At 41.9% G+C, this 126,932-nt stretch overlaps 1 protein-coding gene and 1 long non-coding RNA gene across 4 annotated transcripts; one reads left to right on the top strand and one right to left on the bottom strand.

The window, feature by feature from the left end:
* Positions 1-35,800: 35,800 nt before the first annotated feature.
* On the bottom strand, positions 35,801-71,134 carry LOC134521424 (uncharacterized). The gene is made up of 3 exons (XR_010072756.1): positions 71,102-71,134; positions 63,867-64,020; positions 35,801-35,971 (listed from the first exon to the last, which is right to left on the bottom strand). It is a non-coding gene; the product is annotated as an uncharacterized LOC134521424 (long non-coding RNA).
* Positions 71,135-71,219: 85 nt separating this feature from the next.
* MRPS9 (mitochondrial ribosomal protein S9) lies at positions 71,220-108,340 on the top strand. 3 transcript variants are annotated; one of them, XM_063338917.1, is made up of 11 exons: positions 71,220-71,354; positions 80,700-80,879; positions 89,278-89,340; positions 89,442-89,472; positions 91,591-91,670; positions 98,035-98,117; positions 100,812-100,887; positions 103,581-103,749; positions 105,607-105,715; positions 106,583-106,752; positions 108,136-108,340. In XM_063338917.1, exons 1-11 carry the CDS (start codon positions 71,280-71,282, stop codon positions 108,225-108,227), a joined length of 1,128 nt encoding a protein of 375 aa, XP_063194987.1. In that variant the 5' UTR covers positions 71,220-71,279; the 3' UTR covers positions 108,228-108,340. The 3 variants fall into 3 exon arrangements, with proteins under 3 accessions (XP_063194987.1, XP_063195003.1, XP_063194996.1); XM_063338933.1 differs by lacking the exon at positions 71,220-71,354 and adding an exon at positions 71,888-71,906; XM_063338926.1 differs by lacking the exon at positions 71,220-71,354 and adding an exon at positions 71,907-71,969.
* The last annotated feature ends 18,592 nt before the right edge of the window (positions 108,341-126,932 follow it).

The raw sequence follows: 126,932 nt of genomic DNA, 5'->3' as shown, positions 1-126,932 counted from the left end.
CGGAGAAAAACGGGGGACTCCAAAAAAGAAAAAAAGGGGGGTGGGGGTGGATGTTGATGAAACAACCATCCGTCAGAGCCCAGGCAGGCTGTGCAGGTCGCCTGAGCAGCTTTTTGGAAAGGGCAATGTAACGCGGGGGAGGGACGGGAACCTGCGCGCCCGTTTCGCCGAGCTCCCCGGTTCGGAACCGGCCGGCGATACCCCCCTCCCCCGGCAGGACCATCCTCCGGGAGGAGCACCGGGTCCGCCGGGCCCTCACTCGCCCACTTGCTCCCCGCCTTGCCCTGGGGGCCCCCGGGGGCAGAGCCCCGGCCGGAGCTGCGGGGGTGCGGGCGGCCCCGGGCGCTCCCCGCGGGGAAAGGGCATCCCGCCGCCGGGCACCGCCCCCCGCCCTCCTTGCCCTCGGCGGGGCCGGCTCTCCGCGTTTCGGACAATAAAAGGGTTATTTTTTTTTTATTATTCTTTTTTCACCCCCCCCCACCTCTATACACGTGGTTGTCAAGTCTGTAGCGCCATCTAACGGGAGGCGCTCAGGGCGGGGGATTTATATGCTCCTTTTTTATTTGCTCCTTTTTTTTTTTTTTTTCTCCCCCCTCCCCCCCCCCTTTTTATTTGGTCCTTTTTTTTTTTTTTTTTTTTAAACCCCCCCGTCTCCCGGCAAAGCAGGCGCCGATTGCATGGCGCGCTGGTTCCTTTAACGGCCGGTCCCAGGCTGCTGCCCTGACACCCCGCGGAGGGAGGCAGGGGACCCCCTGGCCCCCGTGACCCCCGAGCTGTGGGGAGAGGGGCTGGGGTGGGCATCGCTCTTAGGAGCGAGGAGGTGCCGGTGGCAAGAGGAAGGGCGCTGATCCTCTGCAAGACAACTGCCCCAACGGTGCTTTGTGTAACTTGTCCGAGGGGTTATAACTCCCCCAGGAGCTTCCCCCAGCCTCTGCGTTTTTATTTTTATTTTTTATGTCGTTGTAGCTGTGAAGAGCTGGTAGAGCTACTTTTTTTTTTTTTTCTTTTTTTCTTTGGTGGACAGAGGAAGGAATAAATCCCAGCAAAGCCAGAGAGAGCTGAGGGTGGATGGGAGGAGGCCCTCCCAGCCCAGCATGTTTGATTTCTTTCCCTTTTCTGGGAGGTCAGGGCAGGCCCCAGCCAGCAGCTGCATCTTACAAGTGAATTTCTGCTGCTTCTTTGGCATCCCAGGAAGCTCTCTCCCTCTTCCCAAAACTTTTGAGCGTATGCTAATTTTTAAGGTTAAATTATGATACTTGCCCTTTCGCCAGGCCACTGCAGCCATGCATGCGTTCACAGCCAGAGTGACACTTATTTTGGGAGGCAGCTGACCTGGGCACCCTACTGAATTTAAGGCACCAAGTGAGTTGCCCAGATTAGGAGCCTACTCACCCCCAGGCCCGTGGCATGGGCAGTAAAATGAAACAGAGACTCTCCAGGACATGTTTGGGCTCACATAAGATCACAGCCAGTCTCTACAGGTGCCTGCCCCTCTCTGGCTCTGGCCACCCCTAAGTGTCTCAAGTTAGAATTGGAGAATACAGGCATTTTTGCTAAGCCAGGGTGAGGTTTTTCTTTAGGTTTGAAGTTTACCTTCATTCTGCATCTGCATTTCTGTTACAGATACAGAACATGAGCTACGTCTTCAGTTACACATACCAATTTTGCTGTGTTTACCTAGGTCTTCTGTACCTGCATGCTGGCAGGGAGTCCCAAAGAAGCACAGAAATCCTTCTGTCTGTGCCTCAAGTCATAAAATGGTAGTGTAGCCTTTGGCTTGCAACAACTGCATTTGCATCAGCCGCTCAAACTGTATTTATTTTTCAGCCCACTTTGTCCAGTGCCCTTGGATATCACTTCTGCGTGTGGCAAATGCTATGTGACTTTGATGGCCAGGTTACATTTGCCAAAGTGATTTTGGTGGATTAGGTACCTGAGTGCCACTGACTCTGAAGTTTACTGCTACTAAAGCATTTAAGGCCCAGCCCAAACAGGAGGTTTAGGCTATAAACTCCTGCGTGAGGTCCTGCCTTCCTCCAGACGCCAATAGGGAGATAAAAGCCTGAATAAGAGTTACAGGTCTAAAACCTTTGTTGTATGTGGACCTTAGTCTTAAAGCCCATACTAAAATATTTAGGTTCTAAAATCCCTTTTTATTTTGATGTAACATCTGAAACATCTTCGATGGGACCCATAGTGTTTAGAAATGGGATTCATCCACCTAGGTTGCCTATGCCTTCTGAACAGAAGAACGACTAAATGTGTTGAAAAACCTACACCTTGAAAGTCCTGAAGTCCCCTGACAGCCGGAAGCAGAGTTTTCAGGTGCTCTCTCCTGCTTTATCATATGGGGCAAAAACTTCCTACGTGCCAGAAGGAATCTGAAGTGCAAGGTTACCAGGACTTTATCCTTTCTGATTGTGCCGCACCACAGGCCACTACATAAACCAGACAATTAAGCATTGGTAATGACCGCCTGATCAATTCTCTGCTGCTTGGTCAAATTTTATCGGGTTTTGCATTTTCAGAGGTGAAAATGTGATTCATAATCCCTGTCCCGTGTAATCTTCTGACACCTTATGAGCACTAATAATTAAAAATAACACACATTTATTCCAGAATCAAAATAAGGCTTGTAAATACAAACTAAACTTTGCATGACAAAAATGAAATAAACTACTGTCACTAAACTGGTTTTATAGACAAGAAATTTTAACGTGTATATCCTCAGACCCGAATAGATTTTTGTTTCTGAGTCTGGGAATGCTCATCTTGTTCAATGATTGGGAGGAAGGACAATTTCTGTCGACACTGAAATAAGAATGCATTTTTGGGTGTATGGACAATAGACAACCTCTGACAGTCAGGCTAAGATGTCTCGGAGTAGGCATGAAAACTCAGACACCCTCCAGTTCGTTAGCCACCTGTGAAGAGTTAGACTAGAGAGTTTTATGACTAGATCCAGTGAAGGATTTACATGTCTCAAAAGTTGGTTGTCTCAGTACTTAATTTCCAAGTGCCTTGCCCTGAGACTGGCATCCCTGGTGTTGTGTTTGGCACCAGGGCTCACTGTGCTGTGAATGGAGAAGGTGAGGACAGACAAATCTTTTGTGCCTTGTCCAAAGCCATACTGTCCGGAAAAGGACAGCAGAGAAGCCCAGGCTTGTGGTAACATTGGGAAATGTGAATTATTATTTTTAACTGAGAGAAACTTTTAAACTAAGAAAGGAAAATTTTTTCCTCCACTTTTACGTGAAGAGTGATGGAAGGACAGCTGCCCAATGTGTTTCAGATGGTGGATTCCCCATGCTTGTTCTTCAGTCACCCCACAAGGAGTGCGAGTCCAGAAGGATGGCAGATGGCACTTTTTGCTGTCACAACCTCCATCTTAGGAAAGGTCCTCCTGACATCAGTGAGGGAGATCTACTTTTAGGTCTACAGTAGCAGATATTCATTTGTTTCTAATCATGTGGGACATAAAGATTGTAATTCGACTTAAAATATGACACCTATTTTCTTTTACTATATAATCCAGAGTACTTGGGGTTTTCTTTATCATTCAAGGACGTTAGGCTTTGGCTTTGACATTATTACAGCATTCTGAGTCTTCTCTTGCTTGAAAGATGAGAACAGCTTGTTGAGCTAACTCAAGGCAATGTGTTTCCCGGGTCAGTCCCAGGAGGGCCATAGATGGGATCAGCTGTGGCAAGTCAAACGTACCTTTCACTGTGCAACTCACGGAGGTTGGCTCATCCTAAAGTTTTGATCCTGAACCCGATAAAGTTGTGGTGGGAGAGTTTTCTATCCCTCCAAAGTCCTTTTGCTGAGCTGTTGGTGAATTATGTGATTTTTATTTTTATTTTTTCTTTTATTTTTTCTTTTCCCCCGGGGGAGTTCTCATTCAACTGGAGAAACCTCTGTCAGCTCCAAAGGCTTCTCTCATCCTTCTTCCCTTTCCAGTGTAGAAAGACAAGGGACTAAACCCTTTTGAGTTTTTTCCAGTAAAGCAAGGAGCACATGAATTCCTTTGTACAAAATTGAAGCAGCTTCATCCACATGACGGTATTTAATTAAAAATGGAGTAGTTTTCAGAAGCGCTAGGGAATAAGTAGACTCAGTGGGTTCCCGGTCCCTCTGTAATTCATGACCCCTTCATGTAGATGCCAATGTTTTGACTTGGCTGACTATCTTTAATATTTGGGTTTAAAACTTTTGGCCCATGTATTCTGTTTCCTCAGGGCCCTCTAATCTTTAACTTTTACCATAGAAAAATCTTAATGTTTTCAAGGTTCCACCTTGCTAGCAATATGGTTTGAATCAGATACACTGCACAGAGACTATTTTGATTTTAAAAAAGAACAACCTTCTGGTTTTATTTCTGCAGGTATGAATAAAAATCTGAGAGGTCCTGTGTTTAGAGCTTGCCTTCTCTTGATAGCAGTCAGCATGAGCACTGTGATATGGATCAGTGATACAACATGTTTTCCTTCATTAGAAACACAACCTAGACATTAAAAACAGCCTGCTGAAGAATCATATTCATTTAGTAATCATGTAATTTCACAATCAAGGGGTTACCATCCTTCCCCTCCCTCCTGTCCCCCCTTTAGGACTGCCCATTTATGGAGAACATCTGATACCAATAAGTTTATGATACCTGTTTCTAAAAGCAGTGCCTGCATTTCAAACGTGGCTTTAGCAGTTGAGTTATCAGACCCAGCACTGACTGCAGATGGGATTTATCTTCGCTAACTTTAGCCATATACTGGTTAATGGGTAGGCCAAGTCTGGGCTCCCTCTGGATTCAGTGGAGAAAGATTGAGGGCGATTCATGCCAGCTCGCTTAGGCACCTATTAAAGGGAGGGATGAGTCACCTTTTGAAGTTGCCTGCATGGCTCAGTCGATTATAGCAAGAGGCCAGACAGCTAGCTTATAGCGTACCTGGCCAGATGGCTGAAGTTAGGGTAGATGGATCCTGTCCTACCTCTCTCTAGGCAGTGCCGACAAGGACAAGCTGCATTCAGCACTGACTCAGGGCTAGTCAGGATGAGCTGTTATTACTGAGGGGGAACGCATTTTGCCCACATCAAACAAAATCTCTTGGATGGGCTCACTTTTAAAAAAGGGGCCTGACTTATACTGTAGCCAGTGGCAAAATGCTCAGAAAACATGAACCCAGCCCTCAGCTCAACTGCAGATCAATTTACAATCATGCTGACTGAAATGCAGTTTCACTTTGGCACCCCGTTATTTGCCGTCCAGGCTGTGGTGCTTCACCAAAGAATGAGGTCTTCTAGTTTTAATTCATGAGAGGGTGAGTTGGACCCTCCCTTTCTTTTCAAATATTTTCCGTATAACCATATGAGCCTAAGAGCCAAGCATTAAAGGAAATGCCAAGCAGCATGAGACCAGTCATAAAAAACGAAACAAAGACCTCCAAACCCCAAACCAAAACCCGTCAGAAATGAGTATAGGAATGCCTTCTCACATGGTTGTGCTGGGGTGAAATATACCCATTTACCAAGGGCTGGCATGTACAGCTTGTGAAGAGTTAGATTTATAAAATAATAAACTCAAGGTTTTCTCTCTCTGCCCAGTTAGTGAGACCCCATGAACTGGGAGGTATGAAGGCAAGGGAGCTGCTGTGCTGGGCTGTGGTGGAAGAGACATATGTACTGCAAAGCCTTTCTTTGTGTGTTCTGCTCCAAGGGTTCAGGTGTCAGCTGGAGCCAGGTGGTGGGGGGATCGATCACACCTAGCCTGGGAGGTCAGCGGCCTGAGACAGCCTGCAGCACTGGGCTGAAAACAAGCAAGTTGCCAGAGCCACAGTGCAAGACGGAGACCGGACAGGTGAGTCTCAGGAGTCGAGCGTGACACAGGGAATGGCTGCTTAACAGTGGCAGAAGCAGAAGCATAACCAAGCACCAGTTTCTTCAGAAAAACACATCTCAGGGGACCCTGTCACCTTTATTGAAAATTTCACTCTGAGGACCTTTCTGGGAAGCAGCAGAAGCAGATGGACCCTGTGGACAGAGGAGAAAGTATCCACCCGCTCAGCTGTAAGAACTCCGTATGTATTATCCCAGTGAAGCCAATGGGTAATTTCCTATGGCCTCGTGCAAGAAGAAGCCCAAGCCCTTAGCTCTGCAAGTAGGTTTAGCTTCAAACTGTCAAACAGCAACACTGCATGTATATTAGATGGTATTAAACAAAATGTCCTAGGCCACTTTTTTTTCATTTTCGATGTTTGGCTGGCAGGCAGGTAGTGAATGGGGCTTGTTCTCTATGTAGGGCATAGCCAGCCTGAATATTTCAGATAGTGAAATTCAGCTGAGTAGTCAGACAAGTCTGAGAAAAATGTTTTAAATTTTACATGAAAATCCATGTTCTTCCTCCTTCGCCATTCAGGTTACTGAATATTGCTCAAACTTGAAAAGTTTTTTGCAAGATTTGGGTCTTTCTGTTTCAGTTCATGTTTGGCAAACCAGCAAAAGTTTAGAATTGAGAAGCAGCTAAAAGATTTATCAAACACCGAAGGAGACTTGCAGTCTTCTCTCATCACACAAATCCCTCCTCCTGATCAGATAGATACCCAGATACTCAGCCACAGCTAGGTCCACCAGACCAGAAGAGACCTCTTGGACTAGCAAGACCTCCTCTTATTGCAAATGCATAGATTTTCTTTCAATTATGTGTCAGGTTCAGTCCTAAATGCCATTAGATTCTTGGTTCTCATTCTCCCCCACAGAAAGACTGATGGCTCTAACAGCTAGGAAATGTTTTCTGATTTTGCTGATTTCTTGTCGCTAGCTTGTATCTTCTCAGTCCTCATTTTTTTTTTTTTTTTATTTTCCCAGCTTAACAAGCCAAATTATTCAAGCCTCTTCTTGTTTCCTCTTGGTCAAGTTAGTCGTGTTTCTGCACAGTGCTTCCAGCTGGAATCGAGCTTTCCTGCCCATGGGTTCTCAGAGCTGCACACAAGGTCTCATCAGGTTTTGTCCTAAAGTATTAACACTTCCTGATCTCTGCCTCACTGGATTTTAGTTATGTTTTGAAGGCTGGGCCATACTGTCATGAGAGTCACCTTTGATAACGTGGCCATGTATTTCTGCTCACTTACAAGCTCAGAGCAACTACGGGTAATTGTACTGTTAGTCCTGACTTTACATTTAATTTTTTTGTTTTTAATCTTTACCTGTTTTCAGAGTCTTGATACACTTTTCCTTGCATTAATGACACCTCCCAATGTCATCAAAAATTTAAAAGTCTGTACTTATGTCACGATCATTTATGAAAATATTAAACAAGATTGGTCCCAACACTTAGTTTGAAGAACTCTCCTAATTGCTTCTCTCTAGCCTTGTAATATTTTTTTTTCAGTCTTGTCTGTATGCTATGAGCCAGATCCTTATTACACATACAGGTTTTCTGCAGAGCTCCAGCTAACAAATAATGTCTTCTGTGCTACTGTACCAAATGATGCAGTAAAATGCAAATAGACAGTATTTACCTTGTTCTCTGTGTGTGGTATATCATCTTGTCCAAGAAAGCTTAGGAGGACTTTGGTGTGATCTTTCCTGTCATACTTTAGTTCATTCCCTGTTTAGCACCCTGTCTTTCTTTCAAAAGAGATAAGGTGATGTACTAGAACCTCTCTTGAAGGGGTTATACAACCAGGCTTTCTTTTTTTCCTGTTACCCAGATTCCCAAAACTTTTATTCTCTCAGACCTGTAGAAGCTCCAGGCCTCTTTCACATTTTAATGCTCGGACTCTGCAATCCATCTGACTTTGCTAATCAATTCCATGAGTTTACCAAACTTTGCCCTTTTGAAATCCAAAACCTTATTAACAGACTCATTTATCTGTTCCATTTAATTAGGAAGTGTCAGTCCCTGACCACTTGAGCCAAGGTCATTTTTTGCTGCAATCATCAGTTACAAAAACCAAGTCTCAATCAGCATCACTTTTTACCGGTTCTGTGAGAATTTTATTAAGAAATTTGCTGACTATTACATCCAGAAGTATCTGGATTCTATCATCATTAGAGGCATTTGTTCTTTGATCCGTATTTGGGAAGGTAAAAATTTCCCTGCATGATACAAATCCAGCGGAACTTGTCTCTCTAATGGCTGACTTTACCCTTAACCAGAACCAAATCAGGGGGCTTGCACTTTCCAAGTGCTCTCTTTTACCAGCTTTCCCCAAAGTGATTTTAACTAGAACAAATTCTGCTTTTCGCATGCTTTCCCTTCTGCATATCCTTTGCAGTGTTTCATATCATTAATGCACAGTTCTCTGCCACCACCTTCACCTTTATCTCTGCCTTTCTGAATAATGCATATGCTTCGAGACCAGTGTTTCAGCCGCGATTGCTATTCTGTTGTGTTACCAGTGCATACCTCTCCTGCCGAATGCCCTGCCAGCTTAGCTCATGCTCTTCCCTTTTTCGGTACATATATTGTTGATAAATATTTCTGTACCCCATACCACAGCTTTGTTAAGACCTTCTCCTGACACTCACCATATTGCCAACTTGGAAGTGGTTCTCATCACAGTTTGCACTTTCTTTCTTCTTTTTCCCAGCCATTCTGATCACTGAAATTTCTTTGTCCTTTGGCATACTCTCGCGTACCTAGGCTTTCTCCTCTGGTCTTCTCCAGGCACGTGGAGTTTATTCAACTGTTTGACTCTGTACCCTTCATTTCTCAGTTCAAAGCTCTGCTTATCAGTTCTGCCAGACTTGCTTCCAGGAGGCTTTTTCCACAGTTGCTCAGACAGAGTCAGTCCTTCAAAATGGGTCTTCTTTTAGTAAATACATCCCAATGGTCAAACATTGCCAGGGCTTTGTCTATCTGTTGATCTTCCTCAAAGCACCTTTTTTTTTTTTTTTGGCCTAGTTTTTAGTTCCTATAGCATCAGGAAATGCTGGAGTCTAGCGCTCTTTTAAAATGCGCAATATTAAAAAAGGAGAATTAACAAATAATAATGACACTTGCCCCAAATCTCCAATAATATAGTTCTAAAAGCAAACTCCCTCATGCAAGCAGCCAGCCCAGAGAGACAACTGAGGTGCAACTGGAACCAGCAGTGAATATTTTGCTCCCACCCTCAGGATTTCTTGTCTATGCAGAGTTTTGCCATCCTTGCTGTGTCAGTCAGAAGCATGAAAACAATTGCCTGAGGTAGACAGAACAATATCAGGGAGAAAAAAAAAAAGGTCGTTTTGCTGGTTTATTATTTTGTTCATCAAAACGGTTCCACTGAGGTGGCTCTGTTGGTATTATATTAGTGTAGCTTTGCTGGCAAGTCCTTTCACGTGTAGTGAACAAGGTCTGATGGAAAAGCGGAGAGCAGGAACTACACCGTGTCCGTTCTGCTTTGGTGGGTGATTCAGTTGGGGTGGCTTTAGGACCACACCAGTTTTGGGTAGAAACGAATGTGATGTGAGAAGGGGCAGGAACATGTAGAATTAAAAAAAGGCTACAGTGGAGGCCCTCACGAATGTCCTTCACTCAGAGAACTTCCTCAGGAGTCAGCATTTCTGAGCCATTGCAAACAGAGAATTAGGAGTGTGTAGTTTCTACACCTGGTTCAGTTCCCAATTCGCCCTGTGGACTTCAGGCAAGTGATTTCAACTCTTTGTCTCATTTTCAGTGTCTGTAAAATCGGAAATATGCTAACACTTATCTGTTGTCCCGGGCCCGTAGAGCGTTCCTTAACAAATCCGCAACACACTGACGTAGGTGTAAAGCACAGTTGTTGAATAACTATGATCAGCATAGGAATGGACCTGGAAAGACTTGAAGAAAGTTGGCCATTAACCACATTTCTGTCAACCATATTTCTATACGTACTCAGAGACCACCCTGCTTAATGGCGTCTCAGGAGCATGTTTCAACCACGGCGTTGGCTCCCAGGACTGCAGCTGGTGGGCTGTACGGTCAGCCAGGTGATATGCTGGTCTTCTCCTGCCTGCCTGAAGGGAGGCTCTGAGCAGCTGCAGTCTGCTTCCACCCCATTTCCCCCGCTGCTTTCTGCTGCCCGACAACGGCACGGTTAGCTGAAGAGTGAACACCAAAAGTTCAAATTGGAGGCTGAGTCTCCCTTTCTTTAACTTAGGGTTAAACATGCCCCTGCAGCTTAATGGAGCCCACTTCTAGGGGTGACTCCGAAAGTTTCCAGCTGTAGGATTGCCCTCTTCAGCATTTTCTCCTAGACAAAACATAAGCTCTTCATTATTTCTACCTTCAAAGGCTGAGGGGGAGAATCCAAGAAGAGAAAAATCCATCTAGCCATATTAAATACAAAGATACCACCTCTGGCTCAGCTTGTTCTCTAGCTGCTAATCACTAGAAGCTAGGAGGGTGTATTGGAGAACAACGGCTGCATTTTTTGGCTTTGTATTTTTCCCTAAACATCTGCTGTTAGTCACCATCAGACGCAGGAGTCTAGAGGGACGCTGGTATGATCCAGTATGACCATTCTTACATTTCGATATTATGTTCTGATAATTTGGCCTTACGCTGCCTCATGAAGCCAAGACATGGCAATGTCTGGGCAAAAGGGCATGGATCAAACGTTGCTGTCAAAGCCCATTCACTAATATTTTGGAATGAGCACATAATAAAAATGATGAAGAATCCACCCTTCAGCTTGGCTGTTTGCAGCAAATATTATAAGGGTATTAAACTAAACAATGGCTTGTACTCATCTGGCTCTCCAGATGTTTTCTATGACTCTTATTTTCTATCAATCAGTTAACCACGGTTTTTGCTTTCCTTAGCAACGTATTTCCAAATCACAATCAAAGAAACTAACGGCAAATAATGAGGGCTAGATTGTATTTGATTGCTGCTAGTTGCTCATGGGAAAGGAAACTGCAAGAAGCACTGCCAATCCTTCACACTGGCAGACTGGCCAGGAACGCTTCCAGTTTCCCTGACTGCCTCCCCCCCAGCACGCTCCACGCCAAAGGGGCTCTGGAGCAGTCGCGTCTGACAGGGAGTAGCTACGGCTAGGGATGGAGGGAGACACGTGACTGATAGCTATATGGGACAGAAGATAGGGAGTAATTTATTTCTCTTTCCACTCAGTCCTTTATTACAGCCTCCCCAACTCGCTCATAGACACAGCAGGCTGCAGTTGTTTAGACTTTAGCAGTGGGTGTTTCTATCCTGGCTCCATAAGGAAGCACAGCTTGTATAATTGCAGTGTGTGTGTGTGCTCGTGCGCATGGTTGTCCAATAACTTCGAACCTATTGGCCAATTGTAGCTGAACCTGGCAGAAAGGTAGCGGTTTCAGAGATAATCAAGTTCATAAGTTTTTGTGAAAATAGAAAGCTGAAGAGTTTTCCTACCGATGGAAAGGCTGCAGCCCACGCTCGATTCTCATTTGACACGGAGAGAATCCACCTGGGAGAGAGACTGGATGTATGTGAAGGAAAGCTTCAGTCAGAGCTTATACCTTATTAGATAGAAGGGAATCCACTCCACAGCTAAGGCTTCTCTCCCCTATGGATTCTCCAGTGTCTGATAAGGGCAGAATTCACACCGCAGCAATAGTATAATTCATTTAAAATGTCAGTCAGCCATGAAACACTAACTCCATTGGAAACTAGGCTTCCGGAATAATTCTGGTATTCATGGAAATACTTGTTCCCTCATACACTGCAAAGCTCCAGGAGGAATTATGGGTGTTTCTCCATTGCCTCCAGTCTCCAAGCTAGCTCTCTCGGAGCTATCTCTGCCCAGCAGTACACTAGGTCTTTCTAGCGCCCACCGTCTCTAGAGGTTTCAGAGAGGAAAGTTATATTTCACTCCTTTTCTCAGTGCCAGGCTCATCAGGCATAACTTGCCTGAAGAACGTGATTCACAAAAGAGCTCCCTGCTCCCCTTTTAGGCACTTAAAAAAAAAAAAAAAAAAAAAAGGCCAGTTTTCTCAACGACTTCCTGGCCAGAAAGAATTGCTGGCTGCTGAGCACTTGTGGAAAAATGCTCTATTGAGAAGTGTAAATGAGAATGGAATCTTTCTGAAAATCTGGATCCAACTGGGGACTATCGGCACTTGAAAATTTGGCCCTCATTGCTTTTGAAATACTTAGCTTTTAAATGAGCAATATCAGAAGTGACTTTTCAAAAGCCTCCTGCCTTCACTCCCCCTTATTCCCAGGTAGCTCTGAAAATACTTGTGGTATTGATGTCAAGCATTATGCTCAAACCAGGAAAAAAATAAAAGGACACATTTCAGTTGGCTGAACGCTCAGGTTTCCTCTAGATACTGTTTTAATAACAGACTCATTAGGAAATTCCCCAATTATTTGTATTGTCTTCCCATGTTAAAAGACAGAGTGTTATTTCTTAATTTCAATATTATTATTGAATAAGGATAGCTATTCCCTGCAGAATGAACAGATTATTCCGGTCCACTCGGGGATCAGCATTATTTCTGGCTGCTACATTTCCCTGGGAATGAATGCTAATGTCATGACAGGTATTTGACAGTGGTATTAAAAAAAAAAAAAAGAGGAGAGACATATCAAGTCATTCGATTAGTGATAAAGAGGGGAGGGAGATCAGCACATGGAGACACATGCGAGTTCTCCTGTCAGGAAGAATCCTGTGTAAAATGGAACAATTCTGATGCCTGATCTTGGTGGAATTTAAGCCAGTGCTGGATTTGCCACAGATCTGAATGGGAATAGGGCCCCAGTGACAAAGAAAGAAAAATTTATTTCCCATGTAGCCACGCAAAGTTGCTTGCCTTCAATAGGTGTTACAAATACATCCTGGGAGTTAGACTCTGGCTCTGTTAAAAGTCAGGGTTGCAGGAGATTGAGCTGAGATTGTAGGTAGGACAGATCAGATATTACACGAGCAAGAAGGAAATACAAACCTCACAGAATTAACATATATTGTCACATTCTATTAAGGTTTTCTGTAGGGCTAGATCAGATTAAATGCATTGAATCCCAGTCATTTTACAGCATATGAAAATATTGTCATGGATAGAATTTTTCATTAGTGAATAAAATGCAGAATAATGAACAGTAGACAAAAAAGAGAGAAGATGTAAAGCCAATCAAAGGAAGGGCAGATGTTTAAAAAGTCTTTTGCTATTCAGGATTGTGATCCAACAAAAGCAATTATGTTTCTGCTTTCTCAATTTCAAAACAGCAGAAAAGAGCTTTGAGGTTTTTCCAGTGCTTATGGCCTATCTCCACACCGTTAACTGAACAGAAGGTAACATAATACCAAACATAGCCAAAGGCAACTGATTCCATGCAAAGCTTATAATTTGGGACATCCAGTGAGTTAGAGGGGATCGTAATCAAGAAAGAGAAATATATATATATATTCAAAAATTGCCAAAGAAATCTATAAGAAGCCTAATTAAATTATCTTCTAAATCTGGAAGAGGATTCATAAAACCAAAACTAAATCAGTGCCTACAGGTGGAAATTACACTTGTTAACTGCCCTCTGAACCCCTGAAAAAAGATAATGTGTGGAATTTTGTCAAGGAATGGCGGGCATGTGGCTGCGGAAAAACAATGGTCTGTCTTGGCAAACTGCTGGATATTATTTTTCCTCAAAAATTTATTGTGCTATTTTTGAATGGATAAATATCAGAGATGTAATTACAAATACAGTCTACTACACTCCTCCTCCAGTATCCCCTAGCCATGCACCTAAACAAAAGTCAGTGAGGCTGAATAGGGGAATATTCAGTGAATGCAGCATACATATAGTCCAAAATGCAATAGAATAGAGAGGAATGTGATAGAATAGAGAGGGAAAAGACTCAATGCCAGTCATTCTACACTGTGAGAGAAACACTTTCTTAATAATACAATACTCTTCCTGTATTACCTGACGCACAAGGCCTGATGTAAAGAGATGCTGCTTGCTACTCAGGGTGCATGTATTGCGCCATAATAAAAATGGAGAAAGTTGCATTCTGCCTTTGTAGTAGTCATACAACTTATTAACACTTTGCCATTGAAAGGGGTCTGCGGTCAGACACAAGGACATGCAGCTAAAGAACAGAAAGCTGTTGAAGCCAGTGGAATTTTTGCTAGGGACTTCAGTGAGGCTGAGATTTTGCCTGCACAGTTTGCCTTCTCTTTCTATGGCTCTTGTTCCACTGTCGTATTCAGACAACGCAGGATGTTTCCTGCTTCCTCAGCTCCCCCACCAAGGGAGCAGGAAACATGAAGTCTCATTTTTGCAGGTAAGCAGGTGGAACTTCTTCAAGGCACTGTGCGATGAACCCGGGCATGATCCCAAACTGTCTTTCGTGCGCCTAAAATGCAACTTAGGCAGAATGTAAGTGCACACTGAGGGTCACATAGAAAACACCGCCAATCTTGATGAGGCTTCTCCCAGGCAGGTTGTGTGGGACTGGGTGGGACTTCTTAGGTACCCAGTACAGTCCTAGCGTGTGTGTCCGGCCACTCCTACCCACAGCCAGCTCAAGTAAAAAGGAGTGCAGCTTTCCTGCAGCCGGAGGAGCTGGAGCCTATTTTCCCCTGCAGCAGAAAATGTTAAGGTACAGTGAAGGCTAGGACAGAGCCAGGGGCAGGACAGCAGGGTTCAGGAGAACAAGGCTCTTGGACCTTCCAGGGAAATAAAGAAGCAGAGGCACTGATTACTGCCCCAACACACAGACTTCTGCAAAGTGCTATTGCTTTTTCTTTTTTTGGTTGGTTGTTTTTGATTTTGTTGGGGTTTTTTTGCAACTGGAGGCAGAAAAAGCAACAGCCTGCTTGTCTTACATCTTGAACACAGCTGAACCATTCCTATTTCCTTTCACAAGCTGGGCCTTCCCCACCTTATACTCTGTTGGGTCAGGACCAATGAGGTTTCCCTAGAAGGTGCACAGGATCAACATGTAGGACTACTCTGGCTTTTGACAGCAATTGAGAGTCTCCCTGCTTGTTTTCTGGGGCACACAATGCTAACTAGAAGCTTTTGAACGTGAAGCTGTGTAGTTGCATTAGCTCAGGATCAGCTTACAGTAAAGCAGTTCCCCAGCTGGCTTGGAAAAAGAACAAAATAGGCTCACCTCCATCTGCAAAAGACCATATCAGCATGGTCTCATATGCTCTTGGTTTCAGTGTTCTCAGCCACTTCCTTTCAAATGTGACAACTGCTTTTGTGCAATTGCCTGGCAGCTGGAACACTTTGGGAAATAAAAGTTTCCAGTTCTCTTTAGCCTAAGGTATGGGTTTGAAGGTCTCTTAAGGAGACTCTCATTGAGAGAGAAGAGGTAGCAGGGGAGAGGACCACATCATACTTCACATGATGTAGCTGAGAGTCGCAGAGCTAAATAGAGCAAAGGAGAGGCACTGCTTTTGCACTGCATGTAGACAGGCACAGACTGAAAACCAGGGTTCAGAGCTTCCCGTTCTCCGTGGGAGTACTCATTGCCCGCGCCACTCATGGCACTCCTTTCTGCTCCCTCTGGCTCTATGAGCTGCGCCTTTTGGGCTGCATAGTGACACAACTAATACAGAGAAAACAGAAGCAAGCACCCTCTCATCACTATTCCCACTCACCTAAATCCTTCTGATGAGACCTCCTTCTCTACACTGTTGTAGAGTCTGCTGAGATAGGTCTGGAGTCCCATTTCTGGGGCACACAATCAACATGTTTCTAGCTAAAAGCAGTATCAGCAAGAACCCCATAGCAAAGGAGTATAGAGACAAGCCACCAGATGTGTGACTAAGGTAGCTAAACACAGGACAGCCCAGTTCAGAAACTGACATTTGAAGACACACTTAACTGCAGCTCTGATGGGGAGCAAAACTCCCCTCACTGGGATTTCCTATTAGCTGCGGTTGGAACACTTGCTGTGCCCATTCTCACAGACACATCTGCTTCATCTGTGATCCAGGCTAAATGGATATACGTCATTCTGGTTCAGGAGATAAGGCTTGTGAGCTTAGGTCCAGTGCTGTAGCTGTATGGGTATGCACAGCTGTGGGACCAGAGCTGGGTCACCGTACAGGACAGGAGCAGGCATATGTCTCACTGTACCCATCTACCCATGGTTACTTTCTAAGTGTCAGCTTTCTTCAGTTGATGTCAGAGGAATTTAAGCTTTATCTGCCTTGCATGTTTCCTAGACCTTAGCCCAAAATTGTGACCTAACTCAGGAATTTACTCACTGCTGATCTCTAAAGCCAGAATAAGCACACTCTCTAGCCTGGATCTTCAAACTGCTGGGTCAGTGGAGAGGCAGTCTGTGTGGACACGTTTGAGCTCTATCGAGGGCCAGCTGTTAGCACAAGTGGTGCTAACAAGAGCACACAAGTGAGAGCAGTGGCTTAGACTGACCTTTGCCCGGGTTATAATGGGCTATTATAATAGCCATTTAACCGGTGTCCTGCATCCTTGAAAGCCAGGCTGTCTGATGACACGAAGTGAGAGGTCAGAGTATGCGTCAGGGAACCTGCTGCTCCTCCCAGGATCAGCAGTCATTCCCCCAGTTACCCAGTGACAGCAGCGTCCAAGCATGGCTTTCCGACACGTTTCACTGCTTCCCCTCCCCTCTCGTAGCTGGAGTAGCCCTTGGGACCTGCTCTTCTTTCTCTCTTTTGGGGCAACAAAGCTGGATTCTGGGGTGCTGTGAGGCACCTTTTGGTCTGTCCCATGCACAGTGTGGTATGCTGTCACACTCTGAATGTGCCAGTCGCGCAGAAGCTCAGGCTGAGAGGAAGAAGCAAATATCTGAATGGTGGTGTTAAAATACAAACAAACAGCATGTCAAGGCTCCCCCTCAGCACATACTTGCCACCTCATTGCTGAGATAGGCTGACTGTGTGGACTCTCTGTCCCTGCTTCATTCTGGGGAGCATGAACCCTACTTCCCCGCCAGCCTGCCGGATCGCCTGCTGAGAAGCAGGGGACGTGCTCCTATGGTCAGGTGGGAGTGTAACAAGCGGCACCAGTTGAGAAGTGGTTTAAAAAGCCATACCTTACTACCTCTCAGCTAATAGCGGGTGCTTTCCAGTGGAGATACATGCCTGAGTACATGCCATTTTGATCACACTGCCAGTGGGGTCACAAAGCTCATCAGGACAAATCCATAGGCAAACATCCAGTGTACACAGAGCTTTAGGTGTCTTACTCAGCACTGTGAATTTTGATTCAACAGCTAAGCACCCCCTTCCAGGTATCACATAGCTGGCGTGACAGCACTGAGGGCTGCTGTTAGACGAACTCTTCTGACTTCTGCTGATCAGGGTTAAAATGTGGATGCGCTCAGCCGTGTCCAGAAGTTTGTCCCCTTTCTCCCTTTCCCCAGAAGTTACTGCCCAATCAGTTTTGCAATTTAACTCTTTGTCTGATTGCTCCTTCACAACAGCTTCCACAAAGTGATTCAGGTTAAAAGAGAACAGCCTTTGGAGCTGGCCTCATCTGCATAGCTTTTTGGAGTATCCCAGCCAACTCGTAAAAGGAGCACAGGGCACAGCTCTAAGGGACATGAAGAGCTGCAAGGGAGCCTGCTGTAGCTTTCTTTTTCTGGGATTCATGCTGTACTTTAACAGGTTAGCTATTGCCCCCATGAGGGATTTGGAAAGGAAGAGGGAAAAGGCAGAAATGACTCCATTGCACCCCTACTCTGCCCCCAGTAGGCTCCTCTAAACGGGTTCTGTGGGAACAGATGGCATAGGAATTGGCTCTGTCAGCTTTGTATGAGCTAGGAACTCCCTCGTGCCAAGGGAATCCTCGAATGGGGAGATTCGGCAGTTCTCCAGCTCTTCCAAAGTGGGTCAAAATGATTTAAGAATCTGGCCCGTTGTGGCCTCATTTTCTCTGTAAATCGGCTCAAATACAGGGGATGATGGAGTGGTGAGAAAGCAGAGAATAAAATTTCAAAGAGGATCAAAATGTGCCATTTTATCTTTTGTATGTATAAACATGCATAATATGACATTTTGTTTAGACAGTTATTTAAAAAGAAACTTACAATCTTTTTAATTAAAATGAATGCAAAGAAATAGGCTATAAATACGAACACAGGAAGGTAGGAGTTGACAGCACGCAGCCTTCCAGACAATCTTTTTTCAGTTGTTATGGAGTATAATAAAATTTTGTTTTCCTTTGCAATTTTTCCATAATGTTTATGTTTGTTTTAGGTAACGGATTAACTGTAGGTGACATTCTTTTTCATGTATCAAGTCATGTGTCGGAAACCCTCATTTTACAGTTAGCATGGGAACAGTGAATGAGATTATAGGAGGAAAGAGAAAGAGAGAGCGAGATGGCCATGTGGGAAGAACATACCTGAATCGTGGATGTGAGACTGTCTACACTTATACCACCATTTTTATTATTAAAACACTGCTGGCTCCAAGTCTCATTACCTCACTTTACCTCTGCCATTCCCCCGCTGCCTGCTCCGCTTTGCCTTTGCTGTCTGTCCACCAAACTTGTGAAATGCTGAACAAGTTTTGATATTTACCTGTTTACGATTAAATTGCAAAATGATCTGCTTAGTTCGGTTCTAAATTAAGGTCTGCGTTAAATGTCATAGCATTTATCTTTCATAAAACGAGACAGCAAGGACACTAATTTCCCAGGTACTCAATCACTGCCCCGTGCCACTGGAGAGCGGCTCGGGGAGGAGCGTGCCCGCCGTTCACAGCTCGCTGACAGCGCTGAGGCGGAATCATAAAAGTCAATTAATCATTAAAAGCTGTTACCAGCCCGTATTGAACCGCTCTGGCGCAAAATGTTAATCAGCCCCACATCGATACCGTAAATTCCTGCAAATTGGAGCGGTCGATAAGCGCCGAGGCCCAGCGGATCGATGGGAGGGCGCCAGGCCTCTCCCACCGGGCCCCGCCAACATGGCCGCCGGGCGGCCGCCACACCCCTCCCGGCAGGCCCCGCGCCCCGCTGTTGCCACGGCGACCACATGTCGTTCCCCCCGCCACCCCCCGGCCCGGCCTGCTGGGGCCGAGGCCGGCGGCCGATGCATCACCGCCTTTGATGGGTCTGTCAATAACACTTAACAGGGGAGGGGGGTCCCTCGCAGGTGGGTTGGGGCGATTTAATGGCTCCAGGCGCCATGTGCCGCCGCATACGTGCGGGGCTAAGCAGGGCCAGGGGCAGCTGCTGCCTGGGGCGGCCCGGCGCCATGTGTCATTAACCTGGGCCCTGCTTCAGGAGGAGTAACCCGGAGCTTGTCGGGTAGGGAAACTGTTCCCTGCCAAGCGGTAATAGGTTACTCATGAACGTCTGTGGAGTTGTTCATTAATCCCCTCCGGGCCCCGGGAGGGTGTTTTCCTGCGGCCTCTGGCGTGCTGCTGCTGGGCACCCATAAAATGGCGCCGGCGCGCCTGGGGCACACGGAGGTGTGGGGAGAGGGGAAGGCCGCTTCTGCTTTGGCAGCTGCCTAGTGCTTTTTCCCACATAACTGTTGCTGCCGTGAGAGTGTGAGCAGCACAAGGGAAGCGACCCAGCAAAAGCGACACTTTCGGCCTTCCATTTTCAAAGCATTGATATGCGTTTGGGCGTTGGTTGCGGCGAGGCCTCAGGTTACGTCCTTGCCACCCTCATCGGGGTGCGCTCCCGGCCTTCCCATCCAGACGTACTGGGCAGACTGGGGCGAGCGGAAGAGCCTCTGGCGGAGAAGTGAGCGCAACGGGAAGGGCTGCGTCCCCAGCGGGAAGAAGGACTCAGTCCCCCGAGGCCATGCCTGCGGTGCCTCTGCTGCCTTCTGCTGCCACCTCTCCGGAGAGGGCAGAGATCCCTGCCTCCCATCCGCAGGGCTGCCGAAGGCTCAGCTGAGCCCAATCCATTTATCTCCCGTTACTGTTATTAAATTTGACCTGCAGTGGGGGAAAAGTAGCATTTTTAGGATTGCAGGATATTAAGAAGCCTCTTTAGAGATGAAAGAAATGCTGGATACCGTTACTCTAGGGAAGGATTGTGTTCCACCAGTTTCATTGTCATTTAACATGGAACATAAAGGTTAATGCTGAATAAAATAATACCCATGTTGATTATTTTAATAGTCTCAAAGTATAACTTTTTCCCTGGACTGCAGTTATCTAATCCATGTGCTGTACATGCACCGGCAGTATTTTGTACTTTTCCACGGCGCTGATATGATGGTTCCATTAAGTTCAGTGCTGAGAAGCTATTGTGTGTATCTCTCATACAATCGTTCCATACTCTACAGAAAATGGAAAATATACTGATCCACAGACATGCTAATTCCCAAGATTTGTACATTTTTAAAGATTAATAAAAAAGTCCATCTTATTATTATCTGAGTTATAGGAAACATCAAAATAAATTAGGAATCCTACTGCAAAGAAATCCCCTATTCAACATATTGAGACAGGATGATGTTATGAGTGTTCAGACAAAGGTAATACAGTGCCTCTATTTAATTGCCCTGACACCTTGCTCAGTTCCTCCAGCTATACTCTGAGAGCTAAAAAAACCCCTCTCATTGTTATTAATTGTATTCCTTTTTAAATGTAATGTCATACCGCTGCAGGCTGAGCTAATGAAACATACCCATATTACCAAAATAGGCATATTTCTTTTTGTACAACACATTCTATCAAAACTGTCTGCTAAAGACATTGCGTTAAAGACCTTTCATAGAGCAATATAAAGAATATCTCAGCTACTCCAACATTTCTATTACATGATTATTAAAATGCCCAGGAGGACTAAACAATATAGTGTGGATCCAGTTATCATATAAGACTTTAGAAATATTGTTAATTCCTGCCACTGATTTATGTTAATACTAATGCTAGATTACATGCTAGGGCTACTAAACAGCCACTGCATACCAATTCACACAAAGACAGTCTCCCTCCTCTCTATGGGAGCAGCACTCTTCTGTTATAATGAGAATCTGAATTATTTATCTCTCTTTATCCTACAGTAGTTCACTTGACCACAATCACTTTTTTTTCCCCCTGTTTCTACTGCACATCAATGCATGTAAACATGACACAATAACAACTACTACCTTTACCTATTTCAGCCGCTTTAAATCGCATGAGATCGGTCAGAGGAGGGAAGCAAAAGTCTTGCGTCAGTGCTGAGCAGGAGAGGGGGATTAGGTTGGCTACATGCTGAAATGGCGCCCCCGCCCCAAGTTGTCTTCAGCATATTTAAATACGGGTCGGGTGTAAACCACGAACTGAGCAACACAGAGCACTTCCTTGCTGATGGTTTCTGCTGATGGCAGCTTGTCTCAGGTGCCTGCTGCTTTTCGCAGCTCTATCCGGGTGCAAACAACTCTGCAGCGCATGCACAGCTCCTCCGCTATCTCTGAATGGGACTCCAGGCAAAACCAGCAGTGCGGGTAGCATCGACTACTGGTCTGTTTTGGATGTTCATGTAAGAAAGCAGTGTTCAGTTCCATCTTCTTCCTAATCAAGAACAGGGATGTGGCCAAAGCTCTTCTACGTGAGAGGTGGGTACTGCATCCGTGGCATTACAGAGCAGTCTTTGTCACATGGACTTATTTTTAGCCCGTCTGTAACACCTGTTCTGCAGTCATTAGTGCTGGGTCTATATATTATTTCTCAGAATGCATTTTGCTCCCTTCATATGTGGCACGTGTATGCTTTAGTTGAATTCCCCATGTGATGTTTGTATGTTGCAGCCCCACTGCCTGACGTCTCACTCTGCACTTTGACTGGCCTTGGTTCATCAGGCGGGTAAGAATATACCCCTGCTGAATTAGTTCTGAGGATCCTTCTGGAGAGTTCCTTGGGGAAGGCTGGTTCTCGTACCTTCAAAATAAAGAAGCTCACGCTACATCTAGGACACTATTTCAGCAGTAGGATACCAGCGTACCTCACTGCTGCTTCCATGCCTTTTGCAAGCACCAGTGAAAAGTAGGATGTTCTTGGTCATGGCAGTGGTCCTACAAGTGTCAATTTGGAGACACGCAGGTTCCCACTGCATGTTACTCTGTGACCTGGGCTCCAAGAAGAGTTAGAATTCACAACTGCACATGTTGCTTGCCATAAAGAGTTGGAGATTGCCATTTTACCTGGTGGCAGGACTGGTATGAGCCTGACCCAGGCTGCTAAGGACCCATGACAGCAACAGACGAGCATTCTGTAGATAAAGGATGATCAGCTATGGAAAGAAGAAGAAAGAGAGGATCTGTGGAAAACTGAGCCACATCTCAGCTGGTGAGGAAGATGACTATCGTGATTCTCAGGAAATGCTGAGGAAGGGGTTGTAAAGGTTATTTGGAAACTGGCAAAGCAAATTACATTTGCTAGACAATTTGAAGTGTGAATGATGAAAAACAGAAACAGTGCTCACAAGGTGGCACGTGCCATTTGGAAGACTCTCGTGCTGTGCTACCTGTAGGTATTGGATGCACAAAGCTTGGACTCTGTCAGTCAGGGCCATTAGAGGACCTATATCACCGTTTTCTGTATTGACCTCTCAGTTACACATCAGTTGAAAGGCATATTTTTCTGCCATGCTTTTAGATGTTGCTGTCACTGCATTGTTTCACTGCCATTGCTACCACCTAATAGGACATACCCCGGCAGGGTTTTCCACAGCCCTTGCTTATCCAAGGCTCTGCAGGTATCTCAGTTTGTCCAGGCAGCTAAAGCTATCAAGGTCAACAGAACCATCATGCTATCCATCTTATCTTAGTGACCCACTGCCAATTTCAGCCACCAACTACAGGTCTTAAGTTTTCACCAGAAAAAAAACTGTGGAGTGGAAATAGAAGGGTGGGTTTCTTTTCAATTCCTCTCCCCCAATTTTTTTAACAGCAAGACGGTGGACTTTTTCTGTCAGGCTTGAGACCATATTCTGTACAATGCCAGCAAGACCAAGGGGGAATACATGGAAGAAACTTGGAGGAGGAGACTGAGGCAGACTCACACACTATGAAATCACATTAATTTACCCATCACAGCCAAATAAGTCATATTGTGATGAATGTTCTGCCCACCTGTTCTGTTCAGGGGCCCTGACCACAGCTGGAGGGGCAGTGGTGCTGTATGCTTGTTGCTTTGAAAGTCATAAACCCTCATTGTATGCAAGTCTTGGTCCCAATGTCTACTTTCTTCAGCTTGTCCTTGATGTCTCCCCCTTTACCTGCACCTGCAACGAGCAGCCATCACTACACTATTGCTCTAGAAAGGCAATGGGAGAGGAATTGCTGAAGAGAGAAAAGTGTGGGGCTTTGTTGTGAGAAGTGACCAGTGAAAAAAGAGAAAGAAAAGGGAAAGGAAGGGAAGGCAAGAACCCATTTAAAGGTATTGATTAGGCAGAATGGTTGGTGGGTAAGTGTGACTGTGTGGAGGTTTGAAACCACAGAGGTAGGTATATGTATGCCATTAAAAGCCAGGGTCATTGTAAGGACTTGAATCTCAACAGGAACTCTCGTGGTGAGCTCTAAAATGCTTCCGTCACTGGAAGGAAGAGATGTGCACAGGGCCTTTGCTGGTGGGCAACAGGAGAGAGGACCTCAGAGTCCAGCTGTGGAATCTGAAGCTGGAGGCACCGTTGGGCTCTGCTGCTCACCTACACTACCTCTATTTTCACTTCTTCCTGCATCTGGTTCGCTTTGCACACACTTGCTTGGCAAGCTAGGGATGTCTGCTGGCTGATGACACGCAGACTCCTGAGGCTGGAAGGGAGGGGAGCAGGAGATCTCTGACAGGGGTGGGGAAACAAGCAAGGAGGGAGGAGCAGAAGTGGCCCAGAAACAGTGCAGGCACTCCAGGGCCTGTATGCATGGTGGGACCTTGGAAATGATGCTGACCAGGTACTCTGACCACCTCTGTTCTGGGTAGGCGATCACATTTAATGGTGGGACACTGATGCATCACACCTGGCCAATGAAAACTCTCCTTTGCTCAACCAAGGAAGCCTAGCCCTGCACTGTTCAGTGATGTTATTGATATGGTGCCATATTGATATGTTAGAGGTGGACATTCTGAATTCCAAGTAGTTGTAATAATTAGTCAAGTTCAGTAAAATACCCCAAAGATGGTATTTTAATTAATGAAAACAGAACATCATAACTTTAAACCCTTCAGTATTACTGTATTAATTTCTATTATCTGACATACTGGTTTTAGTTACACTGGCTACGTTGGCAAACCATTTTTCTTTAGGGGAGTAGAAGTCTAGAGACAGACTTTAAACCTTCATTATGCCGGTCTAAACCTAGAGTAATTCTACTGAGTTTCAAGAAGTTACACCAGTTTTACAGTGTAAGAAATGAGATCAGAATCGAGTCATAAAGTAAGATGCCATTTAGCATCTATCACAGTTGATGAGGGCTTACCTTGTAATATTTAAAACCACTGGTATTTTAGTCAGATAGGGAAATGCACTCTCAGAGTCCAATTTAACAAAGTCTAATTTCAAAAACTGAAGCCCAGTTCTCCTAATCTGAGTGACTTTAGATACATATGGGAATATCAAAACATGATTGCCCTGAAACTCAATCTTCTTCTTTTTAATTAAAGAAAGAATCCTATCTTAGTCACCTGAGAATCTGAAAGATACTCTAAGTATTTGACACTCTAAAGAACTTTTAACAGATAATTTATGAGGACAAGAGACAAAAGCTACCATTGATAGTAAAAACAAATTTAAAACAAAACTAAAGATGCTCTAATAATTCAGAAAAAAAGAGCTAATCAATCCTGATCTGCAAATCCTTCCTTCAAGTCAAAAATATTCCTATTGCAGGAATTAATTTGAGTTATAAAAAGTCATGACTACATCTTCAACTGACGTAAATCAGCAAAGCTCCACTGATTTCAATGGAGCTCCACTAAGATAGGTTAGATGAGAATCTGACCCTCAATTGCTTTGTAATTTTTTTACCTAATCAACAAATGAAATATCATTTCTAAGTTAACAAAGAATCATAGAATAGAATCATAGAATGGTTTGGGTTGGACGGGACATTTAAAGGTCATCTAGTCCAACCACCCTGCAATGAGCAGGGATGTCTTCAATCAGATCAGGTTGCTCAGAGCCCCGTCCAGCCTGACCTGGAATGTTTCCAGGGATGGGGCATCTACCACCTCTCTGGGCAAGGTGTGCCAATGTTTCACCACCCTTATAATAAAAAATTTCTTCCTTCCTTATATCTAGCCTCTTCTAGTTTAAAACCATTACCCCTTGTCCTATTGCAACAGGCCCTGGTAAAAAGTCTATTGCCATCTTTCTCATAAGCCTCCTTTAAGTATTGAAAGGCTGCAATAAGGTCTCCCTGGAGCCTTCACTTCAGCCTGTCCTTATAGGAGAGGTGTTCCATCCCTCTGATCATTTTTGTGGCCCTCCTCTGGACCCGCTCCAACGGGTCTATGTCTGTTTTGCACCAGGGACCCCAGAGCTGGACACAGTACTCCAGGTGGGTTCTCACCAGAGCAGAGTAGCGGGGCAGAATCGCCTCTCTGGATCTGCTGGCCACACTTCTTTTAATGCAGCCCAGGATGCAGCTGGCTTTCTAGGCTGTGAGTGCACATTGACAGCTCATGTCCAGCTTTTCATCCACCTAACATCTATCTTAAGCCCTGACCATTCCTTATTTATAACCTGATGTTTCTTTTGTAACAGATGTCCCAATTTCTCCTTTTTAACAATTTTAGGAGTAAGACAAATCTTTAAGAAATCAAGTTGTGCAACCTTGATAAAGTATGTGTCTTATACTATGCACAGCACCACCTCCTCCTGACTTTGAAGGAAGAACAGGACAATGCAAAAGGATTAATCTCCTTCTGGCATAATTTCTCTGGTGTCATTCAGGCTAACACACATAGAAGCGCACATGCAGGCACATGCCCTAGGTTGCTTGACAGGCTTTTGTTGGAAAAGTTTTACTGGGCACATCCTCTTTTTCCATTTTTAAGGTGTGCGCATCCCCAAGAGCATTGTATTGAAAAAGTAGAAGTGGAATATAACTGAGCTAAATAGAGCACACGGATATTAAAACTCCTCCAATCCCTGCAGGCAAAAGCTGAAAAAGCAGTGCAAACTCCGGGCCGTTGTTGTGAGCGTTCTGCAGAGACTCACGCTTCCACGGGGCGGTGACTGGTGCACACCATGGTTCCTCAAGTGGCCCTTCAGTGCCGGGGCTGGTGTCCTGGGCAGTGCTGGCACATCTGCATCCACAGCCAAAGTGAACAAACTGGGGGAAGCACAACCTGCTTTTCCCACCAGAGCAATTCCCAGAGCTGCTGTACTTCATGGCCACATAAACACCTGGCTAAGCAAAGCAACGCGGTGACGTGGAGCTGGAAATGAGTAGCCGAGGGGCTGGAGGGTCAAGAGCTACCTAAGGCCATCTAAATAACACCAAATTTGTCACCAAATACAAAGCTACACAATCTGCTACGCAATCTGCCACACCATACCACACTAAACTTTGAAGAGCAGTTCTACAGCCTGAATTACAGACCAGAAGCAAACAGGAAGCGCAGACAAATGGTGGAGCTCTGGTATCCTATGCCAAACCAATTAAGCAGTCAGGCCCATCGGTAAAATTGTCTGGAAAGAAAACAGCTTTGTGCTCTTCCTGAGTACAGCACAAAGAGAACTGGGAATACTGTGGGGCTGGAAGGAGACCCAAGCCAACCAGCAAACTGCAGTGTGCTGGCTACGCAGATTCCTGTCCCCTTGGTCCCCTCGGTTTTACAGCTCTGGAGGTCCCCGAATCACTTCCTAATAACTTTCTACTGAATGCTATGAAAATGAAACCCGTGTAGTTTTTCTCTTGTTGATAGTGAAGCTTTTAAAACTTGTGCATGCAGAGACACAATTCTGTTTTGTGCTGTAATCTTTTCTGCTTGCAAGTGTGGTTTATAGTCATAGCAATGGTAGGAGAAGGATAGAATATCCCTTATCTATTAACCGTCAGGCTGCCATTATGAACATTAAATGGCTTCCTGACGACTTCAAAATAAAAAGCGCCAGCAAATATTTAATGCTATACAATAATTAGAAAAGTCTGGAATTGTCTCTCATTCGTTAACCTTAATCATATCAACCTGTTCGCATACATTAGTGTAGCAAATGCCAAAAGCCTGCTGGGAACCCATCCCTTTGCCAGCTGGTATGTACTGTGTTCGACCAGGACTCCTTTTTGTATGGGAAGCAATGAAAGAGCATCCACAGCAGTTTGACAAAAAACATGGAAACCAGTAAGCACATCTGGAAGTTTCTGAGAACAAGCACACACACTGTGTGTTCATTTATTTTCCCACAAACGGGGAGATAGACAAGAGGATGTAGCTTATCTAGGACAATATCATTGGGGCATCACATTATATTACTGCAGAGAAAGCACAGGTACTTACAGTTTTCAGCGGAGAGCAGCTAACTGTTCATCTGAACGCACGGAGTGAGGCACATAGATTGACAAGGCATTTTGTTACCAAATGTTCATTGCCCTTTGAAGAAGTTACGCGCTTTGCTGCACAGTGGTATCATTTTTTTTTTTCCAGAGAAAGAGGAAAGATATTCAATACAGTGGAGGAGTAGATCAGCAAGCAAAGGGTCCAGAGTTATGCCCACAGATGGCTTCTGCAGCCCCCAAAGTCGGAGGGGGAAAGGGGGCATGTCATCGCTGCCTGGCTCCATGCATGTGCTCCGAGCCACACGGGTGCAGTCAGTGCCTTTCCTTCCCCCAGCTGAATCATTTTGTGACTGAAAATGGAGTAAATCCTACGTTAGAAACATTCTCATAAAACAACATTGGCGAAAGGCAAGTGGCATGCCACCTAATATTATTTGTGCATTTTAGTCTAAGGTTAAATTTAGACACACATGCCTACATTTTCTTATTCTCACCCTTCTGGTCTTGCCTCTTTCAGCCTTGCCTGCTGGTTTTGTTCTTGACCAATATATCATCAGATATTTCAGATATTTCCCTTCTATTCCTGCTTTTTCCCCGGGTAGGTGAAGTGAGGTCTCTCTTAGCGCTGAATTCTGCACTAAATAAGACTCTATCTTTTTAATAATGAATCCTTCACATTGTCTCAGGGGCCACACACACAATTAAGAACAATATGAAATTTAATTAACACAGGATAGTAATAAGGGTATGAATGTCACAGTGAACTCTGAGTGAATACAGACCCCCACAGTAAGTGGTTTGGGAACTGGAGTGAAAGCCAGCTGCTAATGCTCAGGTCCCAGACACCCAAGTGACATTTCAACACTTGACCTCAAGTATCAAGGTACTGGAAGGGAAGAAAAGATGACTGCCAAGCAATTAGGACCCAAAGGCTACAGATCTTTGTGGGGTAATGCTAAAATGGGGAGTTATACCCATAGGTGGTGATGGAGGGAGTGGAGCCTGGGCAGTGAGCATTCTGAACGCCTGCAGCCTGCCCGCGGTGTCACACATGCTTTAAGCAAGGGTGCTCTCATGTGGGGCACCACAGGTCAGATCCAAGGGACGTTGCTCAAAGGGTGCTCCCATGGTGGTCACCATGATGCTCACAAGCACGTCCTTTAAACCACAGAATTCACTTTTGGTCACATAAGCTGTTGTCCATCTTGACAGTCTGTCCTATATGTATCTATGTTCATAGTGTACCCTGCAGTCCCAAAGCACTCCCAGACATTGTTTGGGAACCCCAAAGAGTACACTTATGTAGCATCACAAGTACAATTTGTATTATCAAAACAAAAGGGCTACTACAAAATAAAAAAGTAGTGGAGCACAGAAAGGAAAGAAACGACTGACTGCAGCCTGTGTTTCCATTAGGGGAAAACACTCACTCGCTAAGATTTAGATAAATCTTCGTTACGAAATCCAAGTACAAAGGTAGACATCTGAAGTGTGTTTAAAGTATTTCCATCCTCTTGCTTCTCCTGCCTTTCCCCCTCTCGCCAAGGAGCCAACACAGCTCTGGCAGTTCACACTGGCTGAGAAATGGGCTTCTATTCCTTAGACTGCAGTCATGTGCGTGCGTCTTCTCATTTAAGCTCTTCCATTCTGTTTCTCTCAGAGGCTGAGAAATCTGCTTTTGGGGAGAGGATTAAAAAAAAAAAAAAAGAAGTGGGGAAGCTCATTAGCAATTTGTTTAGAATTTGAATGTCAGCGTAGTCACTTATGTCTAAGTGACTGAAAAATGTATGCGAGTCCTCTGACTTTCAGCAAGAGATCCAGTGTTCTAACATCAGAATAAACAATATAATTACTGTGTGTATGAAGACATATTGGTCTCCATATAATGAGATATTCAAATCTGCTCTACTTGAATCAGATCTCAGAGATATATTAAACACACATGGCAAAAGAATTCAGTGTAAGGGTAACCATGTGTTCTGCCAAGTCTTTCTATGCATGAATGGGCTGCCAGGGCACCATAGGCTACAGACAAAGTACAGGAGGGCTGTGTTCAGAGGTAGGGAAATGAGGTTGCGAAGGTATTTCCTCTTCATTCCCTCTAACATGCGAGTGTCTCCCATTTCTCTTCCTCTTTCACAGGCTGGTGCACCTCAAAAGCCATTCCACCAGAATTTACTGTAACATTACTGTATCATGGTTCCTTGGTATGGTTTATTACTGCGTATTTATAGCACCCAAGAGTGAGCTGGCTGCCTGAGAGGGGGTAGCGATCGCGAAGGCTATTCTCAGTTTCAGTTGCGGAGTTGTTTTCACAAGTTCGCAACATTCTGGAAAACATGCCTCCTTTTCCAGCGTCGCTGCAGCTATTTTCAAGTGGAGGTGCTTGAACTTGCTGGCTAGCAGCAGCGCGTGTGTGTGTGAGTGTCTGATGGGTGCCGAGGATTGATTGACACGTCAGAAAGCCCAGGCTTGGGCCCCTCGCTGTGCCTGAGATCATGTATTGCCGCGTACGATCAGGAGCAACCATTGTCAAAGCACAAGACGTCAATTTTTTGGCAGTGTTGTTTCAACATCCAGATACTATGAAAAACATGGTAAGATGAAAACAGTAGCTGTTTTGCTTACGCGTAGAATTGTCTAAGCGTGGATACCATAGCAGATTGAGTTACGCCCAGCTGCCAAAACAGACACGGAGAATGTTTCTGTGGGTCATGGAAAAGTCTGAGCGCCAAAGCATGCCGTTCCTTGGGTGGCTGAGCTGCTGCAGAGACCTCGCTGTGACAGATCAGAAAAACACAGGCGAATCAAGGCCACGATTTCAGTCTTTACCACTCACAAGTGAGAGTGTGGTTATATGGACAGGTTTCTCCGCTGAGTGTGCCGACTGATTTTAAAGGAAATTTTGCCTTGCTTTTTGTTCCCAGGGCATGTGTGACATGTATGATGTATTAAACATGCTTTTCTCGGGATACAGCTGCTCATACGCCTGTCAGGTACATGGGCATTTTTAGAGGATGCTTCTCTTTTTCGCATGTTGATGGAGACAGAATTTCAGAGTGGCAGGAGCAAGCTGAGAAGGCAGGAGGAGTCCAGTCCTTGCTCCTCTCTTGGCAGCCACAGTGGCTGTGTTCTGTGGAGCACTTACCAAGACGAGGATGGCAATTCACACGGAAGGTTCTGGGGAGAAAACACCACTTCATGTGGCTGCCAGTGATACAAACCTGGGAAGAGATTTATCAGGAGAAGCCTGGCCATTTTTAGGAAGTGAGAATTCACTATTTCGAAGCAGAAAAGAGAGTGAGACCTATCTATCTCTCCAGGGAACCACAGCTGCCAGAAGGAAAGGTGTCAGATAGATGTGGTTACCAAACACAATTTTTTAGAGGCTTCTGCAGTAACTAGGGAAGGGGAGAAGGGGCAGAAAAGATTTAATGGGAATTGCATACGCGCAACATCTCTTAGAAAAAAGCTCAGGATTTGTATTTTATTTCACTTAGAGATGAACTGTAGAGTTTATTTTTGCAGAGTAGGTGAGGTAAAGCTGCAGGTTTAGAAAAACCAAATCATGGATGGTTCCTATACTCTTTTGTTTCATACAACCCTTTAAAGTCTGTATGAGGTTTCAAATACTACGCCAGGATTTAGATGCCAAGCTCAGTTTTTAATTCGTGTTTAAAGTAATAGCTCAAATATGTAGAGCTAGACTACTGCAAGAACCTTTTTCACAGCAATATTCTAATACTGAGATCAGCTATAACCCTATACTGCAACTTCAGAAAACCTGCACCGTGTTTTAGTCTGAAAAAAAGACATGTTCTGTCTTTTTAAAAGCAAATGTACTAACATTTAGTTAGCACAATGGTGGATTTCTTCTTTCCATGGCATGAGGTTGCCTTTTAGTTTCACCAAATCTATCTTTGAAGGGTGTGGAAAATCAAAAAGGCATGAATAAGCAGATAGTTTAGCTGGCTAGATATATTGACTTCATCAGACAATGTTTGTCTGGCTAAAAACTCCCTTTCATCGTTATGAGAGTCAGTTCATATCCTCACCCTGTGGAAGTGGTTAGCTTTTAATTCATTCAAGAGATGCTATCAAAAAAGAGGGAGGTATTTTTTACAATCCCAAACCCAAAATAATACTGCTAAACAATACATAATTCATATCTCTTCAGAATTCTGAATGTGGTCAGAAATAAATAGCAGCACAGGCATTTAAGAGCTATTCTCATTGAAAAATGTAATTAATTGGTGTTATCCACAAAATATTTCTTTGGGGGGGGGGGAGCAGCGTTGCTTTAATTACAAGTAATTGTTCTCAAAATCACGCAGCTCATAAGTTTTGCAGGCTAGACAGTGATTATGCATCAATACGCTAATCTATCACCTTCATTATTTTAGTCATCTGGGTGTGATCATCAAACTTTGGAGTGCAACCCAGACAAGAAACCAGACATATCTCATGCTTCTATTCTTTCCAAATCGGTTTGTTTTAAAAGAAAAAATTTGCACTGGTGATGCAAATTTCAGTGCTTTTGTTTCAAATGAAGACAGTAAATCAAATTAAATTCCCCTTTGTATGTTACTAGATGATGACAATGGAAAGGATGTTCTTGTGACTGCACCATGGCCTGGGGGGCCCAGCACCCCCTGATATTTCTGCATCCCGCCACAGACTGTCTTTGAGGACGGGAGTTTTCACTTTTTGCAGTTTGTTCAGACTGCCTAGTGAGCATACCGGCAATCAGCTGCTGAAGACCAAGCAGGCTGACCAGCTCATTGCTTTCTTCATCTTAGACACCACAGTGGGTGGGATGCTCACACAAGCCACCGTTAGGTGCTCTGTCTCCCTAAAAGAATGGCCAAACCTCCTCCCAATTCGGGAATGCGGGGAGCCTTAAACCATTAGTGTTTGTGCAGCTTAATACTTGATCTGTTGAAACGAAAATAGCTACCTGACGGCGATTTATTGTCATTACTATTATTGTTGTTATTATTAGTAGTAGATGAATGCAGAGCTGAGTTTGTTATTAATTGAGGCACTGCTCATCCCAGTCTTTAGTCATCCCTACCTGAGATACCACATAAGCACCCATGTAAATCAAAGTTAAGCAGAGGATTAAGTGCTGTCCTGCATAAAGATGGCTTAAGTACATGTTTCCCGAATCAGGGCATAAGCTGTTATTTTACTACTGCCTCTGCAGTACTGCTTTTTCTACCTCATTAGAATGAGAGGTTGCATAAATTCCTCATATTGACACACAAGACTATGCCTGTCTCCCTGAGAATTTGGAGATTTCTTTCCTTTTCCCCCAAATTAATAAGTGCTGTCACCTGCATCGCTAAACACCAATTTGCTGCTTACCGCTAACAAGACCTCCACGTAATGTAGCTAACAGTACTATTTCAAAAATAGAGCTCTCCTGTTCCCAGCATGTCTGACAAGAATACATTAGAGGCACCTGTCCCTGGCACCGATATTTTGTTTTCTCTTCTTTTACATGGGAAGAAAGAAATCTAAAGCACTGAAATTTTCCTTGAAAGCAAAGCAAATGCAAACACAGGAATCTCTTTTCCCATCCTTCATCCCCTCTTTCAATCCTCTCCAGCCGTAGGGAAATTTTCAAAAGTAAGTAAACATTAGAAACATATCCATTTGGGGAAAAACCTGAAATTATCTCTTTCTTAGTAATTTTCATTTAAAAGCCATCAGGTAGGAAGAAATTTTTTAATTACATTTGAAACTGTGAGACTGGCTCTGTGCTCACCAAGTCAAAGACATAAATACTGCAATATGCTGCAAACATACCCCAAATATCAGTGATCTTAAAACAAGTCCATCATACCTGTTATCTGTCTGGGTCAAGACCAGTAACAATGGTACAATAGAAATTCAGGACTGGTAAAATCCAGATGTTCCCCACCTCAAAGGATGTGAAGAGGCGCAATATGCTTCTGTACCCTTTGTTTGAATGGCGAGAGTAGTTCTGTAGACTGTGGGGTGGGCTCCTTCAGTCCTTAGCTTCAGGCATTTGTCCTATGTACCTTGACACCTTGATATACCTTGACACTTTCTATACCTTGTATACCTTGAGGTAGATTCCCTGGATCCCTTCAACGTCAATAGAAGGAAATAGGGGTTTTGAAGAGTCAATCCACTGGGTCAAATGTAGATGTCAGCCCTAGGAGCTAATGAATAGGTACCTCCCAGAAATGCCTATTTCTCTGTATTGACTTCAAAAGGAGCCTTAAGTGATGTAAACATCTCGGATCGAAACACCTGTGTTCAGTTAGATGAGTCCCAGGATGCTGGGTGCTCCGATGCATCCTCAGACTTCACATGTCCGCTCAGCTGCTTCGTCTACTACCTTCTACTACCTTCGCCCATTGGCATTAGATTTATTTGGATGTCTCCTACTAGAAAACAACTCATTTGTGCTGTTATCCCTGTGACAATGTGATAGTGTAAGCTGACAAAGTACTTTCGTGCCATGAATGTCTCTCCTGTTTAGGGCGGTTTGTGAATTCTTTTCAGTTTTCCCTAGCACTTGCGCAGCAGATATTGGAATAATCTTAGACATTGATTTAATGCTAGATCAGACTGAGTGCAGTTCCCATTAAAAATGTCTAAAAAAAGTCCATTGACCAACAAAGAAACTGGGTTGAGGCGCTTAAGTGTGCTATCATGAAGCCAGCCAAAGCAGTACTGTAAATCAGTAATACTAATTTCATTGAAATCCATTGACAGCAGTTGAGAACGCAGATGTAAAATTGTTTCCTTTCTTATTCACCTGAGAAATTAAACATGCTATAGGAAAGAAGGGAATACCCAAACAGCACATTTGTGGGTTTTTTTCCCTGTAATTTTTTGGTGTTGCTGTCATGTGAAGAAACAGATAATATGGCCTCATTCTCCTTACGATTTATATGGGATTTCAAGTAGGATCTCTTGTCTTGTTCAATGTTTGATCTCAGCCCAACCCTATGTTCAAATAATGGTGGACCATTTATAAAAAGAAGCATCAAAATATACTGAATACTCATACCTTCCAAAAAGATTATTTAACACTTGCTGCAATTGCTTACCCAGATTGGATTCTATTTCTTTATACGTGTCTCCGCTCAGCTCTTTAGTAGGATTTCCATACACCTGGCTTTCAAGCACCTGGCAGTCCTAAGACGCTGCACAAATCTCGCAGAAGTAGCGCAGATAAATCTTTATAAGGTAAATGTGTAACAGAGTGACCTCAGTCTGAAGTTTCCTTCTTGCCTGTTTTCTTGAGTGAGAATCTAAATGCCGCTTGAAAAAGCTGCCCCTTTTTAATAAGGAGTTCACTTTATAAATAATAAGGTTGTATCCATTTTCTTTTACCAAGTTAGTCATCTTTTGACTATTTCATCTGCTTCTAGATCATGTAGTAATAAGGAATAAAGGCACTTTATGGACCTGATTTTCCAAACACTTACCTCACTGTACACCAGAAGTAACTCCCCTGTAGTCATTAGGTCTGATTTCTCTCATGCTTCGTTCTTGCCTGGCTTCCAAATAAGGGGGGCGTGGGGAGGGGGGATCTCGGCTGGGCAGCTCTTCTGTCCCTCTCCTTCTCAGGCTGCTTTAAACTGTGACTTACAACAGCGTTGCCGTCCTCTGGGATCACACTGCTGGAAAAGGGCACCAAGCGTAAGGAGCCCCAAGCCTTGGAGAGTCCTTTTTTTAACTTATTTACGTGTTTTATGGTTACATTAAGTCTTATTGTGAAGAAGAAAACTCTGCACATTGAAATTGGTTCTATTTCGGTCCATAATCTTTTGTGTTCACAGTTGTTAAAGAAAGCAGGTTGAGTCTTCACAAAAATGTTATTTTGCTGGGAAAAAAAAGCCGCAGTGAAATGACACTTTGATTATAATTAAAAACTTTTCAGTTGATTTAACAGTTCACTTTAGGCATTTTTTGAGCTGTGGAAATAGCAGTGCTTTTAAGATAATGAACATTGTATGATTGCTAATGAAATCCACATATGCACACATATATATATACACACGCATATATGTGTGTATATATATATCCGCGGTAGTTATGCTATGCATTTATCCATCTACATACATGTATGCTCCTCTTAGGTTTACTTAAAAAGAAATCAAATGGGAAGGAAAGCACATTTTTCAAATGTGGCTCTAATTGTCTTTTGTGCATGTTCTATAGATCATTACTGACTGTTTACAAACCTTGCTCGGAATGGCTTTACGGCAATAGAGAGGGTAACATATCTTCATTGTTTATAAAATGACAGCTCCTAATGGACCATATTAGCTTTAACACAAACTATTAAATCCTTTTCATTAAATTATTCTGCGCTCTATTTTGGAATCTTGTTAGCTCTGGGAAGTAGGTGCAAACTCCTAAGGAAACATGAGCACACATTGAGACTATTATAGATAATGTTTATTAAATAAGCCTCTAAGGATGTTTTTCTTGGGTTGCTCTCAAGCATTTTGAAGGAGTCATGTTCCATGTTTGAGGTCCCATGTTTCTTCCTCTTAAACTATGAGCAGCTGTAGCACATGACCTACTTCTGTAGAACCCTGTAATGATTTCCTTCCTTCAGTGGCTTCAGGAGTCCCTCTTCTGCCCTGTGAAAAAAGGGACAAATATTTTAATCCAAGCAAAATGCTAAAGCAGGTTTTGTTGGTTTCAGGGAAGAAACTCAATACAGCTACATCACCGAGCGTAGGCCTCAAATTGGAACCATCTGGCCTGCAGAAGCACCATGAGATCTTTGGGGAAGGCATGGATATTTTTGCCTTGGGCTGTAACTCATACACCTGCAGAACGGGTAGACATGTTGGCAGACAAGCTGGACTCGTACAGCAATACAAGCCTTCTCTCACAGTGCTGTGGCAGTGCCGGAGTTTGGAAATTACCCTGACATGTTTAATAAATGCAATCACTGTACTGCATGCTCTCCGGATAGCAAATATTGAGCTGCACCCGCCATAATTCAGGCAGGTCTGCAGTCCAAGGCCCATGTCTTTTCACCCTTCTCGCGTACACAGCCCCTTTGAAGGCAAAATAAGGACAAGGGAAGGAAGACGGTAAGCACAAAAACATGCATTACATCTTAAGGCTGCCTCTTGCAGGAGGTAGCCTCATGTGATATTCATGTGAACAGGATTAGATTGAGAAGAGATTCTTGTTGGTAAATATTACAGCTCTCTGGGAACACAGAAAGGTAAAAGAATGCAGGTGTCAGTGTGATCTAAAATAATCCGTCCCCCTCGGTGGGAGGTTTGTAAAATCTCCAGGCTGGATGCAGAAAGAAAGAGAAGCCACACACAGACTCTGAAGGTCACGACTCGAGAAACTGTCAGAAAGAGGCGGTGTCCGAGCCCAGCCAGAAAACGAAAATGCACATTACAGAAGCAGGAGGACATACATCCTTTGACTGGAATGCTATTAAACAATTAGGTTCATGGGTTTTCCCGGAGCTCCGCGCAGCACCCGGCTTTCCGCCTGCAGCCTGGCGGATGGCAGAGCAAAAGACCAGAACGTGACATTTGCACCTTTGTGATCTGTAGTTGCAAATGCTATTTTGCACCTGCAAATTTGTGCCCTGACCCTGCGGGCACTCTTCAGACAAAACTCCCAGCGGTCCCTCGGGGCTAAAAGGTTAAGCCCGCATAGTTGGACATCAATACCGTGTTATTCTCCTTTCAGCGATATACGGTACCCGGCATCCTAGGCAGAATTTCTGATGCCGGCTTAGAAAGCGTCACTGCTCACTTCATGCAGCAGATACACTGGAGGGGAACAGGTTTTCCCCAGCCTTCCCCCGCCACCTAAAAATCGCACTGACTGTATCAGTCTTTCCATTGGGAAAGTTTACATCCTGAATCTCAATCTGTACTTTCCCATACTCCCAAAGAAATCCAAAGAGAACATTTTGGCCCAACTCTGCTTTCAATGTTCTCTTTATTGCCAGCATCTGGAGTCATGTACATGGGCTATCCCCACCCTGAGCCAGGGAATAAAATAGACAGAATGTGCGCAAGAGCGCAGTCTAGGCCCATGAGATGCAGTATCCTGAGCACTGCTGGCTCCTGTTGTCTTCTCTTTAGGAGGTGCTGAAGTGTTTTCAGAGCCAGATCCTCAAGGCAACTTTCTTATTGTTTCACTGAGAGCTAGACTGAGAGAGATAAAGGAAGACTACGCACTGTGCGTAAAAAATCAGATGCAAAGTCTTTAGCTCTCCTCTCCTGCACCCCTCTGTAAATGAGAAGTAACTCTACAGAAGCTGACAGAAAGCGCCAGGGTAAAACGAATGATGGAGAGAGCAAGAGCAAAATATGTTTTTGTGAGATCTAGAGAGATATTATGGTGATTTTGTGGACAGCCAATTAAATATAGCGGGAATAAAGGTGGAGCTATCTCAAAGAATAGCACTCTGAAGTGTCCCCCTTAGTTCCTAGCTCAGTCCTGTCTGATTTTGGAAGGGAAATCTGACCTTAGGTACTGACACATGAGAACAATGGGATACACTACGTGTTACTGGAGACAAGCTTCCTTCTGCAATCCTATTTGATTTGCTTTTGCTTTTCACCATACCTTGGTTCACCTCGCCTTGCAGCAACTCCTCACTTGCTGTCCACGCAGCCAAGGCAGCTTTGCCTAACACACAGCTCCAACAGTTTCCAGCACTGTTTTAGCAACAAGATGAGAGTTAATGAGGCTCAACACACTTCCTACCAAACTTTATGGGGAAAAACCTCTTGAGTGAAAGCAGGAAATCCATCTTGTAAGAATTACAATGTGGCCTCAGTTCCTCAACTAGGAACTGAAGTGAATATTGATATTTTTCAAAATATGAAATACTAAATGTGGGGGATCCCCAGCCGAATTTCTTTTTGGTTCAATGGGACAATTTTTCATTTCAGTGTCGTTTAGATTTCTGAAATAATTTATTATATACTTCAAGAATATTGAAAATTTCCTGAAGCCAATTCTGCTACCTCTATTTGTGCAGGCTCTGCATAGGCAATCCCACTGCCGCTAGGGAAAAAAGGGCTATTTGCTATGAGGGAGGGTGGGCAGAATCAGACCCTTCCTAAAAACCTTCTGAAAGATGGGGAAACGCAAAAGGGCCCAGGTTTCAACAAGTGCTTTTTGACAAATAACTAAACCGCCTTGTGATCCCAACCAGCAAACCATGGAGACTTACCACAGCCTTGCCGAATGCCTTTAACAAACAGAAATTCCTCCATCGCGGGGAAAGCCAATGCAGCTGTGAACCTGGGAGGCCAGGTAAAAGGATATGCAAGCACATAAAGAGAAAAGTACTTTCCCTTAGCAAGTTTTTTCAGTCATCTGGCTCTTCCCGCTCTCCCCGCCCCTGTCCCGGGGGTGATGGTCCTCGCAGCACTTTTCCAGACACACACCAAACCTGACACATGGGCTGCAGCCGCAAGCCAAACGTCTGCTTCCAGATGTGCCTGCCGGCCCCAGCGGAGCTGCTCCCCCATCCCACAGCCCATGACCCCAGGTTGGCAGCTGAACTTTCCTGGGGTACCCAGCAAATAAGTGGCTGCCCAGATCCTGATCCTTCCTTAGCTCTGCCCCTGCTCTGCTTTCTAACGAACACCGGAGAGATGTTCCCTGCCTCCATGGCATTTCACAGCACCGACTGTCCCCTCCCTGTCCAGACACAGGCGTTTTCTTCCTGTGGAAACCATGGTACAGGACAGGAGGATCCATTTTAGACACAGGTCCCATCCCTGCACACAGCCAGGATGTGGCCAGAACACGCATCTGAATCCAGAAGCCGGCAAGCACTCCAGGGCCCCATGATTTAGATGTCATTCAAGTGCTGCTAGAGGAGTCAGGCATATGCAGTTTACAGAAACGGAGCTTTTTTATGAGATACTTTTCCCTTTCCATCAGTAAAGGCAATAGAGAGCTCTTTCTCCTCTGGAGCTTCAGGCCGTGGAGTTCATTTTGAAATGCGCACAGTCTTTCAAGATTGACGGAGTTCCAGCTATTGATTTTCTTGACTTGTTCATAAGTTAATATTTACCGTAAACATCTCGATGAGAAAATTAGAAGAAAAAAAAAAAAAGACATTTTCAAAACAGCAGAAGCCGGGGAGATAATGAACTAGACACAACTTTAAACAAGATATTTTAAAAAGCATTAAACCTTCCTTCCCTGTTTTTAATTAGTGATAAAAAGAAAATATGAAAAAAGAAAACCCAAAAACCAGAAGGGTGATAAGCAGCTTTTATTGTTGAGTTCATTACTGTGATTATTTTGGGAGAGAAGACGTTTTTCTCTTAATTCATGAGCCAGAAACGAGCTCTTTGGAGGCTGTAGTAAAAAGATCTCCTTAAAAATGACTGCGAAAAGATGACTTTGCTAGAAAATTCCAGCTGGTTCAGCCGTACCCAGATGCCTGAGAAGCTTGATTATGCCTCGACTAACTTTCAGCTGCCCTCATCAAAGCATGGCCAAGACCGGGATCTCCCAGGAGCTAGCATCCCACCAGCAGCGGCACAGCAAGCGGAGGATGCGATGGGCTGGGGGTGCCATGAGCAAAGGCGGGGGTCAGCTGTGACGAGGGGCTGTGTTGTGGCAGCCTGACCAGTTGTTAATACAAGGGGACCAGATCGCTCCCCTCCAGCCTGCGGAAACCAGGGTGCAGATTGCAGCCCCAACGCAGGCTTCGCTAGTCTGGCGGCCGGGGGTCCCACGCTCGTTTGTCACCACGCTGCCCTGGAAACGGCAGCGAACGTAACTCTCCCCTTTCCCCTCTCCTCAGCCCTGTGCCGGGGAGAGCTGCCGACAAGCTCAGCGGCAGCGAGGGCAACGCATGAAAGAAAACACACAGCCGACAGAAAAACGAAACGCACATGGCGGGGAATAATATTTCATTTGTGTGGTAGCGGCCCTGCGCGAGCAGTGTAAATAAAGCAGGTTACTGAGACGTGAATATACCACTGTTTATAAATACTAGCCCTTCTGCCCGGAGACGTGCGTGAGGAGAGCTGGACACTCGTGAGGTCACCCCGCCGCGTTTTATGATTTACATAAATCATGTCAACACCGCTAGCAGGAGCGGCGGGCGAACGGGGCCGCATGAAGCGAGCCATTCAGCCTCCTGTCACAGGTCTTAAAACAGGTAGAAGCTGTTAACGGGCCCACCAAATCTCTTAAAATGCAGAGGGGACGAGGGATAATCCAGGCAGGGAAGCAAGGCATCCACCCACCCTGCGCGCCTCAGCCGACAGAGGCCTTCCTGGGCTCTGAGGAGCAGAAAGCCAGTCAGAAAGTGGTCGCTGGCAAAGCCCGGGAGCTAAGCTTGTTATTAATGTTCACCGTCACAGAGGGTAGTGTGTCCCACTCAGCAACCACTTTTATGACGAAAAAGCCTGAGCCGCCTGGTGAAGGTGAAGAAAACGCCCCACGGATGCTGCGTGCGGGACCCTTCCTCCCCTTATTTACCAAGTGCATGGAAAATTTGATATTTTTGCCAGAGGAATCAATATTCTGGGACTGAATGGAAGCCCCTCAGTGGGTTTGCCTGCATCCGAGTGCCTGTGGTTTGGGGGCCAGGGATGAAGGCAGAGCAGGGACAGATGCAGGAAAGCGGTGCGCAGCTTCCCATGAATTTCCTTTCGACTCCCTGGGAGCTCCATGTCTAACCGGGATCACACGATACGACGCCAAAGCTGTGGCTAAGGATAAAAGTGGCAGAGACAAAGAGTTTTCCTTTTCCTTGCCACTCCGCAGACGTGTATCGCTATGGGGTGGCTCTAATTTTGGAGGACAGTAGTCCCTTTTGGTCCAATTTGCGCAGCTCCTGAGACAGATGATGCCATCAGGGCGGGTGCCTGAAACATTGACGATCTGGCTCGCAGTCTTTAACTCTGCCCAAATTTCAGCTCTAATAACATGTAATTATGTAAAATAATTGTAAAAATTACAATTACACATGAATCATGTGTAATTATGCAAAAGAAATGTAAAAAATATCAAAGCACTACAAAATCCTTATGATACATTGCTGGTATATGGACATGTACTATTCACTACTCTTAAATGCAAGTTGATTTAGAAATATTACTTTGACCACAAATCAACCGTGTTCTGTGCGATTCCTGTTGATCTACAGCTGTGACATGTTCTCAGACAAGAACAGATGTAAATATTAGAGAAAATTGGGAAGTGTACTGGGAAATGTTTTTCACTGGAAAATGTGGATTTGTCAAAATCAAAGCCTTAGGGAGGAGAGGGGATGTTTTTATGAATACACCGTATTCAAATACAATTGGAAAATGTTTTTAAAAATGATCAAAATATCCTCTTTCTATACTTTCAAAAGAAAAGATGTAATTTTTAGACTGAAAGCAAGCTTCTGTTTTGAAATCTAAGTAGATTTACACCAAAATAGTAAAAAAACTCCAAAACTTAAGTCAAAACACTTCACAGCTTACCAAAGACCAACATTTCAGAACTAACTTCTTTTTGATCTGGTCTGAATTTTTGTATCTTATTCTTTATATTCAAATTTTTTTCAAGATTTGCACTTTTGGGGCCAACCTGAGACAGGAAAAATTCTTGCAGTTACGCAAAATACGATTAGAGCTGAAAACCATTTTCTTTCACCTTTGCCAATCTGTAAAAATGCGTTTTTAGCAGACCACAGACAGATCATGCAAGCTCTAGTATCTTCTCCAGAGAAGCTTCACCAGGCCGGAAGGGGGAAGGTCTCAGTCCTTCAGCCCCAGACCTCTCCAACCCTGGGGGCCAGCAGATAATCCCTGCTCTGCTTCCCCAGTCTTATTTTGGACCCAGGGAAAGCTTTTTTCCCAAAGGAGAAATCCAGAGGCGCCCTGCAGCTGGTGCCTTCCCTCTACATAGAGGTGGCACTGCGGTGGGGTCCCTCCCTTGCACGGGGGTTCACCTGTGCATCCTACTCGGGTCAAGGTCACAGCTTGGAGAAGCAGGTGCCTGCTACTTGAAACAAAGCCCTGACTAAAAAACAAAAGATTTGGTTTTTGATACTGTGCCTTCCTGACGGTGACTTCTTTTCAGGGGCAATTAAATGCTAAGCATCGGTCTGTTAAATTTAGTGGCAATTTCAGTTGTAGGCGGCATCAAGTCAAGGACAATTTCAATTTCAGGGCAGCTTTTATTTCATGTTTTGAAACTGAGAGTGCTTTCTATTCAAGAGCAGCTTTTGTTTAAAATAATATAGCCTAGTCTGTTTCTCCATGGCCCTGAGCCTGCCTCCCAGAAAGGACCTCAGTCACAACCAGAATCCTACTGAAAATCAGGTGTTTTCTGCAGGGAGACTGAAGTGCCCTAAGCACAGGCTGGGACTTTCTGTGTACGCCTGTCTCAACGCGGGGAGGGTTATTAGGATCCAGGGGTTTCCTCCCTCCAAGCCCCCCAGTGCAGACCCATTGGCGAGACCCTTTGGGAGAAGAGTTGTCTGCAGGATTCAGCTTCGGATACAGACCCGGATCAGAGCTCCGTAGGTCTGCAAAGGTATTTTGTTCAGGCACGTCATTCGGTTCCCTGTGGGAGTGAGTGTGTGTACCCACTCGTACATGCCTGCATAGCCACACTGCATCTCTCTACAGGCAAGATCTTCCCTGAGCTGCTTTCCTTAAGACTCAGGTTTTATATTACCAGGTAAATTCACTTTCAGCTTTATTTGCATGGAGCAAGAGTGACATTCTGTGGCCAGTTAGATTTATGGCAGCGTTCTCTCGCTCTCTTTTTTCCCCTCCCATAAATACCTCAGGGTATAAACCATCCTCTGATAGTCTTTTGTTTTGTTTGTGGCTTCTATCATGAAAGAGATATGTGAAAGAGAAGAGATTATTTCTATGTGAGAAATAAAAATAGAGGAATTCTCAGATACATTTCTGTGGCCTCAAATCCTTAGGGACTGCTTTACCATGAATTCCTGACAAATTCAGATGTCTGTGTACTGATTATTATTTTATGAGAGCAATGCCTGATCGTAATGTAAGTAACCAGAAGCATGAAGAGACTACAACGTGTTCCTCAGGCTCCGCTCTTAGCTGGCTCAGCCTGTTGTACTTGGAAGGGATGAGGAAGCCATGTTCCAAAACGCCATAAAAAATAAAGCGGAGCGCTGTTTAAAACAAAGCAGTGGGCTTTTTAGGCACTTATGTGCTCCATGTAATACACCAATGACACTAAATGGAACTCATTTAGCTGTAAACATATTATGTTCGACAGTTTCCAGTGGTAAAACACCAGACAGCCCATGCTGAGGAGAAAAGAAACAATATGCAAGGAGCAAAGCTCATCACAGGAGGAGCCACAAAAGGGCCAACAGGAGAAAAAAGATACCAAATAAACCCCCGGCATTTTTCAGTGGTTTGGAGTTATAAGTCAGCTCAGACACACATGGTACCAAAAGCAACCTGCCCGGTTTAAACAACTGAGAGCAGGCGCTGGAGTTTATGTTGTTCCTCTGTTTATTAAAAACGGATGGGAGCACTTGACAGAAAAATCAAACTTCTGGTCATGGCTCATTAATCTCTGTTGTATCTGTCAGATATGTGTGTCTAGAGTTTCAACAAGGCTCTAGAATCGAGATTACTGCTGAGCTCTGTTGTTTTCTCTAATTTTGACTGAGGGGAAATGCTGCCAATCACCCCAGGCAAGAGGGGAGCCCAGGGCCATTGCTGCAGCCCTTTGCAGCGGCCTCTCCCTGCCCCGTGGTTTGGATCTGATTTCGGAGGCAGTGACGTGTCTTTCCCCTCCTCACCGCAACCTGAGTTTTGGCTGGCTGCCTCCCCTCCCTCTTCCCTGAAAACCAGACTCATCGCTCGCCACCAAAGTGTGTCCCTGTCAGTGTTAAGGTGATGATGAGGACGCTCTGGGGTGGCGGTGAATGCTCCTTCATCCCTGGATTCTGCTCTCGCACACAAAAGTGTTAATCGCATTAATCCGCTGAAGACAGTGGAGCTCCTCCAGTGTAAAACCAGGGTAAGTGATGGGCTCAGCAGGCCTAGAGTAGGCTCAGCAGGACTGAGACGAATATGGTATGAAACAATTAGCTGCAGATGGTATAGGAATCTTGTTTTCTGGAAATACAGATTTTGCCTGGAGATCTTTCTATATATATTGGATTTGTCAAACTGATAATGACTTGAACATTTGGAGAGAGAGGATAACCCACCGCAGGGCCAGATGCAGCTGTGATGGGGAGGATGGAGGATGTGTATTAGCCCCGAAACGTGGCTGTGTCCCCATCATGTCGCCACGCCAATCCATGGTGGTGGGAGGATGGCCGAGGCCCTGAGCAGAGCAGGGAAGGGGAGCTCACCCGCTGCCTCCCCTTATGCCATTACTTTCCTTGTTTGCTTTGGATATTGCTCATTTCATTTGCTCATTCCCCCCCTTTCTTCCTTTTTTAATTATCAGTGACGCTGCTCCCAGAGCTAGCAAAACTGCCAGGCACTTTGAGGACGAGGCACAAGATTTAGCTGCTGCTTCACTTGAGTGCAAAACAGCGGCAGTTGCGAAGGGAGGTTTCCAGCTCCGTCAGCCAGAGGACAGGCTGGGGACTCCTCTCAATCCTGATACCGCTAGCAAGGGTTCTTCTTCAGGCACGAACAGTGGTTTCACGCAGCACAAATATAGACACAGACAGAAAAATAACAAAGAAGATCTGATGTTTTACAACTGCAGGTACACCACAGGCAGGCGGTCTGACCCTCACTGCTCACAAACTGTAAATGGCAATAGCGGGACCGTGTAAAAGGCGGCGTTTGCCAGCTCCCGTCTCAATGAAAACACATGGAGTTTCCCTCGAGGGGATGTCTCTCCTGCCTGCCAAAGTCTGTCCTCAAGATCAGCCTTTCCTGCTGCGCCAACTGCAGGCTTGCAGGCATGGCTGCCGCATGGCACTTCAGATCATATGGAAAGCCATATTCCCGGGGATGCCCAGGCATGCCGGAGAGCCTGCCTGCACGGCAGTCAGCTGGACCGCAGGCGGATGGTAGGCAAATGGCAAGAAACAGAGGTTAACCTTCTCCCTGCTGCAGCTCGCTGTTTCCGGGAAGTGCAGGCATAGCCCCGCGTCTCAACCGCAGCAGAACCTGTCCGTGCAGAACACTTCCCAAGACCATTTTGAAGACCAGATTTATAAAGTTTGACTTATTAAGAAACAGAATGCCCTATTAGATCTTAATGGCCAGGGTGAATCCAGCCGCCTGCTAATCTACCTGCAATGTGGTGGACTCGTCTAATCTCAAGAGTAATTGTCATTGTCATAATGTTAGCTCCTATTGCTTAGCATATTTTTCCGGTGGGGTTTTAGGAATCTGGATTATTGGGCCTCTTCATCTGTTTGTTCTTGCAGGCTTGTGAGCAGCTATACTGGCTGGTATAACTTGCTGTTGCTCAGAGAAGCCTGCGCAGCTATATATATACATTTGCAGCGTTTCTGAAGCTTCTCTGTATTTAACACTTAATTTTTTTTCAATAAAGCGTAAGTGACGTAGGAGCCATTTTCAACAGTCACATCAGCGCTTAAGCCCAGATCCTTTAAGCTATTCAAGTACTTAGATATATATACCTCAGTGGAAGCGTTTCAGACACCTCAGCGGGTTAGACGAGTAGCTTCCACTGAAATCTGCCCCCAGTTCCAGCTTCCCCCCAGTTCCTTAAGTTGTTCCTTTGGGATTTAGATACTGAGGTGACAGGTATCTAAGATACAAAATAGCTGGATGACATGTATAAGGTAAAGATGGGTGTTTGAACACTGTGGGATGCAGGATCATCCTTAGCTGAATGACAGCTCAGGAAAAGGCCATGGGGCCCTCCTTGGCATCTCCTGGCCACCAGTAGCCCTGGAATAAAATTGTCAGGTGGTAAGTGCTGACAGGGGCCCTTGAGGGTATGAAATTTCTTATGCTGATATAGAAGGAATGGCACAGGGAAAATCTCCATGCTAGTCTGCTTTCTGGGAGCTGAGCCAGAGCAGTGAGCCTCTCAAAAAAGAGCATGACAGGTCAGCTTGGATGTAACTAGGAGCAGAGAAGGGACCTACACACCAACCTGACAGAAATACTGGTTTGTTTCATTGAAATAGAGAGTGGGGGCATTTTTAAGGGCAACCTGTAAAGGAGCTGGCCTCTATGGTCCAAAAAACTGACGCAACTGCTGCCAGGCAGGCCATAGCTGAGCATCCTTCTTGGGCTCCATCACTTGCTAACTCTGTGCATTGGTCAAATGAAGCCACAAACTGCGAACCCAGGATTTGTTATCTTCTTCCATTCTTTTGGGTGCTAGCTTTTTTTCCCAGGAAACATAGAGAAACCTGAGGTTACAGAACTGCTCTGACTCTACTCTTGTCTCCAGGACACAGAGATATAGGAGACTTTGGTGTCCCTTACTGCATGGTGTGGCAGCAGCACTCCTTTTCTTCTTGAAAAGACTTTGTGTCTCCCTGAAGAGAATCACAGAATGGTTTTGGGTTGGAAGGGACCTTTAAAGGTCATCTACTCTCCCCGCCCCGCAATGAAAAGCCAGGAAGTTCCCTTGGGTGGTGTCATTTGGTGCTGCTGTGTACCCATGTACCACGAACACCCTTTTTAAGCAGCCACTATGTCCTTTGCCTTCACAGTTTCCTTTCTGCTCTCTGTTGTTGGTAATTTTTTTGCATGCATCTGTTACTTGAACAAAATAAAACGTTGTTTTCAAGTGTGTAAACACATAGAAATAAATTACTGGTAGTTTGCTGGGCAGGTCAGTGGAAAGCAATTACAAATGTTTTTATGCTTAGCAAAATATGGCTGAAGATGTTATCCGCTTTGAACTGCAAAACCAGAAAGTACTACAAACCCTTTTGTTATATGAGACAATGCGTCACTGAATAAAGAATCTTTTTATGAAGGGAAAGATAAAAACCCCCAAATATATTATATTCAGTTACACTGAAACTGCAGCCTCTCCCTCTGCCTCTCTGCTTCTACCATCAGCCACACAAAGCTTCTTCTTACCACAGAATATATCAACTGCAGGTCTCCAGTTAACTCATGTGTGAAATGTGCTTGATACCAAATGAATGGATGATCATAAAAACAGCGTTCCTTTTTCCTGGAAACAAAAACCAGTGGTGATACATATTGCTTCTGTTTTCAGCCAAAGACTATAGTACCAGATGGCTAACACAACCGTAACAGCTAGCTGCATCTGGATTAAAAAGTTTGGATGGTGTGAGCTAATCTTTAAAAAATGCCAGATAACTTTTATCTCTTTAAATCATGTTAGTGTTCAGTGTATTTCCTGCTCACGCTATCCTAGGACTGCTCAAATATGTCTTAGACATGTTCATTAAGCATCATTAAGCTCAACAAGAAGCTAGTAACTATCTTTGTCAAGTCAGAGGTCAGCTTTTGGGATATAATCCAAGATCCACTGAAGGCAAAGGAAGATGTCTCACTGATTTCTGTGGCCTTTGAACTAGGAGCCTAGTGGTTATTTCCCCTTGTCCGCATCTATTACAGCTGCAGATGAAACTTATACTGGTTAAGGAAAAGAACAGAGAAGACAACTTGTCTCTGGATAAAATGACTTGGCTTTTCGTGCTTAAATGTACATTTTCCCATGAAAGCAAAGATGTTGGGGTAACAATATTTGGCTAGCTATGTAACCTGAATACTGAACAGACGGAGAAGAAATATATGTTTTAGCTCTATATGATTATGAGATACCCAAAACAATAATTTATAGGGAGGCCCGGGTCTTAGCTACAGATGCTTGCATTGCAACAGTCAGATATCGTTTCAAATGACTTTTAATTCAATGTCTTTCAGAATCAGCTAGAAATGAAATTCATGCACTGCTGGATGGGAGAGTTGTTGGCAAGGGCTTTGAGGAAGAAAGAATTTTGATTTTGTGAACAGCAAGACCAGAATCTGTGGCTGATGGACTAGGTACAGAGGTCAATGTTATTTCTCTCCAGAGACTGTGCCAGGCTACCAAACCAGATTCTGAGTGCTAGCCCTTGCTCTTGGGTTGGCTTTGCTTTTCTTTGCCCTCCCATTTTCTTTCCTGTTATGGTAGCAGCGTAGCTTAAAAATTCCACAATTTCCGACCCTAATTTTGCCGCGGTGTCTCAGACATTCAATGGGAGGAGTCTCACAATTACTCAGTGTTTCGCGATGTTAAAATGTTACAAGCATTTAAGTATTTTTGATGCGGGAACATCTGAAAAACTGCATGACTCGCTCAACCAGGACAGAAAAGAGAACAGCCTTGCAATGCCTTATGCTGTTTCTTGAACCTTGGCTATCTTAATGGGGTCAGCGGTGACATTTGTCTTGAAAGCCATCCAGTAAGGAGGGAAGTTCTCACACGGTCTTCCTCACAGATGGTGAGACCTGCCAGCAGTTTTACAGCTCGGCGGTGAATGGCTCTGCAGCTGTACGGGCATACCTGATGGAAGGCTGCCTGAGTGATACAACCAACACGTGCGTCAAAAAGCCCCCGGCGCCGCTGGTGGGTTCCTTTGTTTAATCTTCCTCCAGCAAACAAAAAGTGACTTGGCTTCAAAACAATGGGAGGGAGGGAGAAAAATAAGGGGCAAGGGTGCTACTGAAAGATTTAGTTAAAGTCTATTCTTCTCTGGTATTTCTCAGAGTAGGGGTCAATGGTTTAAGTACAACAGGCTTGATTCACTGCCTGGATGAAGCAGATGGGGCAGACCGCCAGGCAGCGTCTTCCAAATAAAAGACTCAGAGGGCAGCTTTAACTTTTCTTGCAAACCAAAGGGCCATTATAATAGTGAGAAAGTGGGACCTGACCCTACTCAGTCTTCACTTCCATCTGCTCCCAGAAATTCTTCGTACAGCAGTTTGGGTCAGAAGGGCCAGCTGAACCAGCCCTCTTCTCCTCTGACAGTGGCCTGGAGATCCAGTACAGGAACTGGCAGACAGTCTTCCCGCACAGGGGAGTATAGCGATCGCCTAAGACCAGCCAGCCCCAGTGTGTTGTCTTACGCTCTCACCTGGAGCCCACATTATACTGCACGATGAGGTGCTGCACCAGCAATTCACAAAGGATGCCCTTGCCTAAAAGAGGAGACAGTCTGAGCATGGAACTGGAGACATCAGTGGGAACACGGATATTGACAGGGAAACACAAAGAAAGAGCGAACTGATGTTGTTCGGGATCATGGTCAGGAGCCAGTTGCCTGATTGCTGTTTATGTGTGCTGCAGGCATCACCGTGATGCTTTCAAAGCAGGGAATGAGGTAAAGAGGAATGAGTTCTTCCCAAGAGAAACCTTGAGTGAAAGGGGGAAAGTGCTTATTTGGTTGGAAGTGTGGTAAGTGGGCAGTAACTGTGGTTTCATCAGACAATTAGATGCAAGAGTCAAAATAATGGCAGTACTGATAGGTCAAGTAGGAATAGACAGTGAAGATCCAGGAAAATGGAAACAAACACTTTATATCAGTTGCAATACAAGAATCAAGATGGGAACCAAAGAAGAGAAGCAAAAAGATACAGTCAAGCTGCAGTCTAAAATAATTTTTTTTTCAGTAGAAGCCAAAATATATTTCAGTGGCATTCAGCTTTCCATGATTTGACTGTGATGTTTGCACAACTTTTATCCAAGACTCCTTTCCCTTCTCAGACCTGGAACAGACCCTAAGAAATCCCTCCGCAACTTGACAGACGAGTACCCTGAATTAACACACAAAGGCAGCTACTTCTTGTTGAAGCTTTTAGCATCAGTGGTCTCTGAGCATCGCCGTTAGTCTACAGAGTAGTTTATGTTATGTACCTTTTCTAGATTTTTAGAGACCCTGATTTTGAGCTACTAGCACCCATGTTGTTTCCCAAGCTTTTCCACAGCTTGAGTTATGAGTATGCATAGCCGTAACAACACGCAGATCTGATGAAAGTTTTCTATCCCATGCATGGAAAAGCATGAATACATTTCTATCCCATGCATGGAAAAGCATGAATACATTTTGCCACGTTTCTTCAGGCACATATATTATTAGAGAGATAGACTGACAGACAGATATGTCCAGAATATTCCACTATTAGCAGTTATCTGTATTCCCATAATAACATTCAATTTTTTATTTGCTGATTCATAACTTTTTCAGTTCTTTCACATCAACATCTGCTTGTTTCTCAAGTCTCTGAACAAGCACAGCATAACTGCCTTTCATATGTCCAACATCTACCAATGCCTTTGCTTTCAGCCATGAAGTTTCCTAGACACCAAAACAAAGCATTCTTCTCATACATCACAAACTAGGCAGTTAGTTTCCACATAGTTCAGTGCTCTGCTAATCCAGAGGAAAACTACACTTGCCCAAGTCCAAAGGGATTCTAATTTGGGACTCCTTTTTTTCCATGGGAATTATGTATGGACCAGACTACAGATATTCAGCCACAACATAGAAAAAAATGCAACAAATATATACAGGGCCAGGAAAAGAGAACAATGCTGGAGGGGTCTAATTCTGTGATCCAGGGACAACAGGGATCCCATGAGTGGGTAAAGTCGTCGTTTCTGTCTTCTGCCCTACCCCTGCCCCTTACCATCAGCATGTAATTCTTCATTTATCCCTGGATAGCTGTAATGAAACCTTGACTATTTTGACTTCAATTGACTTTGAAGAACTGGGGCAGAATGCATGTGTGACAGATAATAAGCCGTAACTATAAAAGCAATAAAAATCACAGAAGGTGCTAGTTGTGCAATATAGTCCCATTAACATATCACACCAGAAATCTTAATTCTGGAATTTCCTGAGGTAATTTTAACCATAAAGTCTTCACATTACATTAAAAGTCCTCTTTGTATAACACCCAGGGTGGGGTCAGCAAGTGCAGCAGGAACTGAAACGTGGGCTTCTGGGCTTAGTGACTTTAATCTCTGCTGCCTGACATTAAAGATGCCAGTCAGGAGAGACACAGAGTGCGAGCGTGGGTTACGGTAGCATATTCTTTCCTTCCCTGCTACTCACATCCTTATTTTCACAGCAGAGAAAGGAAGATCAACAGGCCCGAAGGAAATTGGATGTAAGTGTTCCTGGACTCAAAATAAAATAATAAGATTTATTTTGAGTATTAAGACACATATGCATACACGGGGGTTGGGAGTGAGGAAAAGAAAAATACTCAGCATGGGTGTTAAGGAGAGAAAAACAGTGTCTGCTTTGACGGTTAGTATTTGGTGCCCTCTTCTGCACCCATCCATATTTTTAAAGTTCTTTAGAATCAGGAGAAGAGCATCTGTCTGTCAGCCATTTCTACATAGTGGTGCTTTGCTGCTAGGGGCAAGGGTCATCCTAGCAGATGTCAGCCATCGTGGTGATGGGAAAAGCAGAGTCTTTTTTTAGGTGAGAGGAATTAGTTTGTTAATAGAGAATAAAAGGCTGTGAATAGAAATTAAAAAATATTTAACTGAGATTTCATTTATGACATCTAAATTATTATATTAATAAAAGTAGATTGTATTTTGATTGTGACTGAATAAGAAACACACCATGTATGTAAGGTATATAATCAGTTTAATCACATGCTGATCCCAGGACAATCTCATCCCAACATTTTATGAAATTACAAATAACATATAGTGCACACAATTCTTCATAGTAATTTAAATGTCACTTTGCTAAATGAACTTGAAGACAGATTTGCACTTCTTGAATGCAGAATCGTTCCAATATTAATTTCTATTTTTTCCATTACTGAAAGATAATTTTATGCTAGAATTTCAAATACTTAAATCCAAAAGGTTCACTAATTCTGCTCTCAGCTTTTGAGTTTCAGCAGTACCAAATTCAATTGGAAAGCTTGCTAACTACCTTTATCCTTCTACTTTGAACTTTAGTTTACCAGCAGATGCACAAAGCATTGCAAACATCTTACAGCAGTTCTTTACCAGTCTGTCACAGCACGGGCAGCTCTTGTTTCCTGCAGGATTATTCATTTATTTTGAGGAGGGATGATATAGAGGTTATCATTCTGCCAGCTCACAGCTCCATCACTGAGAACCAAAGAGAGAAATATCTAAATCATAGATCATAGAATCATAGAATCATTTAGGTTGGAAAAGACCCTTGGGATCATCGAGTCCAACCATCAACTCCACTCTACAAAGTTCTCCCTTACACCATATCCCTTAACACCACATCTAAACGCGACTTGAACACATTCAGTGATGGTGACTCCACCACCTCCCTGGGCAGCCTATTCCAGTGTCTAACCACTCTTTCCGTGAAGAATTTTTTCCTAATGTCCAGCCTAAACCTACCCTGCTGCAGCTTGAACCCATCCCCTCTTGTTCTATCGCTAATTACCTGTAAGAAGAGACCAGCACCAACCTCTCTACAGTGTCCTTTCAAGTAGTTGTAGAGAGTGATGTGGTCTCCCCTCAGCCTCCTTTTCCTCAAACTAAACAGTCCCAGCTCCTTCAATCGCTTCTCATGAGATTTATTCTCCAGGCCCTTCACCAGCTTCGTTGCCCTCCTCTGCACTTGCTCCAGCACCTCGATCTCTCTCTCCTATTGAGGTGCACAGAACTGGACACAACACTCAAGGTGTGGCCTCACCAGTGCTGAGTACAGGGGGACAATCACCTCCCTCCTTCTGCTGGTCACACTATTTCTAATACAAGCCAGGATGGCATTGGCTTTCTTGGCCACCTGGACACACTGCTGGCTCATGTTCAGCTGCTTGTCAATTAGAACCCCCAGGTCCTTTTCTGCCAGGCAGCTCTCCAGCCACGCTTCCCCAAGCCTGTAGCGATGCATGGGGTTGTTGTGGTCCAAGTGCAGGACCCGGCACTTGGCCTTGTTGAAGCTCATGCCATTAGCATTGGCCCATCGGTCCAATCTATCCACGTCTCTCTGTAGAGCCTCCCTATCCTCATGTAGATCAACACTCCCGCTTAGCTTCATGTCATCTGCAAACTTGCAGGTGATACACTCTATGTCCTTATCAAGGTCATCAATAAAGATGTTAAACAGAAATGGTCCCAACACCGAGCCCTGAGGGACACCACTTGTGACCGGCCACCAGCTGGATTTAACTCCATTGACCACCACTCTTTGGGACCACCCATCCAGCCAGTGCTTGATCCAGCAGATCGTATGCTCATCCAGGCCGTGAGCCGCCAGTTTTTCCATGAGAATTCTATGGGGAACAGTGTCAAATGCTTTTCGAAAGTCTAGGTAGACAATGTCCACAGCCTTTCCCTCATCCAATAATCGGGTCATCTTGTCATAGAAGGAGATCAGGTTCGTCAGGCAGGACCTGCCTTTCATAAACCCATGCTGACTAGGCCTGATCCCCTGCTTGTCCATTATATGACTTGTAATGGCATTCAAGATGATCTGCTCCATGACCTTCCCTGCTACCGAGGTCAGACTGACAGATCTATAGTTTCCTGGATCCTCCTTTCTGCCTTTCTTGTAGATGGGTGCTACATTTGCTACCCTCCAGTCCATTGGGACCTCCCCAGTTAGCCATGAAATGATGTTGTTATGAACATGACAAGCCTCAGGTTCCTGTACAGAAGTCCACCTGAGCCCCTGATCCAGGGCAGGGTTGCTCAGAAACATCATCTGAGCAAGCAGCAGAAGACTGAGGTCTGGTTTTCGCCTGCCAGGTATGTCTCTGTTCCTGTTTATTGCTGGTTGACTTCATGAGAAGAAATCCATTTGACATTTTAAGATTTACTTTCTTGGATACATAGGTTTGAGCAGCTGCTGCTAACCTCCCCTACAGTTTTGAAGCCAGTTTGTTTTCAGTCAAGCTAAACCTTAGAGCCAAAACTGTCAAACTTGGGTGAGTACATTCCACATAGAGACATGAAAGCAATTGGCCAGATTTTTGAGGATGAAAAACATTCAGAGTTTGCATCAACTCAACACCTCCAAAACTCAGGCCATTAATTTAAGTGAGCAAATACTTATTTAGATTCCCAAACATCGATTCCTATTTGGAAACGCTGGCTAGTATTTTTGATTTCCTTCAACAATGAGCTGCCATGCTTACTAACCTGTCCTGCAAACTGTTACCTTCTTTCCTGTTTTTTAACTTTGGGGGAGGGAAGATACACCTTTAATGTAATTACTAAGTTTTATAGATATGTCAGAGGATAGGTATAATGGGGTATATCATAGAACGAGGCTCAGGAAAATATGCAGACTGCCACTCTGAGCAGATACCCAACCTCAAAAGCATGCACAGACACAGTGCACCCAGGTAAGCTCATCCCGAATCTGACATGTTATTGTCACTAAGCAGATCTGAGAAATACAAGGACTCTTGCTACACTAGAAGATCTGCATCTTATTGTGCAGGAGAGCAAATCCCAAATGCAGGAGCGCCTCTGCAAAGCGAACTTTAGCTTAAATGTTGCCCAAATTCAGCTCATACATAGAATCTTCAGCGTGGTGAAGCCTGTAGCGCTAACTGGCTGGCCCACTAATGGATGCAGTCTAACAATTGATCTCCCTGTAGCAGGGACATATGTTTGCTCCATGGGAAAACTTCAAGGATATACAGTCCTTCAGTGCCTTCTGCTCATCTAAAGAGGTCAGCCTTTTCTTATAAGCAATTAACTGGGGATGTTTTGTTTTGTTTTGTTTTGCAGCTTGCTCCAGTAAAGAAATCCATAGGATGCCCATCCACAACTCTTAGCATTACATACAAGCATAGCATGGACAAAACAAACTCAAGTGTTATTTCACAGTGTGGTTGCTTTCATGCAAACAGAGCTAATACAAACAGAGTAATTCAAGCATGGATAATTCATGTTAACTCTTCACTGAAGACACATCCATCAGTGGTGCACAGGAAGTGATTTTATCCTTGCTTTGTTTTCACTTAGATAGCTAATTAAAAGAAGTTAATCTAAACAAGTTTGAACTGGATTCAAAGTGTCAGCCCTGGGGATTTTTTTCTAGTTTACACAGATCAAATAAAACTAACTGATGTAAACTTTTGGAACTTTTCTACTAAGGACAAGATCAAGTGCAAATATGAGCACAGACTGCAATAAATAGATTCCAGAGCTTACAGCACCTCTTTTTGTGATGTCTTATACTTTTATATCATATGACCATCTGCAGCTACGTGGAGCTGCCATCCAACAAAGGGACCAGTCAGGTTACTGAAATATGGAGCTGCCCTTTGCTTGTATTTGGATAACTCTGATGGATAAAACATTGTTCAACATTACTCAGGAATGACATCAAACATTTTGCCTCTGTACACAAAAAATTGCAGTCTAGACTGAGAGGAGGCTTTCAGCATCCTTGTTTTGTTCTCAATTTTGTAAAAAATTAACTTTGAATTCATTATTAAATGAAGGCATTTAAAAATACTAAATCAAAGCTGCACTTTAAACTCAAACAAGGATGAAGTACCAGTGGAAAGAGGAAGGACATTTTCCTCCTTTTACCTCCATACCTACAGTTTTTGAAGGTGATTAACTGCTGTATGCTCTAATATTAAAAGGATTTTTAAAAGGCATTTTATTGGGAGGATTCCTGATTTAAAGAGGTGCTTCAGGAAGTAATCAGCTGTTTTACTATCCTGTGGAGATAGCTATCTCTCTGCCACTGTAAGCTGAAGTAATATTCATATCAGTATAAGCAATGTTATGGCACACAATCTCAGAATAAACTGTGTGGAAAGTGGCTTCTTACATTGCATCATCTACATAGTAAAAATATATGCCATTAATAGAATGTACTTACAAAGACAACAAACAAATATCACGGGCAGGCTGCCTAGGAGAAACAGGCTTTATCACTATGCCATCATCCTATTCCTCTAAACTAATATAATAAAAATAACTTTGATGAGTCAGTTAAGAACATAATTTCAGAATAAAAACACTTGAGTCTTCTTTTTCAATGTCAGTCTACGAACATCGGATCAGCTGCCTCAGCCTTTGAACTGCTTGCCTCGTGTCACACTGCATCAACCAAAATAAGCACAGGGACTTGTGCTAGAAGTCTCTTATTTAAAAAGGAGTCGTCTGGCAGGGGGTGAATTTCAGAGGAATTTCCCCAAGTTTGGAAAGCATTCCCTGTACTGATTGTTTTTTCCAGGCCTTTTTTTTTGTTTGAGTTGGTCATGAGGGATTTTAGAAGGTAGCTGTTCTACCAAGCCTGACAACAAATCTCGGGAAAAGCCCCTTTTTAACTCTAAACATCACATAATACATCCAGAACCTAAAAACTCTAGCAGTGTCCTCAGTCCAAAGGTCATGAGGAAACCACTCTGACCTGCTACCCAAGGTGACTCAGCACTGATGAAAATACCATCAGTTCCTAAGGACAGACAGCTTAATTCATCTAATTCTAAATCTATAGTATTCTACTTAAATATACTGATGAAAAGATTGAGCCCAAGAGCTACAGTAGCTGTATCCTGAGAAAATTACTTAGATCTCATCTGAATAGGATGAGGTCTGGAAGTGTGTGCTGCCACCCAGCTCCCCACGGATCAGAGCAAATGTCACCTCACCTGGCATCAACCACCTCTGCACCTCAAGGGAGACAGTCATCCTCTTCTAAGCCCAGGCCACCCAGCCTGCAGAATGAGGAGAACAACCCCCAGCAGAGGTAATAACTGTGTACAGCAACCCCAGTGTCATCAAGAAAGGTAATCTTAAAGTCAGTAGAGGTTTTCTCCTAAATATGCCCGAAGCCAGGGCATAGAAAAGATCACAGTCCTTGGCCTATGTCTACCTCAGCAGAGGTCAGGAGAGAAGCAGGCAGAAGGCAAGGAAGGTCTGGACTGGGATGGAGAAGAAAGGAAAGAAGAGTGCCTGAGAGAACTAGAGAAGGAAGCAGTGCTCTTTGCCATGTAGACCACAGGACTGCACTTCGTGGGTTTGGTTCTGCCAGTACTCAACCTCTAGTAGGGCAGCAGGCAACTTAAACCTTGGCTGCATCTTGGGCTGAAGCAATGCCAAGTTATGCCACGGTGCCTTGCTACACTGCATGCAGTCCTGACAGAAGGGTTCACCTGAGACCTGCTACGCTGTTCTGGAAGCTGCTACTGGCTTCAGTGATGCAAGTGATTCTTGGGACTCTGTTATTGAGCCAGTCTCTAGGGCTATATACTAACAAATTAAACAGTGTCAGGGAAAGTTCCTGGGCAGGGGAAGTCCATCAATCAGCTATACTGTACAATTACACTGTTAGAATAGTTGCAGGCACAGCTTTGGTCTGTGCCAAATAGGACTTTGCCAAGCATAGTTCAAAAATTAGTACAGCCCTGGCACCACTTCCAGCAGGTGGTTTGGATGTGGCTGCCCTTTGCTGAAGGGTAAGAGCTTTATTAATAAAGTTGTGAGCCACTTTGTGACAGTTGGCCTCAGTGCCAGAACAGGGCTCCAGGATGCTTCGCCTACCACCAAACGTAGCCTACGCACCTGCCAACTGAACACATACTCAGCCTCTGCAGAAATTCAGGACCAGATGTGAGACATTGTTCCCCAAAGGTCTGGAGACACTGAGAGGGTGGATGATGAGCCAGAGCACTTCACTTGCCCTCAGAACTCCAGGGCACTCTCTGACATGCCTCTGGAGAGCAATACCTCATTCATGTATGCTGCTGTTAGCCTGAGGTACATTTGCTGATGAAAGTGAGGTAAGTATTGCTTTTGCTGGTACCAGAAATGGAAATGGAAGCACCATGGAGCATGGTATTGCTGCTGTTATGGGCAATATGAAAATGAAAAGGATTATACATCTTCCTACTTAGGTGTTCATTTCCATAGTTGTAATTTTCAGATGAGAGGATATGTCCTGCTACAGTCTTAACTCCCAGTAAACAAAGATATCATTGTTAATAAATACATACTGTGGCCCATAGAAAGTACAAATCATGTGCCTACTACTATGCAATGAACCTCCTGGATTCCTTTTATTTAATTAATCAATGCACAGGGAGATTTTTATTTTAACATCAAGTGACTCCTTTACTATTAGAGCTCACTCCCTGGAGAGAAATATCCCCAATTATAATAATTATCATATAGTTCAGCTTCTGCAAATTTTATATTATGCATTTAACTTTTGGCATCATAAAATGTGAAGTGCAAAGTACACATGATGTGCCTTCCTGAACAACCTAACAGTAACATTACCTACTTCCTAGCTTTGCACGCTTTTTGTACTTGTGACATGGAATTTCACAAATATTAGCCATTCTTCTCTGTTACCAAAGTAAGAGCAAGCATTTGTTTGCTTCAAAAACAGTTGCTATAAACCATTCCTCCATTATGATAACCATTAGAGGTTGCCCAGAGGGGTGGTGGAAGCCCCATCCCTGGAAGTTTTTAAAGCCAGGCTGGACGGGGCTCTGAGCAACCTGATCTAGTGGGAGATGTCCCTGCCTACGGCAGGGGGGTTGGAACTAGATGATCTTTAAGGTCCCTTCCAACCCTAAAAATTCTATGAGTCTATGATTCAAAAACTGTCTGCTCAATTTTTAGAAAAATTCCCAATGAAATTCCTGAAATCATTAAAACAGGTTAGTTTGTGTATTTTTCTTTGAGGGCTGACGTGTATAAAAACTTCACAAACAAAAGCCTTCTGCCTATAGATACATTCATTCACTTGTCTGACTTCTCATTTATTTTGAAGAGGTAGGAGCTATCTCTGTTACAATGGCACTGACATACCAGGATTGCTCCCAACAATGATAGCGTCTTAGATACTTTCCAGGAGAGAATGGTTTCTCTGCAGCTTCTAAGTGGCAGCCTACTTGGCAAATGAGTTATTCAAGGTCTGAATATACTTATTCTCCTGGGTTTTCTTCAGAAGTTTTTCTAGATGTTTACTTGAGAAAAGATCAGAATAGATCATCATTAGAAATTTAAAGATCAACTCGCCACCTGAAGCATTGGATTGCATTTTTAAATTAAATATAATTAAACTACATTTTGTACTTTTTATATTAGATGCTTTGAAGCTCTGGTTAAGCAACCCAAGGATGTACTTGTTTCTGTTCGTTTATGAACAAGAGCTTTTATTCTCAGACTTGTTTACTTAGGGGTTTTGGACACACACTATAGCTTCCTTTCTGCCATATGCTTCTGTTCCACTATCATCTGTTTATTTTTACTCCTAAATGTATATTTGGAATTGTCACTTAAGAGAAAGACTATTTTGTCAACGTCTTTCTCTGTTCTACTTCATTCAGATCTGTTTCTTTTATTTCTACATCTTCACCTTCATTTCTTTAAATATTGACTTAGAAATTCTTTAAATCTTAACTAAGAAAAAAGACATCTTTATTGTTTTGTGTTAGAATTACTTAGAACATACTATATATGCCATTTCAATATAAGAAATTTAAAAAACAGATTTTGATCTAAATCAAGAAAATCTACCACAAATACGACCATAGTAACAGCTTGTTAGCAAAGAGTGAGAATATTGATGTGGCACAAAAGTTTATAGATTTTTCCAAAGACAAATAAAACAATGAGATAGTGGTATTAAAAGGAAGAATCTTCATCTGTGGAATATGGAGGAAGGTTCAAGAATGTGGAGTCACTTGGAGCTACCCAAAATATTATCATATTCCAACAGCAATGTTTTTATAGATTAAAATCATAAGTATAACTGGCAATCTAAGGAGAAGTTATTTACAGAAGATGAACCATTTTCTTAAAAAATTGGTTTTGAGTCTTTGAAAACATTTGGCTCCCATCTGCTACAAATTATAAAACAAACACAGAATAGGTACAAAAGAGAGAATATTAATTACTTTTTTTATTCTTGTCTTTGATTTATGGATATGATCTTATTTGCGTTAGCATAAACTAAGTCTATATATGTCCGTGTAAACAGCATATTTTTAAGTAGAAAGAAGATACATCCCTGACTACTCCCTTTTACGGCTTCTTTTTTGGGTCAGCTTGTTCAGGCACCTTTAGTAGGGTTCAAAGAGGCTGCAAGTTGCATATACGTAACTTCAAAGTGTAAATCAACTATTTATTGGCCAGCAGCTACAAAAGGCAGCCAGGACTTAACATTTAAGCATTAGTGTGCTCGCCATCCTGACAAGGCACCTGATGACTCTCTGCTGGCCAGGCAGGCATTAGTCGCAGGAGGAAAGGCTGACCTCCAGGGCTGCTGAGGATGATCCCTCAGCGTGGTGGAACTGCCATCCTCCATCGCAAGGTGAAAGTCCCTGGCCTGAAAAACCTCCATTAATTGATCCTGGGAATGCTTAGGACTTGGTTTTGAAATCCCTTCTTGGGTTGAATGGCATTTAATAGTGTGCCATTAATGGTAAGAGCTTTGTTCACCAGGTAAGAAGTTCTTTAAACAAATACAGCAGCAGAATTTTGGCCCTGACTCAGTTCTTAAAAGAATTTCAAGAGGACAGAACCCCCTCATTTTTGCAAATGTATTCAGTTACACTCTGCCTTCATTGACAGCATCTGTTTTTCCCAGAGGAGATAACTGTTCTTCAGTTACTGTTCACAATTCAGACTCTTCAGGTTCAAAAAATGCGGTGCTATTTACAGTCAATACTGTTATAGACTTCCACTCTATGTTTCCATTAAATTGTTTCATTGACCTTAAACTTGACTTCAGAAGATTCCTAAATTTTCTGAACACCATATTCCCTACCACTAACTGCAGTGCAATTACTCAGTGAAAATGACAAGCTGTTTTCTGTATTCTAATAGCTAAAACAGATACATTACCATCATCTAGAATTAAACCTTAACTGAGAGATTTACCAAATAGTGCAAAAAATGTTTGAGAATCTGCGATGGTCATCTAGTATTTGAAAAGAGAAGACTCACCCAGATACGTTGATTCATTTTGCCAGATTTGTTCCACTGCTGGAGTCGAGCAAAACATTTATCATCTGATTTCCAGCATGAAGATGAGAGGATGAAAATTTGCTTTCTCTTACAAATTTCAAACAATTCCAATTTTGTACATCAAATATTTGCACTAATCTGAGACAAAATCTGAAGACCAATGTGTGTTTGTGAACATTCTCAAAACAATTAGAAGGAGCTTGACTATCATATGTTGGGAAAGTGTAAAAACCTATTTCAATTAACCTAAATAAACGATTTAAAGTTACAATTAAACTACATATAATTGCAGAAAATTTAAAACTGAAAAAGGCAAGGCAAATTTTGCTTCCCCAAGCCTGGTCCTCATTGCAAGGCCAACTGTTTGCAAGCTCCAATAAGGTGTTTAAAAACTGACCTGAGCACTATCCTGAGTGTACTTTACCAAATAATTCCTCATTTAATTTCATGTTCTTCAGTGTATTGTCCATTGGATGAAATGGCACCGGGACAAACCCCTCACCAGAAAGGTAACTAAAGTACCTATCTGTATTTCTTAAAGCCCTCTATCAACTTGAGTAAGAGATATCATTATCAGGTCAAGATGAAGGAATAGCCTGACAAGATAGGAGAGAAAATATCCATATCAAGGCAAGAATTATAGCCCTATCAAGAAAAGTGGTGGGAAAAGGACAGATCCAGGCATGTAAGCAATATCTCTGCCAGTTATATCTCTCAATCCATTACTTACTCAGATGTCAAAAGAAATAACTTCTAATACAGGAACAATAACTAAATGCCTAACAAAGAAAGAACTCTTTGAATGTTATTCACAGGAGTAAAGTTACTCATTTGTTTGAGCATTTTCAGAATCAGAGCTTTTATGACAAATGCATCAAAAAGCAACATTTTTCTCCTGAAGAGCAGCAACACTGGCAGTTTGTCAGGAAAGCACTTTTAAAAATCAAAGTAACCTTTCTTAATTATTCTACTGCTTAGTCCTCACATATGCAATGACATTTGTCTGTAGTGGTATTGAGGTCCTGCTCTTAAGGGTTGCTGGTCCCAGAACTGCTAAACACATGGTCATCTTTTGTTCTCCTATTTTAGCAGAATGAAAATCCAAGGAAAAAAAGCATATAAAATCCATCTAGACAGGATCTGATCCAGTAGCCACAAGATCAGTGTCATACCTTCCATAGACGCAGGCAAATCAGATCAGTAAATTCAAGCCTGTACAGGCAGGAACAGTAAGGTACGGAGCTGTCCCTGAAGTACGCGAAAGAGCAAAATACCAAACGATGTCATCTTTTGTGGACAAGTAAGTTAGACTTGCCTTCAAGTTCTGGTTCAGTGCTAGATTTATTGGAATGCAGAGGAAAGAGCGGTGATAGCAGAGTCACACAGAAATATAGAAGAGAGGCAAAGAGAAAAAATGTCTATTCTATTGATCCCACAAAAGACTTACATGTAGTTAACTCCTCTCCCCTTTTATTTTTAGTGTTTGAAAGTGCAGGTTTTTTACTTTGAATAGTATCACATTTTCCCTGACAACTCCACTCTAAAAAAGATTTTTTTTCTGAAGGTTCCTTCCATAAAAAAAAAAAAAGTATATTTCTTTCCATATTTGCTCGGAAGCTGTAGATTCCAACAGAAACTCTTAATGAAACTCCTGCTTGATTCTCTTTTTTTTAATGTATCCAAAAGAGTGGAAAACTGGAAATCACATCCCAGGGGACAGTGAAGTCCTCTCCCAAGAGATATTTAACAAGCTTTTTCATTTTGCTTTGATTTTATTTAAGTAAACTGAAATAATTTAATGTGATCTGTTTTAATCATATTGTATATCTAAGTACAGATTGACCTTTCCATGTAACTTTATAAATGACTGAGAAGGCTTGGCCAAAGAGACAAAATGTCTGGCATCCTTTAAAATAAGCTGGAGCCTGCTTACCTCCACAAGGTTCAGGACAATTTGCTGCCAGCCAGCCATGTTCAGGTGGATTGTGGCAGCATGTTATAAATGATACATGACTTGCGTCATCAATAAGTAAGTAAATCAGTCAGTTTGTGACTCCACTCACAGAAGTTGGAGATTCCTTCTCTTTTTCCCCCCAAAATCTGCAACCTTTCTCTCTCCTGTTTTGCCTCCCATTTTGAAACAGAAGTATCATAATCTGAGAAATACAGTTGCTTGCTGCAGATGTTCAGATTTAGGCTGACATGCAGTATTAAATTCTCACATGTAAAGAGGTGATGATTCAGGCAGTTTCTACTGATACTTATAATAATCTTAATTATGTGTGTACTTCATGAGTTAGCTTCAGACTGCATCATTTGCCCTCTTAAGTGCTTTCTTTCACGGTTGAAGATGGCACAGCAAGAGATGTCAAAACAGAGACTGCCTTTCTACCTGCGGGTCAGATGGTTGAGAAGGGAAAGCGTTCAATAGCACTTCCTACTCTTCTCCTCCGGTTTATTTTCTGCAATTCGAACTTGGCCCAAAGTGGTCAATGGTTGACTGGTTCTCGAGGTTAATATAAAATGCCTGAAGGCAAAACTATTTTCCAGGTGCCAGCCTAGCTCTCGGAGAGCAGAATACTACTTCTGCATTCGGGTTAGCTCTTGCACTGATGTTCAAATGTTAAAGAAGCTTCCCCTGCTTACCTTCCCCTCCAACCGTACCCACACAGGATTATTGTGGACTAAGCTCTTCTTCTTGTGCAGGAGAACAACAGGAAGGGATCTTTTCCAGGTGTTGTGCTGACTGGGTCTTCAGGTACTGGCACCCACAGGGTGGACCGAAGGTAGTGCCTTGTTGCTGCAATAAAAGAGAAGCCAAAAAGAACAATTGGCTCTTTTTTCAGAACATCTGGGAAAGACATCTGTGTTACGTTAGATACTTGGTTTTGCTGGACACTTTATGGCCTTGACATAGATTCAATACAGGCACATGAACTGCTTATTTCTGTGAAGAGTTTTACAGCAGAAAAGTGCAGATTATTTTCTTAATTATTTGAATATAATGGTCAGTATTTGGTGGTTTGTCTTTTTCTTTTTGTTTCTTAATCCAGATGCAATTTGTCATTCTCTTTCCCTGTTACTTTTGTGAAAGATGCATAGTATGTATTTCTTTAGACTTTCTATGGAAGCCCTGATGACTCAGAAGCTTCTGCTGCTACGGCTGTTTTGAAACCTGAAATCTTTTAAGCCGTACTTTCTTGTGCTTCATTGCTTCAGAGACTGGCCCAAAGCCTGTTAAAACAAAGTTAAAGCTTCTTTTTCAGCTCTGAATTGGCTGATCATTTTCATCATTTTTATGTTGAGGGGAGAAGAAATATAATCCTCAATAACCACTTTGTCCTCTTTACAGCATCTCCAAGAAGCGTGGAAAAGTGTTAGGTGCTGGATCTGCCATTTTACAAGCTGCAAAGACACCAAGAGGACCACTTTTATTTTAGAACTTTTCAGCTCCCAGCCAGCTTTTAGCCGGTGAATGCAGTCTCCTGCCAGATGAGTTTGTGGCCAAGGTGCCCATGTCCTCAACAACCTAGTCTCCTTGGCAGAAGTAACTTAGTGTCTGGGACCACAGCACTCTCTGGGATAGCGCTTGGTCATTGACCGTCATGTGCCCTGCATGAATTTTAATCCAGCAGGAAAGACGTGAGGCCACAGGAAGACACATCGCAGCCTTAAAACCAAAATGGAGCTTGCAATCTGACAAAGATACAGATGGAGTTCACAACCTCCAGCAGCATCCATAAACTGTACATTGGCAAATCCCTCGCGGTGTCCCAGGAGGGCATGCTCTGAGATGTATTTTCTGGTTATCTGGTGAGGTAGGCAGGACTTACAGTGTCTACTCTCTATCTATAAATGAATCTTGAGAAGCATATACAATTCGAAAAACTACTGTTTTCTTCTATTTATTCTGAATATATGTATGTCTCCAGTACTTAGAAAAATCAATAATGAAAAGTTTATAAATCTGAACAGGTTCAGTAATGGGAATAGCAATAAATTTCCTTCTGTGAGATGAAGAGATAAAATTACTACTGCTCTGTGTCTACAGACAGGGGAGATTATTTGTATTTCTGGTTCTATTTTGGGCTGTTCCAAGAAGCTTCGCTGTAGAGGGAAGGTGGCCCTAATCAGTGCTGCTGTGACTTGATCAAGGTCACTTCTCTAGGCCAGTCTTCAGGCCTCTTTTATTTAGCAGTTTAGGCACAGCTTCTGGATATAACACCAGCTCTGACTCAAAGTTGCTGCTAGGATCAGTAATGACATTAGTCTAATTATATAGAGACAAAGAAGTCTGATGCAAACCCTAGCCTAAAGAACAGCTCCAAATGATTCTATTATTGAAATACTGAATCAGCAATAGCAACAGTGATAAACATATGGAGGCAAAGTGTATGGTAGACAAATGACAAAGACACATTACACCGTCTAAAAGCACTTGCCAACTAAAAATAGTCCCAGACACTGCATTTGGATCTCTTTGGGCTGACTCTGGTATCCATGTGGAATAAAACTATCTTCAGATGCCTCCAAATTACATCCATACAAGTTCTCTGAGAACTGTTTGTAAATTCAATGGGGGCTACTCAAGTACATAAATTATGGCAGAGCTGGAACATAATACTGCAGAAAAGAATGCTCCCCAAAATGCCTTCCAGTGCTCAATGATACCCATAAGCTGTGGAAAAAAAACCCAACCAACCAACAACCCTGGGACTGTGAAAAAAAGATGAAACAGATGCGGGGCTGTGATCCAAAGTGCAGTGAAGATCTGGGTAGCACCTTCTTTCCTGGAGAAGGAAAGCTGTAGGAAGGCACAAAACAGGGGACACTGCTTTACAAGCAAAGATGTCTGGCTATTTTTGATTCACCTTTACTAATTCTATGCTCAATCTGAACCCCTTTCACTATAAAGTGAAATACGATACCTCTGTATGTGGTGTTGTCATTAAATTTGTTTATTTTTATATTTGATAAATACCGTTGGAATAGTGATTCTTAAAATCTCTCTCACAACAGACTTGACTGACAGCCCCCTCAGTGCTGTGCCTTTTATAGCGTAACGTAATTGACAACCCTTAGGCAGCTAGCGTATGCAGTATACAAAATGGAGTGTGCTCACTCCGCATTTGAAGAAAAGTAGGTGCAATGAAATAGCTGTTTTTATTATTAGCTTTTAAAAGTAAAATTTGTGTGTTTGCATTTAAGAAAGCATGAATTCTGGATATATCAGCCTCAAGATTTTCAATAGTGATGAAAAAGATCAATGCAAACCAATTTCTATGTCAAAAAGCACACACATGTCATAAAATATCTAGAAATTACTCAACTGGAATAGAGTTAAAATACTGTTGAATTCTGTGCATTTTTAACATGCCTTTTTTTTTTTTCCCAAACACATACTGATCAGCTTCTGAAACACAAAGCTTTCCGTCAAGCCACCCTTCTCCAGTGCTCTCCCTAGCCAAAACCTCAAGTTTTTTGTTGAGTGCTGGACCTAAGCATTCCTAAACTTCATTGGGTCTAAAAAGTGCCACCAGAAAGTGCCCCTGTTTAGGCTCTGAGCAATGTTTTCAGCATGCAGATGCTCTGTCTAGCATCCTCAGGCTCTGACACCCAACCATTCAGTCCCTGGACAAGCACTGGTGATTGCTGTCCCTTTTGGCACAGGTGCCCCAGAACTTCAGCCAAAATACTTACAGCCTAAGGAAGAAAGGCACAGGGGAAAGAGAACAGAAAATAGTTTATGAGAAGAATAGCTATGTCACGGTTTAGGCGTGGTTCAAAAACAAATCTACTCTTTTATTTCTGTTTAGGGAAAACCCTAAAAAACTTAGGCATCTCTTCAGAAGTGGATTTAGATTATGGCATCCTGAGAAGTTTTAACTCTCCTACAACTATTTGCTTTGTCTTCTCACTCATGGAGTCCCACCCTCTCTGCTACAGTTTAGTTTTTCTGTTGCATGGCAGCAACATTGGCCTGCTACATCCTCCATAAGTCCTGCCCTCTTCTCCTGCTTAAGTTGCTTGTATGTCTAAGCCTAAGGTATTGCCTTCAGCTCACTGCAAGTCAGGAGACATTGTCAGGGAAGTATCTCTGTATATTTGCCCTGTCTTTCTACTATTCTGTAAGCATCTATCATGGGCCACTGGTAGGATGAAGCCATCAGGCTCAATGGACCTTTGGTCTGACAGGATGGTACTGCCATCCTTGACATCTTTTTGTCTGCATCTATGAGGCAGTCATCTGGAGATCCATACATCTCCATCACTGCCATGGGGATGCCTGTTCCTCAAGCAATTGGTTTTCACTCTATACATACCTGTAACCTCAACTCATGCTATCTATAAGTCCCGTCTCTGATTACAAAAGGACACCCCAAATCTCACTGCAGGACTGTCTGTATGTAGGCCGGTAACATAAGCAATCAGCAAATTTGGACTGAAGCTCAGCCTTAGGTTTGTGCTCAAGAATTCGCATACACTACAGATGTGCTCCTCAGGCTGTCCCCTGACCCATGCACGTGGCAGGCTCAGCCTGGTTTCCTTATTTTGCGTTCAGTGTTTTTTTGTTTCAGAAACCTCGAGCCCCACAGAGAAGCACCATTTTCTTAATGTCAGGCCATCCCTCAAAGACAGTACTCCAAAGCTCTTATCATCCCAAATTACATGCTCACCCTCATTACCTGGGTCTCAAAACAAAAGCAAGTAATGCACTGCAGGCAACAGGCCCCAGTTCTGGGATTGCATAGGGCATGATTAGCAAGTGACAGGAGTCTATGGGTAATCAGGTTCACAATTGAACAAGTCCCCAGAGTTGAACATCGCCCAGCTGGGCTCAAAAAGGACATTCCTGCCACACAAGAGACTAAAGATCTGCAGAGGGCTTAGCGAAGCATCAGGGAGTTTGCATTGATTAGGCTGGCATCTACAGTCTGTCAACTAAATGCAAACATACAAAGAGATGCCTTTTGGACTTAATCTTGGGATAAGTAGATTAAACATGGTCTTCTTGCATTTCCCTCCACCTCTGTCTTAATAAACTTTTGACAGAGGGATGGAGTTGCAGGAGGCTGAGCAAGTGAATAACTTCTCATTTTTCTCTTACCTTGGCTTGTGCTAAAACCTGATTTTCAACTGGCAAACCTAGACTCCATTTGCACAAGTGGCATTCCTTCCACTGGAAGGAATCTTTCTGGGACACTTCAGCTGTGCCCACCATGGAAGTACCTTTTCTTCAAAGCATCCCAAGCAATAACTACATGCGCTTGCACCTAGCTATACTATCAGCTTAGGAATCAGTCACACAGCTCCTCTGTAGAAGTGTCTTCCAGTGACAAGCAAGCCCAGGCTGGCAGCAGCAGGATGGTTGGGAAATACACATCAAACTTGTGCAAAAATCTTCCACTTCAAAGGGGCAGACATTAATTTCTAAGGGTTGACCACTCTGTGACCAACAGCATGGTCCTTGTCATTAAATGCTGGACTCCACATACACCAAGGTCTCCATGCAGCAATTTGTGAGAACAATTTTGTAACCTTAGACTGAAACCATGGGCTGTATGAACTCTCATGTCATTGAAAACATGCTCCAGACTGCAAAAGCATTTAGGATTTTTTCACAGTGGGCATAGGAATTGACAGATTTAGGGAGTCAAGGGAGCTGGATTTACATCAACCAGTTTCCAAGTGTAAGCAGATAATATTTTATAGGTGGCTCTGCTCCTTGAGTTTAATTGACAATTAATTATACGTGAGGAATGAAAACTGTTCACTCCAGCAGTGCTTTGTTTCTGTAGAGCTGACAGGGGTGCAGGGTAACAATTGCGCAGCGTGGTGAGGACCGAGGAGCTCCTCTGCCGCTGAACAAAGCCAAACCGCAGGGCGACAGATGGCAGATGAGAGTCACCACGGGCCTTGAAGAGGCAGTACCATCTCCGGCTTTCTCCACCCCTTCAGCTCTGCTGGCTGCTCCTGGAGGTGGGTCAGAGGGACTGTGACCCTAATCCAACCCCCTTTTTCTCTTTTGGAGAAACAGCTGGTAACCAAATGCCATTCCTACCCACTCTGTGAATGAAAGCACAGCTGCAGTTCCCAGTGCGTGGCCAGGTGTGCGCAGGACAGAGACACTCCACCGCTCTCCTTCGGTGCAGCGTTCATCGCATTGGCTCGCATGTATTCATGTTAATAAAATTACTGACGTTTTCATTTTCACACTCGGTAAACCCAAGAATAAATGCAACTTTCCAGGTGGCTTCTCGACCTCCCCGCATGGGTGACTTCCCTTGTCCACGGCCAGTTTTCTTATACTGTCTCTTTTATACCCCAGGGAGGAAATCATACTTCTGTCTGCATGGGGGGAAGCAAGAGCCACCCGTGAAAAAGTGAAAAGAAAAACAACTGGAAAAGCAGAGATTCACTTTCAGAATTCCTTCTCAAATAATAACTGGTTCTAAAGGGAAGGTCCCAGTAAGTCTAAAGTAGAACTTTTCAAAATTAAATTTTCAATTAATCTCCACTTTTCCTGTGGTAGAAAACACTACTGCCAAAGTCCAATCACCTCTAAGGGTATATACTATGTAACTTGGGGAAACAATGAAAACTCTCAAGGTTCAGTGTCCAGATTAACATCAACTTGGGAGGTGACAGCATCGATACCACCACCCCCCCCAGCAACAGACAACTGCTGCACCTCTAAAAAATGGCATTTTTTCCATTGAAAAAAACCCCAGTGCTAGGGTGAAATATGCTTTTTGCTACAACTCTACAGAGTAGTGGTGTTGCACCAGATGTGCTACAATTCCCAACACTACCTGCTGAAACGGGAGTCTTGATTTTAGCCTTTTCCTTCATAGGTGGGGTTCCCCATGTTGTCCCAAGCCTGGGTTCTTCACTCAGTGTGCAAGAGCCAATCAACACACCAAGGTGAGATACTTGCTTTATGAGTTCTGCGCAGAAAAGGGGCTAGGCGATACTTCGCAAAGCTAGCACACTTGTTAGGGAACACCCAGGCTCTTTTATACAGAAAGGTAACAGAGGAAAGTAACATTAACATAGCTGATTGGTCACTTGTAAAAAAAATGTGTTTGTATGTGTCCCTACTTCTGTGTGGCTTATCATAGAATCATAAAATGGTTTGTGTTGGAAGGGACCTTGAAGATCATCTTGTTCCAACCCCCTGCCCTGGGCAGGGACACCTCCCACTAGACCAGGCTGCTCAAAGCCCCATCCAGCCTGGCCTTGACCACTTCCAGGGATGGGGCAGCCACAGCTTCTCTGGGCAACCTGTTCCAGTGTCTCACCACCCTCACAGGAAAGAATTTCTTCCTAATATCTGATCTAAATCTATCCTCTTTCAGTTTGAAGCTGTTACCCTGTGCCCTATCGCTACACTCCGTGATACAGAGTCCCTCCCCATCCTTCCTGTAGGCCCCCCGTACTAGGGTAGTCTTACATTTACATATAAAATCTCCGAGAGGTGTGATTTTTAGTACTAAAATTATTTAAGTTAATACATTGATAACAGAATGAGGCTCCGCCTTCACCCTACCAGCTACCACTAGGTTACTATTTAACCTTCTATTCCAGTTGGGGCTCCACCTGGAACAACGACAAACTTCAAGATCGAATTATTTATGCTTACGGCCTTTTTGTTTTAGCGACTTTCTATTCCCGTTGCTCTGCTTTCAGAGTAGGCCACCACATTACGGTTGCTCCAAATTCTGTGGATTTTTAATCGTTTTTGACACCACCCGGAGGAGCCCCCACCTCAGGTGACAGCCCGAGGCCTACCGCTGACCTCGCCCCCACTACGACCACAGCGCAAGTTATAAAGCGTCATTTTAAAGACCAGCCTGAATTTGAACGCTGACGCGCTTTACCTTTCAAATACAGCCTGACAGGCCGCCCGGACCGGGGGGGGGGGGGGGGAGGGGGGGTAGGCAGACAGTGCGCAGGCGCGGTCCCGCCCCCGCCCGCCAATCGCTGGCGCCGGGGCCTGCGGGGGCCGCGCCTTGCCGTCTCGCGGCGGGAGGGGCGAAGCGGGGGGGTGGCGCGGTCATGGCGGCGGCCGTTGGGCGCGTGTTGCGCCTGGGAGGCCGTTGGAGCGCGGCGGCGGGCGGGCCGGGCGCCCAGGTGAGAGGCGGGTCGGGCCCGGGCCTTTCCCCGCCCGCTTCGTCCTCTGGGGCACCGGGCCCGAGGGGGGGGGCTTCGTGCGGTGGCAGGAGGCGGCGGTGGAGGGCGTGTGTGTGGGGAAGCGGGCAGCGGCGGGGCGGGGGTGTCCCTGCCGGGCTGACACCGCGCTGGTTTCCGAGGCCCCGGTTGGGGCGGGGTGCGGGGCTGTCCCTGCCTCTGTCCCTGGGCGGGGCTGCGGCCTACCGGGCGCCGGCGGTGCGAGGGGAGGCGGCGTTGGGGCGGGTGGGGGGTGCGAGGGTCGGCGCCGCGTCCGAATCAGCCCTTCCGTGGGCCGAGTTCGTTTTTCTTAAAGTAAAGAAAAAGCTTAGTTAGGCCCTGATTTATTTTCTTTCTATCTATCTATCTATCTATCTATCTATCTATCTATCTATCTATCTATCTATCTCACTAGAGTGAACAGAGCCATGTACAGACCAAAGCCAACACAAAAGTGAGGTACTTGAAGGTGGTGTTTTTTTAGGTCGATCATCTTGAATTGTGTTTGATCAGCAGGTAAATAGATAATGAAGTCCCACAATTCCTGCCATGGAGAGAGAAACGTGCTCCGCAAGTGCGGTAACTTCTGATTTAACAGAATTGCCTGTTTGTTTTGAGAGATCGCGGTGTTCAGCTGATTGCAGTTTAATTAAAAAGCTTAGCTGCTGTCAGTATTGAGGACAGCCACTGTGTTTGTGTAGTGGTATTTGATACACCTGCATATATATTTAATCAGTGACCAGCCAGTGAATGAAAAGGCATGCTGGTAACACTTCCAAGTTACAAAGTAATTTAGGATAATAAGGGCTCAAGAGCTGTTCAGTGACAGAACTAAACAAAACCACGAAGCAACAGAAGATAGGTGCAGTAAGGAAATGAAAGGTAATACTGGAAGGAGCAATTTGAACTGTTTATATTGTTTACTTCACCCATTAGGGATAAAGACCCAGTGTCTATGTGGGTAGTTCTTTATGCAGCAGTCAGAAATACATGCGCTGAAGTTGTGCAAGGAATGAGAAAAAGAGTAAGGTTGAAAATATTCTAACGCTTGATTTTGTTTTCAATTAGAATAGTTTGTGTTGCTTTGGTTATCCTATATCAAAGGTAATGATCATGACAGTAGCTTAGTTTTCCTGACCAGCTACCTGCTTGAGTTTGACTGAAAACTATTTGTATTGTAAATGAGGAAATGATCTTGAAGGAGGAGTCACTGTAGAAGGTAAAACTTCAAGGGGCCTTGAGAGATGATTTGTCTACTCCTCTCGCCCCCAGAGACGGGATCAGTACCTAAGCCTATAGCTATATACAAATCATCTAACTGTCTGTGAACCAAAGGATGTGAAGGGAACTAATGGGAGGCAGGGCCCCAGGAAATTAGGAGAGTCTTCTTTCCATTAGATGTAATTCACCTGTGGAACTGTTTGATGAGGATGTTCAGGATCCTAATAATTTATGTGAATACAAAAAAGGAACTTAAGAAGCTCATAAGAAAATTCCACTGAGGACTGTTACAATCAAGGTATCAGCGTATTGTTGAACAGCAGATTACTGGAAACTAGGGAAGTGTCCTGGGAAAATTATCCCTACCTGTTTGTCCTCTCCTTGTGCCTCTGATACTGGCAGCTCTTGAGGACTGAGTAAGAAGTTGATGTACCCTTGTTCTGACTTGCTATAAGCATTTCTTCCATCAAGCACTTGTCTGTTGTTACTGTTAGGAAACTTCTTTATGATGCCTATCCTAAAAATCCCTTGCTGGAGTTTAGTTCATTGCTTCTCATCTATCTCAGTGGGGGAAACAGTTTAGTTTCTTGGGTTTGGGTTTTTTTTGTGTTTGAAAGTGTCTTACCTTGAGAGAGGAAGTGGGAGAGACACTTTGTAATTCCAGTTCCCTTAGCTTTAACTGAACAACAGGTTTAGTTTCCTATCCTTCTAATAAACAAAACACAGAGATTTAGCACAATTTATAAAGAAAAAGGATGATCTAGTTTAGTTACTGTGAGTCACTTCTGATGTGATTGAATATCCATTCTTAACAGAAGAGTTCAGAGTACGATACGAGCTATTGAATTTGATTGGGTTGGGTACCTTATCTAAATCACTGGATGGTATATGTACTGATATCGGAAAGAGATGATAGCACTTTGGTGACAATTTTTCAGAACTACATGCTTGGAATGGAGTAGCTTTTTCTGCAGTTCTTAATTAAGCTAGAGTTGAAGAGCCTGTTAGTATTTGATAACTTGTGCCTCAAACCACCCAGATCTAAATTCTGTTCCCCATTATGCACATCTGACACTTGCCATGTATCTATATGTTTAGAGCTATCTTTTATTTCCAAAGCATACAGTATAAGCAAAACTTAATACATAATTGGGTCAAATATGCACAGAAAGTAGTTTTTCTGGGTGGGGGAGATGCAGTTTTACGGTTACCTGTCAAGAGACTTAATTTTGAGAAGTTTCTTCTGGTGAAACGCTTTGTGAAATCAGGTATAAAAAGTAATACAAAAATCACTTATGCATATTTGCTGACACCTTGTGATACTTTCTGATGTGTTTTAAAAAATGCTTCTTAAAACATAAACCTGATACTGGTTCACCTAATTAATTTGTAGGCTGACTGAAATCTGAGATTATGTAAATATTGTTTAAGTAAATCAGTTAAAACACATTTTTGTAAAACAGCACACTAGAAAGCCAAAGCTCACCTATTGAGCAAAAGCTAATTATTTAGAAACTTATGATGGGTCCGAGTATTTACATTTTGTATGATTGCTACATAATATATGTTTTTTCTTGTATGCCAAGTGACCGGAGGCCTGCTGTTGGTATCTTGTGTATCTACTGGGTTCAGTAGGACTAGCTGTGCCACTAATTGGAGCAATGGACACAGGGCAGCTTTAGCCATAGAATCATAGAATCTTCATGGTCGGAAAGGACCTTTGAGATCATCGAGTCCAACCAAACAACCTACAATCTCTGCCACTAGAGCATGCCCTGAAGTGCCACATCTAGATGTTTCTTAAACACCTCTAGGGATGGTGACTCAACCACCTCCCTGGGCAGGCTGTTCCAGTGCCTGACCACTCTGTCAGTAAAGTAATTCTTCCTAATATCTAATCTAAACCTCCCCTGCCACAACTTCAGACCATTTCCTCTGGTCCTGTCATTATTCACCTGGGAGAAGAGGCCAACACCCACCTCTCTACAACCTCCTTTCGGGTAGTTGTAGAGGGCAATGAGGTCTCCCCTCAGCCTCCTCTTCTCCAAGCTAAACATGCCCAGCTCCCTCAGCCTCTCCTCATATGACCTGGTCTCCAGACCCCTCACCAGCCTGGTAGCTCTCCTCTGGACACACTCCAGCACTTCAATGTCCCTCTTGTACAGAGGGGCCCAGAACTGAACACAGCACTCGAGGTGAGGCCTCACCAGTGCCAAGTACAGAGGCACGATCACTTCCCTGCTCCTGCTGGCCACGCTATTCCTGATACAAGCCAGAATGCTGTTGGCCCTCTTGGCCACCTGGGCACACTGCTGGCTCATGTTAAGCTGGCCGTCCACCAGCACCCCCAGGTCCTTTTCTGCCGGGCAGCTTTCCAGCCACTCTTCCCCAAGCCTGTAGCGCTGCTTGGGGTTGTTGTGGCTGAAATGCAGGACCTGGCACTTGGCCTTATTAAACCTCATACAGTTGGCCTTGGCCCATTGATCCAGCCTGTCCAGGTCCCTCTGTAGAGCCTTCCTACCCTCAAGCAGATCAACACTCCCACCTAGTTTGGTGTTATCTGCAAACTTACTGAGGGTGCACTCAATCCCCTCATCCAGATCATTGATAAAGATATTAAACAAAACTGGCCCTGAAACTGAGCCCTGAGGGACACCACTGGTAACTGGCTGCCAAGAGGATTTCACCCCATTAATCACAACTCTCTGGGCATGGCCATCTAGCCAGTTTTTAACCCAGCGAAGAGTACACTTGTCTATGCCATGATTCGCCAGCTTCTCCAGGAGAATGCTGTGGGAGACAGTGTCAAAGGCCTTACCAAAGTCCAGAGAGACAACATCCACAGCCTTCCCCACAACCAGAAGGCGGGTCACATGCTCATAGAAAGAGATCAGGTTGGTTAAGCAGGACCTCCCTTTCCTAAACCCATGCTGGCTGGCCCTGATCCCTTGGCTGCCCTGCACTTGCCATGAGAGCTCACTCGAGATGATGCTCTCCATGATCTTTCCTGGTACTGAGGTCAGGCTGACAGGCCTGTAGTTCCCTGGATCCTCCTTCCGACCCTTCTTGTAGATGGGTGTCACATTAGCCACCCTCCAGTCATCTGGTACCTCCCCTCTTGACCAGGATTGTTGATAAATGATGGAGAGAGGCTTGGTGAGCTCTCCCGCCAGCTCCCTGAGTACTCTTGGGTGAATCCCATCCAGCCCCATAGACTTATGTGCATCTAGGTGCAGAAGCAGATCATTGACTGCTTCCTCCTGGATTATGGGTGGGTTGTTCTGCTCTCCATCCTTATCTTCCAGCTCAGGAGGCTGAGCACCCTGGGGATAGCTGGTCCGACTATTGAAGATGGAGGCAAAGAAGGCATTAAGTATCTCAGCCTTCTCCTCATCCTTGGTTGCAACTTTCCCCCCTGCATCCAGTAAGGGATGGAGATTCTCTCTGGCTCTCTGTTGATGGATTTATAAAAGCTTTTTTTGTTGTCCTTAATGTTAGTGGCCAAGTTGAGCTCCAGCTGGGCTTTTGCCTTCCTAATTTTCTCTCTGTATAACCTAACGAGATCTCTGTACTCCTCCTGGGTTGCCTGTCCCTTCTTCCAAAGGTGGTAAACCCTCCTTTTATTCCAAAGTCCCATCAGAAGTTCCTTATTCATACAGACTGGCCGTTTCCCCCGCCCTTTAGACTTGTGACACTTGGGGACAGCCTGCTCCTGGGCCTTCAAGATTTCCTTCTTGAAGAGCGTCCAGCCTTCCTGGACCCCTTTGCCCTTCAGGACTGTCTCCCAAGGGACTCTCTCAGCCAGTGTCCCGAACAAGCCAAAGTCTGCCCTCCGGAAGTCCAAGGTGGAGGTTTTGCTAACCCCCCTCCTTACATCGCTATGAATTGAAAACTTGACCATTTCATGATCACTAAACCCAAGATGACCTTCGACCACCGCATCTCCCACTAGTCCTTCTCTGTTTGTCAACAGTAGGTCTAGCAAGGCACCTCCCCTGGTAGGCTCACGTACCAGTTGTGTCAGGAAGTTATCTTCCATGCACTCGAGGAACCTCCTAGCCTGCCTGCTCTCTGCTGTGTTATATTTCCAGCAGATACCCGGCAGGTTGAAGTCCCCAACCAGAACAAGGGCTGGCGGTTGCGAGACTTCAGCCAGCCACTTATAGAATACTTCATCTGTCTCCTCATCCTGGTTGGGTGGTCTATAGCATACTCCCAGCACAACATCTCCCTTATTTCCCTTCCCCTTCAACCTTACCCATAAACACTCGACTTTATCGTCGCTGGAATCTAGCTCAGTACTGCAGGCTGATGAGGTTATACAGCTCCAGCTCCGCATCTTCTAGTGAAGTTCTGTCCCAAACATAACAAATTTTAGTACAAATTTGTTTGTGCGCTGCATGGTTTTGGAAAAGGAGGTGGTTGAAGTCTGCCAGCTTAGAGCATGGAAGTGGCACAAAAATGGTGCAACTGCACGTGTGCCACATCATTTGGTGGTCTTCTATCTCTGTAACTACGTCATATTCTAAAATGCATGTTTTCTCTTGAATTCAAGCCTCCTGTGTCTGATCCCCCTTTCCTTCCATTTCAGAAGTACAGGAAGCTTGATTCCTCTGTTAGTCATACATGCTGATTTTATACCCATGTAACTCCAGTAAAGCAAAATGAACAGGACAATTAAACAGACAGGTCCTAGTTATTTTTCTGCTTGGAAAAAAATAGGCCAGAGAAGTTGAAGTTCTCTGAAAATGCTTACATTTTTTTTTTTCCAAGGCAAATTTTACATAAGCTGATTTTCTATAAATTTATGGTCTCCCTGGAAAATTGGGATTTGCCAGACTGTTTTAATGCAGGTTGCTTGGGAAGGAATCAGGAAGAGAAGGTTAATACCAAGGAGTTGTATCCACAAGTAGAAGCTTTCCCTTCTCCCCTGTCCTGGTGCAAGAGTCTATTATTTTAGGAGTACTCTTAATAACCATAATTATTTAAAAAATGGTGAGGATGCTGTCTGCAGTAAGACTTTACGAAATGTGTAAGAAGTGGATGCAAACCTTAGTGGTTTCCTCTGTGAAGTAGAGGAGTGTGCTTTCTTGTTTGACTGAAATGCCAGAAGCCTTTAGCTGTGCTTTGCAGTTCCTGCCTGTACCACCCATGAAATAGTACTCTTATCCCAGAAGAGGTACCCAGTACAATAGATATTAATTTGCATAAGAGGCTGTTTTCTAATTATGAACAGTTTGTATGTCCAGGGACTTTTGATTAGTGACGAATTGAAACTAGGGAAGAATATGAATAGCTTGAGGGAAGGAGGACAAAAATGAGAAAATTACAATAGAAATTGACAGGAATAAGATGAAAGCAATCTCTTTTAAAGTATTCTGTTTAAAGCATAGCAGAGAGAAAGTAATTTTGGGCCAAGTAATAAGGAATCATATGTTCATTAACAAGAATTACAAATAATTAGTTACTATTAAGACAAGTAAGACAGAAGATGAATTGAATTCTTTGCTGAGGAGTGACTAGGAGAGAATAATAGGGAATGTGCAGAGACACCTCTGCTTTTTAAGGAAATCACCAGAGCCTTGCCTGTGGAAAATGTGTATATTTAAAATTTTGATTATTTTTCTTTTAATTCTGTATATGTCAATGTAACCTCCCAGAAAACATGAATATAAAAGAAAAAAAAAAAAAAGGAAGGGGCAAATCAGGACTAGCATTGTATGTGATACATAGAAGCTGTGGAGAAAACAAAGTAACAACAGGCTCTTCAGCACCAAATTCTGCCTTGGAGCTATTTTTAAATCTATTCTGGCAGAGGTATTGCTTGCTTTTCTGAGGTACATACCTTGGGGGGGGGGGGCATATCTTTATCTATGTCAGGTTGTAAAAGCATAGAGGGTCATTTCTTTCCATCTCACATGACCTCATTATTCAAAGATTACTTTACCTTCTTTATCAAACCTCAGTGAATTCACAGGACTTAGCCTACAGCACAGGCATGTGCTGTACGTAGGCTTAAGTCAGGGCATTGTAGTCTTTATTCCAAATTGAAGTTTTAAGTGGGGTTGTTAGATTTTGTATATTGAAGCCTGAGACAGTCATGGACAGGTAAATTGATCATGAATAGATTTACATATGTGCAGCAAATTGGATGTGTTGGACTAGTCCATTGTGGGCTGCCGGATGTTCAGAATACCAACCGGGCTGTGTGACAGTACAAGAAAAGCTGTGTTTCATTTCCTGTTCATGTAGGACTTGACTAAGTAATACAGAACACCCGGAATACTTCTAGTCACAGGAGAAGTTCATGTAAGCTAACTCATGTTACTAACAGAAGGTGGAAGTTCAATCCGCTTTTGAGTCTGTCTTGCAAATATATCCATGTAATCTTGTTTTGATGAGACATGTGTTTGTATCATTGTGGCTATAACTGGGTTTGAAGATTACTGTTGTATCTGTATTAATTACAAGAAGATAGCAAGTATTTTATGCTATTTGTATTAGCTTAACTCAGAATGCTGAAATCCCATCAAAATGGTCAGTATGTCTAAATTGTGATCTGGAGACGACAATTCCCATGACTCAGAGAACATTTAATCATTTCAAATACTAGCTTTATTCTGTTGCTCATAATAAGAACCCTAACTGCTTCGCTTTGTTGTGCATCTTTTAATGTTTGCTAAAGGTAGACTGAGGCTGTAGCTCCAGGAGCAGCAGAGGCAATTTAGTAATTTGCTCAAAGAAATGAAGGTAAAGAGAGAACTCCCCCTCTACTTCCTTGCTCCCAGTTACGTGGTTCAGCCACCTTCTCTTCTCAGAGCCTTCTCTGAATCAGTCAGACGTACCAGCTCAGCGGAGAACTGCCCACAAGAAAGCAGAAGTTAGTGTTCTGCCACATTTGGGGAGCTGAGATGGCTTACAGAAGAGTCCGAGTGCCAGAGCTGGCAAAGGGCGAGAGAAGGGAGTGGAGGAAAGAACACTAGCAGGGGTGGACTGTGAGATGGGCTCGCTCTGACTTGTGAAACTGCACTGTCTGCTCACAAAGCCAAGCTGTGGCAGGTTGAAGGGGCTGGAGAGAAGTGTTTCAGGGTACTATCTGGTGAACAGAACGGGGCATTCTGATTCGAAATCATGCTTTTTCCGTGTTTGCTTTTCTGTCCCACGCACCCTTTTTTCTTATTATTCCCTCCCTCCCCCCGCCCACAGGAGACCACACAAATAATCAGTTCTCATTCAGTGTGTGGAATAATTAAGATGCAGAGGACTTTAATACTAATGTTGGAGAGACAAAATAGTGCACAATATTGGCACTAGGCCAGAATTGGGACATTACAGCTCTGTCAGTGAAGTTCCTGTTTGTCTGGCAGAGAGCTTGATTGAAATTGGTCATCTGAACTGCTGATTGTCTTGATAGAAGAAAAACCAAACCTGTATCCTACAAAGATCGAAAGATAACTGTCCCCTGAGTTAGGAATTCTGAGCTGGAACAGTGTTCAGTAGTATTTGCTGGTGAGAACTACCTTACTAGTTTTCTAATTATTCTACCTGAAATGGTGAAACAGCTTAAGAACTATTCTGGCACTGTGAACAAGGAAGGAGCACTCCATAGCCTTTCCAGAGCCTTTAGCAGTATTTGTGCAGCCACATGCTTCTGAAAGCCACTAGAGAGCTGCCCTGCAGATTCTTTTCATACTCTGTTCTAGGATGCCTTTAGGTGAAGGCAAACCTGCTTATTTGCTGATAGATATTTATTTTCTTTTAGGACTGCATCTGTTGATCAGTGCTGGGTTTTGCTTTTGCTGGATGGTCCTGATGTATGATACTATTTTTCTTTTAATCAGAAAAATCTTCTGAATTAATTGTAATATATGAAAATGTTCAACTTGTAGAATGTGTTTGTCTGTTTTTGAGCGTTAAACAATTGGAAGAAAATGGTTTAATGAGTACTACTGCCTTTTCTAATTTATTACAATAATGTGTTGAATCTTGTTATAGGTATGAATGGCTTGTTATACTATTCATTTTATTTAGAGCTCACTGTGCTAAAAATATAAAATAAATCTCTCACTTTTTTTTTGTTTTTGTTAGACATTAAGGCTAATCTATACCACTACAGCAGTGCAGAGGAAAAATGTAGGAGCCTCAGGACCTGAAAAGTACACGGAGGCATTTATTAAAAAACAGATTGAAGAGTTCAACCTAGGAAAGAGACATTTAGCCAACATGATGGGAGAAGATCCAGAAACTTTCACCCAAGAGGATATTGATGTAAGTACAGTTGCTCTGTTGGAGAAGTAATTTACTGTAGAGTTTCAGATATTGAAAGCACTTTACTTCAGCATGAGCCCCTCAGCTCTCTGTGAATTTTAATCAAACTGTCAGAATAAGAAAGAATGCTACTATACATTGCAAACATTGCAACTGTGACTGTGAATAGAGATTCTACTTCTGCTACCGTGTGAGGTCAGACATCACAGTATACAGCTGTATACCATATCTTGCTAAAGCACAGTAGGTTCTTTTTAAAAGTACTAATGGATAATCCCCTTGATCTGAGGTTATAAGAGGCACTGTAAAGGTTTATGTAGCACTTCGAAACGTTTACCCACAATTTGACCTGCTGTGTATATTTAGGTCAGGTTTTCTTGTGTAATACTGTGGTTGCTGGTAATGCAAATTAAATTTTATAGGATGTTTTACAACTAACACTCTGATTTAGCTTAGGGATTTTAATATAGACGTGAATTTAAGCTCGTATCAGTAGCTTGAAACATGCTATTTTATTGCCGTTCCCTCTGACAGCTGACAGATGGGTGGCCTCCTCTTTCTCTGTGTCATTTAGGCTCATGTATAGATATGCTCCCTTTCACTCAGAAAAATGTTTTGTTGCTTGGATTATTTTTTTTTTAATGTCCCACCTGGTCTTTACTTCTGTCATTTCTGTCTTATCACACATCAGAGGTAGGGAGGAGAAATGTCATTTGGTGACATTTACTCTTAGGTGAAGCTGCATGAAGTCTCATGGCTGAAGCTTTCCCTGTGCAGCAGCAACACTATTACTGTAACTGTGTCAGCAGAGTATATCAGCAGGGCCCTTGGGGTAAACCTGTAATGTAGCATGTGCCAAAAGAGAGGTACGTGTGGTTTGGTTTTTTTCAGGGTAAGGAGATTGTTTGTTGCCTCTCTCAGTGGCAAAATTCTGTCAGCATAGCTGTGTCCACATAAGAGGTCTTGACAGTGTGCTTATGCCAAGAAAGAACTACATCTGTAGGTGGTGATACAGGCTGATTTCAAAGACACTTGACAGACTTCAAAACTTAAGTTCTGAAAACTTTTCTGAAAATAAGCGGCAAAGTAGGGAAGAGACACACAGTTAATAGCCTGCTGAAAAAACGCTGAAATGAGACTTGAGTTTTATCAGGTATCAGAAAATCCATAAGGGAAGGTTGACTTCAAGTTGAAAATCCGTAGGAAATCGAGCTTTATGAATACAAAGCTCTGCACTGATACTGCGACTGCTTTCATTCAGAATCACAGATATCACTTTGCTCTTCTACAGACAAGTGCCAATGCAGAGACCCTTCCAGTCTCAGTGTACAGTGGATAAGGTCCTGTCAACAGTAAAAGTATTAATTGAGGCAGCTGGGTTAGCAGTAACAGTAGCCTGTTTCTTACATTGGCTTTCTTATTTCTGTACGGACTACAGAATTTCCTTTTCCTGTATTTTTCAAATTTTTTTTTCTTACCTTTAATGACTGTTATCTTACTGAGTTACAAGAAAGTATTCATACACAGACCTGCCACCAGAATAATACCTCCCTTGTTAGTACAGTACAATGAGGATGCTAATAGTTCAGTTTGTTTGCCCGAAAGGTTAATGGCAGGAGAATGTGTTCATCTGCAGTCTGGATTCCTTCTTTTGATAGAGTCTAGGGGGAAGGCTTGCAGACAGTAAGACTGCAAAAAATGGAAAATGACCATATCTATGTAGTGTTTTTTTTCTTTATGAATTCACAGCGCTAACATAGTTTGCACAAAATTAATTGAGCTCCATCATTAGTAAAAGCAGATTCATTCTGGAAATGAGGTTTTACAAATGCAGTACGGGTGACAAGTACGGGAGTGCTTTGCAGACTCCGTTTCTGAAAAGATGGAGACGTGGAGACAAAAGAATAGTGTTTTGTTTGGTGATACCAAGTATCTGTGGTACGTGTTTGATTTCTTCATATTCCATCAGGTGTTGGAAAATACTTAGAGTGTGTAATAGTGTCTGCTATGCATAATTAAATTTCTGTTATAAAAATATAAAAGCTGCTTAAGCACTGGCAGGAGAATTATCAAGCTTACATTTCGAACAGTAATAATTCTTTCTGATGAGTGCTTATGTACCTCCATGTCTTCTACTGTTAATCAGTCTGTACAGTGTATTTCAAAAGTAGACATCGTAGGATTCTGTCCTTCACTGGAGTTTTAGGTATAGTTTAATAAAAGCTAAACCTTGTGAAGTTTTAAACAGGAAAATAAGTTGACTGACTTGCTAATCCTTCTGGATGTTGTGGAACCAGAATTGCTTTTTACTGATGCTTTTATTTAGAAATGAAAAGTTAAGCTTTGCATTACAACTGTATTTCTGGAGGAGAAAAAAAAAAATCCAGCAAATTGATATATAACTCTGCAGAAGTCTACCAATTGCTTTTTAATTGGTATTATAGACCTCACTCTGAAGCTAGGATGTTTTATTCTCCTATGTGTGAATATGTGCTATGAAGTTTCTCTAATTGATTTGCTTTGCCCATTCCATTTGATGTATCATTTTTCACAATATTTCATAATTTGTGCTCATTTCTAATGAACAGAGTCGTTAGGACAGGCATGTCTAAGTACAACTGACAGCTAACATTAGGTGCCAGATGCAGTTTATAAAGCTATGTAGAACTGCGGAGAACAGTTTAAATAAATTAGCACCTGTACATTAGTCTCACTTGCTGGTAATTTATAAGCGAATCAGTAGAGATGACATTTAGGTAAGTCATTGATCAAGTTAACAGCTGCATACCCACTGCCCAGCTGGGATACCTAATTAATAGAGATTGCAGTCCTGACCTAGTGCTTTTCCCCAGTTGAATCTGTAATCCTTTTATTTTGTGATTTAACTTTAACTTATGGTTGTAGTAAACAGCCCACCGTCATTTTCCCATGTCAGTTGTACTGACATGGGATATTCTACTTTAAAGCTCAGAAATCTAAGTAAGATTAATACAAGAAAAGCATCTTAATCTTCATGACCTATTTATATGTCAGTATTTTTATTATTCATTTTTATGCAGTCACTAAATGCTCTCCCAGATATGAGCTCGTCATAAAGCAATACTCTTACCCACTAAGAGTTAGTAAAACTCAAAAGCTAGAAATCTCTGTTCATTTTCTCTTATTGTCTGCCTTGTGACCTAATAGATTGTTGTCAAGCAGATGGAATAATTTGAAGCTAAAATATATGTTTATCTTCACTAGCGTATATATTGTTTCAAAAGTACCAGTGAGGTTGTGGCTCAGCATATCTGAGTTCTAAATAACATTCAAATTTTAGCAATGTAGAGTGTTAGAAATGAGTGAATATTGGCATATGTGAAATGTCAGAAACATTATTAAGCACAAAATGCATTTCTGAACTTTCTGTTGTCTGTAAGAGTGTGTTGTCCAGTATTGTCCTTACAAGAAATACAGGATTTTGTATTGTTTTTTAAATAGTTGAATCTAGGATGCTTTTTTTTTTCCAGTGGAGCCAAACTCTGCATCAGTATTTTCTTACTTCTGCATTAAAGTCCATCTGAACTGACGACTGCTTTATTTTTATTTTTTTTTTTTTACTCTTTTGAATACTGTTCAGTGTTTTGAAAAGTTGAAATGAAGATAGAAATAATAACTGTTTCTTTCAACAGCTTTTTGGGGTGTTTTTTTGTTTTTCTTTGCAAGCTCTGGACAAGACACTAATTTTTTTTGTTTTGAAAATTATTAGTTAGTATAAAAATAATGTAATATTAAAAGAAAGTGCATTGTTTTTTTTTCCCAGGTGATGTGGTTAAAATGGTTTATCACTGTGAACTTGAATTTTATTTCTGTTCAAGCTAGAATTCAGTTTTAGATAAAGAGTGACAAGTGATTTGGGTTTTTTCAATATATTTTAGTAGCTAGTTGTTAGAGCAGGATTTTGGTTTACAAGGTTAAGTTAGGTGTGTTGCTGCTTTTTTTTGGTGTTAACCTTTTCTGCCTTGTTAACTGAAAAAGCTATTTCAGAGTTAACATTTCATGTCCTATTTTTCTTTTCATTCATTCCTTGTTCTACATCAAATATTCTGGATTTTGGATGCTGAACTTTTAAAGAATACTGCAAGTGTGGTTAGAAAGAAAAACAGCTGTTCCAGCAAACATCTCAGTCTGAGAAATGCTGAAGTACAGTGGCTAAATAACGTGATTCAAGAGGCAAGGTTTAAGAAGGAAAGTGGCTCTCCTGTGGTCAAGTTGAGGAATAGAAGCTGAAACAGCTACCGCTCAGGTGTTTCGTTAAAACATTACAGCATAAAGAGTCACTTCTCACCTCAGTGTTTTGCTGATTAAAGGTTTGTGTATATTTATAAAGGAATGAGCTGGATTCTTTAACCCTCTGCCAAAAAGGATGCTGCTGCAAGGAAACCCCAGGATGGAGGTTTTTTGATTATTTTTTTCTTCTTTTTTTTTTCCTCTTCTTTCCTTGTTTTCTACAAAATACCTTTCCTCACTGAATATTACTTTGATAACTATCTTTGCACATCATTTGAGCAAAGAAAATTAGTGGAGTGTTTTGTGTTTGAGCTGTAGATTCAACAAAAGTGTGGGAAGACCCTTGGGCAAGATCAATTTGCCCTGCCAAATCTCTCCTTATGGTGGGTTATTTAAGGACTGCCTCAATCTCCATCCCCTATCCCAGCATGACTCAGTCAATTCTATTTGAATTAAAATGTTGAATTTTTAATTTCTCAAGACATTAAAAAAAAAAAAAAAGTAACGCTTACTGACCCAGCTGAACTTGTTTGATTTGGTGTTAATCTCTGAGAAAGTGAGTGAACACAACTTCTTGGCTTGTAGATAGATAGGAAGGGAGGGAGGATCAGAAGTCAGCATATGCAGTATGCACAATGAAGAGGGTAAATGAGGGTGTGGCAGGTATACTGAATTTGCATGACATGCCACATGCAGTGCTGGACAGATTATTTAATAAATTGGTTTGCATGTTTGAAGGACTGCCAGGTATGAGTTTTTTTTATAGGGGTTGAAGCTTGTTCTCATTATTCCAACTGCCTTGAATTCAAATTTCTAGTTGCAAGTAAAAGACATTGTGGTCCTGTGGGCAGTATACTGAATCATCTGGTCCCTCAATAAGTAATGATAGAACAGGATTCCTTTTAGTTTGTTACAGGAATGTTAAGTTCACCAATGCAGTTTAAGAGCTGTCTGATGTAAACCATCTTGTTACTAATGTGTATTCATTATGATCTGCTATTTTTAAAGGTGTGACGATTGGTTTTTTGTTTGTTTGTTTGTTTTTCCTGTGTGGATCAACAGTAGAGTTTAAACAAAGCACTTAGAAATCTTGAAAGGTAGTGGCTAATTTTTTTTTTTTTTTTTTCAGTAACTCATAGCAGAAGCAGGCTGTACCCATTCCACCTTTTTCCGGTAGTTTATGTAATTATTTTTGGAAGCACCATTCTGTTACTAGGTACCAGGATTTTTAATCGTGTTTCTGCTGAAAATAATTATGGATGTTTCTTTTTTAGAAAGTCATGTTTTATTTCTAAAGACAATGGCAACAGTGTGATTTAACAAATAGAATTGTAAAATAGCAGCCCAGAACCCATGGAGGCTAGAGTGGGGTGAATGAATCTTGTATAGCTGAAATGGTGGCCTGAAGAAAGTAGTTCAAGTCAAGACTCAAGTCTAGAGTTCAAGTCAAATTGAGCACTAGAAGAAGGATATGGGCCATGACCCTTAAGCTGAAAAGCACTCCTGGAATGGAAAACTGCAGTTAGATCTAGAAGATTTCTTGGGAACTTTACTTCTAGCATTTAAACCTTGATTATCAGTTTTAAGAGGGATGTTCATCTGCTTTTTTTTATGTTCAGGACAATGCAGAATGTGCAGTTAATTCTCTACAGAATTTTGACTCGAGACATGGAGATTCCTGAAAGAAAGCCTGTATTCCAAATCTGAAGGATTTGTTAGAAGATTTTGGGGAAATATTTCATGATTATTTATATGCTTTAGCTGCAGTTTGGAGAGACTAATTCTGAAGTCATTCCTAAGGTTGATGTTCCACCATCTTATTTTATTGCTAGTACACATGGATATTGTCAATTACAGTTTTTCTGAAATACTCCTTTTCTACAAAACCAAAACGTCTGCATATACAAAATCATCTTCTAGAAATGAAGCTTCCAAGAGGTAGACTGACTTGCTATGTAGTTATTAAAAGTACAGTCTGAGGACACAGCTATTTAAAATTAAGAAGAAACTTCTGAATAAAGTTGAACTGGAGTCTGTTGCATCCCAGGATAGTTCCTAATGGGGCGTAAAGACAAATACCCCGTCCTTGATTATATTTCCATAAAAAGGGAGAAGAAGGCAGGAAGACTCTATTTCTTTCCATTTTGGAATAAAGTGAACTATTGTTTTTTGGCTAGCTGTTGTGTGGAGAGCTGAAAGTAGATGTTAGGATTTCTTAATGCAAGGTTTGTTTATACTTTAGAGTGAAAGACATGAGTAAACACTCAAGCAATATAAAATAAACTTTTGATGGCCACCACTCTCTTCATTATAAATGTTAAATTGTTATAGTTGGCATTTATTAAGATGTCATAGTTACAGTAACTGTTTTGACTGAGATTCTGGAAATGCTTGTATAAAGACTATGTCTTAAGTACACACACAGTCAGTCTCAGTATCCTGTAATAAATTCTTTTAATATATTCTATAAGGTGTTTGTTTAACATCATTTGGCTCACAGCAGATTTCTCTATTGTCATCATAATTAATCCCCATTTGTTCATAAATAGGTGTTCACCTACTGTGTGTATGCATAAAATGCCCATTGACTAACAAATGGGAATACAGTAGTCACTAAGAGAAACAAAATTACCATTTCATAAAATCAAGTTAAGCCTTTTGTTTGCTTCAGAATTCTCAAAATTTCTGTTCAGAATGCCAGTAGGGGATTAATGAAAGTAATAGGTTAGGTCTTTTTACACTCCATGCATATTAAATCGGTTGAAGCACTGGAAGTCCCTGGAAAAAATTATCAGCAAGTAATAGTCCTAGGGTAGCCTAACCAACAAAGAGACATTCTTTTTAAGAGAAGATATTAAACTCTGATTTTACTGTAATTCTACTTTTCCATACTGTCTAATGGAAATAAAAATGAGACCACTGCCAGAGGGGTTTATTTGGTTAGTCCATGTTTCTATACAAATACAAGATTTCTGTCTTAACCTCTACTACTGTCTGAAGTTGGCTACACTTGCCAGACCCCTACATCTGGGGGGTTTTGATGGCTAACTTTTTCTGATTTTTTTTTTTTAAAACAACTGGAAATAAACAACTCTCATAAATGCATATTTTTGCTTTATTAAATTATGTTTTAGTTACATTGAGAAGGGAGAGTAAGATGATGTTGAACAGAAATCCATGTCATTGGGCTTAACCTTGTAAGGTGCTTTGCCTTACATTTTACCAGAATGATTTGGAATATTGGTATACCTTCTCTATTTGTTGGAGGCAAGTAATGCTAACCTTATACATCACATTAACAGTGGTATATATTGGTTAAGTAAAAGCAAATGAGGTACTTAGTAAAAACAGTGGTAAACAATGTGTGTGTAATGGATGTCGTAAGTTTTTCTAAATTCTTTTAGAAAAAAATCTGAGGTATCTAAGGAGATCTTAGAAATGTTAGGTATCTAAGGAGAAGAAAGATGGCATTTAAAAGTCTTTCTTCTCTGAGCAATTAGTTTGAGTTCAGCAAAGATAGTAGTGATTCACAGTTGTTTCCAAATGCAGTGATCAATGAAACGCTTATTTAGGCTATGTAAAATATCTTCTACTGCCACAACAAACATTGGTCTTAGACTTGAAGAAACTGCGTCTGTAGAAAATGGGATTCTAAATGTGTAAAACTTTGCTTGGTCCAGTTACTTTAAATAAAATTTCTGTGCTTAGGCTGTCAGTAGGCACTGTTAACAAGCACTGATATTTTCAGAAAAATGAATTAAATGTTGTGATTTCCTCTAGAAGTCACAGCACTTGAAATTTCAGGGGAAAATCACTGTGTATAAAGGTGGTCTTTGCACTTGGGTAGTTCTGGTAAGTTGTGATAAATGCATACCATAAAAACTAAACTTTGCAGAAGAGGGTTCACTCATTCTGATATAGTAGAGTACAGCCTTCAGAATGAGATTTTACTTTTCCTGAGGAAATTATTTCCTTTTCTTTTCAGCACAGCAGATACGCAGCCCCCTTTCTTACTGATTTGGTTGCCTGTTGTTATGCTATTTTCCATACAAGAAAGTACCTAAGAAATGTTTTGATGATGCTTTTGTGGAAAAAAAATTACATATATGTTCTCCGTTTTTGTTTTCAGAGAGCTATTGCCTATCTCTTTCCTTCTGGATTATTTGACAAGCAAGCCAGACCCATGATGAAGGTAAGATTTTTAATTTTTTTTTTGTTGCATTTCTGAATAACTGTAGCATAATATTTTCAGTAACTATTTCCTTTTGCTGACATTTGTTTGTTTATTTACAGCATCCTTCTGAAATTTTTCCAGAGCAGAGGAGTAAGTGTTTGTAGATATTTTTTATTATTATTATTATTTCCAAGTATTAGAATTTTTGCATATTTAGAATTCCTTATTTTCACAGATTTACTTTTTTCCCAATGTTCCTAGTAACCGCGAAGACATGAGCAGTAAAAGCCTGATCAGATATTCTAGTTTTTGGGATAAAAAATACTGGAATACCAGTGGTCTTTTCAGATGTCTTGTTAACTGACTATAGATAAATGTTTTTCATTGTTTAAAAATAAACAATAGGTAGGATGACGTACAGAATCTGTTGAAGTCACAGGAAAACCTTTTGTTGAATTCAGTAGCTTTTTGTCAGAGCTGTCTATCACAGCCATAAAATATTCATTAATACTATTTTAAACCAAAAGTTTTCCTGGTAACTTCATTGCTCTAAAAGCAGAGAAATTTCAGCTTTCAAATTGCCTGTTGAGAGAACAGGGAGAGAGGAAATTCTCCTTAATGTGTCTCAGTTTTGACCTGAAGGTCCTAACTCTGCACTTGTGTCCATACAGTCTTTGGTCTTGCTCCTGAGACACTGTATGAAATCCCAGTTGTCAGTGATATGCCAGTACGTTGGTCAGTGAGAACTTCACTGAAATTGCCAAATTAATTTTGCACAGAACATTTAAAACATATGTCAAAACCTGTTGTCCACTTTAGACTCAAGTTTAGTCTGAGCTAGCAGCATGGGTGTGAAATTCTACATTAACTGAGCTATCAAGTCCCAGGTGGACACTTCTGCTTATCGGTGAAATCTTATAATTTTCTGTCCTTCCTTTTCCTGCTCCTGGAATTAATTGATGCTTAACGGTTTTGGGGCTTTGTGTGTCTTTTGGAAAGCTGTCTAAATTTTGTGAAATTTTGAAATTTCAGCTTTCAAGTGGTATCATACATTATTTTCTAACTTCACAGTATTGTGAAGTAAAAAGTAGAAAGTGGAAGGGTAGGAGAGAGTTAATCATTATGCATTTTTTAAATAGAAGGGCTGTTTTATGGCAGAACTAAGCTACTATTCTATATGCTTTCAGGACTAAAGAATTCTTTGAAATGCTAGTTGTGTCCTGAGGAGTCTAAGAAATAATTAGTATAAATGTGTATCTTTTATTCACATCTAAAAATAATACTTTCAATAAGTATCACTTTTAAGGCAGCTTTGTCTTGTCTATGCATTACGTCTTTGAAGTACAAAACCATAAGTTTATACTTCAGAATGTTCCCTGAACGGTAATTTCAACAAAATATGCTTTCACAGCTGCATACATGGAAATTCACACGTTCCACTAGTAGTGTGTGGGGATAAAAGCCCCCTGTATTCATTCTGTTCTAGGAAGTTTTGCATCTTTATGTTCAACTTCTACCATATTATGTCTTAACATTCCTGTGCTTTTTAGACAGGTTCTTGGACTCTTATCTTTGTCTATAGCTTATAGATAGCTTCATTTGAAGTTCACTGGATAAAGTGGTTGGGAATTTCTCTATAGTTCAATTTGTAAAAAGCTCTCAGGTTTTTATTTTTGTCACTTTTCTTTATTTGGAAAAGATCTTTGTCATGTTATATATGTTTGGGTTTTTTTTTCCCCAAAGTTGAGATTTATTTGTCCTTAAATAACGTTTTTTAATGAATAAAATAAACTGGTTGTGATGAATTATATGAAAGGTATGTTTTGTGGCTGAACTGATTATGTAAACTATAACTTAGGTCTCTGTATTTAAATATCCCAAACGTATTGACATGAACGAGTCCTAAAATAGCCCAAGTTCGGAATACAGTTGTGTTGCCCACAAAAGACAATTGTACGAATACTTACTTTAGTTTAGACATACTAATAAAAATTTTGCTCTGGGTTTAAAGCACTCTTTTTCAGAGCGGTTAATCTTTCATCTTGCACAATTGTTGTGTAGATTTCAGTTGTCTCTTAATTTGTGCTTCTTCCTATTCTAAAATGGATACTTCTGTCTGTAATACCAACTATACAGTCTTTGAAAGTTTATTTAAGATGTACATGAGGGATTCCCTCATGTTAAACAATATTTAGAAATATTATATTAAATATTTGATTATAATTGCAGATGGAGATTGTTTTCCTGTCTAATCTTGTTTTTCATTAGAAATCCAGTGGGGAGAAGATGGCCGACCATTTCACTTTCTCTTTTATACTGGCAAGCAGTCATATTATTCATTAATGCATGTAAGTATGTTATAATCTGTAACAAACAATGTCAGCTCTCAGCCAAGTACATGTTATTCTATAGATGTGTATCAGGAACTCCTGAGTTTACTCATGTTTTCACAGTAGGCCATAATATCATCACTGAAGCTAAATGCAATGTATATTTTTAAGTCACACTGTCCATTATTAGGGGCATTTTTATGTCATGTTTAGGAGAACAGGCTGCATAACAGTTCTTGCTTTAATTTTTGGTTTCTTTTACAATTTTGGCTGTGGACTGGGTTTGAGTAGTCTGAATGTTTTCTTGTAGGCTGTATCTGGTTAGTTAACATCAGGTTAGTAGTGGAGAATGCATATACAACAGAAATGGCTGGTTCTGGGAAAATTCATTGTAGAATAAAAAATAGTTTGGTTTTTTTTTCCCTTGAAGGGTAAAGCTATAGGAAATGTTATTTGTGCTGACATTTAGTGTGAAGAAAATTTGCATTTAAACTGCTTAATTGATTTTTCTGAGACTGTTCCATTCATGCAAACTTAAGGCTTTTTCTGATTAGTATGGTTCCACGAGTAAAGGATCTGCATCTGTTTACCTTGATGAAAAAAGCTGTATCTAATAGAACATCACTAGACCCTGAGTCTTAACATGGATTATGAACAGACATTTCATATCTATGACCGTCAATGGCGCAAGCATTGTCTATCTCTTTAGAAGAATTTATAGAAAGATGTGCATGTTTTTTATATTTACTTAAAGACAAAAGCATTAATAATGTATGCAGAAATATTTAATTGGGCAATCATGTCAGATTTTGTTTCCTCATTAGGTAGTCTTAAAAAGTTAGTTCCATGGTTAGTCTGTTGTCAAAAAAAAATAAATTTTATGTTATCAAATTCGGTGCACAGCTTTACTGAGTGTAGTGTTATTATTAGAATTATCTGATATTTATTTGAGTTCTGCGTACCCAAAGGACAAAATCCCTACTTGTCAGGTACATTTATTTCTTTGGGAGAATAAAAAAACACCCTCCCTCCTCTTTTTTTTTTTTTTTTTTTTTTTTTTTTTTCCTGTTGTTGACCTTGGGCAAATGAGCTTCTTGCCCTGGCAGAAATGAAATGAATGATAAATGTAGAGTGTGTCTTTGCTGAGTAATGGAGCTGCAGCATAGGCTTTCCACAGAGGTTTTCTCCTGCACAGCCTGAGGCAGCCCGAGGACCCCTGCTGTTCATTTAAATAGGTATGTCAAATCTGCCTCGAAACGCCGCTGGTTTGATCTGTGGTAATATTTGTGAAGGTTCCATATGGACTTGAGCCCCCTGCAGTGCTAAGAAATAATGTACAACGCTTCATGGTGCAGACGCAAATTTTCTCTGAAAAGGGATGCAATGCTGCGTTTTAGCTGTCGGAGAGGATGATGGAGCTGACGCGCTAGGCCTGTCAACTTGTTACACGGATGGGTTGCACGCAGCGAGGCTGTGGAAAATCTGTGCCTTTTAACTTTTCTACTTAATCACGGTTGTAGCATTGCCTTTAGACTGTATGCTACATTAATTCTCTTCCTGCCTTCTGCCTTTCATCCCAAGTTTCACGGAAAAAAGTAAAGCATGCAGGTCTTGTAGAGGAGCCTTATCAAACAGCTGTCATCTGACAAGCCATTTGCATTTGTTTTGGCTGAAACAGAGCAACCCAAGGGCAAGATGTGTTGTTGCATTCCATCATAATGAAGAAATTACAAATTTTACAAGGAGCACAAGTTTATTTTTAGCTCTTCCTAGCTGTTAGAAAGACTATGCAAGCTTGCCTTGGAAATCTCTAAAAGAATAGCGTGCATCTTGTTTCTAACAGTGTGGCAACCACCTTCAAACAAATCAGTTTGACAAATGCGTTTTCATTAGTATAGTGTACTTGAGTGTTCTTTGACTGTTTCTGAATATTTTCATTAAATAGGCTTCTATAAACCTAAATCCGCTAAGTGAGGTTTAACAGGGTTGGTTTTTTTAGTCAGCCAAATGAAAGCTGAAATCTGCATGAAATTCCCAACATTGTTTTAACCTCTTATTAGACTAACGTGTATTTAAGAAAATGTATTTTTAAGTCTCAAAGCTAATTAATTTGGATACGAAAAAAAGAGTTGTATGTTAATACAGTCTAGTGTAAGTAGTCAATCCCATTTGAGGATGTCTTTTAAATTGCTACATTAAGTCTAAGAAATCGGATAAACATAGTATTTAGCTGAAACTTGTATGCCATTAATTACTACATAGACGCATGTGGAACTTGAATTTTATTAATTGCTACTAATATAACTGGTCACAGCATTATTTGTTTTGTTAATGCTAATAATGTTGTCCACTATAAAGCTTAACTGTGTATATTCACATCTATTATAACCGCCAATCTATATATTGTTATGACTTGAATATTAAATGAACTTTCATAAAGGATATTGCTTTATACTCCATTGTTGTCTTTGTTCTGCCTGTTGGATAAAGTTTAGCAATAGGGAAAAGGACAATTTATTTTTCTTCTGATACACAGAAGAATGTTTATTGCATGAAACATCATTTTACAAATACTTGATAGTATATTTGATCATCATTTAACTTAAAAGTTTTTCAGAGTAATATCATATTTTTGTAATGTGCAGAACAATTCAAAATGGTCTTTTCGTACCATTTGGTCTAGCAAAATAGTAATTTTATGTAATTGTGCTTCCTGTAATTTTTTTAGAAATACCAGAGGTTGTAGATCAGAGGTAAATGCTCTAGCAATAGAGCCTTTTAACTCTTAAAACAACAAAACCTAAAAAACGCTGAAGTATATACTGTAGTTAAAACCACATAAGAAGCAAAGAAAAATGCAAACTGTGATGTAAAGTGTGGACTCTGCAGCATATTTTAACAAAAATGTTAAAATTATTTTTTTCCCATAAAAAAATTCTCTCCTTCTAGGTTTCCATCCGCTAATTTCTTCCCTAAATTTTTTATGCAGGGTAAAATAAGAATTTTTTTTTTTTTTAAGAGAGTATCCTTTTAGAAATCTGAAGTTTGATCTCCCTATTAGAAGTGGAAGTGTTTCAGTACGTAGCCAATCTTGTAAAATCAGCTATTTTGATTGTGTAATAGCTGAGTTTACAAGACACACAGATGTGTACATTCATGAATTGGACTATTGAATCCTGAAGTGATTAGTAAAATCTTCACCTGCCAGCTTTGAAAAAGCAAGTGTGTCTTCAGAAGCTTTCTTTAGCTGTTGGGGAGTGAAGATTTGTCAGACAAATTATTGGGCATTACATGTGACTCTTGATTTTGCAAAGGCTCATCCACATACTTTACTTCACATATGAGTGGTTCTTTTAGTCTGTTGACTTCATCTCTATACAGAGATTAAATCTTTGCATTAATTTTTTTTTTTTTAATATTTCAGCCCAAAATTTTATTTCATAGGAGATGCAAGTCCACTTTCACTGCCAGAAGCATGCAGGAAATTATATTTAGTGTTTCTCCTACATTTGGAAGTATTTTAAAATACTACTTTTTGGTGTCGTTTAACTTCATCTCCTGTGTAAGCGTTCTTTGTATGAATGGACACGGTTACTGTAATTTAACCAGAGCAGTTTTAAGAGATAATTTTCATTCTTAGAACTTAAACAGGCTGTGGAGTGTTGGTGTTCTTTAGGAATACCTAGGCAGGGTCTTCACGAAAATCTTACTGTTCCGGCTGTTGTAAAGCTTTCTTTGTAGTTGTTACAATGAATTTCTAAGGCTGAAAACTGGTGGGTGGCAACCCACACTTCATTTTATTTACCTATGTACATCAGTAGCTTCCAAATATGATGACAAAATCCTTAAGTCTACCTACCTTTAACTTGTGTCATGTTACTTGAAAATTCTTCAATTACTGTTTAGAAACAATTCTGACTATAGTCAGTCTGTCCTAAGGTAACAACGGTGATTCCCTCTCCCTGCCCTTTTTAAGGAACTGTAATATAGTTGTGTTTTTATTGAGCTCCTGGTTCGGGTATTTTTTTTCTTGAGCATTCCAGTAGATAAATGTAAATGCCAGAGTGTGGTGAAGATGATGGGTATTGGTGAGGAGGCAAACTGGAGACTGCTTTTGCCAGGTAGAAGGGTGATGCTGTATGCCTTACGAAGGCAAGAGGTAAGCTGAGAGGCTAGCAGTAAAATGAAAAACTTCCATACACATTTATAAGACCTACTAACCCAGTACCTCTTCTGATCATTAACACCAAAATATCTTCTTCGTGACTGATTTGACTTCTTCCAGATGCAGAAACTTGTGTAGCTCACAGGAATCTCTAAACCTGTTTCAGCTGAACTCTCCCCAGGTAGCTGAGGGACAACCACAATCCTCCTTCCTCTTCTCTTCCCTCCCTCGACAGTCCAGTGCAGAAGCTTCCATACTGATTCTTTTTCATGTCTAACTACAAATGCCTAAAAATTGTTCGGTGTGAGGCATCTCATGCCCTCTAACCCAAACGATGCCTGTGCTTTTCCTGTGTAGTCAATAATTTTTGCAGCCTAATAGTCCGGTCTGGATGGAACCATTAAGATTATTAGACTGATGTGACAGGAATCTTGCCCAAAGTAGTGCTACCGTATCTTGTTATCTTGGAGATCTACAGATATATTTGTGAGGTTTGGAAATATTTGAAAGTATGATTTGTGGTGCTCTTTTATATGCTGTTTCCTGTGTTTGAAGATAAAGACTTTTTTTAAGTTAAAAAATTGTCTTAGTTCCTATCTCATACAATTATCTCTATCAAAAATAAATGATTACTGAAAGGCATACTGCTGTAATACATGAGTTCGTATGTTGTCTCAAAGAAAAGTGGAAATTTTTGTACTTCGCGATTTTATCCTGTGGAGTTATTCCAAAAATACTTTTGTTCCACTGTGCTTTTAAAAACGTAAGCAATGACCTGCATCAAAGACTTCAGTGAATTGTCCCTATTTAAACACGTTGAGTGCGGCTCAGATAACAATCTGTTCTGAGTTCATACACTTTTAAGTACAAATATTTTTAGTATATGTGCGGGTGTATTTTTATATTAGTGAATAAATCAGCTTGAACAGTAGGTGTTTATAACTAAGCAAGGGTTTTTTTGTTTTGTTTTTCTGAAAATGTGGATGGTTGTAGAAATTTGATTGCATCCTGTTGCAAATCCCAGTTAAGAACTAGTATTTCATTGGTTAATTTCTGACAACACAGAGCTGTCTCACATTTCTTCTTTTACTGTTTGGGTTTTTTTAATGTAATACAAAGGAAAAAAACAAACCAACCATTGTTCTTTGTCCCCATTAATTCTTACACTGTAGTTCTCTTTCTAGTATTTGCTAAAACTCATTATAGTAAGGTATATGAAAGTGTTTATAAGCTTTCTATTTTCACGTGTTAACGGAAATAAATTATTTGGCATGTAAGTACTTTGTTGTAGTACAACAATCTGGTTTTGTTTCAATATCATTTATAATTATTTCTTCAAATACTCCTATTTAACTTGTGATTTGAATCACTGTTGTAATTCAGAGTATTAGATGTTATATTTTAGAACCAGATAGTCTCCAAAAGTTTATGAACTAAAAAAAAACAACCCTGAAAATACTTTATTAAAAGCATGTTTCTTCTGTAATATTTTCAGTGTGACTTCTTGGAATATTTTTCCTTTTGTTTTTCTGAAGTGGTAAATCACTGTTAACAGCATTGTTTTAAAATAATGACATAGCTAAGAATTTTGAGAAAACTGTTTAAAAAAATACTGAAAATGCAGAGTAAATGTATCTAATATTTGAAAGAACAGGAATTCTTGATTATGGTAACTGTCAACTTTATGTGTGTCCCCATACACATGCCTAGGTAAGAGGGAGTTCTGACTGATACAGACCACCAATAAAATTGTTACTCTAGATGTAAAAAAATAGAACTAAATGAAATTATTTACAATCTTAAACAGTGTCAATATTTTGAGGAAGACAAACTAAAATGTGGATGCACTGATGAAATTATTGTGCGGTGTTTTGGAGTTACAACCATTATACAAATGTAGTTGCCTTTCTGCATACAGTTGAGGATTATTTTTTTTCTTACAAGCATATGTAAGAAGGCAACAAACACTGTTGACAAAAAATAGCAGAATTCAAAATTAATTAATTTGAACTGCATATGAAAATACTATATATACTAAATGTTTGTTGGTTTAGATTTAACTTGCTATATTTTTATTAATAGTCAGAGCTCTGCTTTTTTTCTGACCTCTACCTTTTAAGTGTTTAGAGAGTAAAACCACATAAACATGTGTTTTAAATAAAGTTTAAATGTTAAATGGACAAATGCATTTAAATACTTTTTCCCTATGCACTTTAGGAAACATATGAAAAATTGCTAAGTGTTCAGAAATATCAAGACCAGCTGTCAGCTCAAGACCTTCCTCCTCAGAAGGAAAAAAGGTAAGCTTGCAGTTGGAATGAATATTATTAACTAATTTTCTTAAAAATGCTTCAGTATGTTGGTTTTGCAGTTCTTGTAGTTCCCCACTCTACCTGCCTTTTATTCCACAAACACATTTCAGACTTTTTCCCTATTCCTTGTCTAATATTTGTATGGTAATTTCAGGTTGAAAAGTCTTACCTGCAGTATCTATATGTGGAGTATTCTCTTTTCACTGCTAAAATAGGGAAACTCCACCTATTTCTCTTGCTCTTTAATCTCTTGCGGCTCTTTTCAATATTTTCTCCTATATAAAAATTCTGAAGTGTGATTTGAAAATAAGTAGAGAATATCCAGGACTCTATGTGTCTTTATATGAAGTCTTCTAAGTATTTCTTTATTAAAGGTTTTTGAAAAAGGAGGTAAACTCTTTAAAAGAATACAGGGCCTTTTAAAATACCAAATAAATTGTTTATTTGTTGAAAAAAATCCTAAGGCCTAAAGCTGAGCTCCTTAATAGTCTTCCATTAATTACAGATCTTAAATATTTTTACTTACCAATATTTAACTTGAAGAGTATCAAAGTACTTAATTTCACTTTTTTTTTTTCCTTCCAATGGCTTTGAACAGCTAAATTGTTAAAAGCTCTAGTAATTTTAGACAAGTCTATTTGGTTGGTTTTGTTTAAATATCACCATTATTATTAATTCAGTTTAGTTTCTCTTTTTCCTCTAACTTCTCTGGGTATGCATGGCAAACTCATCAGCTAGTTAGCTACTGGACAGAAAAAATACATGTCAACCAGAAGAATCCAGGGAAGATGCTACAGTTACTTTTTTTGTGCATACAGTCAGGATTGTCTTTGAAATGGGTATATGCTTTAAGAACTGTTTGGTTCTCTTAGGCTGTATTCTTGATTTTTCTATTTTGAGATTTTTTGCAACGATTTTATGATGTATTAGAATATTAAATTAAGCAAGTCTTTAAAAGAAATGGATACAGCTAGGAAGTTTTGATTTTGGCATTTACTGGTTTTCTGTATAGTTACTTTTTCACTGTCCAAGTTGTTTTTATCTTTGTTCTTGTTACGTATTTTCTAGCCAGATTTATGTGGTGTTCCAGTTGCACATCATGTTGGTTTGTCATTTCTTAATTACAGCCATTTGTTATTTATGTTAGGAAGAGAAAGGATTAATTTGCAGAGATTATTTCAATTTCTTAAATAACAGAAGTTCATGTTTCTTCATGATATAAATAGTGTCCTATGACCCACGGAATGTTTTATCATAGATTTGCGTTAGCTTCTGAGCGGACAAGAGAACAAATGAATTCAGTCTCTTGGTGTACGCTGCTGAAAAATAACCTGACTCCTTACAGAGCTCAGCCAGTGGATTTACTGATGTGAAAAATGACCCAAAGCTAGTCAGAGTTGAAAGGTTTTTTTCCCTGTTAGGTTTGTAAAAGCTCAGAGAATTTAAAGGATTTTGAGACTTATTTTCCACACTGGATATTGTACTTCCTCTGAGATTAGACTGGATAATTTATCTCCAAAGTGTGGGTAGAGGGTGGGTGGGAAGGGCTGGGGTGGTTTTTTTTTTTGTTTTGGTTTGGGTTTTTTTGTTTGTTTGTTTTTTCCAGAAAATAATCTATTGTGGACACATTCTGTAATATTAACTGTAGGGTTAGGACGTGATCTCGAACAGTTATGTTTATAGTTTTTCACATGTAAAAAATTTCATTGACTTCGCTGGAAGTAGCAATATATGAATGTAAGTATATACTTGAGTCTGTCAGGGTTGGAAGCTTTTTTAAAATTACTGTTAAAACCAGCATTGTTTCTAAATAAATGTTTCTCGTGCCCTGACTCAGAAAAGCATTAAAATACATACTTAAGAAGAAGTACTACTTAAAATCACCTTCAGGAGGAGTGCTTTTCTGAATCACAGCTTCTTTAATGCTGCTGAAAACATTCATTAAGATTGTTTCTAAAAAAAACCTAAAGAGGTAAGAAACTAGTTACAGCCTTGCCTTGTTTACCTGGTAGTGTTGGCACGTATGTTTGTGGTGGCGTTCTGTTTTGTTAGTCACTTCGTATCATACATGGTTCACAAAGATTTACTTCAAGCATTGTTTTTTCTTTGTGTTAACATCTCCGTATGAGTCTGTTTTCTTAAAAATCTCTGGGTTTGTTATCATCAGTGCGGTTTCTGTGCTGCGCAGGTGCTGCGTTAGTACTTTGACCATGTTCACTGCTAGTGGAGTTTTTTGTATCGATAGAAAAGTAAAGACTGGAAATGAAATTCTGCTACTTTAGAACTGGATTTTAATGTTTTGCTTTTGATTTTGTTCTTTGCTGGTTGTAAACCAAACTTTTCGTAGCAGGCTTTTAAAACTAAGCCCTAAGTTGCGGGGAAGATGGCTTACTATTACAATATTACTCTTGCTTAATCTTGGACTTCAATAATATGAATAATGCATAACTGATACTCATAATTTTCACATGGTTAATTCAATACGTGAAGTTACCATCCCTTTCAAAAGATGTTTTAAAGTCAACGTAGGCTTTCTCATGTTTGCTGTAGGAATGTGATCTGTATTCATTTATAATGGAAAATGTATTTCTGAACGAAGACTGACTGTATGTGTGGTCCTTTGTGATGTAACTCTAATTGCATGGTTAATTAAAGGGAGAATATGTGTGATATTTTAAACAGAAACCTGGCTGGCAGCAGATGGCTGACTAAGATTGAATTGGAAGAAATGTTGTTAGAAAAACTGTCAGATAATGATGTAAGTAATTAATCTTTCTAATCTTAAGGAGGCTTGTGTTTCAAAAATATGGACCTGGGTGCATTTTTGGATACTGAAAAGTACTACGTGGAAGCAGGTGCTCTTCAAAAGAATTTTCTTCCTTCTCATAAAGTCTATATATGCTCACAGCACTATCACATCTGTGTTGTTTTGAAAAGTACCTTGTTTTGCTTTTTTTATCTAGCAAGTACAGAACTATTAAGGGTTTTTTATTGTTACTAACATAGTTTAGTTTCTCCTGGTAACATTGTGAGGCCTTGGAGCACTTGTTTCTTGTTATCTAATTATGTAGTCAGGAATGGAGTATAGTAACACTTTATAATAGAAATAAATAGTTGTTTATTCTAGTTAGAGATGAAAAACGGACAGGGGTAGAACCTCAGTTGCTTATTGTAGAGAAGGGGTAAATATTCAAGACAGGAAACACAATGGATTTCTGTAATGGTAAACCTGCACAGTTTCTGATTTACTAGGAAGGACATGATAATGCTAGAAAAATCACAGAGAAGGCTGATCAGAAATAAGGAGTCCTTTTTTGTAGTGATTGGATACAGAATCAAATACCAGAAACAAGATACAAAGCTATATAGATCTGTGGTCTGATACAAGTATCTTTTGTTATATTCTCCTTGATGTGAATATGGTGGGAAAGAGGAGGGGTTTGCAGTTTCCCCAGTATCTGCAAACTATATCACTGTCTAGATTTGGAATCCTTTACACGCATCTCTGGGAATAAGGCTGTTCATCCTGGTAGTTATACACTTTTTTTCTCACTCGGAGCTTTTTCCTACAGTCCCCTAAATAGCATTAGATTTTGTAACAGGAGGTTCAGTCTATGTGGCCAGCTTCAGTTTTCTTTTGGAAGTTTAAGCTTGAATATATACCAGAGAATATAACACTATTTTCTGAGTGTCCCAAGTATTTTCTCACGTAGAAACGGTGCTCTTCAATCTCTTCTGTCCTGTGGACAGTATAATTACAAAAATAGCGTAGCAGCAGCAAACATGCCCTATGCTCACTTGTCATCCAGAACGGTAACGTGTGATGGCTTCCTTGTCTATGGGTGATGTGAAAGGGTCTCGAGCAGACTGTGGTCTATAAGCATAAGTTAGAAATCACTGCTGTAAATTCTCCATCCTGGTATACCCAGGAGACTTCCTCTATCTTGCTCGCAGTAAGAGCAGTTGTTACTTCAGTGTTTTCAGAAGCTGAGTTTGGAATAGCTGTCTTTCCTCGATTGCCAGGAACTGGACTAGTTGTACAACCAAGCAGTTTGGTGTTCTTCACTGCTTGTTTTTTGTACACTCTGCATCTGTAAAAATAGACTGCAATAAGCTAAAAAAAACCCCTCACAACTGGACCTCAAAACCTTTTACATACTGGCCTCTCACATGTAAAACCACGAAGCCTCAGCCTGTAGGAACAAATATTATTTAAATGTATTTGAAATGTCTCGATATGAGCTACCATGCAGTCTTACCTGCTTCAAATTCTTCTATTTTGCCATCGCAACAAAATTTTCTGTGGTGTTTGCATTATTAAACAGAACCAGAATTATTGATTTTTTTTTTTTCCTTTGTGCTCTGCAAGTGGAAACTGTTGAAAGCTTTCTTCCTCTATAGCCTCTATAATTTTTAAACTTTTGTATTTTTATATTTCTGCTCTTTGAAGGATTTATCACATGTCTGTGTCATAGCGTTAGACAGAAGTAGCTTTCTAAGTGATGTCAGAGTTCCAGGGGCTATTGCTAGGTTACAAGAAAAGTATTAATTTTGTGCAGAAGACTCTGGTAACAGAGAGAAGAAAAAATACTTTTAATAGCAGCTTGTAAGTAAAGAAAACTCCAAAAAGAATTTTATGATATCTATATGAAAAATCCATTTTAGATGATACCATGCCTTTATATCCAGGGACCAGTTGTCTAGTGCTCCTGCCAGTAGCACTTCATAACAGGACATCCCAGCTTTTAGCACAAATGGGTTAACACAGTGGTGTTTACTCTTTAATCACATGTTGAAGAACTTTGGAAGGGGTGTAAGGGGGAAGGAGAACCACACAGTAGCAAAGGATAATTTATTTCGAGAGGTTGCCCTTTAAGTCAAGTATCTCTTGAATTTTTAAATAGCTTGATTGTTCGGTTTTAAAGGAAATCATAAACATTAAAGTAACTCAGCTTGAACAACCAAAGATAGATAGATAGGTATTTCCTGTATATATTATGAAATATAATCATTTAAGAGGTTCAGTTTAGTGAAATAAAATTATTTCCAAGTCAATGAACATGCTGACTTACTGAAAATAAGGTGAAAATCTTCTCCTTTTTTCATTTTAATAAAACAATAATAAAAGAATGACGACACCCCCCCCCCAATGTTTTCTTTTAAAAAGTGTCATGAACTTCATTCCCATACAATAATCCTTTATTACAAAGTGGTTGGTTATGCTTTGAATTAAAGTTTCATTGTTGCCTGAAGAAAGAACTAGGTATCTTTAGTCACACAGAAAATGATGCATCTGCATGCTGTTCTTAAATCAGCATGTAGGTGCAAAAGTGTCATCTTGTCAGAAATCATCAATAAAAGTGAAGCAGGAAAGATCAATTATATAAAAATAGAAAGTTTTAGCAAATGCAATTACACTTGCATCCTTTAATGAAGTCTTGTTGTCTACAGTATTTGAGATTTATTCAACTCTTACAAAAACTGATGACGTTGCCATGTGGTGACATGGAGGAGAAGTATATACAGAAGTTTACCAAAGAAGTTCCTGCGCAGTTACAAAAGGTAGTTATTGAGCCCTTAAAGTATGATGAGCGAGGAGTGGCCTTCAGCACCGGTGAAGGTAATAATTTCAAGTTGGTTGGTAATGATGCAGAATGTTTTCCTCTTCACACTACTTTCTTTATAGTATGTACAACACTGATGAATGTGTCGCTACTTCATTTTATATGCTTATGTCTATATTGCATATATAACTGCTAACTATGTTATAGCATACTAAGTTATGGTGTGGCCTGGTAATGAAGTGGAAGGTTTTTGGCATAGAGTCTATCAACTGTTAGTTTTTATCTGTATTTCTCTACAGTAGTACCTCTGTAGAGAGGACCCTGTTGTGCTACGCGTTGTAGGATACAAAAGGACTTTCACTGCTGGCAAGAGTTGACTGTTCAACGTAAAGGGCAGGGGACTTGGGGAGCACAAACGCATGTGGAGAATTCCATGGATGTAACAGTGTTGTTGCTTAATGGCATGCTTAGACCACTAAGTAACCTTTATCATGACTTTTGTAGGCAGTCCAGCAAAGGAGAACTTCGAAGATGCAAAGAATAAATAGCAAGGCATTTGGATATTTGCAAACAGTCTAGGAAAATGCAAAGAGAAAATTGCAAAATGTTTAAACAAGTGGACAAACCACAGCTAGCATTATGGGACAGAGATGGGAATCAGTCATTGGTACTGAGACAGAGGGGACGTTAGAAAAAAGACACGGAGGTCTCTGTATCTTCTAAACACAAGCTGCTTGCATTTTCAGTGGAGGGACACATAGTGGAAGAACGATAATAATATACGATATGACTGATTGCCTAGAAAAAATAATGTAGCAACAACATGTATAGGAAAGTCTGACTTTCTGGACAAATGTGCGTGCACACGCTTTGTATCTATGCTGTACATTTAAGAGGAATCTTAGTCAGAGATGATGTGTAATCTTAAGCAGCAGGCAGCAGATAACAAGAACAAAAGTTGCAGAGCATTTGAGGGGCAAAATGGCTAGAGAGATCTGTTCTAGCCGGGTTGGCTTCAAGATGATGTGACAACAAGGAGATGTGAGACTGCCAATCTGGGATTTAATCCACACAGGTTTTCAATAGTGTCTTCAGAAGAGTAGTTACTGAAGTTTGATAAACATGCAACCCATGTTATTTAAGAAAAGCCATAAGACTTTGTAAATTCACGAACAGTCTTATTTGTGTCCCTTCACCCCCTAAATTAAGAAAAATGTCTAATTCTGATAATTCCTTTATCAGAATGATTGCATCCTTTGTGCTACAGAAGACTGATCTTAGGCTTTAGCATAGAGAGTTTGTCATGGTTTAACTTGAAGCTGTTTAACTTGAAGCTGTTTAACTTGAAGCTGTTTAACTTGAAGCTGTTTAACTTGAAGCTAATGGCCTTAGAGAGAACTAACTGTAAGCAGTAATTTCTGAGGAAATTAGGCTAAATGATGCATAGGCATTGTTTATACCAGTGTCATTAAAGCGTTAACCTTTTCCATGTGAATATTCTTAAACTTCTATACCGTTGTATGATTTTATAAAGTATTGTAATATTACTAGAAATTGTACTTACGGTAAACGTAGGTGTTCAACAAACTGTTTATTTTTGTGTACTGTGACATCAGCAGATCAAGAAAGTGTCCTGATCCACTGAAGTTATGGAAGGTAGACTGTTACCTCTACCTCCTCCCAACACACACTTCCCCCTCTCTTAATAGACGCTGATGAAAATATACTGAAAGCTGGCTGTTCATTGTTTGTATTTATTCTATTCTCTTAATTATTTTTTTTTTGTTACCTCAGCCTCCAAAAAGAAACAGCTGGTAATATGTGAAAGTGTTCAGATTTGCTTAACTTATTGGGCACTTGAAGTTCTGTAGAATATTGAAGCCTCATAACAGATTGGGTTTAATTCCTTTAAGGTATAAGAAAAACCGCAAAAGCTACTGCAAGAGTTTATGACAATGGGACTGGGAAAATTACAGTGAATGGAATAGACATTTTACATTACTTCCCAGTGCTGCAGGACAGGTGAGAGCACTACGAAATGCCGTATTCTTACTGTACTTAAATTATTCCAGCAAAAGTCATGCTATGCAATTATATTTTGGTGCTGTGTTCCACAGAGTTGATGCTATGTTCTTTTTGCTGTGTCTGTTTTATGAAAATTGGTCTTGCTTTTCCTCCTAGTTTTCAGGAGTCAGTAGCACAAGAAACTGATAGGTGAGACTTGCTCTGTATTTCTTGTCTGTCCCTTTCTGAAGGGATGCAAAAACCAAGAGGACGGACCATTTGGATAGTTCAAATTTTGGTCCCTTAGAAAGGGTTTGCAGTTTATTCTAAAAATAAGTAAATAAGAAATAGTATCTTTAAATGTTTCCTGAGAGATCTTGCAGATCTTGCAGATTGCATGCATGTCTAACTACTCTGGCATACAAGTAACATAGCGGAAGCAAATAAGGTGAGACGCTTCATGTAAAGCTTCAGATTTTGGAGGATGTGCACAGTCTGTTATAGAGAAGACTTCTTAGAAGGCTGATGAGGTTTCTACCCCTTATGTGATTTTTATTTTATATTGTGGTTTCTGACCTCAAGAATCGAGAGAGAGATTGCTCAGTTTTAATACCCAGAGCTGACATCTTGGCATCTATAGATAATTAGTGAAACAAAACTAATTGTAAAACTGAACTTAAAATACTTACCATTGGCAGTTGGAACACGCTCCTACCTGCTAATTTCCTGTTGATACCTGTAGGAAATTAGAGATATGATTGCCTTTCTGGATCTCTGCCTGAAAGTTAACTATGTTTTTGTATATACTATGGTAAGAAATGTACATAGCATGTAACTTTATATACATGAATATATTTCATTATTATTATTATTTTTTGTTTTTAGAGAACAGTTGTTGTTCCCTTTCCAGTTTCTTGACAGAGTTGGAAAACATGATATGATTTGCACAGTCTCTGGTGGAGGAAGATCCTCACAGGCTGGAGCAATACGTTTAGCCTCTGCAAAAGCTTTAAGGAGTTTTGTGACAGAAAAGGAGGTGGAATTCATGAGACAAGGTAGGAATTGATACTATTTCAATGTTTCTTAATGTATTTCTGGTAGTTAACAAAATTAATACAGGGATCATTAAGGATCAGATAGTGCAAATTTGAGTAAATAATCCCAGTGAAACCTTGTATATCGTATGAAAGGGATCCGCATTTATTTATAAATTGTTTTCACTTGTTTACTAGCATCCTTTCTCTACCCTTTGCATGACTTCTTGAGCATTTTTCCATCCATTCGTGACTTCTCGTATGTCTATTAACCAGCTTATGTTGCCTGAACATAGAATCTCAAAACACGAATGTGTATTCATTAACAAATAAATCTGGATCAGGCATTAGTCAGGTACTAAGATTGTATTTTGTTTTACTTTTGGTTAGTCGCATCTTGTTCATGTTTAGAAAAGTTTTATTCTTGAGCATAAACACTAGAGGGTTAGCTTTGAAGGGATAGTAATGAGCATAAACATATTACACGCAACTAGCCAAACTGAAGGAGCTTCTTTCCGCTCTTGCTTTATTTAGAGTTTACAAGTTACTTCAATATGATGGAGCTTATTTCGATAACGGCAGTATTTGATGCTTCTCAGTGATTAGATGCCATACTGTTTCAGCAAATATAGAATTATCAACAGTGAACTATGCTCTTTCTGGACTAGTAGGGAGAATACCTACGTGTATTACTCATAAAACAGCTTTGATTTTTTCACTCTGTTATCATCCATGGAAGTAAAACTATCTTTATGCTAGTATTTTTGCAACAAGTTTCTTTGATTATAGCTTTTTAGTACTGACAAGTATGACTGCTAGGAATACCCCTGTAAACTGACATGGTAATGAATTGGGTGTCTGTAATGAGATGAGCATAATTCTCGACTTGTTTTGGACATTGCCAAATATATTTTGGAAACACTAAGTGCACTTTAAAGCAGTGGTCTCCAAAGCAGGGTGTGTGGACCCCAGTGTTGCGCAAGATGATCCATTGTGGTGCAGGAAGAAAATCTTAGAATTTCAGTAGTGTATATAACTTATAAATGAGTAAATACACATATACTGGGGGTGCACACTCAGAAATATTGTACTGATAGGACTGCATGATCAAACATTTAGAGACTGATGCTCTAAAGGCTTAAGCAATATAGATATAAAACAGTGTGGGATTTTTTTAGTGGTTTGTGAAGTAAAATGTGAAGACAGTTCAGATACTGAAGAAAAGTTAAAATGTTAGAGGATCTGATGAAATTCCTGTTAGTGTGTTTTATACTGAACCCATATCCTTCTAGATGTTACAATTCGTATGCAAAGTTATTGGCTGCCTTGAATCCCCCACATGTAGTATATCTATAATATTAACTAATAACAGTAAACAAATGGGTGCTTTTATGTGTTTTGTAGCTGGACTACTAACAACTGACCCACGTGTGAAGGAACGAAAAAAGCCTGGTCAAGAGGGAGCCAGACGGAAATTCACCTGGAAAAAGCGATAAATTTGAGTATTTAAAGAATGACATAGTGCTACCAGAATTTCCAAACATACTGATATATGATTTAAAACTGTTGTATAAATACATTTAGTAATAAAGATTTTTTTCCATTACAACTACTATGTTTTCTCTGTTTGAAAAGCAACAACTAACTTTCTTTAAATTTATTTAAAATTGTGGAAAATTGTGGTGTGATTTGCCTAAACGCTACATCTAAAATAGTAGCTTGAGTGCCAGCTTTGCATCTTAGCTTCACTGAAGTCAATAGCGATTTATGAAACTATTGGTGGGTTATAACTTCTAAAAATCAGTCTGTTTGTTTAGTGACTTGACTGTCTAAATTCTGGAATTAGGCAGCTCCTAACCAGGTATTCGGACAACTTTGATGTGCCTTCCTTTCTGCCTCACAGGTACTGAAGGATAAGTGACAACTTCCCACCTAAGCTATGGTGGAGCTGAGAAACTAGTGAGAATGGTACTGACAATTGAGGGGATGTTGAAGGAGGAACAGTCACAGAGGATAACCTTTGCCTGTGGAATCAGTTGTCTCCAGGATGCCTCCCTAGGTTAAGTAGGGAGTGAATCAGAGCAAGTACCTAAATTTAGGTGCTCTGAATCACCCTCTGGAGGAGTCAGTTTTTCTCTTCTTCCCCCAAATGCAGAAAGAGCTGAAGGGATTAGGCTGAAGCTAATCTTTTAGAATATTCTTTCCCCACCCCTTAAATCTCAAGGGGCCTGATCAAGGAGGCGTGTTCCAAATATGGCTAATGCACAAAGATAGCATTGGACTCTTTGCCAAATACAGTCATAACTTTCTTTTTTAAAATCAGAAGCAGGAGGTGATGACAGTGCTGCCCACCTTCTGTCTATAATTATAGCCTTCCAAAATAGATGAGTAGTTACAGCACTCATCCAAAAGCGCGAGGTTTTGGTTTATTGCCAGCTTCCTTCCTGGGACAGAGGTCAAACACACAGAGCTTCCAAGGAAGAGCATATCCTTCAGTTTTCCCATAGGAACTGGGCTAGCATCAAAAAGGAGTATAAGGTTCATCTCACCAGAAGAAAGCAGAAAAAAATTCATTTCAACTCAGTAGCATAAACAACAGGGCACCTTCCAACTTTATTTTAATTTAGAAGACTTCAGTACTTGGAATTCTTCCTCCCCAGCCAGATTTTCTAAGTGCTGGAGTACCTGCCTTGCTTCTTATTTGTTGTAGGTTATACAAAAAATATTACACCTCAGAGGTAACAAAAGCAGGTCACCACAGGTGATAAACAACTATGAGTGATCTGTATGGGTCATTATTTTCCTGAGCACCATTCAAGAGGGGGCAGCAAGTAAATAGCCTTCTTGAACTGAGTAAAACAGAGGTCAGAAACTGAGTGTGCATCCTTGACTGGTGTGTTTCTGATTCCTTACTCCCCAAAGCCGCTCTGTGCTTTTTTAACTCTTATTTCCTGAGAATACTCAGTAAACGTGGACAGGATTCCTCTTTGCTAAGGTAATTTGTTTCAATCAAAATATGTGACTCTACAACCTGAAAGGAGGCTGTAGCAAGGTGGGGGTCGGTCTCTTCTCCCCAGTAACAAGTGATAGGACAAGAGGAAACGTCCTCAAGTTGCACCAGGGGAGGTTTAGGATGGATATTAGGAAAAATTTCTTCACTGAAGGGGTTGTCAAGCATTGGAACAGGCTGCCCAGGGAAGTGGTTGAGGCACCATCCCTGGGGATTTTTAAAAGACGGGTAGAGGTGGTGCTTAGGGACATGGTTTAGTGGTGGACCTGGCAGTGTTAGGTTGATGGTTGGACTTGATGATCGTAAGGGTCTTTTCCAACCTAAATGATTCTATGACTTGTTAAGTTGAATTCAACAGCTGAGGCAATTCATGTAACTCTTTGAAAAACACATGAGGGTTACATGAGACATGTTTTACACTAAGGCAAATACAAAAAGGCTTAATTAGCATTTCTGCTAATTTAACTCTGAGTCGTTTCTCTGTAGCGAAATAACTCTATATCATGTTTCAGTAAAAGCTGTGACTTGTAATAAAAGCATTTGGTAAATATCCGTGCTGGGACAGGTACCTAAGGATTCTTTTGACATGCTAACATAGCAAAGGTACATAAGCACATGGACTTAAATGAAGGTGTTAGCTGAAGAAGATACAGGAGAACACTAAAGAGTAGAATTTTTATCTTAAGACAAATTAAAATTGATCAGTTTGACAATATTAATTTTCCTACCTCATTATTAGGCAATAAAGCTTTAAGAGTCCAACAGCATATCAGCACTTAAAACATACAAAGTCTTTTATCATGTTTTAAAGGATTTCTTAATATTTTACCTTCCAAAAAAGTATGTGCCTTTGGTGTTTAGACCCATCAAAAATTGTCATAGGGCAAAGTTTTAGAATTTATCACAACTTTTTAGGGAAGTCCCTAGAAATACTAGTTAATGCTGTGTGACCTGGTCACTTGCTTCATAGCTACTTGCTCAGGCTTCCAACTAATTCTGAAACTGAGGCAAAGAAATTTTCTTTTGAAAAGAAAAAAAAACCCCAGAATTGCACGTTTTCTGCATTTTTTTCACTTGTATGAAGTTCCTCTCAGTCATCTGCAATACATGTCAACGTTTAGGAGTTAAGTGATGAAATAATTCTATGAAGAAGGACTATTTCTGTTGTGTTAAAGCTGATCAAAAGGTGAGACTACCATTTTTTTCCACTCATTTTTATAGATTCATCAGAACTGAAGTATCTTATGGGAGAACCAAATAAGCAAATTTCATGGGGGTTGTTAATTTTGGTTTGTGACAGCAGCACAGTAGTAGTAGGATCAGTTTATCAGTTTGAACAATCTGGTTTAACTTCCCATTCCTCTCGTTGCCTTACACTTCCAAGGGTATCGAAAGAAGCAGCCGTGAACACCTACCTCCTGTGCCCGAGCCAGGCTTCTCAGGTCTCCATTTTGAACCACTCGCAATGTGGACCGACTTACCTTGCCAACAAGATTTCAGCAAAGTGTCATGAGTGTGACAGGTGCTTATACTTTAAACCTTAAAATACTTTTTGAATGCAGGCAAAAAGAAATAAGCCTTCTATGCTTTCTGGTCAATGTGTGTCGCGATTCATCCAGGCTCTTCTTTTTTTTTTTTTCTTCTCTTTTTTTTTTTTTCTCCACCACATTGATGCTTTGCTTTTAAGATACCAAAATTTTCTCTAAGACAAATTGAATGTATCCATGCCATCAATCCATCGATTTCTGGTAATTGTCACATTTCTTTAGTGTGGAAACCAGTCAGTCAGAGGTAAAGCTGCGAGGACGTTCCTGCTTTGTATTAATGCTGCTATGTTACCACGAGATGGAGCAGTTTGCAATCGAATGAAAGGAGTTATTTTCAGAAGTGGTATGTAGATAACTTGGGAAAGAAATGATGAATCTACTTTATAAGTAGTGATTTTTATAACAACAGATTAACATGAAGATAAATGTATAGGGTTTCAAAAGGGTAGATTCAGATTGTCTTTCTGGGATTTTTTCCTCCTGACAAGAGAAACAAATTTTAGTAAGAAATAATAAATGTCAGTGAATGCTAGTTTTCAGCAATCTAATTTCAATGTATAAGTAATACCTTCAAATTGATATTATAATGTTATGCTAAGAGATGCCAGCTGATGTGTGAGGCTTGGAAATGGTACAGTAACACTGGGCCAGTCATCACAAAGTTAAAATCACAGAATCACAGCATGGTTTGTGTTGGAAGGGACCTTCAAACATAATCTAGTCCAATCCTTCTGCCCCAATCTTTCACTAGACCAGGCTGCTCAAGGCCCCATCCAGCCTGGCCTTGAACACTTCCAGGGATGGGGCAGCCACAACTTCCCTGGGCAGCCTGTGCCAGTGCCTCACCACCCTCACAGGAAAGAATTTCTACCTTAGGTCCAACCTAAACCTACCCTTAGCAATCTCATGCTAACCAATAAGTATAATTATTTAGATTAAATGCCAGAAACTGTTTTTGGCTGAGGGGAGGGGGTTGGGTTATTGAAACTGCATTTTATCTGTACAGTTTCATAAAATCCTGGTGTATGTAGAAATTAATTTTCACACTATTCTGTGATATTTAATATAGGTAAGAATTCATGGTCTGGAATTGGAAGCAAATGTATTATTCATGCTCTGCTAGTGCCTGGTGGAGATCGGTTGTAGTAGCTTACTAAATGTCCTGCAAACACCTGTGAACACAAATCACTGCCCGTGTACCTGCCCACGTAAACAGAACAGTGTGGGAGAAGAATAAAATACGCAAACAAATGGGCAATAATGGGTTTAGTCCTCATATTGCTTAGCATCCACCCTCAACCGCTGCGTCAGCAATCACCTTCACTCTTAGTTTTCAGTATTAAATAACTGAATATTGAAGTCTTTCCGGTGGGTAGTTCCAATCCCGCCTGCCATTTCTCTCCTAGTTACCAGCCATGTCAGCTGTAGTTGGTGCTCCTCTGCTCAGCTGGGAACTTGCTTGTTTTGAAGGAAAAAAGCTTTGGGTGTTCCACAGAGGAAGTTTTTATTTCAACACACTAAATCTCTAAGGCATTCAAGATGCGTGCTGACCGTTTCTGCATCATTTCAACAAATGTCATATTCAGATGCTGACAATACTGACATAATGAACCATGTGATCAGAGTGGCGTGTGCTTGCCACAGGTCCTGGGCAGACTCATACATCATGAAAGCAATTTCAGACTAATGGATGATTAGCAGGAGGTACAAGGTGGTACACTAACACTTCCTTCTGAAGGTGCTTATATGCTTCTGAGATCAACAAAGGCAAATTCTCCTCTGTTTTGGGGCTGGTCCTCGATACCTTCCTGCTGGCCTTATTACACTTTCCCTTAGTAACTGCTGTTTCTCATAAAACATGATGATGCCAAGATAAAGATGATTGTACGAGGGGAGATATGATTCAAAAAACTCCAGCGTGTCTTGGTACGGTCCTTATTTCCAAGTTCCAGAGTAGTCCTGCGGGATTTGGGTTGGTGGCGCCTCTAAAACTTTGACCTTATATACCTTATGCCTCGAGTGCTGGATCGCATATAGGCAGTGGCAGCTGGAACGCTTTTCAGCTGGTGGAGATATCAACGGGATTCTTCTTTTGTTTCAACTTGTGTTCATATAATGTAACAGAGGTTTTAGAGGAAAATATTGTGCAAAGCAAGAGTGGTATGGATACTTGTCAACAATAAAATTGTAAGAATATTGTTATATGTTGCATAACAGAGGAAGAAGAGGTCATGGCTTTGTAAAGGACCTTATGACTTTTATCTTCTATACCACCTTTCACAATTGGGCTGAGCACCACGTCCCTGTCTCTGCAAGCATGTGAGGTTAGACAGCAACATCCCCACTGCGGGCTCTTGTGCAGGAGCATCAGTGCCCCGGAAGGCTGTGACGTGCATGCTGAACATGCCCCATGAGACAAAACATCTGCTTCATTCAACTCCATCGCCAAAAGGAGAATGCAAGCACACAGTTGCACAATATCCTCACGTACAAAAATCAGCTCACGTACAAAATCATAGGGCAGCTGGCTTGTCGGCATCTTCCAGCTTTCTGCTGCCTGCCACCTTTGACGCTCAACCCGATTTGGACATCCCCATCTCAGTAAGCATCTCCGGGGATAGCTAAGGAGACCCCACCAGCAGCTGCTGTGGTGGGGTGCGTTGCAGGGCCAGGGTTGCTGTCTGTGTTTACTGCAAGAGGGAAGTGACACTTGGAAAGATCTCGCTGAGGCTGTGAAGTTCTGGTGGGGATGGACCCCAGCACTGCTAGAGCAAGGGCTGCCCCTGCTCATATTGATGTAATAGACAGCCAGAACCTGTTATTTAGTAGTTCAACCGTGCATTATGTCACCTGCAAAGTAGAGAGGAATTTTTTTTTCTCCTCACTTGGCTGCAGTTAAAATTCCTAGGAATTAAAAACTTATTCTTTAATGAGACCTTGACATGAGTGCTGACATCTCTTGGGTGTTTTTGAGCCAAGGCCACAGGGTCCCTCACGTATCTTTCACCTGAGACAGCTCTCCAGTAGCTAACGTTCCTGCTAGGAGACTGATGAGACATACAGGTTTAACAGTCGGCTTCCCTTATAGAGTTTCTTTCCCTGTGAAAAAGTCACGTTGAGACCTATTCTAAATATCCCCCCCGCGACATTACTTCTGAACTCTGTTTAATTTCAGAGGTTAAGCAAACAGGCAGATTATCTTCTCCTCTAAGTGCATGCGTCCAAGGCTGAAGGACTCATTTGTACTCAAGTTGCAAAGAACACTTAATGATTTTATTTGACTAAGGCAAAATGAGAAAGGAAAACGATATTTAGAAAATTTCATTAGAAAAACATTTGCTGCTTTGTTTCTATAACAGCAAGATTACTGGGTAATCTCTGCCTTAACTCGTCGGGGAGAACAGATTGCATCAGGTATGCTGACGGAGCTGATATTGATGGGCTGAGCGTGCAAAGCATGCACATCACCCTCTGGAAGACTCGCAAGATACCTCAGACCAGCGACATGCAAAAGAGCTGCCCCAGAAGGATATCCCAAGGTACAAAACAAGAGCTAGGCAGGAGGCAGAACAGCTCAGAGCAGCAGCAGAAAGTCACGGGCAACTGGACTTGCTAGAGCACCAAGTCAACCCTGACAGCTGCTGAAAGCTGGGGACGTCCTAGGAGAGCAGCCAGCTCAGGCAGTTAATTGCTGCTCAGCATGGAAGCTGTGGCACCAGCTGATGCTGTGGCGATGTCAAGGACTGCGACCATTTGGGACGTTGCCCTTCGTTCACAAGAGATGGGGTCCCCCATCTCCCCCACCAACACCCCTGGCAGCAGGTGAGTAGGAGGCCAGCAGCTGGGCTGCCCGCGGGTAGGCAGGACAGAGGTGGGGAAGGGCTTCGCCAGGGAAGGAGGAACCGCTGGCTGTAGCTGTCGCACCTTGGACAGGCAGAGGAGGTGCCCCTTCCCTACAGCAATGCGGCTGATTCAGGTGCCTCTTCCCTATGGCTATGCGGCTGATCCAAATTCCAGTATCTAAAGGGGGCCTACAAGAAAGCTGGAGAGGGACATTTTACAAGTGATAGGATGAGGGGTAATGGCGTCAAACTGGGAGAGGATAGATTTAGATTAGATATTAGGAAGAAATTCTTTCCTGTGAGGGTGGTGAGGCACTGGCACAGGTTGCCCAGGGAAGCTGTGGCTGCCCCATCCCTGGAAGTGTTCAAGGCCAGGCTGGATGGGGCTTTGAGTAACCTGGTCTAGTGGGAGGTGTCCCTGCCCATGGCAGGGGGTTGGAACTAGGTGATCTTTAAGGTCCCTTCCAACCCAAACCATTCTGTGATTCTGTGAAATTCTGTCATTTGCCAATAAAAAAGGGACGTTGTCTCTGTTTCATAGTCCCCTGTGAATTTGTTTTTACCTTAAGGAACTTACCATTTACAAATATAATGCTTTGCTTTAGCATAAAGTTTATCACACGTTTAGCATCAATAGTCAAGACTTCATCCACTGTCTGAATTTGGCATAGATCTGATTGGTTTCTTTTGTAGAAAGCCAATTTAGGAATCAATTATGTATATTAATGGGTGTGAAAACAGCTCCTCTTTGGTCATTGTAGTAGATTACAGCTTGCAGTCTGACATCACTTAACTGCGTGGCAAATTGTCTGAAAATGAAAACTCCTATTAGGACACTTAAAAATTTCTGTTTCAAAATGACTACTTAACAACCATTAGCGCATCTTTATAGAAATGTCACTACCCTCCTTACATCTGTACCTTTGGTTAGTTTCTTTCCCCCTTTCCAATTTTCTCCCGGCATCTTGCAGCTTGCCTATTATTTGGATGTATAATTAGAAATCCATTATTATGTTTTATGGAGATGTAAAGAGTAGGAAGAAAGCTGCGTAACTACTTTTTAGATGCAGCATGCAAATTATCCACCTTGTGTATTTTGGCTCTGAATGTTCCGCAGATGTAGTTTCATTTCCCTTGGATCTCTGTTTACCCATTTTTATTGCTAGTCATCAAGTATAGCAGCAGAAAAATCAAAATAGGAGGGGGGGGAGGGACCTTCCCATAGAAGCAGCTTAACGTGCCCCCATCGCAGACTGGTATCGACGTTAATGTTCTTCACCTACACAGCGCTGCGCGCCGCCATTATTTATAATAGATGGACGTGGAAATGGTAGGGGTAATCAACGTCGCATGAGAAAATGGTCACCGCCGAAGCTGAATAATTGGGAAAGTGCTTTGAAGGATACAGTTTAAAATGTTCTATCCCGATACTATGTGTACTGAGAAAGGATGCAGGATGGGGCTTCAGCTGTACCTCACAGCTCAGAACGAGCAAACGCCTCTTTCTTCAGACCAGGTCTTCCAGATGACATTTATTCTGGTCTCACCTAAGGATAATATCCCGCTGTGCAATACGCTCGGGACCTGATCCAAACTCAATGGAAAACTTGTGGACTCCATGGGCCTTTTCATCAGGCCCTTATGTTTTTAATGATTTAAGATCTGACCTTTATCCTCTGTGGAATCCCATCAGTGCCTATGGCCAGTGTGGTTTATGGGTTGCACTCCTGCCATGGCTTCTTCAGATTTGCTAGTCCATCAGAGAGCAAATGGGGTGGAGGTTTGTCCCTTCTCCCTCCCACCAGACAGAAATATCCTGAGTCAAGAGGCTCCTCCGCTCTCTTCGGTTTGTGGCCAGAAAGGTCTGGAGAGGCTCCTAAATAAAGCTGGCAAAGCCTCTGGAGCTGTGACTACCCCTTTGAGCGTGGCATTAAATACTGAACACCTTGAGAGCACTGCAAAACTTTGCCATGACTTTTGGACGTCCCTTGTTGGGGCCCCACCGATGTTTCCCCAGGTGACACGACACGTCTAAGAGGCGATAGGCCTCAGTGCAACGGCCTTAAAGCGAAGATTGCTTTAAACTGGCGTTGGGCATTGGGTCGGATACAAGTGGCTCTTGGAGAGAGTATAAAAGCACATAATCTTTCTTTTTTAGGGTGTAGGAGGAGGGTGCCAGTATCCAAGGAGGAGCTGGCTTCACAGGAAAGAAGGAGCCTCCTTAATGGGGGTCTGGAAGAGCCGGGACATGATTGCATGTAGCACATGGTGTTCTGTGGTTTAGTGGCATGGTGTAACTTTATGAAAATTAAATTTTCAAAAGAAAAAAAGGGCAAAGTGCACCTAGTAGGTATGCATTTAAAAATTTTTACCTTTTTTCCCCGAGTGCTATTTTATCTCAGTCCTTTAGCCACTAACTGGACAAAACCAGATATAACATCTCAACCGTATACAGATTTTTCCCTATTCTCAATTGCTGCTGGTTTTACTTAGCTTTTAATTCCACTTAACTGGCAAAATAATACATTGCCCAAGAGTGTCAGTCTCTTTTAGTCATGGTATAAGTAGGAAACAGAATCTGGTCAAACAGACATTACTACTTAATAATAAAGCAGTATTTGTTTGGCACATTATGTGTACACACACACACACACACACACATGCATCCAGGTATTACCACATATATTATATGTATTAGAACTAGGGAAGATCGTTTATTCTTTCTGGTTAAAAAGAAAATATTTCTTGAGCTAATTCAGTAACTATGCTATAGTTACGACTTAGGGAAGTCATGTAGCTATAGAGACTAGAACAATTCAGGACAGTATTGCAATTAGGGAGAAGTTCTTATGGTGCTGGACATGGGAATAGTTCAGCTCCTGCTCCTTTCCAGAGCTCGTGTGTGACTACAGAGAAATTGCTTACTGCCTGACCGTGAGCTGCAGGAATTTGGTAACACTTGAACGATGGGAATGGCACTGGATGTCTGTTTAGCTCTTGGTCTTCCTGCCAGTGTCCAAGCTTTCAGTAGAGAAGCCAAATCAGAGAGTGCAAACGTCTGGCACCCTGACCTTGTCTGTCCATCCTCACAGGCAACCTGCAGCTCCTGTTGTGTCCTGAGCCAAGTCCTCATGTCCGATAGTGCCGGAGATGCTGCTCTCAGAGAACAGCGTTGCCTCCTTATCTGCTCCGAGTTGACTGCCAGCCCTCCAAGGGCTCAGTTCTACAGGCTTTTGGGACTTTTTGAACCTAGTATGGCTCTACGCAACTTTTAGCTGGTGGTCAAAACTGGCCAATGTTTTTTTGGAATTGTAGGTGAAACTGAATTATGTTTCTAGGATGAGGGGCTGGGGTGGGCCACGGAAAGGAGAAAAGGTGGAGCAGGAAAGCAGGTCAGACTTTTTGTTTCTGGTGTCATTAGCAGTGCTGGAGAGGTACCGTGAATGCCTGCTGCTTTGGGGTGGCAGCAGTCCTTCCTCAAAAATGAGCAATGTTCTTTCCCTGTGGCTTCACCTCCTCCTTGATGGCAGCAGCGGCAGCAACCCTGGCTCTCCGGGAGCCTCGTGTGCATGAAAGAAGCGGCAACGCTGCGGCCAGTTTGTTGCACCGAGAAGTTTCCGCCCACAGGTGACGCGCTCGCTGTGCCCAAGCCTGCGTTGTCCTGCTCACCAGGCGGGAGAGGGAGGCTTTGTCCCAACTGGAGATCCGCCAGAGTTATTTCCCAAGGCACAACCAAAGAGCGACTAGGCTGCATTTGCACAAACCCACCTACATTTTTAATTTTAGTCAAAGAAGGTTGCTGTAACATCATAGCCTTCCTTGAAGGAGAGGGTGGGATTTGAAGACTTTGGGGTTGTTGTTTGCGTGTCACCATGGCTGACAACATCATCATCCGAACCTGTGGCTGGGCACTTAGGTCAGTGCGGTGATGCTGTTTGGCCAGGTATGGACCAGAAAGTCTCCAGCTCAATCCCGTCCCATTTATGGGTTGTGTCTTGCAGGTCCAACAGCTGTAGAAACTTTTTTTTTAATCACTAGTTTAAGAAGATACATCTCTGGATACATCCAGGGAGTAGATCTGTTGAGGAAGCAGGTGCCAGTTTTCCACAGTTACTTTTAAAAGCCAAATTGTGCTTTAGTGCTGATTTTTAGTTTTAAGGCAATATTGAGAATTTAAAAACACTTCTTTTTTATTTTTTTTTATTTATTTTTTATTTGATCCAGCTGGAGCTTGTACTTCCTCTTTAACTTTTTCTTTTATTATTTAAAATCCTTAATTATCTGAGACAAAATTGGTAAGGAAATCTGCAGAATCTAGGGATTCCACAGAGCTCTCTCTATAAACACTCAGGCTATTCACTGTTGCCAAATAGACATGTGCCAACTCTGAAACACCCACCCACTCCCTCCTTCTGCCGCAGCAAACTAATAAGCGCATTGATTACATTCATTTAAAGAAAAACACTGCTCTTTTAATCTTTACATTCTGCATGCTTTAGATTTCTGATTACGAGAGATATCCTGTTTATCACACATCATGTGGTGAAAAAGCTACTTGACACACCTCAACGCATTAGATATTTTAAAAGAATATTTTATAGGGTACCAGCAAGTGGTAGTAGGAGATAATTATCATTTCCTGCAAGCTGTTGTTGTACTGTTCGCAAGATGAACGAGAGGTCTCTTAAACGTGATTTTTGTAAAGGTCCCTTAAATGCCTTCAATCCCCCCAAACAAAAATGTTCATACGCAGTTTCTCTCTTCCTTCCCTCTCCTCTCCCCCCGCTCCCCCCTCCCCAGTCTGGAAGAACTTTGTTATAATGATACGAGACACATGATGCCCGTTTCACTGCTCTATAGAAATCAGTCATTAAGTACGACAATTATATAGTTATATATAGGTTGATATGTGTATATATATATAAACGCAAATACAATATCATGGGTTGAACATGCATTGATAAAACCCATAATGCGTATTTAAGCCAAACTTGAAACCCACCTTTTTAAAAAGTTGAACGACTTTTTGGATTTGAAGTCTGGCAGGAATGTCCCAAGTTAGGTGTGAAATCCTTTCCAAATGCTCCATGCAGGTAGATGTACATATGTACATATACAAGGTTGCTTTCCTCCAGCGGACTGTTGTGGAAGTCACCCACCAAACCCCATGGCCACCGATGCTCCCCAGGTCTGTCCCCAGCCAGGTGTCCCAGAGTCACCGGTGCAGGGAAGGGGCACGGACGGGTCCCCAGCGGGGCATCTGGTACTGGATACCACCTCCGAGCAGCTCAGAAATGAGCAACAAACTCATACCAAAGCCATGGAATAACCTTGTTCAAAATCCCCCTCTGGGCCCGTTTGAGATTACTGCAGTGAATTTTGGATCCTGGCATCCAGCACACCGAGCTGCAGTGATGTGCTGGCCACGACACTGCCTCTACCCTGAAAGGCAATCAGCAATGCCAGTCCTGGTTTCTAAAGCTGATGAGGCTCCCAACCATGCGGAGAGGCTTCTACAACCTCTTTAAAGCACCTCAAATCCAGTATCTTGGACCAGGTTCTTGAGGTATTTACTCCTCTTTAGTGAGTTCAGGTATCCAGGCATGACCCCTGTTTGGGACAGAACATTTCACCTGTCCTTGCTTAGGGCCACTCTCCCACCCACATTCGGTGGGAGCAGTGCCCCGGTCCACCCGCAGTCCCGTCAGTCCCCGACTCAGACCAGGCTGAGGAAAGAAGAGCCACAGGAGCTAAAATTTGCTGATAATGAACACGCACAGCTTATATTCTTTACCTCTGAAGAGAAAAACCAGCCTCAACCTTCTAGCTAAGCTCTCCTGGTTTCTTTGCCGTGTGCCATTCCCCCACTGCAACGGTGATGCAATTGTAGCATCAACATTTAAAGCATCGGTTGGTACTAATTGCCATAATCTAATGCCAGCCTGCAGTTTGGCTGCAGGCAATTGCCATAATCTAATGCCAGTAACTCCAGAAAGGAGCCGGGAAGCGCTGGACAGACAGTCCCTGTGGAAATTCAGCTCAGTGCCCAAACTGGTTCTCAGGAACAATATGATACATAGTGCAGTCCACATGCCCAGTCCAGTGGGACTGGGAAACAGTACAGAGCTGTGGATGAAGTATGTGGATGAAGTAAGAGGAGATAAAGGGAGGCCCTTCTGCAAGTATTATAATAGAATAGAATCATAGAATGTGTTGGGTTGGAAGGACCTTTAAAGGTCATCTAGTCCAACGCCCCTGCAGTGAGCAGGAACATCTTCAACTACATCAGGTTGCTCAGAGCCTCATCAAGCCTGGCCTTGAATGCCTCCAGGAATGGGGCCTCCACCACCTCTCTGGGCAACCTGTGCCAGTGTCTCACCACCCTCATTGTAAAGAACTTCTTCCTAATGTCTAATCTAAACCTGCCCTGCTCTACTTTAAAACCATTGCCCCTCGTCCTATGGCTACATGCCCTTGCAAACAGCCCCTCCCCGGCTTTCTTATAGGCCCCCTTCAGGTACTGGAAGGCTGCTATAAGGTCCCCCCAGAGCCTTCTCTTCTCCAGGCTGAACAACCCCAACTCTCTCAGCCTGTCCTCATAGGAGAGGTTCTCCAGCCCTCTCATCATCTCTGTGGCCCTCCTCTGGACCTGCTCCAACAGGTCCATGTCCTTCTTGTGCTGAATGTTCCAGAACTGGACACAGTACTCCAGGTGGGGTCTCACGAGAGCAGAGTAGAGGGGGAGAATCACCTCTCTCATTATACATAAGTACGAATTAATAACAGAAATGGTGGTCTGCAATTCAGTGAGAAAAGCAAGTAAGCAGCTGCCAGTGAGCCTTAAAAATCGGTTTTGGAAACTTGGGGAGAGGGTGCTGTAGAGTAAGGAAAGCAGAATGTGGAAGGAAGCACCCTGGACTTACGGTCTGCTTCTTGGTCTTGCATTAAACCAACGAGATTTGGGGGTGGGGTGGGGAGGGTGTTGATTTGTTAAATGGGGAAAATACCCAGAACGTCAGTAATGAACCAGAATCCTGATCCATTCCCCTCACTTGAAATAACATACTTCTGAAGAGGGTTGACGGTAGGACGTCAGCTGCATTTGCTGACCAGCCATGTCCCACAGCAGTGGTGGTAACAGCGCTCTGCCAGGACAGTCCCATGTTTCGCTTCCAAGTCTCAGTATTTCGCACCCCTGAAGCTCCCTGACCAGACCTTAACCTTTACGCTGGCAGCACCCCCGGAGAGCTTCCCAAGGGATTAAATCGTCATCAGCGATGCAGAGGGAAGCTGTCTGTAGACACTCTGGCATCCATTTCTGCAGCAGTTCTGCACGCAGGAACTGCCCCGTGATGGCTCGGACAGTACAGCTTTGCTTTCCTTTTTTCTTGCAGAAAGGAGAGGACATCTGCAGGTAGCAGAGAAATCTGTTGGGATCTGAATTGTCTATGAACCTCAATATTTGGGATTCTGAACTCGATGCCATGTGCTACAGTCACAGAGCGCGGAGACTCATGCGTCTGTAAAACCAGTCACCGTAACCCAAATAACTTGCAGGCACGAGGCAGCGTGAGCTCTTAGAACCAGCTCTGCTCGTTCCTCGCCTCCAGGTTGCCCTCCACTGCAACCTTTACGATTAAAATTTGTTTGAGGTCAGAAGTCCTGTCTCCGCACCATGCAACTGCGCTGCTGCAGCTGAGGTAGGAGCGATGTTTCCACAGCTGCTCATTCTTCAGGCTGTTCAGTGGTACCTTTAACACAACTAGTTATTACTGGCCAAAGCCACGAATACTTCTAAAAAAAATGTATCTTTTCCCCCCCTTTGCTCTGTCGGACTGTAAATTACTAATGTAGGTTGAAATTTTCAGTTAAACCCAGCCAAATATAGGTATTAGAATAAAACTGTTTGGGTTTTTTTTTTTATTCCATATACGTGCAACCTCCATAGCTATTCTGGCAGACTTTTAAAGGCGGCATTTACTAAGAATTCTTCCTAATATTTTGACTGCTAACCAGGTTTTTTTCCCCTAAGAATAGCTTTTCTAATGGAACAATTCAGGAAAAGCACTATCATCATATCAAAATGTACTGTGACAAGGGCTGTTCAGCTTTACGTTTTGGCATTTAATGTATTCTCAGCTCTTCACTATGGCTGCCAAGGGTGACTTTAAGCAGCAAATATTGTAGAGAAGTAGTTGAAAAAAAATTTTGTGGTAGGAGATTCAGGACAAACTGTAGCAAATCTTCTCTTAATGTTTTTCAGTTGTTTTTAGCATGCATGTGTTTTTGTCTGGGACCTTGCAGCAGAAGACACCATCTGAAGACTCCTATGATTCACCTCTGCAGCGCTTCCGTAGACTTTCCGAGATTTAGTAAAGAACATCTCTGTCTTCGGAAAGAAGGGGTCAACTAGCTCACATAAAACCCCTAAATATACAGAATTCATGGCTCACAGTAGAGGGATTTTGTTTGTAAAACCTAGTTTGCTTCCAGAAACTTAATTGCGTTGTTGTCCAAATATGACCTAGTTCGTTATGGGCTTGGATATATGTCATAAATAAGGAACTTGTAAAGCTAAAGAATACCCTGAGTTTTCAAGCGCTGATGAGAAGCCCTCTATAGGGCTCAGTGGAAGCTGTAAAAGCACTTCTCTGAGTCTAAAGGACATGGAAACAGCTGAAAATACAAATTTGTGCTGTAGAACCTTGTTCCTCTCGCCACATTTTTCGTAGCTGTTCCTGTTGAGATTTCTGCTGCAGTGATCCTTACAGGGAAGATTCCCAGAAGGCCTGAAGCCTTTCAGATCTTATTGCTTATATGTTTTCTTCTCTTGACAGAACAATATGAAATAGTTGACCTTGCCCAGAGCAATATCATTAAAGCTAAACAAGATGACACTTGTACTGTGTCTTGGTCTGGAGCTGTCGAAAGCACTTTCTGAATTCTTGTGGAAATGAGAAGAAAAATTTCAGGCAATTGAAATACATGTGACGCCAGCCAAATAGTGTTTCTTGTTTTAACATGAATTTATGGGTATATTAATATGCATGTTTAAAAGGAAAAAATGGAGTGGTTTACAGCTCAGAAGCTCGTCTTGAATTTTTTTTATTTATCATACAGTAAATGAAACTCAGATATTTTGAAGAACCTTTGTTTGAGGACCTATTAACGCGCTCTGGGCTAACATCTGTGCTTGTCAGGTGACCCGCAGAGGTCTGTCAGGATGTTTTATCCCTCATAGCAAATGTTGGAGAATAAACGGAGCCCCACTGACATTCGCTACCAACCAGCAACTGCCCTTCAGTCAAGGACAACGGGGAGCCAGTAAGGGCTGACACAGGCCAGTGGGGAAGGGGAGGACACAGCCATTTTCTGGATTGGATGCAAGAAGACAAAATTGAATTTTTGACAGACAATAAATCTAATCTTCTTTTTTTCCCTTTACTCGGGATGGAACTCAGGACACTACACATACAGGTGCCATTCACTTGCGTCCACGTGCTTGGGCATATATTTTGAAGTCCTAGTTCTCTTCACCTCCTTCTCTCCAGCGCACCTGAGTCAATGCTTCAGGGGCTTCTGCCCGCACTGCTCCTGTTACAATGCTCGTGCCATCCAGTGACCTAGGTGGCCAGCCTGGGGCTGGCCAGGGAATTGTAACTGTCAATTTAAGGAGTGAGATGCTGCAACCCGTTCATGAAAACACACAGAGAGCTTGAGCAGTGCCCTACTTTGGGTAGGGTTTTCCTTGTCTGCCCACTAGTTAGGTGGAGCTCTTTTACTTCAGTTCTCCTCTGTGCTTGCCGAGGATGGATAGCACTGAGGACGGGGAATCATAGAATCATTTAGGTTGGAAAAGACCTTTAAGAACATCGAGTCCAACCATAAACGTAAAACTGCCAAGTCCACCATTAAACCATAGAATCATAGAATGTTTCCAGGGATGGGGCATCTACCAGCCCTCTGGGCAACCTGTTCCAGTGTTTCACCACCCTCATCGTAAAAAATGTCTTCCTTATATCTAGTGTAAGTCCCTAAGCCTAAGTCCATGTCCCTAAGTGCCACATCTACATGTTTTTTAAATAGCTCCAGGGATGGTGACTCAACCTCTTCCCTGGGCAGCCCGTTCCAGCGCTTGATAACCCCTTTAGTGAAGAAATAACCTCATGAGCAGGATTATTCTCCTTTCTGGCTCACCTTTTCCCATGATGTACTGGCTGTTGTGTGTTTTTCCCCGTACACCAGGGCCTTACTAGGCTGGAGTGCCATTCACAGCACACTTCCCGGCCTGGAGATTGTAGTCAACACAGATGGCTCTTTGTCGCTAAGTGTATGTGAGTGCTAAATTGAATGTGCGCTCGTCTAATATTTAACAAAGCACATTGAGTTAATGACTAATGTTTCATTATTGCAGGAAGCTGTTAGTACCAAAAGGTTAAGTGGTTCATTTGAATATTGCCCGAGTATCTTTGCCCTGTCAGGGTTTTTTTTTTTCTTTTTTTTTTCCCTAAAGTTAATTTGCTATTGTTGTGATCACGTCTGACAAGTGGCAGGTAAAAGCAAAGGGAGGTTATGGGGGTCTGTTACCATGACATAATTTTACTGGTATTTAGCAAGTTGGATTTTACTCAGCTGAGCATCTAATTTGCATGGACCCTTGTTCAGGGATGAAAAGGCAGTTTTGAGCATAGGCCATCTTCCGCTGGGAATTATTTGCATTAGAGGCAAAGGACTTGGGGGGAAGTGACAGAAAAGCGGGCAAAGTTAATAGAGCTAGAAGAGGTTACCAGAGTTACCAGAAGAGACTTGCTATGTGTTCACACAGGTAGAGGAGTAGGCTTAAGAATTATTGTTCAGTATAAAACTATAGTGGCTGTGTACTAGTAAAGCACCATGGAAACAAGTTTCTGCTACGCTGCCGTTAGTGATATAAACTCTTTGTGACATGTGGTCATAAAAATGGAAAAAAAATATTTCTAAGATGAAAAAGCCTCCATGTCACTTTGGTTATGCTGAACTCTCAGTTCTTTGAATGAGTTTTTTCAGTAAAAAGCAGATTTCTAGTAAATTAGTTCACCACATCTTTTTCTATTTGTTTGTTGAGAAGGGGAACACAAGTGCACATCAAAGCCATGCAGTCATGTTTTGCTGCTTTCCAGCACGGGATCAGTTTGTGAAGCTGGCTTTTGAACCTCGCAGGAAAAACATGGCTGTTGCAATTTAATCAGCCTTTTTTTCTTTTTTTTTTTTTTTCCATATTCACTGTAGTGGCTTTATCAGCCTATGGCAGAGTGTAACGCTAAATGTTCACCTGTGGCCAACGCTAAATGTTCACCTGTGTCACCACTGCGTGCTCTTTACATGACAAGGGAACACACGTTCCTTCACACCCTCAGGACTGCTTCAGGAGAGACACCAAGGAAGGGGTGAGCAAAAGGTACACCCACAGTGGAGCACGGACCTCCTCTGCTTCAGAGCAACGTAAAATAAAATGGCTCATTTCAACAGACACTTTTCGATAGCCTGCCTCAATAGACAAATCATAGAATTACAGAATGGTTCGGGTTGGAAGGGACCTTAGAGATGATCTAGTTCCAACCCCCTGCCATGGGCAGGGACACCTCCCACTAGATCAGATTGCTCAAAGCCCCATCCAGCCTGGCCTTGAACACTTCCAGGGATGGGGCATCCACAGCTTCTCTGGGCAACCTGTTCCAGTGCCTCACCACCCTCACAGGAAAGAATTTCTTCCTAACATCTAATCTAAATCTACCCTCTTTCAGTTTGAGGCCATTACCCCAT

This window comes from Chroicocephalus ridibundus, chromosome 1 (assembly GCF_963924245.1).
Source record: "Chroicocephalus ridibundus chromosome 1, bChrRid1.1, whole genome shotgun sequence".
Taxonomy (NCBI): domain Eukaryota; kingdom Metazoa; phylum Chordata; class Aves; order Charadriiformes; family Laridae; genus Chroicocephalus; species Chroicocephalus ridibundus.
Note: the sequence above shows the minus strand (reverse complement) of the source record. Positions and strands in the feature narration are given on the sequence as shown.

Excerpts from the sequence above, each read along its gene's own strand:
- MRPS9 (XM_063338917.1), top strand. The coding sequence starts at position 71,280 with ATGGCGGCGGCCGTTGGGCGCGTGTTGCGCCTGGGAGGCCGTTGGAGC. Across the intron at positions 103,750-105,606 it reads GGCCTTCAGCACCGGTGAAG|GTATAAGAAAAACCGCAAAA; the intron begins GTAATAATTTCA and ends AATTCCTTTAAG. Across the intron at positions 105,716-106,582 it reads TTCCCAGTGCTGCAGGACAG|AGAACAGTTGTTGTTCCCTT; the intron begins GTGAGAGCACTA and ends TTTTGTTTTTAG.